The sequence below is a fragment of the Chelon labrosus genome (assembly GCF_963514085.1).
Source record: "Chelon labrosus genome assembly, chromosome: 5".
Lineage (NCBI taxonomy): Eukaryota > Metazoa > Chordata > Actinopteri > Mugiliformes > Mugilidae > Chelon > Chelon labrosus.
The window spans coordinates 18,020,032-18,134,808 of record NC_140341.1 but is presented as its reverse complement, the minus strand read 5'-3'; the positions used below and the strand labels follow the sequence as shown (position 1 = coordinate 18,134,808).

General features: G+C 40.7%; 4 protein-coding genes across 9 annotated transcripts; 1 reads left to right on the top strand and 3 right to left on the bottom strand.

Annotated features, from left to right (window-relative positions):
• Positions 1-28,073: 28,073 nt before the first annotated feature.
• On the bottom strand, positions 28,074-55,193 carry grb14 (growth factor receptor-bound protein 14). 2 transcript variants are annotated; one of them, XM_084544165.1, is made up of 15 exons: positions 55,024-55,193; positions 52,445-52,659; positions 51,315-51,444; positions 36,634-36,790; positions 34,898-35,019; positions 34,679-34,753; positions 34,426-34,563; positions 33,348-33,458; positions 33,107-33,202; positions 32,702-32,764; positions 31,265-31,381; positions 30,865-30,937; positions 30,704-30,791; positions 30,296-30,389; positions 28,074-29,437 (listed from the first exon to the last, which is right to left on the bottom strand). In XM_084544165.1, exons 2-15 carry the CDS (start codon positions 52,630-52,632, stop codon positions 29,291-29,293), a joined length of 1,599 nt encoding a protein of 532 aa, XP_084400291.1. In that variant the 5' UTR covers positions 52,633-52,659; positions 55,024-55,193; the 3' UTR covers positions 28,074-29,290. The 2 variants fall into 2 exon arrangements, with proteins under 2 accessions (XP_084400291.1, XP_084400292.1); XM_084544166.1 differs by having other exon boundaries at positions 30,865-30,934.
• Positions 55,194-55,281: 88 nt separating this feature from the next.
• Positions 55,282-78,556, bottom strand: cobll1b (cordon-bleu WH2 repeat protein-like 1b). Of its 5 annotated transcripts, XM_084544161.1 has the most exons (14): positions 78,332-78,556; positions 78,025-78,096; positions 63,566-63,754; positions 62,101-62,305; positions 61,785-62,010; positions 61,625-61,669; positions 61,441-61,535; positions 61,006-61,242; positions 60,763-60,892; positions 58,950-59,157; positions 58,769-58,848; positions 57,147-58,600; positions 55,899-56,045; positions 55,282-55,816 (listed from the first exon to the last, which is right to left on the bottom strand). In XM_084544161.1, exons 1-13 carry the CDS (start codon positions 78,370-78,372, stop codon positions 55,935-55,937), a joined length of 3,093 nt encoding a protein of 1,030 aa, XP_084400287.1. In that variant the 5' UTR covers positions 78,373-78,556; the 3' UTR covers positions 55,282-55,816; positions 55,899-55,934. The 5 variants fall into 5 exon arrangements, with proteins under 5 accessions (XP_084400287.1, XP_084400285.1, XP_084400289.1 ...); XM_084544159.1 differs by lacking the exon at positions 78,332-78,556 and having other exon boundaries at positions 78,025-78,327; XM_084544163.1 differs by lacking the exons at positions 78,025-78,096; positions 78,332-78,556 and adding an exon at positions 75,056-76,400.
• A 269-nt stretch (positions 78,557-78,825) lies between these two features.
• On the bottom strand, positions 78,826-84,533 carry slc38a11 (solute carrier family 38 member 11). The gene is made up of 11 exons (XM_084544103.1): positions 83,964-84,533; positions 82,890-82,964; positions 82,663-82,797; positions 82,392-82,457; positions 81,700-81,806; positions 81,540-81,619; positions 81,338-81,408; positions 80,111-80,272; positions 79,896-80,008; positions 79,659-79,790; positions 78,826-79,576 (listed from the first exon to the last, which is right to left on the bottom strand). The coding sequence occupies exons 1-11, from the start codon at positions 84,016-84,018 to the stop codon at positions 79,337-79,339; spliced, it is 1,236 nt and encodes a 411-aa protein (XP_084400229.1). The 5' UTR covers positions 84,019-84,533; the 3' UTR covers positions 78,826-79,336.
• A 5,702-nt stretch (positions 84,534-90,235) lies between these two features.
• On the top strand, positions 90,236-113,845 carry scn1laa (sodium channel, voltage-gated, type I-like, alpha). Its single transcript, XM_084544629.1, has 26 exons — positions 90,236-90,811; positions 90,948-91,058; positions 91,207-91,295; positions 91,388-91,516; positions 91,843-91,934; positions 93,480-93,686; positions 95,411-95,474; positions 95,609-95,750; positions 97,126-97,332; positions 101,157-101,420; positions 102,349-102,720; positions 103,340-103,472; positions 103,577-103,815; positions 103,908-104,069; positions 104,741-105,097; positions 105,274-105,756; positions 108,061-108,193; positions 108,291-108,445; positions 108,550-108,723; positions 108,888-109,010; positions 110,418-110,702; positions 110,781-110,837; positions 111,291-111,432; positions 111,524-111,621; positions 111,720-112,008; positions 112,109-113,845. Exons 1-26 carry the CDS (start codon positions 90,548-90,550, stop codon positions 113,299-113,301), a joined length of 5,964 nt encoding a protein of 1,987 aa, XP_084400755.1. The 5' UTR covers positions 90,236-90,547; the 3' UTR covers positions 113,302-113,845.
• The last annotated feature ends 932 nt before the right edge of the window (positions 113,846-114,777 follow it).

Below are 114,777 nucleotides of genomic sequence, written 5' to 3'. Positions count from 1 at the left end.
TTTTTTTCTGTGAGCAGTCACAGTTCCCCGCAGGTTCAATTTCTCTTAATTGTCCAGTGACCTTTCTATATACCCTCAGCAATTAGCTGATGAGTTTCGCTGTACTGTGGGTCAGTATCAATGGGTTGTAATCAACACAAACACAAGGAGGCTGTTCAGAAGAGGGACTAGCTTGGCTTTCAAGGACCCTTACTTTACTACATTTTATTAATTACAAAACAATAATCAAATGGTGTCTGATGAAATGGAGGTACGTAGCAAATGTTAACCCAGATGGAGTGTACAAAAACTACAGGACAGATAATCAGAACTAACCCAAGATATAGGATCCCTGCAATTATTTGCCAATGTAAATGTGTGAAATATCAAGAATGCTTCAATTCATAATCACACACACTGAAGGTGATTATCCTCAAGGTCAGGGTGTCATTTTTCCCCCAGAAGTGAATCTGCTTGCTGGCTACAATAACAGCGCATTTTCCAGGTGTTGCCATGGGTCCAAAACGTCCACATGAAACTTCTTTTATTTTTTCCTCCCTAAGCATTAGCTCATGCATTCATCTTCCAGAGGAGTGGTCACTGAAGTGGATCTATGTACTACAATAACTACAAAATTAAGTTTGGATACTGTTGCTAATTTTATTTTATTCCATGAGTTGAGATGATTTGCTAAGTTCTTGTACTGCACTGTTAAGGTCAGGGTTAGATGTGAAAGGTGTGAACAGACAGTGGACGCCAGAGACAAAGCTTAGCGTCCAGCCATGGTTAAATATAGGCTAATAAAACTAGTAAAGTTTAGGAGCTACATAAGAGTCTTTGCACTCTAAGCCCACCACACTGGTCTGTGGGTAGAAATACAGAGGTAAACTAAGTGTCCAGAGGACAGCTGATAACAGGCTGTACTCACTGCATTGTCTAAAGCAGCAATTAGGTGTTTGTACAGTGATGGAATTGACCAGCTTTATTCAAATCAAGAGTTTGGCAGCACTACGGCTGTGGTAATTGTTTCCAGATTCCCTCTTTGCAGCTTTGGACACTGACACAAGCTGACCAGAGGCACTAGTTCGACTATACTTGGAGAGCAACAAGGAATGCTATTATAGTCTTGCTCAGCGACTTCGACATGCATTATTGTGTTACAGTAAAATGTGTTTTAATAAGCACAGCTCTGCAAACGTTTCACTGAGCAGCTGTAACTGGGCCAGACTGCAGTACTCCAACAGGCAAATAGATGTTTAGCGAGCTCCTTAAATATACTGTCTGCCCACAATATAGAAAAAAGTAGGTCAACGTGGTCGCTGTTACGTGTTCGTATAGAAGCTATGTTGGTAATTGGCCGTAAAAAGATGTTTATCAACATGACACACTGTGATCAAGTGCACCCGCCGTTCTCCCACCACCTGAGTTGTGATATTCCTTTAAAGCTGCAATTATCAGAAGATTAACAAGTTCATGCTGCTACGACAGGATGCTGTGAGAATGAATTTTGGTTCCAAGAGCATTTGGCCGTTTGCCATCGCTGAAGGTGACAGAAATCTTGCCGATCTTGCACGACATTGAAGGGGGGGATGGACGGAGCTGCCTGGGTGGAGCTTATGAATCTGAAAGTCACTGCTGCTTGGGCTTCCACCCTGCCCTCACTGCCCCAGTCCACCAGATCAGCTTTACTCAGCAGATTCCTCTCCTGTGGGAAACAAGAGGAGAGGCAGCAAGCGGCTGAAAGCGGTCTAACCTAACACACGGCTAAAGCCCCTACACTGTCCTAATGCTAATTATTGATCAGATGATTAAGGCAGATGAAGAGATTTATTTTTTTTTTTTGAAAGTGAGAGATGTGATTGTGCATCTCAGAGTTGTCTAGAGAGAGCTGCCAAAAGATCAATACTTTCAATCAAGCTAGAGAGCTCTTCTGTCAGTCACGCTGAGTAAGGTGATTACAATTGAGTCTTAAGACAATGAAGAACTTCACGGGGCTTCCTCAGGCACACTTGGACTCCTCGCAGGGATTCTAATGAAGTCAGACCTGCTAAATAGGCCTTCAAACCACTTCAGTTAAGATCCTAAGAGACTGGCCCAGGAGCAGAGCTGCCAAATTCACCAGCTCTCGTTTGTGCTTGTGCAGTGTGCAAACACACAAAGACAAGGCACAGCTAAACCTGTCATGGTGAAAAACTTGTGTGTGGAGTTTGCACTGGGAAGCCATGCCTTGGCAGGAGGTTATATGGTCAGGAAGAGCAGGAAAAGTGACAGAATGATGGTTGTCGTCCTGCATATTTATACAGAGGTAAAGCAACCGCTGTTTTCTTTTTTCTTTTTTTGACAAATGAATAATTAGACAAAGATAGTGCACGCTATTTCAAACTCGTGGTTGCTGCGTTTTAATGTCTTTTGACAGTGAATGGAATCCAGGCAGGGCTGAACATTTTCATAGTGTAATTTGTGAGGAAATTAAGACAATTTTTGCCTTCTGAAAAGAAATTAAATGATAACGCAAGAGTGGCACGCGGACGATTACACGGTAGCTTTGTTTTTCACTCTTCTTCTTTTACGCTGATCTCCACCTGTCGGAGAACAAGAAAGGGCAATTATGATGAACATATCTGCTCTATTTAAAGCACTTCTGCGAGAACAGTTCCATGATGAAAAAAACTCTCCATTTCTCAAGGCAGACGCACGTTAATGGTTAATGATTTAACAACGGAAGAATAAATAAACAACGCACTGCAGAATTCCTCAGAATGTAGTCACCTTTGCCTTGACCAGAACACCACGCTGAGTAAAGACTACTGCAAGTGTGGAAAAAGATTCAGTAGTTTTGTGTCGGGGATGTTTCTCTGTCTTTAACAGGCAGCATGTAGCAGCATTCATCCCTCTGTGGCTGACACCAGCCTTTCAGGGAGCAGGTGACTTGTTAGTACTCTAAGCAACAACGGGAACAGATGTGTCCCTGACAGTGGATGGATGGTCAGGGTCCATCTGGTCAGTGCAGCCCTGGACAGGAATGATGAATACAGCTTCATCAGTGAATAGCTGTCATCAATCGCATGGCGTGGCGATGGCCGGTGACAGCCACACGCCAGCCCCGGGCCCCAGGTGTGGTGAGCAGAGAGCTGGCTGACTCTGGAATGCGGGTCAATCAGGCAAGTCTGAGCCAATGGTACATATCACAATGTAAAGCACATGCATTACAAAGCAGCACGAAGTGCATTGCTTAGCTGGGGAGCAAATACTCAGCTAGTTCTTTGATACACAGGCAGACTGGGTCACAGATTTATTTCACTACAGGGCTGTTATCGAGCCGTCGTGCTAAGGACGAGTACCAGGCGTCTAGACAAGTCATGGCTCTACATTGTCTTCCCCGGCGGTCCCAGATGAAATGTGCTGCATCCTTGTCTGCTTCAGCGCATAGACATGGAGAGGTACTAAAACACTGACCTTGCTTTGGACCATTCTGAATATGTTATGGCTCCTGGTTCCCTTGAACTGTCACAACTTTAAATCGCCCACTTCTAATGGTTTCATACACTGTGCGGCGGTCATTATGCAGGATGCAGGATAATATCTTCATAAAAATCACACTGTAAATGCCTTTCATGGTTTTTTTATTCTTTCATGTTCAAGTGTAGCAAAGCACACCCTTTCCTAATGACCAGACATGCCAGGATGGGCGTGTTCTAGGACCTTGGTGTGGGTGAAGATAGGTCACTTCTGTCTGTTTTCTGCCTTGGTAATGCAGCCATTTCTGACTGGCAGTTGTAGCGAGAACTGGAAAAAAAGATGCGACACAGAAACTGTACAAAACTAACCCAAAAAAAAACACATTCTTCAAATGCAAAAAACACAAGAAGTAAAAGAGAACTTCAGGGGGATGTCGAGGAGAAGAAGAGAAACAAATCTCTCTGTAAATCAGCCTGAATGGATGTTTTTTTTTTTCAGCTTCAGATTAATAGTCATCTTTACACAGCTGTCACTGGTGTCATCCTGATCTCAGTGTGAGGATATAAATAGTCTGACCATGTGGCACACTATCAAGGAGAGGGCCTAAACACAAGTGCACATATGAATGACCTATTAGAGAGCGGCAAAGTCTAATACATATTTATTGGCACATTTCACCTCCACTCTTGCTGAACACAAGTCTCGGCCACTTCTAATCCCTCCACGTCTGCTGATATTTAAAGGCTCGATCAACATTTATTTATTTCTTTTCGATAATTGAAAAGACGCTTCTATAGTAAAAACTATACTGGTATAACGTAGCTGTTTTATTTTGTTTAATCGACAATTACAGCTCAATTTTCAGTGTGGGTCGTGCAGCTATGCCTTTCAAGACTTGATCGTTCTCCGAATTTTATCTATACATTAAATTATAATTGAATTGTTTTATTTTGATTGCTAAATGTTTGCTAATGACCATATTTATCAGGTTATTTGGTTACATTTTGGGACGTTCAAGCCGACTTTAATTGCTTGACAGTGATTGCTTGTCTTTTTTTTATTTGTTTCTTTGGTTAGGCTCAAGGAGCCTTTTTTTTTCTCTGAGAGCTGAGAAAGGTGTCAGAAAGCTGGTTTTGTACATTTTAGCTGCCCTGTTGTTTCCACAGCGGGGCGTCTCTTGGGAAAATCAGGGGGAGGAGAAGGCCACGGGGGGAGGGTCTGGCAGAAAACATACACACCGGCATTACATCTCACAGCCCTCACTGAGGTGTCGGTTGTCTGGTGCTGCTTACATGTGATTAAGCCTCTGCCTCTAAACATGCTAGTCTGATGACCCTGCTGATGCGTGTAGCCAACGTGTTGCGGCGCCGCGTCTCCTCCCGCTCCCCTCTGTTTTTCCCTTCCCTTCCACAGACGCCGCAGATGACCATCTCGACAAGAATCACTCTCACATTTGAAGCTACACTTTGCTTTGTGAGCCTCCCTGAAAACTGACATTAATCCACTTTTCCTTCAATAGACTGACAAGAGCATGGAATGGAGGTGTCACACTTTCAGACAGTGGAGGGGGCAGTTCGGCTTTGACGGCCCCGCTAAAGCACTGCAGCTGCCCGTAACAGTCAGAGCACTGCAAATTGGAAATCCAGAGGAGATCATCTGTAAAGAACACGTCCACCAGTGTTGTGGGATGCGGCCAAGTCAGACAGCAGCGATGAGAAAAAAAACAAACAGAAAGCAAACAGGTACAAAGCAGATAAAAGCACTCCAATCATTCTAGCAGAAATTTAAAGATAATTTTCTCATGAGACGCTGCAAAAAGAATGTATTGTAGAACAGGTAATGTGTCAAGAGTGGCCATTTAGCTGTTTGTTCGGAGTGTGTGGTTTGCATCTATCTGATCTCCAAACAAAAGCTCTCCGTCCCTCGCTCTGACGTCAGCGGGGACGTTGAGTTTTACCAGAGTATTTATTAGAACATGTTGAGCAAATTGCATTACCTAAAGGAATTTGACCTGGTCAGATGCAAAGATTGACTATGTGTATTAAAGCAATTCTTTTCTTTGGAAGGAACATATTGGCTTCTTAGCAGGAATACTTGTTATGAGTTCATTCAATCACTGACCAATATCTTGGGATTTCCAAGACTTTTCTCTTACAGTATATGCAGCATGGAGCTTGTTGGATTGATAAAAGGATCAAAAGCTTTGCTTACTTCACAGCTAAGCTCAGTAACACACAATCACATCATGGCTCTAATCGTGGAGTTGTGTTTGATTTGTTATTGCTATAATCCAAGCAAGGTGACAACCTTTAAAATATAGTAATATGTATGTCTCAAATTTCTCATCCATTGCTTTATATAGTTTTCAAACTATCAACATGCATCCAAACACGTCTGTTGATACTGATACAGGAAACATTGCAGCACCCGACAGTTTAACTGAAATCTCATGGCAGAGTTGTTGTCTGGTGTGATTCCCCCCTTGTCTCGTGGAGCACCAGCTACAGCGACAGCTTTCCTCTGTGATCTAGGCTGAGATCCTTGCTGTTGGGTGGAATCAGTTGAGTCATTTGGATGTCTTGCTTATCTAATGGTTTGGTGATGGCAGAAGCCTTCAGCCTGCATTAAAGTAGACATCAGCCTACAAGAGAGAGTGGCCCGGGAGAGAGAACTACAGTACAAACTAACAATGGCAGCTCCAGTTTTTTTTATATTTATAGCGCCCAGCAGGTGTCAGCCACAGCGGTCTCTCTGCCCCCTTTGACACCCCATGGCTGCTGCGCTCCACCGTATGAAAGAAAAGCAAGGGGGAGGGTGGGCAGCTGCCGCCTGGGATTAGGTACCTGAATCCAATCTTGAGGAGCAGTGGGCTCCAGTGGCGTTAAAGTGTTTTCTGGAGAATTTCTCATGTTCCCCACTAGCTGATTATTTCCAGATTTTAGTTCTGCCTCAGTGGAGTTGAGCTCCACACAGTTTTGCCAGTCGTGGTTAAGATGTAGCTTGACACTCACAGGCCACACTCAGGCGAGTTGTGTAATCCCATTTAAGGAAGCACATCCCACAGGCAGATCATAATTCCTGATTCTAGCGTTAGTCAACAAGTCTGAATACATCACATGTTAACAATATATTTAACATATTTAAGGCCATTGATAAATTGGAGATTTGTTTAAACCACGCACACAAAAAACAAAGGCATTCCTTTTCACCTCTCTTTGCCTTCGTCTTTCAGTGTCAGCACTGCTCTGTCTACTCTTGCTCATTAACCTTGCTTGTTCTTCCACTTCATAGCCCTGCTAATATGACCCCCCCCCCCCAACCCCCGCCCCCAACTCTTAGAAGACTCTAAAACCCTTTGAATAACCAAAGGGAAGGAGTGTAACCGCACAGAGACTGGCTTCCAGCAGAAATGACTTGAAAAATGAAAGCTTTAACTCAACAGGGTGGCTTTACGTCTAAACAAGAATGTGCATGGATGGATTTGTTTTGTCAGAGCTTCTTATAAAACTGTGTGCACTGCATAAACTCTATGGTGTAGTGTGAATAATAAGTCAAATGCATCTCGGTCATTACAGATAAATCGAAATAAAACATCCAAAACATTACTAATACAAAATGTGTTGTTTTCTCATGTAAATGTGTCACAGGTTTCTGTGTTTTGAGTGGGACAGGCAGTTCCCACAGCACACATTTTGACTTGAAAAGACAAGTAATATTAACAATATGTCTTTGTTCTATTTAAGTGTCCCAGTTAGCCATGGCAGTGTGACCTTGAGACAATACCAAGACCCTGAAACTGAAGCAGCTAAGTAGAATTCAGCCACTAATAATTTTATTATTAACACCAGTGCTTTTTCTACAATGTCATGTCAACATGTCTTCTGTGAAAAGGGGGTCATATTAACTTAGGTTAAAGGGGAATTACCGTTTTTTACAACCTGGACCTTATTTCTGGCATAAAATACGATTGTTTACTCACCCATATAACTTTGGTGTCATTTGGAGTCACCTGGGATCCGCGTATATCCATATAGTGGGAGTGACTGGGGCACCGAAACATAGCCTCTAAATAACGCATTATCTGCAGCGATACTCGTTCATTTCACCAATATTTTGCAGATACGCTAGTGCTATTCCCTGTTGAGTCCAGAGTTACCTGTTATCATCATCCGGGGTCTGTAGATTGACCTACTAACCTCTGACCTGGATTATGTCATCTCTGAGCGACGCGCACACCACGCGTGGCTTGTTTACCTGTAATTTGCTACTGCTAGTTTTTTTGCAACATGGCTGAATATTTTTCCGATTCCGAGGTTGTGGACGACGACTTTGTTTATGATGGACATCCTTACCGTTTTGAGCCAGGGTATACGGATGAGGAGGATGCGGAGGCAGAGAGAGGAACAGCTGGCCAAAGAACAACAAACCACTGCACGTCCGCAAATAGATAACGGGTAATTCCGGACTCAACGGGGAATAGCACTAGCGTATCATAACAAAATATTGGTGAAATGAAGATAATGCGTTATTTAGAGGCTGTGTTTCGGTGCCCCAGTCACTCCCACTATATGGATATACGCGGTTCTAAATATCGTCCGAACGACTACAAATGACACCAAAGTTATATGGGTGAGTAAACGATCGTATTTTATGCCAGAAATAAGGTCCAGGTTGTAAAAAAACGGTACTTCCCCTTTAAGGCCATGTTTTATAAAATACTCGTGTTTGTGAAATAGTTATTTGTTGCCGTATCAGACTGTGTCACTACATTATTGTAGGTCTATATGGACACAAGTATTCCTCTAGTGGACTTCTACTATTCCAGAATAACAGCCCAATCATAATAATAATAATAAAAAAAAAAAACTGGTCCAATAGGGAGGCATTTTCAATCGAACAGATGGGGTTGGTGCAAACCTTCGATAATCCACTTAATAGGAAAATATCAGTGCCTAATAAACATGTAAATGCTTGACCAGATGGTTTCTCTCTTGTTATATAAAAAAAATACATTATTTTTGTGCATGTTTGCCCCACACGGGGTTAAACATCAGGTGAAGAAGTTTAACAAAGGAACAGAAACGTGGCAGTAGCAAAAACAAGCGGTTAAAACATGGGTTTGAAAAGAAGCACGAAGCCGGAATTGATGCGGGTGGCACTGTTGAAAACGTGGCTCCGTCCCAGGCGTGTTTTTCTATGCGATGAATTCAGTGTTGTTGAAGAACCACTTTGAACCTTTGTCAGAAAAGGTATAGTCTTATTAATGATTTGGTGCATGTGGACGCAATTATCTTATCAGATCAGTCATTTAGCATCAGTGGAAACACTTCAGTTGGAGTCTCTAATGAGAATGATTTCAATCGGGTTAATGAATTCTTTTCCATGTGAAGTAGTTACTGTCAACATGTCATGTAGACTGTGTGATCTTTTACTGACTAAATATGCTGCAGTATTTCGTTATGTGTCTGCTTGGTTTTCAGTTCGCCTCTATCTATTGTTCAGAGGCTTATTCAGAAGAAAAGGGTCCTATTTCAGAATCGGTTGCATAAATACCAAAACTGTTCCAGTTTGCAAATTGTATTATGCCGTTGAGGCTTCGATCAGTGATCAAAATCACATGGTGAAAAGACGCTGGGACAAAAAGACAGCCTCAACCACACCTGCAACCATTTAGTGGCAGAAAAAAAAGTAAAGTTACAGATAAGTTTTGGTGTTTTTCTTTCCCGATGTTTGTCTCCATTTCCACCAAAGATTTTCATTCCCAAATAAAGGTAGTTTCACATTTTTCCTGATCAAGACCAAATCAGTGTGACCAACATGAGATCTGCGTTAATTATTATTATTATTTTTTTTTTCACTGACCAATAGTAACCATAGAAGGGAAGAAGGTTTATATTTACTCCAGTGGTTTAAAACACCTGCTCATCTGAGCTAACTTAATATCACCCCATATCCTACTGCTTTACTTTACATAACTTGACTTCACTGGGATTACGGAAGTTAATGCTTTGTGCTTCTGAATATTTTTAACTATGGATGAGCCCCAGCAAAAAGACTGATTCCTCCTTCTCTTCGTTAGGAGCAGGAAGGCCAGCTGTTTCGTTTGCCTCTCGCGCCTGCATTCATGTCAAGCGTTGCTCAAACAGTGCCTCCTAGTTTTGTTCAAACTCCTCTACAGAGAATTAAGAAGAATTAAAGTCAAATTAATAGCTTGAGATATAGTGGAGGGAAGCCCGTGCAAGATCAAAAAGAACAATATGCATTTTCTCAAAACTCTCCATGTCTAGGTAATCTGAGGTACAATTTCCAACATGGACGAGCATACAAAGAAAGGCGCGACACCCAGAGAACAAGTTCTGTGTACAAACCAAAGGATTTCCGAGTGATCCCTGAGTGGGTGCTAAACATCCCTGCTTATGTGCTGGTTACCGTAGCAACAGCACAAGCTAGACTTGGGTGCTGTCATTACAATTAACCCCTTTCGCTTCGTTTTACATTTAGAATATTTCTGGTCGTGTAATAAGACGCAGCCCTTTCACCCTTCCAGTTTATCGCCATGTGTTGTAGTTCTGTCTTTAGTTTGACGGACCTGCGTCGTATGCACTTGAAGGATCACACGGCTGAAATAGAGGATTCCATGCAACTCTTTTGTGTCTGAGAGCAGAGTGACAAAGAAATGTTTCAGTGATGTGACAATGAAGAGCAACACTGATGATTATCTGTAAACTGTAATTATTATTATCCAAGTCAATGTCTATGACATCTTTGGAGCTTGGAGTCACCGATGGAACACAATCACAGCCTCATACACTGACTCGACCTATATGACCTCACTTCTTTAGTTTCTGACATCTGAAATCAGAGTTAAACAAAATAAAAAAAATAAAATAAAATAAAGTCTCTTTGAAATATCACTGACATTTACTCAAAGCCAGATGGGTTGGATCATGGAAACAAAGATTTTTGCATCAATAAATAGGCCTAGAGATGTCTAGATCACGTTTTTCTTTTACTGCTTCATCTCTGCTGCCAGGATTTTTCTTTTTTCTTTTTTCTTTTTTTTTTTTTAATGTGGTAGAAAAACTAGAACTCATAAAATTACTGTGGCTCCAGCCATGAGGTTGGGATGCAGAATAGTGTAGACCACAGAATGAGTCATCATTCCCACTGATAAAGTTGAGCTGGGTAAGCCTTGTAGTAAACAAATGTTATTTAGAAACTAACTAGCTTTAAAACTAGACGAATTGCATTTAATCAGTTAAACATTATTTATTAGATAGTTTTAACCACTCACTAGCCTTACTCTCCTCTGGATGAAGGTAAACTGACAGCTAAACTGCAAACTGCATTAGCACATTTATCTACGTACCCCTTAAAAAATGCTTCAAATGTGTAACCACTATTATTTCCTCATAATATCATTTAATAAGTTTTCTTCTATGAAATATGCAGTTAAATGACTTTCGTGGGCGATGACAAAAGAACATAATTAGTAGGTACTGATCTGAGAAATACATGTTGGAGAAAATCATAATGATACAGTTGACTGCGTCAGAAACAGGAATCCAGAGGCCAAGACATCCAGACAGAGCTTTAATTCTTGGCTTGCTTAAGCAATAAGAGTATGAAAGCCAAGAATTTAAGCTCTTTGATGTCACCATTCATTGTGAGATGATGGCACTTTCAACACAGCAAAGCTTCAGTGTTCTTGCTAATGATGACAGAGGAGGCCAGGATGGCGACAAGATCCAAGGGAATTCAACAAAATCCTCATTAAAAGGTCTAATAATTAAAATATTGATTAATTAGTCTTACATTGATTTACAGTCACACTATATCAAACCATGAGTCTCTAATTACCGTGCCATTACGCCACTGGCTGACCTACTCATTTTTTGTCACATGTAATGAAAAAGAACATTTCTTTAACTGCCTTTTAAATTTTTGACCTGTAAAATTTTAATGGGGAGTACAGTGGGTGTCGAATCTGGATTGGCAGTAAAGTCATGGGTGGCTAATGTCTGCGAGTCTGGTTAAGTGGCTGTACACACCGGGAGCTGAAACACCTCTCCAGAGGGATTGGTCAGGGTTACTGTGTTTAAACAAAAGTGCATTCATCAGTTTCTGCAAAGGCACAATGAATAATTACACAAAACTTGACTTCTCTAGTGTATCAGTGCACTTTTTACAAAGCATTAAAAACATCTGTGAAATACTCCCCAAAATGTTTTTAAGAAGCGTGGAAATGTAGTTATCAAAGTTCTTTGATACAAGCACTTTCTGTAGTTGGCATTTGGTGGTTAGCTAATGAAGAGGTGTTGAACAGGAATTGAATCCTATTTTCCACTCCATAGAGTCAGAAAATGGTACTTCAGACACTCTGGAATCCCAATTTTCCTCCTGAAACTGGAAATGTGTGGACATGAGAGTGAGGTGCAAACCATCAACAAAGTTTTGGTTGACCAGTGGCCGGCTTCAGTGTAAGGATTCAGTCTGCAGCTCCATTTTTCTATCAATATGCTACAAGTAATGCTACATATAAAATTTGTGTGTTCCGTCTAGAAAGTGCAGGTGGGCTTATTTTAAAATGTATTGCACATTCAGCATTCCACTAATTTAACTTATTGTTTATTTTAGTTAAAAAAAAAAAAAATGCAACAGGGCTACCAGGGGCGTGAGGTGAGGCGAGATGTGTTATACCAGTGAAATGCTAGAAGTTCACATAGTCTTAAGTTGTGAATAACATTGACCATCTTGTGACAATTCAATGTTCTGCTGGGAAACTTTTGGACCTGACATTAATGTGGATGTCACTTGTACCACCCACCTAGACCAGACCAGGCACCCCCACCCCACAGCAATGACACTCCTTGATGGCAGCAGCCATCCCCAGCAGGATGCATACACAAAAGTGGTTTAGTAACAGCTCAAAAAAACATGAAAAACAGCACAAGGTGTTGACCTGGCCTCCAAATTCCCTAGATCCCAAACTCATCAAGTATCTGTGGGATGCACTGGAACAAGCCTGATCCACAGAGGCCCCTCAGTTCAACCCATAGGACCCAAAGGCCCCCACTAACAACATTCTGTTGCCAGACACCACAGGACACCCTCAGAAGGCCCATGTCCATTCACTGATGAGTCAGAACTGTTTTGGAGGCACAAGGGAGGTGGTCATAATGTTATGCCTGATCAGTATCATCTCAGATACTGCTCCCATGTACACGGCAGCGATATGAGAATAGGTCATCCTCACACCTGTAATACAGCTCCGATACCACTCTACGGTATCGCAAAGAGAGATACTCACAGAATCTGGGGTTACAATATTTAACCAAGCTTTGCTGTGCAGGCATGCAGTAACATGAGGTGGCAGTTATGCATCTTCAAACTGGTTTTCCATCCACCAATAAACCTCATGAATATCCAAGTTTATGTACTTGTACGTCGTCTGTGGACGTCAGTTTCATGAATTGTTGCCTCAAACTGATCACTTGAGTCAGTCATATCTGTGTCTTTTTGCTCCCAAATGCCAAGAGAGACGCTGGGCCTTTTCTTATTTAAGCAGAATGTCTCGTAGAGACCTGTAAACGTGTAAAATTGCTGGTGCTCACCTTTAAATGGAGGGAAAATAAGCGAAGAAATTAGACTGAGCCTCTCATGGTGTTAAATGCAAAGCTTGTGAGTTCATGACTGGAAAAGAATCCCTCCAGAAAGGAAAAGGCTATAGCAACAATGGCTCCTATAAAATCAAAACTGCAAACCAAACCTTCAACACTAGTGCAGAAGAAAATCCTCACTCGGGAGTTTCAAAGATTCAGGATTTAATGACTTCCCGCTGCAAGATTTCCTCACTGTGGAGTTCGCTGTGTGAAATATGTTTATTTATTTACCTTTATGTAACATTTTAATTCATGCTCAAGTGTAAAAATTATACAAGCGATAATAGATTAGTATAATGCATAACACATAATAGGGCACTTTTCATAAACTCCCATCATACAATCACTTAAAGCCTCCCACCAGCCTCCCACTAGATTTCAAATGCTTCACAGTGGCACATTTATAAGATGTACTAAAATACAAGCTAGTGGTAACCTCTACATTCTGTACCACAAAGATAAAGAGAGAGAGAGAGAGAGAGAAAGAGAGAGGGATGGAAAGGGAATGTAAAACTCTACATTCAAAAGCTTCTCATACTTGAATGATGGAAATTAAACTCCAAATGTGGTCAAAAATCACAGCAACTCCATTAAAAAAGGGGTTGAGGGTACATAGCTGATGTCTTTCATATTTTAATGAGATATGAACAGTAATACACCTCCACAATTTTGCTGCATCAGAACCTATATTCACCCCACCTTTGTTTGCACCCTGTATTTGCATTTCAAAGGGAGCCCCTGGGAAGCCGCTTTGCATATTTACATCTGATTAGCAACTTTAAATGAACATGTCAAAATCTAAAAAAAAAAAAAAAAAAAAAAAAATGCTCATCACTGACATGGAGAGGACCGTGGCGAGTCTGTACCATGGGATGGAACAAAACACTGAACACAGACTGCGATTAGTATGATGTGGATGGCCAAGTTGCTGTATGTTAATAACACTTCTTTTTAATGCAGTTTGTGGCGTACATGCACAAATGACAGGATCATGTCGGAGAATTTGCAGATCGCACAAATCCTAGTGAGCAAAATGCAATACAAAGGTGAATAACATCTTCCTCTGGTCACCTTTTCTAAACCAAAAGTTTAAACCGGTAACTAAACTATTCCATATTTGGAAAGGGCTTAACAGGTCCAAAACTGGCTTTAAAGCAGTGCTTTACTTATTTAGGTATATGTTTTATTTCATGCTGTATTCTACCAAGACTCATTCAAATTTCATGTCCATGCCTTAGTGGTCCCATTATTATGTATTTTCCACACATCTGCCCATAATGGTGAATTAAAAGGAGGGTGAAGGAATGGTCAAGCTAGCACATCATTAAAAAAATCCCAAATTCAAGCATTCGGAGGAAAAGAGAACACAAAGTTCACGGTGTTAAGGTAAAGCTTGGTCATGGTTAGGTAAAAAAAGCAGGTTATGAATTTGTGATGGAAGCTTTGTTCTGCTGAGCTCTCTATAAGATATAAAATATGAACTAACTATGTGATTATTAATTGGGCCCATTGTAATTTGAGGATTCTGGGCTGCATATTGTTGGCAGCTCTCCACGGGGTCTGTCTGTGCAGGAACGTGTCGAGGGGGTACCAGCCAGGATGCCTCAGCCATTTAGAGAGCAGCTTGCCACTCGCGCATCGGCATACAAATGAGTGGGGTTAAAAAGGCACGGCTCCTCTCAGAGACAGCCCTCCTTCTCCAGCTCCGCTCCAAAGGGTCTCCACGGACTAATTTCCAAAACCACCTCTTAATGTGGGCTTGTGTCAATCACCTGAACAGACAGCTTCATCCCCTGATATGGAGTAGTCACAGAGTAGAGGAAAGCAGACCAAAGGAAACACAATGGTGCTTTACAGTAGCAGAACATATGAAAAATAATATAGAAAACTCTTTAATGGGATAATTATTAAAAGCTTGTTAATATTTATACAGTCGTAAAGCCCGGAAGATTTGAGAGGGAGTATAAAAGACTTAATAGTGTGAGTGAAATGCATATTATAGCTTATGGAGAACATGAACAAGCTTACAGATAAACACACTGTTGCCCTTAAAGTTGGAATAATTTTATTTTCAGACACATTCCTGTTTATACAAATCATTTATGTGTTTGGAAGAGACTGATCAATAAAGTTTTGTGAAGATATACACTTTATCTAGCAAGAATAAATCATATTATTTCACGAGAAAAGGTAAAAAAATATTTTATTCCAACTTTACAGGCAACAGAGTATAATGTATTTCTAACATTTTGCAATTTTTTTGTCATAATTTGTCTAATTGGATCATTGACCCGACTTCTCAGTACAAAATCCGGATAAAAATAACTATAAGTACAAATAGAAAATTGCAGCGGGAATAGAGATACAGTTGTATCTTCTGATCCACAAACAGCTACACACTCCACTTAACTCCTAAACACAACTTATCTCACACTTCGTCGGAAACCCTTTCACGCTCTGGCTTCTCCGAACATTGAATAGCCGAGAAACCGCCCCTCATACTGAGTTTTGCTTTTTGGTGTTACAATCCGAGATGACATACGACACGAGAAATGATGAGAAAACTGTGGGGAGGCTTACAGTAGATTGATTCTCCCATTGCTTCATTCTTTTCTAGTTAGTCTTTTACTGGCTACAAAGGTAGAGTCGTTGTGAAGCCGAGTGAGAGAGGCGTGAACCGGCCTGCCCTGTTTAATCCACGGGGCATTGAAGGAGGGTGATCACTTCTTAAGAGCACAAAGGCCTACAAGGAAATCAGTGCTGTCTATGAGATCCCAAAGCTGATTTAAAGGAACGATGTCCCAGCTCGGGCTCCAGGCCTTTAACAGGAATAAGGCCATCCTGTACAATAACAATCCAAGGCTCCAGAGGGAAGCACTATTCATGGTCAAATAAGAAGATCTCAGGTGTGGATGGAAACCCGGTGTCCCTTATAGAAATAAAGATGTTTGCTTCTTCCAGAGCGAGAAAGAGATATTTGAATTATTCAATCAGTGCAGCACACACACTGCCATTCCAGATTTGTGGAAATCTACTGAAACAATATAGTCTGATGATACTAAATCCCATACTCTTCAATTACATGTATGTTAAGGCAGGAACCAAATCCTGTGAAGTCTTTTTTTTTTTTCTCTTACAGACAGATCAAGTCCACCTTTATCCAAGACCCTAATCAAAGCAGAGCAGCTTCAGAATGAAAACTTACATCTTCCATTTAGCCACAAAGACAGAACAGACGATAAGAATATTATTTATTTGACTCGTATGTTTTAGTGAAATACAAAGCCATCAGGTGTAAAAGGAAAAGAAGAAGAAAAAAAAAGATTAGAGACACAACAGTTGGCTGGACAGCCAGTGGCAATTTTAGAAGATAATCAGTGCTCTGGATTTTCCTGCAGCTTTTGTCATCTTTATTTCAAAGGCATTGATTGCACTTATGAGCTCTTATCTACCTGATGATGTGCATTCATTCGCACAATGTTAGCATTATCTCAGGCTAGTAGTTTGCGTAATTTATTGAAAATAACCCAAGTGGACAGAGCCAGCTTGGGGGCCAATAGGAGCGGAAATTTAGTGTTTCCGAGTTCTAAAGACCGAGTGCAAAATTAATGAAGGGGAACTCTGACTTTTAGTCGATGTAAAAATTTCATTAATGTTATTATACAGTCACCTCTGTGGTTCTGAATTTATATCATAGATACTTCACGTGTTGAATCCTGATAGTGTGTATTTCCATTTCTTCAACGACAGGGGACCCTGAGAGCTGAGAGAGGGACACCTGGGATGCTCTGTATGAGAAAGGCATGAGCGACATTAGTGTAGCCGAGCGCTGCATATCTTTTCTCAGTATTGTACTCTGCCCATGCGAGCCGTTCATTTACCTTTAACGGTCCTCTGTCCGGTTTTTCTTTCATTTTGACATGTTTCGGAGTAGACTTTCACACAGCTTCTTGTCCTAAAACACCAGTACAACTGTAGAATTTAGTAATAAAATAAATTATGAGATGTTAAATGAAAAGAGTAGGCCGACAGCTGAAGACTTATGTTGGTGAGATGTCTGCAAAGTCATTCAGGTCAAAACAAAACTCATCCAAGTGGCTTCTTCAGCTCTAAATGACTCGAAGGAAGTTTAGATTTCTTATTAGCGATTATCTGTGGGTGGTCCACACATGAGTCTCATATCTAGGGTCTGCTAACACCCCAACGCTCATCTGCAAATAGAAGAATAATTCAGACCAGGTGTCTTTGCTTTAGCTTTGTTTTTGCATAGTGTGAAGGTGGATTTAAAGGTTTTGAGTTGTTAATTATGACCATCTGTTAAGAATACTCACTGAAATTAATTTTGATGACATATTAGAAGGGATTCTGTCAAAATCAGTGTCGTCGCGCTAGAGTTAAAGAGCGAGCAGGATAAAATAACAACTGCACAAAATGTAAGTTTTGTCACCACCTTCACTGAGAATCAGGTCAAATTGCTCTGAGCTTCGTGTAACAATACAACAGCTCACGCTATTAGGACAACCTGCAACAACAGCTGTTCAACACCATCTATTATTGTTGAAACACATTGCTCATTTTGCTCTGTATATAATAATGGAAAGTGCTGGTCTCTGCCTTTATTACTGCACAACTCAGCATAGCCTGATTCGGGTCTCAGTACAACGTGCAGTCTAAGTGGCCATATCACGTGGATGTGTCTTTGTGCAAGGTTAGAATTAAAATAATTAAGTGTTAGGGAGATGTAAACATAATTGCTTTATTTGTGTGTTTTACATTAACAGCCATGTAGACAGGTTTTTTTTAGTAGACATTTTTATTTCCTGTCATGTATATTTGACATGTCAAACTACTACATATTTATATAATCCTCCACAGGTTCCATTGTTAGTGCAGCGTCACATTCACATTTATAGTGAAGTGACACATTAGAAAAAGCAGAGAGAAATGTAGTGGCTTTTCTAATTACGGGGAAGAAAACCGGATCGTCAGAGAAACTGTTCTTTCGCACTTGCGGTTGTCAAATGTACGAGATCAGATGGGAGACATATCTTTCGACCTTCTGACAGGATTAAAGGAAAGCAAAAATTGGAAATACACCACAACACACAGGAGCAGAAAGACCGAAAGACCATCTGACGGCTCTGTGAGATGTCTCACTCAGCCGGTTCTCTGCACTCGCCCCACGTGTATTCTCTCAGCATGTGAGTTCAGAAATATAAAAACTTAAATATTGTGAATAAGAACTTGTGAACCTTTTTTTTTACCTCGATACATTTAACTAATGAAAATAAACGCCAAACACCACCAGGTGCCTGGGCAACAAAACACTGTCTGCCTGCCGTATGTTAAGTTTTAAATTCTCATGAGTACTGCATCTTTTAAGATATGGAAGTTTACATATCATACATACCATCTTTATCATCTTTGCAAAAAATGAGGTGTATGCAGAGCGTGTATGACCCTAATGTAATCCTCTATGCAAAAGACGACGCTAAAAAGTCAAAGTGTCCCTGATCCTCTTCTCATTTAAGCCTTCATGTAAAGGTCCCTGCACCTCCGCCCATATTTCATGTAGCATCTAAGTCTGGATGTTTGGACAGAGTCTAGTGATGCTCACTGAAGCCTGTACACATCCTGACAGCAACATTCAGAAATGCCAGAAATCTGCAGTCAACAGTTTAGGTGTAATGCATGCTTTAAGTCCGGGAGCACTCACTGAGAGACCAATACCTGAAGTACGTCTTCACAGATGTGAGGAGTAGCCTGCTTTTAGTGTCAGATCACCAGTTAAATGATATAATTTGCACATTTGTCATCTGATATGTAAAGGCTGAACAGGTAAAAAAATGTCTGTACTGTGACAGTTATGTACAAAGGTGTACACTCACCTATGGGGCAGAATAAGAGTTGCTCAGCATAACGTACGAAACTCTGCAGACAGCAGCTTCTTTCATCCACACATCTATTTACAATGATCAAAATAATGCGAACCCTTAAAAAAAGAAGTGCACCTAAACAAGTACTTACATTCAAGTACCAATGTGTAAACACGTTACCTGGAGTCAAGTACAATTTCAGTACAGCACATTGTTCTGGTTAACTTCTCAAACGTATAAACAACCACCTTTTCCATAAATGTCTGCCAGGTAGAGCAAATACCTGGACCCAAATATTTCCTGCCCAATGAGAGACCGAAGCAACAGCATCCGCATCATCACACAATAGCGTGTAGTGCACGCGTTTTCAGCATGTTTGCATGTCTTTTTAAGGGGCTGGATGAGTTGTACCTGAATGTCTTCCAGGTGGGATTAGGTGGAAGGTTTAAAATGTCTGCACCTGGTTGCTGCTGCTGCATCGCCAACGCTTCTCCGAGCCAAAAGACCCTTGTCAACTGCTGGCTAACCTGCCTACAGCTACCTAACACCAAGCTTCTTCTTCTACTTCTTCTTCTTTTGGGTGTATTTGTGGTGAACAAATGAGCTTGGGGATTCATTACGGCCACCCTCCGCCACTTCCTTACTGTGCACAAAACAAGGGGGCAACATTAAATTGTTGTAAAATAGCATCAAGTGCAGTAGCATTTGAGCTGTTTTACATGCACTTTAGTGCAGTATTTGTGTTTTTGGATTGTGTAGAAAGTGCGGATGCGTTTGTTTTCAGACTCGATAACGTCACTAGTATCGTAACTGAGCTACCCCTAGTTGACACCTAAAAATACAGTGCCAATGCTGTGAGTGTGATGGATTTGAATGTTTGGCGTCGTTCCAAAGCCATGCATCCACTCCAGCCGACTGTAAGAAGAACAAACTACATGCATTGCACACACGTACATGAACAGCAGATCATGTCAGCAGCAGAGACTCACCTCCAAATGTCTATATAATGTAACCATAGTTAATATTTACAGTAAATTTAATTTTTTCATGATGGTTTTTTCCTCTCCACCTACAGACTTTTTTTTTTTTTATCCATTTCACTTTCAAGTAAACAGTGTTCCGGCGATGCAGCCATCCGCATCAGCAACATATCTCCAAGAGAGCCAAGAGTCCCTCATTAGGCTGCCTACCACCACCTACCCGATGCCCGCATTAATATCGATATCAGGTTACATGAAAATATCTGGTGATTGATGTGATTGTTGATTGTCTCATTCCAGGACCTTGCGTCTGCCGTAGCAGGCAGTAGGAAGAACGAACTACTCGCATTTTATAGATCTACACAAACACAAGATCATTTCGGATGCAGAAACTCGTTACAATTATTGTTTTTAATTTTTTTTTTCATATTTCTTATCCATTTTACTTTCAAGTAAACAGTCCGCCTGCAATGCTCTGAGCATCAAAAACAAACCCTCACCCGCCGCCGTCGTTCACACAGAGGAACACACAAACATGTATTGGGAAAGATTATAGCTAGTAAATTCTTATTGCTGTGTTTCAGTCGTCGGAGAAATATGACAGCAATTACTCCACCACCATGTGAGTCGACCACCTCTGCAAACCATTACACATAAATATGTTGTGATCCCTGTGTTCAACAGCCTGTTATGGACAGAGATGCATTCCTTTCCTTCTAGTGTGCAGGCATGTCTGAGGTCATGGCCATTTTGTCCATATCCCATTTCTTGGTGTATCTTTAGCAAGCAAACCATGCGCGGTAGCTCAGACTGAAGTCTTTCTCTGTTGTTGGTATATGTGGGTCAAAGAGGAATCTTTTGAAAACAGGAAGATAGGAAAACTGCCCAGCACTAAATGAAAGGGGTTTACAAAGCTGGAACTATTCTCTTAAATGTCTGACCACAGCGAACTGATAGTCAGTGGAAATAGTCTAAGTGCAAATATTGCTACACCTGCTCCATCACTTTTGTACCTTTTTACACACAGAAGCATCTGGAAGGCAGCGCCGGACCGAGATTCAATTAACTTGTGTTATAATAAGGGGCAAAGACTGGGAGTTAGCTGTACACAACTAAGGTCCAGAGGTATGATTGACGTTAGCCTCCATTCAACCTCAGCATGAAAGGGAACGCTAAGTAAACAAATAGCATGCTCTCAAAACATTTTCTGTGTATTAAATTGTCCAAAAAAAAAATAAAAAAAAATAAAAAACGCTCATATGTTTTGGTAACATGAAATGATGTTTGAACGCGATTACCATCGCCGTGTGCGAGATCAGCGCCGGAATGTGTATGCATTGTGGCTCGCTGATGAATTGAATAAGTCTGTGAGCTGTGCTGTAAATCTCCGAGTTGAAGGACGAGCTGTATCTCATACTGGCCTCTATCTGAGGGAAGAGAAAGCCTCCAGGCGATGATAGAGAGGAAGAGGGGGCAGTGGGGGGACAATTGGTAATTTCAGCAGTATCTTATTTTGAATATTTTTTTTTTCCCTTTTACGAGAATAAAAACATTGTCCTTGCCATGCTCTCTGTTTGTTTATTTTATTTATTTTTAATCAAAAAATGGTGATGAATGCTGAATGATCACGACGGGGTTGCTTACTAGTCCTTGGCAGAAAATAAGCTTCATGATAAATGTGCTTTCACGTATATATATATTTCTGTATATGTGGTGCTAATGTTGATTGTGATACATGGATTATCACGTCACACTGTCCATTCAACCAAGCGTACTTAATAATAATGTTAGAAATAACATGACGAGTGTCAATATTCAAAACTCCTGCAGATGACAACAAACTTTTACTTGCAGGATTTTTTGAGGGTCCTGCTCATGTCCAGGTCCTGGTTAAATGACTGACAGTGTCAAATCCTGGTTTGAACCTTTTACTGTATGTTTCAGTTCACTGCACATTTCACAGTTTTTCTCTTGAATATTCTTCTCTTGTTGCTCTGGAGCCTAGGCCGTATACATATATACATATATATATACACACATCTATATAATACCAGTAGCCAAAACACAGATCCTTAAATTAAAGCATGTAAAATGTTTTTGCATTGTCTAATCCCGTGCTCTCGGCCTTAACAATAAGCCCGTCAGTCAGCCCGTGTCGTGTCGCCGCGTGGGGCTACGACTTAAGTCTAATCAGTGGGGTTGTGCTACGTATGCATGTGCCACTTTGACTCTCCCACGGTGCTGTGGAAGTCGCCGGACGGTGGCCGCCCCGACAAGCATTGATCAGCATTAGAGGGCTGATTAGTCAGCAGGGTTTCAGCCCTGCAGTGTGAAGACACAATCACGTGTGCAACTGATGACTCTGGTTTTCTGTTTTAGGTTTTAATTATTTTATGCAGTTGCTTTTGTCTATTTGTTTTAAGTTTCTTTCTTGTGGTTGGAAATCAGACAAAACCAGCAATAAGTAACATAACTAACTCTCTGAGCAAATGACATGAAAGCTTTGACTCTTCAGTGATTTCAAGCAAAATAGTTCAGTTCAATAGTTGCACATATAAGTCACAATATTGTCACTTTTATTCATTTACACTTATTAAATTTCCCATTTTTCTTTCATTTGAATGCACCCTGTTGACAGGGCAATGCTGCTGATTTTAAATCATTCTATAACATCTGAATTTGTATTCTTTTTTTTTCTTTTTTTTAATTGTTATTCTTTTTTTATTTAAGTTATCCGAGATGCATATGGACACTAGACAGTGTAACTGCATCTCTTTTTATCACCATATGGGCCGTTGAGGAAACTGGTAGCAAATACCGAATGCATCTGCTGATTGTCTGTCTGCCACGATGGCGATGAATCACGGACATTTCTTGTAACGTACTTAAATGGCACTCTCTCTAAACAAAAAGGCAAATCTGTAAAATAAAGGTTTAAGGCGCTTAACATAATGAATTTTGAATTCATTAGACCTTGTGTTTGGATGCTTTCTGCCCTCTTGTGGTGGCACTTTGTAGAACTTGGAACGTTTCAAATCAGTTCACCAGCAAGTGACCAGAAATAAAATCATTAGCAATAATTATACACATAAATATTGATACATATAGAGTGTATGACATGAGGAAAATAAGGATTTTGATGCAGATCATTTGTTTTAAATCTATGTACTTTGGAAGATATGAATAATTTTGGATCCCATGTGAAGTATTCCCTATAAATTAAATACATATTCTAAATGATACAGCCAATTGCGAATTTTATAGTATGCAAATTATTGTCCAGAGTATTTCAATTACATTCTTAGGTTCACTATTTGTTGTATTTGTTTTACGTCTCCCTGACTGGTAAAATTAGAGTAAAACAAAAGGTTTTAATACATACATCAAAGTAAAAGTATGAGCGGAATAGATTAACATAATTTAGAATGAAAACACCATGCAGAAACTCCGATCCTCCCTGACTCTGAGCCAGATTAGACAGAGAGTGAATCTGTTCACAAATGCCCAGCAAAAGGTCAGCACGGTATTGAATTTTTTCAAATATTTTTCAAAATACCTCCTGGCATTGCAAATATTTTTGACCACTGCGTAATACTTTGGGGACGGATGAATCCCCACTCCTCCATGCCCCCATCTCTCTCTCTCTCTCTCTCTCTTATACACACAGATACCACTACACAATGTCTGCCAATCTGCACGGAAAAACACCGCTCTGGGTTATTCATCGATTGACCATTCAAATCCCAACATATGCTGCTCTGCTTCTATTCCACTGTGTTCTCTGAAATGGACCATTTCCTAATTCTTCCACAAGGCTTCCTACCCTGTTCAGGAGTCACTCGCACACCATGTAAATGAGAGGAAAAAAGTAGGAAGGAATTTAAATTGATCCAATACGTGTGCAAATGTGCTCGTGCACATGCGCACGTTGTGTTTCTGTGTGTGCACCGCTGTGAACATTTTGACCTATTTTGCAGAAAAATGCAAGGACAATATATCATCCCAAGTTGTGCTCTGCAACCTTGGAGTAAATTGCCCCATGATATATATCATGCTATGCTGAAGTTTCTCTGCACAACTTCATGTTAAGGTGTGACTGATAGCAAGCACAGGAAAGTGAATCTCAGAGTTTGGGTGTACTTTTACGGTGTGCAATAAAAAACCATCCCAGTTGCTGCACTGTCAAACATCTCAGCTTTACTTTGCTTTTCATGCCTTTCCACCTTCAGCCCAAAATGTTTTCCTCCCCAAGACCCCCTCCTGCTTTTACCCCTGTCGTTTTCCTTTTCTTATCCATCCTTTTGATCACCTAAAACATCAGTCCATCACCACCAGAAGCTGTAGTTTATGTCTCCCCGCTGTCCGTAGCTTGCTGTCTGCCTTCCAGTGAGAGCTCCTCCCTGCTGAGCCGCTACCCGTTTTCCGAACTCGAGAGTCTGTGGGAGAAGTGAGCAGGTTTTACATGGAGGACTGCCTTAATGTTGTTCAGTTGGTGGGCAGCCACACAGGGTGCTGCACTTCAGATTCACTGTTTGTTCATCTGTGCAGGGCCAAACTCATTCCTCTCTCCGATTCACTCCCTCACATACACAAACACACCATTGCAAGCTATATCTCTCACAAAGAGAAAGCTTCCGAATGAGATAATCGAAAGAATGAAATGAAATCTTCAATGTCCTGATACATTTCAGTGCATTGGCTGATATCATGTAAACACTTGGCCTGCTGGGATGTTACCATTTCATCTGAACGGTAGAGGTATGCCTTTCAACTGGGGATTAGGAGGGGATGTGGCCTCTATATGGCTCCCTCAGAGCAAAGCCAGTCCTCCCATGTTAATTTCTCAAGGTCAAGAAGAACCTCTGCAATGTTTCAGCTTTGAAGGTGGACTGAAAATACAATAACAGGAACCCTGCTGAATGGGAAACAAAGAACACTGATTCAATACATACTTGTTTGTACAGATCAAAGGGGCCAGACACAGAGGTGTTTCAGGCCTAAATATAAAAGACAGATATGCCTGTTTAATGTGAGTTTATAAAGGACTGGTTGTTAAATTAAACTTCTGGCTCCAACATAATAAAAACAGTAACTCAGTTTAAAAAAAAAAAAAAAAAGATAAGCAGACTAACTGTAACAGGGCCTCTCTCCTCTCCTCGATGGCTCAGTTCCTGTAGGAATAAGCAATAATACGACCATTCATCATTCATTGTCTTAAACTATTATTTTACAAGCAGCACTGTCCAGGTATAACTGAACTACTTTACATTGTAATAAGGCAACAAAATGCACCCGATTAAAGCCGATCCCGTTCCCTTATGTATTTAAAAATAGGGCTTTGGAAAAAGCTACATTGCGTTTGTCCCGCCTTTTGAGATTTAATGACTATCCTGTGAGCCCGCAGAGAATTACTCCCAGTAATTGATTATTAAAACTTGAAATTGCCAACCACATCCATTATTTGACGAGTGCATGTGTTATCCTTGTAATTAACAAAGCTTGGCACTTAACGTTTGCCAGTTCCAAGACCCCCAGAAAAATATATCAGAGGTTAGAGAGGCGACTTATGGAGCAAGCACTGTCTGGGCAATTATCTGAGACATAATACATTACCAAAGATGCCCAATACGGCAAGAAATTCCCCTTCACACCGCGGCACAAACACATGCAGCATGCAAGAAAGCATGATAATTGTGAACCAGCTGCCAGGGTTTACAATAAATGTATTATTTTTTGTGGCTTTTGTTGTAAATAATTATACATTTAAACCTCACATTAGCACTGTTTTAAAAGCATGGCAGCTTTCTTGTCTGTGTGCAGAGAATCAAAACCTTACTTGTGCTAAAAGTGTGCATTAGAGAAAACATCCTGAATCTCAGAAAATTAGATTTTTTTTTTTCATTCAGCATAATACAAGCCACATTTTTCTTGTCATGTTAAAACAACAATTACAGCAATTATAGAAAGTATACTGTGTGGCCTTTAGAGCATATGGAGTGAATAAATGGCAACCGGCATTCATAATCCTTCACGTTACAAACAGAAAATGCAAATGTAGATTGTTTAATTATCACTTTATAGATGCAGGGAGGATAAAGCATCTTATCCCCATGCATGACCTCCCCCTGCCTGTAGCGTCTGACCTCTAATCTACTAAACAAGAGAATTTTCATAGGGCGTTTGACCAGCGTTCATAAAACATGACTATAAAATAAAAAAATAAAAAAATGCATTAGAGCTGTGCATCACGTAGCCCAAAGTAAACCCCAGTCCGCACATTACGAACGATTTAAATCAATTAGTTCAACACAGCTTGACGTGCATTTGATCCTTTATTGTATCGTGTGTGAATGGCTTAAAGCAGATGAATATCGATTGACATAAGCTAAAATAATTTCAAATTGACCCATCATTATCCTTGCCTGAGTTCACTGCAGCCAGTATAGAGCTGCTGGATTGGCTTCTGGCTTCAGATTCTCGTGATGCAGAGGAACATTTAAAGCTTCTAACCTTGGCTATAGAGCATCCCCTAAACAAACACATCCTCATGTCCTAGTAGGCTTTGCATAGACTCCACTCCTGACCCAAAAACTGCCCTTTTGTGGATAAAAAGCAGAGCAAACATAGAGGTCCTCACTTCAATGGAGATAATCGGAAGTTGGCCGAAGACAGAGAAGCCAGATAATTGAATACAGACTAGGGGGGGATACAGGATGAGGGGCATTTAAGAACAGAGCAAAGTTGACAGCTCTCAAGTACAAAACCTGAAGTCATAAGAGTGATAGTGCAGGCAGGAGTAACCCCATAGTAGTGGTGTGAAGTGCTACAAACAGTGGTGGTTGTCCATGAGGGCCAAGACAGAGCGGAGCGAGTCTTTTCTTTACTGGGAGAGATGGTGTATCCACAGGCCGTTTGGGCTGGATAGAGCTGGATGAATTCATTAAAGGAGGCGCAGTCTCTCCCAGCTGCCATCTCTCCCCCTGCAGCCAGACTCCGATCAATGGCAGGAATACATCCAAAACAACATTTAGCACAAGACCTCGGAAGCAGGGGTGCATTTAAGACTTCTCTGTGTGCGCACATCTCCCCTGGATGTGAGCACTGTTTCAAAATGTGCTATTGAAGTAGAGCAGGGGAGGTATAGGGGCAATGTGTTTGTATCACAACAGAGAAGATTGTTTAACACGGATGCTTCAAGACAAGATATTCTGTTCCACTTACTCTTGTGCAGGAAAACACTCCATTATCCAGTAGTATATTTTTGAAATTCTTGTGAGCCATTAAAGTCAGTTGTAAGTGAAAATTAGTGAATTAGCAGCCACAAAGGAGGTTTGACCGATACTCGTGCAATTCTTAGTAACATAAATGTTGCAATTTTAACATGTCTTGATATGCAATGTTGTAACAAGCTGTAATACTCAATTTTGCTAGGAATAAAGTTCTCGATTGCACAGCTTTTGAACAACTTTTTGAAGTTTATAATAATCTAAACGGTATCTTTTGAAATATTTGTCTGAATTATGTAATTTAAATTGCACTAGATCCATGAAATTGCGAACACAAACTTGCACAAGCAAGCACAAAATACTTCTAGTGCCACCTAGTGGTTAGAAAAGTTAAGTATGTCAGTGCAAACAAAGTGCATATACAGTATCGTATGCATGTACACTGCACACACAGTTCAGTTTATCATACCTGACAATGTTAGACTAATGATTCCATACATGCGTAGTGAGACTATATTTAACCATGTGCTGGATCCCACAAGAAAATCATGACTTATGTAGTCACCAGAAAAATCTTTCTGGACTGAGCAGCACCCAACTGTGTGCTGACGAGATGGCTCGGTTGGACATTTTATCTTGGAGTGTCATTGCGTTTTTGTAATTGTGTGCCCCATTTTCCCTGCAAAGACAGTCATGCAATATAAAAATGTGTTATGTTAGGAGCAGTGGCTAAGAGTTTACACCGTGAATAACACATTGTAGGCATTTTTGTTTTCCCAGTGTGGGTTCAGCTGACAATGTGTTAAACTTGCTACATGATGCAGGTATGATACAAAATCATACCATACCAAAAAGATGGTAGTTTATATATATATATAAAAATATGCAGTCCATGACATTTATTCATTACTCCAGCTGAAAAGACAGACATGAATCATGAGATATAAAACGTTTCTCTTAAAAAACTAACGCATTATTGGCTTTTAAAAAACAGAACTGTATGACACTGAATACCAACAGCAGTATGGATAATGTCAACAAAAAAAAATAAAAAATCCGTCATTGTGCAGCCACAGGAGATGTAGTGACGTCATGATGCAGACAACCAAAGTGTTGCACACTGTGTACCTGAATCTTTGGTAGAAAATAAAAGCTAAATTTCAGTATACAGTGAATTCCAATCTGATCAAAAGGAGTCGGTAAAGCCATGTTTAAGATTTCATCCTGAATTACTTGCAACCGAAACTGGTGAAATACATTTCATTGCTCTTGTTCTAGAGCAAGCCCGCTGCTAATTTCATGAATATAAACATTTATTTAATCACATACATTTAAAATGAACGCACAGTGCAGGGCAGTGAGGTTGCACGCCGTCTCTCCATCTGGTCGCGACTTGTCTTTTTCTCTGTCCGGCAGCACGGTATACAATATCCCTTCCTGAGAGGTCATTTTATCTCCCAATTAGAAAAACAACAATTTTCTTTAAAAAGCACCTGAGCACTTACAGTAGAAGATGATTAATTAAGAAGTTAGAGTTTACAGAGCAGGGTAAGATACGGTCACAAGTGAGCAATGCACCCTAGCTGGGATTCAACAGACTATGACCGACAGAAACCATTTATATTCTGTGAATGCTCAACATACCTATACTGCAGCAGTCATTCCACTGAATGTTTTCAGTTAAAAACTCAAATTCCTGCTACTGTACATCAGGAAAAAAAAAACATTTTCTTTCACTGACATCATGCAGTACTCATTCAGCTTTATAATATACAGTTCAACATGTCATGTTTGGACTTTCCACAACGCATTTACCTCCACATATACACTGATTACAGGACCGGAAAAAATAATGTCGCATGTGGCCTTCAGCACCAGTAGTCATTTATTACACAGTCCATCGTGGAATTTAGCTTTTTTTGTGAAGAAGAAAAATAAGGCGAGACCATGTGCCACAAAATGAAAACAGCAACTGTCTGTACATCTTTCTTCTTCAAGGCACGAGAACAACACTGGGAGAGTTCGTCCAGAAGAACCTGGAGTTAAGGTGCGCGTGGACGCTCAGGTGTGTGTGGGGGGTGGGGTGGGGTGTCCTTTAGGTCCCTTGTTCACAGGGTGATCCGGGCACAGTGGTGCTTGAGCTTGCAGGGAAGCACGCCACGGTTTAGCTGGTAAAACTCCACCAATTGGATCAAGTCAGTGAACCGTGTGTGACCATCATCTAGACTGTAGGTTAACTCCCCTTCATCATCCACCTACAGTGGCGTATGCACACATACACATTCATGCATGCAAACATAAAAGAATCATACACAAGAAATGGGTAATGTGTTAAGCACGAGGATATTATTTCTGATTACTGACATGGTGCAACTGATGCAAAAGTTTTAGGTACTTCAGAGGTTTTAATTCTTATCCTCTATGCAGGACCATTAGGTTTCTGACCTGTCCCATACAGCAAGAGTCATTAAGACCTGCTGTATCTTCAGAAGCAAGAACAAGGTGTCCTGTAAAATGTATGACACTGCAGAACTAGTCTAGGATTACATGATGTTCAATGGGAATTGAGCAGCCAGACGGACAGCCGTTCAAAAGCTGTTCACTGTTCTTATTGGATGAAAATTTTGATTTAAAAATATCGAACTCCAATCGATATTTTTATTTCCTACGTGCATCCAAATGTTGCAGAGTTTTTGAGTTTGGTTCACGTCTCCAGCCGAGCTACCGTCGGGGATTTAGGGAACATTTGCAAACTGTGGCTGCAGCAAATTATTAGAGGCTTGCTACACAACCTGTGAACTGCGCGAGTCTCTTGAAGCTCATCGACCACGCGGCGCACCATTCAGCACCACAAGTCAATTCTCAACAATAAAAAGAATGCCTCCCTCTAGGTTCCCTTTGTGTGAACCGAACACGACGTAACATCACTTACACGAACAGGCTGAAGACAGTGACGGCCTAAATCCACAGAAGAACTCTGCAAGCTCTCCAAGGTAATAAATAAGTTAAAGGATAAGTAAATGTGCCGCATTGTTTTTTTTAAAGCCTCCACGCTCTACTTTTAGTGCCTAAAACTTTTGCAAGGTAGTGCATGTATTCAGACAGATACTCACAGGTAAGATCTGAAAGTGTTTGACTTTCTGCATTTGGCACAGTGACAGTACAAATGTCTTCGGGTTGCTTTGGCTGTCCCTCAGAAGAAACACTCTAAAATGAAAAGGAAATTCTTCTAAAAAAAATGCAGTTTTTAACCAATATTCCTGCCTTGGTTTCCAAATGTAAGCACAAGGTATTCAGATTTTTTGATGATGGAAAACAAAATTAAAGTAGTAATGAAGTTCTATGATCTGTTATGGCTTCTAAAAGATTCCAATGATTGTCATGATTGTTGTGATCAGACATTTAAAAATTGTGATCATTCATCTGCAGCCTTTCTTGCTTTTCAATAAAAAGTAGAAACATAAAAAAAAAAAAAATCTTTTACGAGCTACTGCACAAAGTAGAAGAAAACAGCTGCTCACCCATCGATAAGACCCTGTTGAGTGATTAGACGCTGGGCATCCTCCCGAGACAGTTTGCCGTGGAACCACGACTGAGCCACGTGGATAGCTGGAGCACGGAGATGGGATGTTACAAAAGTCGCGTACACATAGAAAAACTATTTGAGAAGTGTTTCACAAACCTATGTTTGACACCGAGCTCTGCGCTGTGGAGGGGCTCCCGTGACCGCTCAAACGATGGCAGCTCTTCCTCTGCTGAGTTACAGCCACAGTATCAGTTATTAAGCCTTATTAAGCCTTTCTTTGTTGTGCTGACCCAAAATCTTGATAGCTCTTAGATTGTACTTTACAAAAACACATGATTCTATCTGAGGAAATTGTTCCTATATCACAACCTGTTATAGAGAAACCCATCAGTGAAGTAAGAATCAGAATAAGTGTTTCCATTTGATGACTGAACAGGGAGATAAGGCACTATTAACTGTTACTCTCAGTTTGATCCTTTCTTATTTACTCACAGTATGGTGACCTCCTCTAACAATTTATTTAGAGTAAAATATTCGTCCTAAACCGCTGACTTACCCTCCATGACAGGCCTTCCTCTACTGCAACAGACAGCGCCTCAGACGGGTTTTCGATCACCCGACTCTTTTGGCCGGAAAAGTCCATGGCCACCAGCGAGTTCTCCGAAATGCTCCTCTGAAATGGCAGTCATCATACAATACAATTCTGGACATACAGTTCATATATGTTCCTCACGTTTTCACTCCTTTAGACCCATAGATATAACATGTTTTAATAAAATGTAAAACACTCTAAAGGAGCCACGGTTTGTTCACTTTCCTTTGTGTGCACTGTGAAAAGGGAGCAGGCTGACTTCTGCTGCCTTGTGGTATTGTATTGCCATCTAGTGTCTGAGTACCGTGACTCCATCTTCATCATTTCTAGATGATTCCAGACAGAAAAAACTCCATTGAAAAGGGATTAGAGTGGCTTTGAAGAGAATGACACATGGGCACATTTTAGTCCTTTAAGCTGTCATATAGTGAGTGGCTCTAAATAACCACATACACATACACACTCAAGAAAATTCCTCTTATCAGGATTACTAAGGAGCTTTTTGAATTCCCTTACCGCGTGCTAAGCTTGCAATTTAAGCAAGTGGCTAAAACAAAGTGAGCGTTGTTTTTTAGTTTTTTTTTCACTTTTACAGCTCTTTTTTTTGCACTCTGCCCCACTTAAAATGACGTACAAATCCACGTTATTGTTTAAAAATGTGGTAATCTGCATTGGCCATGACTGCTATTTTATGTGTCAGTGTGATTCCATGATGTAGGATTTTTCAAGCAACCGTGGTTAGCTAAATCTGTCATGTTGACATAACATTCAGCAGACTGACCCTGCATTTGGCAAACACACACGCACGCCCTCCTATCTTTCTGACTAAGTCTCCTGGCGAGGCTGTCGGTCACATATGACCCTCCGACAGCAGAGAAGGGGTGATGAGTTGTTAAATCTGAGAGCAGCTGATCACCATGTATTTTTAGAAAGCGAGGAGTTCGCGAACATGTCCGTAATCTGTAAATAGATTGTGTTTGCTGCTGCGAAAATACTCTAGAAGAGTTTGAGGCTATTCTGGGACGCGAAGCCGACATCGCCCCGCTGGAGCTGCCTCGTTTGTCCTATGCTGTTCAATAAATATTACTAGACTGCTATGTCCATTTACCAAACGTGTAACTATTCATCCAACAGACATGAAGTGGTGGTCTTGTCTCCTGGGTTTTTATCTACTAAATGGTCTACTCTGTTCTCTGGCTAGTTGCTAACATTATCAATCTGTAAAGAGTGGCTTTATCGGGGATATTCAGATTAAAGAAATCACCTCTTGTGGCTTGAAAAGGGGCTTACCAAACAAAACTATGAGGTTACTTTGGATGGGTAACATTTTAAATCATATATATATATATATATATGGCCAGGGCTCCCATATATATTGAGCTAGTAAGAGTTTCAGCTTACCATTGGTGATGGTTTTTGCTTCTGGTGTGGCTGAATGAAGTTTTGGTACAGTTGCATCCCAAACTGAAAGACAGAATAAGGTCAGGATTTAAAATTTTATTCCAAATATATATATGTATATTTATATTTTATTATTATTTTTTTGTTACTGTTGTAATGAAAAGGGACAGATACAAAGAAACCTGTTGTGCTGTACTGTATATTATTTATGGACCAGCAGGAGTGACTAATGCCCCACAATATTCATACAATGAACACATGCTGCTTCCATCAAGTGTGGGAGTGCTAATCTAGCATCACTCAATAGTTTCCCTTGACCTCCTCCCAAAGCTAAATCTGATTCTAGCACTGACTCAGCATTCCTCCTCTTAGATATCACCTAGAGTTATTCATCAGCAAGCCAACCTTTAACAAGCGCATGGCTGTGATCCAGCAGGTCCTGGTCTGCTCATCATCCGCACAAAGCAGCTTCAAGTCCCGGGCTGAACTGCACTTTGAGGACTGAGGCGAGGGGTTTTAGGAAGACAAAAGAGTTCAATATGATGAGAGTCATCACGCTACACCTGCTCCTTTTGTACAGTTTCGGCATTTCCCTGTTGTATGGTAACAACCCCTGTTAAGGCTTTTTGAAAGAAAGAGACGGTACCTTGACACAAAACCCAAACTCTGTAGGTGCTCCATGTAGCTTTTTGGCTGATAACACAGTGTAGATATCGTTGTCACTGAAGTCGGCAAAGAACTGGAGATGCCTGGGTTCCTGCGAAACAAAGAGAGGTTATAATAAAACAAAAGCACTGTAAGATACAATATCTAAACTTTAGCTGTGAGGCATAAGCACAACAACTGAAATGGTCTGAAGTCTTGATTTCTATAAATAAAAAATGGAGGTAGCGGTTTTGCTGTTTATTAGCTTGTTTTTGTGTTGGGGGTTAGGGGGATTAGGGCTAGGGGGGTTGTTCAGCTGGAAGCTACTAAAACCCTAATCCTGAATCAGATATCCAGTATTTTTGATGTGATATTTTGAAGTTAATGTTTGTCCGATTCCAGCAGAAAACTTAAATTTAAACAGTGCGTTCTAATCTAGAAATGACATATTATATATACATTATGTACATATAGATATCCTACAAACATAATCAAAGAGATAAGGACAGATTAAGAAATATTGATAGGGTTTGCATTTTTTAAAAAAAGCTCAAAGGCTCCCATTGTTCTGCTTTCATGTGACAGTCTGCTTCCACTTCCTTATTTAAAGGCCTCAGCTATTGGCGTCTGTACCAACAGACTTGCAATGGGTCAGACCACGTACGCAGATGAATGGTAAACATGCTAGACTAAAAGTGGGCGTCATGCTAAAGCCTACCTGCACTTGAAAACAAAAGGTCTACTGTTGTAGCAAATGAAAGCAGTTGGAAAGTAGTTGGCATAGCCAGTGCCTCACTCGTCAGCAGCACTGAGAGTACAGTTTCTGCCTGGCTGCTATGCCAGCTGACCTAAGGAAAATCAAGCTCAACCTGTTCCACAGCTCTCTCACAATATGAGTGACATGCATGCACAGGGTGAACTGGTGACCACACAGTGCACAAAACAAAGGCTAGAAGAATATTTATAGTCTGGGGCAAGTGTTTCGAAGAGTTCCCCCTTTCGTAATCTGCTTCTTATAATGGTTTTGATTTTTCTGAAACGCATAGAACACAACGTGAGTGAGTCTTTTTTCTACCAACCTTGGAAGTCCCTTTATTGGAGAAATAAATCCCAGACCTCCGCAAGACAAAATAAAACTTCTTCCAGGACTTCCTGCTTTGCTCTTTGGCATGGAGGTATCCATGGATCTCAGGACAAGTGCTGGATTTGAGAAAGGTCTGTGTTGGGTAGAGAAATAATTTACTATAGGCGGGCAAGTGCAGTGAATTATGAAGCTAAGACAACTAACAATTGGCACTTAACGGCAGAGAGTAAACAGAAGGAACTTGATACCTGTACAAGCTCAGAGTGATCAACCATGCCATTGGTTTCACTGGATATGGAGACCATGTGATCGGGGAAAAAGTCCTACGGATATGAAAGCAACACACTTTAACCTCTTCAACCCACGTACTGTTGGGAATATAGCAGGGTTAGTTCAAAGAATGGATATACCATTGATGTGAACGAATCCATAACCACATATACAGTGTAACTGGATGACACACTCACCAGAGGTTTCCTGAAGAATTCGTATTTTGCGTAATTCTTCCTAAAATAGAGCCGGCTATCTGTGTCCATTCCCCAGCCGGACAGCACCTCCATAACGGACTCATGGTCTTCAATAATTCTCTCTAGTGAAAGCAGAAGAGAAGAAAATGAATATCAGGTTAACCTGATTTTTACTGCTCTATGGATAAAATAGTCTGAATAGAATCATTTATAATGCCAAACCTAGGTTGAAGACATAAGTATACTATATCCTACCACAATGCAATGATCTCCACAAAAGATTCCTGGCAAGAGCTACAATGCTCAACCTCGAGGCAAAGCGTTTGATTATTAACCTTATATTAATGTGTAACCTCTGGATGACAGCATGGCTCTCCAGTCAAGAAGTATAAAATAAACATTAAGCCTTTCCTAGAAGTTAAAGTGATTGTTGAATAAATGGAAAATGTCCTTTGTTCGGATGGCCATGTGAAGCAGTGTTGAATGACATAATTCATCAGACAACAAGTAACTACCCATACAAGATAAAATTATTCTGAGAAATAACATACAGGTAAGCCCTGCTTTGTAAATAATTTACCTTAAGTAAGTAAGTATTTTTAGATATGCCTTTGGCATTAGATCTGAGGATTGTGCAAGAAGCAATTATACAGTCCACAGCCTAAATGCAGTCGAAAACAGGCATATGCATGCTTTTCTTTAAGTAAAAATGACTGATGTGGCTTTTAAGTGGCTTTAAAGTTAATTTTGACAAAATACAATCGCAATTGATTGAAGGGAATAATCAGACACTTTCGTTATCAATATTCTTTACAGAGAGATGCATGAAAACATTAATACAGCAGTACGGCAGCCGGTAGCTAATTCGCCTAACTAGGCAGAAAACTACAAACATGACAAACTGCCTAACCTTGCGTTGTCCATTAATAACAAAACCTGCCGACCAGCTCGTCTGACTTTCACTTATTAACACATTGTCCATATCTTGTGTGTTTAACAACAGCGGGTGAGGCTTTCCCTCCCTGTAGTCAGTGTTTGTGCTAAGCTAAGCTAACTAGCTGCTGGGTGTAGCTACATATTAACTGCACAGACATGGGACGTTAATGAGATATTAACCTTTTCATCAGACTTGGGGATACAAAAAAGAAAAAAAAAAAGGCCAGTGTGTGACTAAACATTTATATTGACCCACAAAATAGCATGTAATAGTTTCATGATGCACAAAAAAAAAAAAATACACAGCAGGACAGACTGAGGAAGTGAAAGGAAGTGCAACAGACTGAAAATGCAAGAAAATCTGACTGCTGAAACTTTTAATAGTTGTTGGTGCCAGGTAATGCTGATTAAACATGTTGACCTCCCAGTATTTACACAAAATGCCAAAAGGGCTGAATACATAAATAGTATAGAGTATATACAGTAGGGTACACGTAAATATTTATACATTATACTTTATAACTAACTAGCCTTGACCCAGGCCTTATATTTATGTTGGATAGTCAGGAAGTGTTCAGTTAAAGGAACACAAAAACGCTGTAAACTGATTTATATGTAAACTGAACTTTTAATGACATTATGCAAAACAATCATTGCAAGAATTTTGTTGATCAAAATGTGCAGCTTTGATTCTTTGATGCACTGCACTTATCTACTGATAAGATAGAACTATGCCTGTGAGATGAGCATTTTACATTCTCAGTGTGCACCAGCTACACTTGCAGAAAGTGAAATCGTACCTATTCCCAGAAGGGAGAGGTGTTCGAAAAGAGTCCAGCTGTGGTCATCAATGCAGTGATTCTTCAAGACGAACAGCTGGCATATGTCCCGGGCGGTGATGTCAGTGGGAACCTCTACAGCTTTGCTGGTATTATCTTCACTATAAACTTTAATTACCTGAAATAGAAGCATTAAATTAATAATCACTTTAACCGTGATTGAAAAGTGCAGACTGGGACACTGTCTTTTACTGGATGTTTAAGAAGTACAAGCAAAATTTTTAGCTTGAGGGAATCAGTTTGACCCACAAACGGCAGATAGCTCATGTTCTCTACAGCAGCAATATAATATATATATATTTTGGGTTTTTTTTGTGCAGAACAATTTGCAAAGCATGTGCCAGGACGTAAAGGCTGGAGCCTGCGGAGAGACGGCACAGAAATCTTGCACCACCACACTGAGACATGAAACTAATTAATTTGTCTAAAAGAGGAACTTACCTGTCGGTTTGGAGCCAAGCACAGTACTGAGTTTGGGCAAGCTCTATAGCCAAAACATGGCTGAGTACACAGCATTGCAAAGGAGAGCTTTTGTGAGGAACATAAAAACACGCATCAGGCAGCACAGCAAGTGTCAGCTGTGAAGCAACGAGTCGCTCTCTCCCTCTCCCTCTGGACTGCAGTGAAGCTGAAATGAACTAATTAGACAAAACTGCCTCTTTCCTGACTCATATCTGTATCACTGGGGCTTCTTACCACATCACCTGCCTCCTTTCCCCACCACTATGAGTCAAGAAGCCAGAGATCAATCTGCTCTTTCACTAGGGGGTGGAGAGAGAGTCACATGGCTCCAACCCCCTTTCTATTCACATTCAAGCACCCAAGGCAAGCAGATCTGCTACATAATGCCCTGCAAGATCCTAGAGAGCAATTACAAAGGTGCTGGTTAAATGTAATGGTAGCTGGGTCAACTCAGTCTAAAGTTGACACAGGCGGGTCCAGAAAAGGGAGGGAGGTGCGGCAAAGACCAAATCTGTCTTTTTTCTTTTCTCTCAGCGAGGTCTGTTGGTCGCTTAAAGCTTGGCAAGAGGAGCCTGACTGCTTTTGTGAAGAGAAAAGAGGTCAGACCTCTTGAGCGGGGCTGAGGTTTGAGCCCTCAAGGAGCCATCAGCAAATGGGTGCCTCTGGCTATGACATCACCTCTTAGTGTAAACCATTTAGTGTCCAATCAGCCCACGTGGAGCCTAACAAGAGAGACATCTTTGTTTGCAGATGTCTAACAAAGACAAGGGCCTGCGTTTAAGATATCTGTCATCTAGTGTCCAATGTACTCAACAGTGCATAATAATGTGCTAAATCATATTCATTTAAAATAAATCAATCCTGAAAGAAAGAAAGATACATATTCACTGCACTGCTGGCGATGACTCATGGGCTTCAGCCGAGTTGTTTCAAGGATGTGGCTTCCTGAGAGTCTGCCAAATCAAATCATTCGGGTGTCACATTTCACCAGGAACAGGGTTGGGTTTGTCAGGAGGCAAGGAACCCTTGGTAGAGTATTAGCTTTTTCTAGATGTACTTTACATTTGCATTGCTTAGCAAAAAAGACACGGAAAGAATCCATTTAAACGCTCAGAATAGCATCCAAAGTAACAACTTATTTTAAGGCTATTTCACAAGAGCAAATGAGAAGAAAACCTTCACGAAAACTTCTGTAAAAGAAAGCCAAGGAGAATCGTATTCTGGGGTGTAGAATCAATGGCCTGCCGAGACGAAAATATATAAATAAATGAATAAAACCCCTTTGTCGCTGTCATGCCAAATATGATATGTCAGCAGAAACACACCATCCCGGGATCATGCTGAGTTGTGTTTGTGTAGTACATCCAAGCACACAAATCAGTTTTAGGATCCTTTTTGATTTTGTTTTCACAATTATCACCAATTTTATTTTGGCATCAAAATAGAGTTCTTTTTATTTCTAATCAAACATCATTGAAAACCAAGTCCTCAACAGATATGATGCAGAATGTAAGGAAGATGGACGGCTATGTTAACAGGATTTTTTTTATATACACACATTTGATTTGTAAACATGCATTCATTAAATTAAATTTTAATTACAATATCAGCAACTAATACAATTTGTTTGAATTCTTCAAACTAATTACTGTAACGTTACACCTAAATTTTCACTCAGAATAATGGAAAACCTTGAGCAGAGGGTACTGTTAATTATTGGTTAAGAGTTTCTAATGAAAGGCCAGGTAAGATGGCCTGCTGCAGCAGCTGATGACGACTTTATCGGTGAACACAGAGCTGCATTCATCAGCAGGTAACCACGCTTCCAGTGTACACATGCTTTCATCTGGGAAGCATACATGTCCTCCTTGGCTTTTGTCAATCCAGTGAAACTTCCTAGTTGTGGAGAATTCTACCTTTCCTCATTTTAACTAGTTAAATAGCAAATTGCCCGGCAGAGTTACATTAAAAGTATGGGGCGGCGTCAGTCATAATCCTTTAACAGAACGGTGGTACAAAAGTGCATCTACAGTGAAGCAGTGACTTTTTTATAGAAGTTGCATCAACGGGCTGTATTTGTAGTGCTTATTTAGTCAAGGGAAGATAGTTATAAAGCACCCCGTATGCTTGGTTTGAGACAAGCTAGTTGTGTTTGATACATTTTTAAGGTAGTTTAGAGGCCCCGTGTGCTGAATTTAGTGCCGTCTAAAAGATAAGAATCCACATTGCAGTAAGATATCCTCACCTTCCCTTTTCAAGCTTCTGGGAAAATTATACAAACTAAACTGTTAAAACTGGTTGGCGCTACAAGTTCTGCTTTGTCCGGAAACAGTTTAAAAGCAACAGTTCATGACACAACAAGTAGGCATTATCCTCTAAAACTACACAAACACCGTGAGTACATATAAATAAGCGCTAAGCTGTTTTAAACATAATGATCCACAAATTTATTGGACAGGTTCAATCCCTATCCAAATACTAGCCACATTCAACACAGCATGAAGCCAACTAGATCGCTGACTTGGGAGAGCTGCATCCCGGAGGTGAGGGCTGAAGCTGGGGACAGAGCAACAGAACATAATGTCCTGTATTGCGAAGACCTTTCAATGAGATGCAAAGAAAACTGTCTGGACAAGGCAAAATAAATCCAGATGCTGTGTATGCAGCACTAAATATAGTCTCAGTGAACATAAACTCCTCTATTAGACCTTCTTATCTCAAGGACGGGGACAGAGTGAGCCATTTTGCCAATTAGCCTCCTCTGGTTGAACCTTGAAGTGCACTCCCGCAGCTGTAGCTCTATCATTGAGTGGCGGTGAGGGGCTGGCCTCCAGCCTCGTCTGTGCAAGAAAACCACTAGGAACTGTCCTCACCGTCCTCCCAGTTCCTTGCTGTAATAACACTGGAAAAACTGACATTTTCAGGACGTCCCTTAATGGCCAGATGAGGTGCTGTTTATGTCTGCTGTTAACATATGCACTGCCAGCTGCGTTACCGATACGCCAGTCGGCTTTTATACTTAAGTTATTCATACTCCAAGGGCTAAAACACATTTTTTTTAATTGGATCGCTCGGAAAGGATGTAGCCAGATCAGTGCATTCGAATAGTGGCAGCAATGAGGCGATGAACTCCAACGACAGACAAATGTTATCAGGCAACACTGATAAGCGTGCTGTAAAGGCAGTTGCTTTACAGCTTGGTCTACTGCAGGACTGCTGGTGTGTGTTATCAAAAAGGGAAGTAAAACATGTTTTACACCAGTTTTCATTCAGATGATTCGGAGGCTATTTAGATGGAAATATCAGAACTTTGCAGCCTTGGTGTGGCTAATTAAATCGTTAGAGCAAGCCATTGTAAGAAAAAAAGCAAGCGATTTATTAATCCATAGAAAGAATTGGGATCTTTTTGAAATAGGTCAGAGCTTTATAACTGTGTATATCCTCCCAGTGTAAAGCACTGCACCGCAGAGCATTCATAAAAACACTGTCTGATGTTCTAACTTATTATATGGGCTTCCCTCATTCCGCACTTGTTCTGCTAATTAAAGTGAATGGCTCTTTAAGCATATTTCCAGGTTCTGGTGAGTAATAAACCTTGAAAACTTTCAAATGACATCTATTATTGATGCGTAATTAATTAATTCATTCATTACAAAGTCCTGGATGGTGAGCACATAATATAATAAACGAAAAATAAAAACCATATGGGGATTAATAAGCTCAATAACATTGTTTATAATAGTAAAACAGCATATTTTTAGAACCCAGTGTAAATATAGTACCATATAGCACAATATAGCACAAGCAAAGTATTCTGGCGTAAAATTACCGGAAGGTTTTTAACATAGCGAGCCCTTACATAGTGCTCACATGAGGTTGGATCTCTTCCAGCGCTGTCTGAAAAACAACTTAAATTTAGGACAGCGAACATGAACAGAAGGCAGCGCTTCACCGACATCGAGGAAAGAGCATTAAAAGTTTAAGAGATAGCACAGAGGAAATCCATGTAAGATTCCATACCCGCTTCTGCAGACAAAGAGGTGTGATGGCAGGCAAGGTGACTCTTCTGGCATGGAAATTCATGCTTTTGCTGTAGGTGAGGAATTAATTACGAGAAGAATATCCACACATAGCAAGTGAAATTATTGATCGTGTCCAAATTATAGTTGTAATGATAATAATGATTTTTATTTTTTTTTTAAATATAATATAGTACTTTTCTGTATGGTAACCCTATTGGATACAGTGGAAAACCGGTTACAATGAGATCCTTCAGAGTGCAAGTGTGAGAAACAAAGTCATGTTGCCTCCCCACATTACAAACTCCTCCTTTGTCCTTGGGAATGGAAAAGTGTTTATTTTCTCTCTTTTTGAAAAGGGACAAATTACTTATGATCAATGTAACAATTTATGTCTAGTGATAATGTAAAATGTATAAAAAATAACTGCTGAAGAGTTCCCAGAAAGTAACATTATTGGTTTTACTGACTTTGTAGCCTAGACGCAACACAACGACTCTTAGTCACACTTAATACTGAGACGAGAACAATATTAGCCAAAACATAAAGTTCAACAAATGAACTATAAATGCAGTCACATCAATGCCGCTCTGTTAGATGTTTTATTTTGTCTCTCATTTGACATTAGTTTTCAAAATGTCATTTATTTATTAATTATTTCACTATGATGATGGTGATGGACATCGTTATCATTGGCAGTAGTAGTAGCATTGCCTGCTGAAACATATGCCTGTAATTTAAATAGTTTGTTTGTGGGATTTTACTTGCTTGTTTCAGTGCTGTTAGAATTATATGTTATAAGTACTTACTTGCTTTTCTTTGATTCCATATGTTAGTGTCTGCATGTCTGAGTTGGCTGCTCGCGTTTGAAACAGAACAGGCATGGGTCATGAGGACTAAAGCTCATTATTAAGATAAACTTCAAGTTTATACTGCAGCATTACCGAGGCTGCCGATTCTGTGCACAAATATTTGCCATTATTTGAAAATGTTACATTTACAAAACCTCTGGGTTTGTATTTTGAATATACTGCAACTTGTGTCAATACTCATACAGTGCTTTGGCACTGCTGTAACATTGAGAAGAGTTGAGAGGAGAGGGAGAGAGGGAGGCAGGGAGAGGAGTAAGCAAACATTAGACAGCCAAAATAGCTCCATTCCCATAGTCAGAGTTCATAGCCCACATCTGTTTTACTGTCAGACTAGACAAAGAGAGCTGGTGAATACCAGTATGCAGTCTTTACATGACACCCATTTAAAAATTAGAGATCAATGCCAAATGTAGGTCAGTTGCACATTTGAATGGCTAGCCTCTGCAACACGCAACAATGCACCCAACTTTCAATAATATATGAAACTTTATTGTTATACATCCATTTCAATTTAGCATTGCATTAATCATGTAATAAATCATTTAAAAAGACTTCAGTGAGCCTGAAATTCCTTGTTGAATGCAAACCACACACATACAAACTCATTCGATCCTGCTTTGGTAATACTGTTTATATGTATGCAAACGTTATTAATTTTTTTAGATCGTGTGTTTGTTCAGTTTTATCTTGATTACATACAGTTTATGCTTTTTTTATGGTGAAAAAGCTGCCCTTACATGAATATTTTGGCTCACTCTCAAAGCTAGAAGGATGCCCCACACAATTAAAGACAATGAAGTCCCAGAAATAAAGCCGCTATATTGAAAAAAGTCTCAATTCCTTGTCAGCCACCACATTGGATTTTAAAATCTGCACAAGTCTATGTTTATTTTACGTATTCTTCTTAGCTTATGCCATTATATTTATCTTCACAACACTGAATATGGAGGTTTAACGCTGTGCAAGTCACTGTGCTCTCATTCAAGTCATGAGAACAGGCAGGAAAAGAAGAACCTCCCACAACAGGCTTCATGTTTATCTGGAAACACAGTACGCTGACTTGTGAGAGCACAGACAAGCAGACGCTGCTAGTTATCACACAGCTAAAATGAATTGGAATTAATGGAGCCAGGATGATAACAGAGTCTCCACAACTCCCATAACAAAGCCAGCTCTAGACACATTGTCCTTGACCACAGCTGATTCAATCAAGACCCCCTTGCAGGCACTGTCAGAGTATAAGACGGCAACCAGCGGTGCAGGGGCACATGCAGGCATACAGTGCAGGTTTGCCTGTGGGCAAGATGATTTACTGATTACCTTTCTAAAAACATCCAGAGATACCTATCAGTGCCAATCTTGTAGAACAAGGACATAGCCAGTATTGTTTAAACACTTTTGTTCCCTAAATTTAGTCTTTAAAGAAGCACCTCCTACCAGGCAACAGGTATATTCTAACAACAGCATGACGATTGGGAGGAAGCAACATATTTATAATAAATAAACAAGGGTGACATAAGTCCTTTCCTTCCAGGAACATTACATAACGTGTGAGCTTTAGTTCAGAAACTTAAAGAACAGCAACTACCAAAAGGAAGTGAATATTAAAGCGTGCTCTTAAAGAAAAATATGTTACACTGGCTACCACATCACCAGAACCCATGATTACATCAACAGTCCTAAAATTCCCAATCTTTACAAAGTGTAAAGTAGCACAGGATTCAAATACAGAACTTAAAGCTATGGTGCCAAACCATTTTGCCCCCTTCTGGCAGTAAGAGTAATTACACAAAAACTGGTGATGTATGACTACAGCCTTAAATCATTCACTCTCTATTTTCAGCAATCTCCAACAAGGAAAAGCCACACCAGTGCTTATCCTCGTTTGTCCTCACCATCGACTGTAACTCTTCCCCTGAACAGAGAGTTTCTATTTTTATCTGGAGTATCAGAAGGCTGTCTTGGAAACTTCATAGTCTCAGTTTGAATCTCCCTGACCACCAGAGGCAGGGAAGTCCCAGATTCCATTTGAAATGGTAATTTCTCCACCATACTCCTTGTAGCTGTGGGCTACTCCGCTTCTGTCACTACAGTTGTTCCCTTCTTCAGCTCACGCTGTCAATTATTGCTGGTTGGCATAAAAAGGATCTTGTGAACCGGGGCGGGAATGTCACTTCGGACAACCGATTTAAAACTGTAAATGCAGAAAGATTTACCTGGTGCAAATTGAAATAATTATCATCATATGAACTAGTTTGCGAAAAGCTTGAATATGACCAATATTCATACATATATGAAAGTCCTGCACTACAGCTTTAATTTCTTGAAATTCTCCATTATTGACTAAATGTACTTCGTTGCATGTTCCCAGGCGTCGGTATCCGAGTTGCTACTCATGCAACAAGATGCAAACAGATGAAACAGTCTCTTCCATTGTCTACTGCAGAGTTAATCCCATAATATTTCTACTTATACTGTGCTGTAGTTATTAGTTATGAACCAAAGCAAGCCCAGATAAGATCAGGCTTGTAAAAGGCTAATTAATGTGTGGTGAAACATTCGGACCAACTAGGAAGATGATTTTATCCCATATGACTGTTGGTTTGAAAGGAATAATAGAGAGGCATGGAGTGCACGTAATGCCTATATATGACTTCCTATATATAACACAGACTCTCTGTGAGGCACAAGGAATGAACGCTATGTGTTTGGATTACTGAGCATGACTCTTCAGAGTTTTATTCCTCCAGTTCTCAATTTACCTGCTACATTATAATGAATTGCTGTGTTATTATTCAACCAATGCAAGAAACTCAGAGAAAACATTTAAAAAGAAAAGCATGTCTACTGCCTTTCTGTGGCTATTGTGTAACTTGGAATGCAGTACATACACTGCCTGGCCAAAAAAAAAAAAAAAAAGTCACCACCTGGATTAAACTAAGCAAATAGGTACAAGCCTCCTATTGGATAATTACTGCACGGGCGATTATCTTTCAGCTGGCAACAAGTTATTTAACCCCAACTGATGCAATGAGTAGCTTCTCATTTCTTAAACAACCATGTTGAAATCGTGGAAAAGATGTTAGTCTGTTTGAGAAGGGTCAAATCATTGGCATGCATCAAGCAGAGAAAACATCTAAGGAGATTACAGAAACTACTGAAACTGGGTTAAGAACTGTCCAACGCATTATTAAAAACTGGAAGGATAGTAGGGAACCATTGTCTGTGAGGAAGCAATGTGGTTGGAAAAAAAATCCTGATTGATTGTGATCGGCGATCACTTAAACGTTTGGTGAAATCAAATCAAAGAAAAACAACAGTAGAACTCAGGGCTATGTTTAATAGTGAAAGTAAGAGCATTTCCACACGTACAATATGAAGGGAACTCAAGGGATTGGGACTGAACAGATGTGTAGGCTTAAGAAAACCACTAATCAGTGAGGCTGTCTGGGAAAAAAGGCTTCAATTTTCTAGGGAGAATAAAGATTGGACTCTGGAGCAATGGAAGAAGGTCATGAGTCCAGATTTACCCTGTTCCAGGGTGATGGGCGCATCAGGGTAAGAAGAGAGGCAGATGAAGTGATGCACCCATCATGCCTAGTGTCTACTGTACAAGCCTGTGGGGGCAGTGCTATGATCTGGGGTTGCTGCAGTTGCTCAGGTCTAGGTTCAGCAACATTATGTGCCCAAAGAATGAGGTCAGCTGACTACCTGAATATACTGAATGACCAGGTTATTCTATCAATGGATTTTTTCTTCCTTGATGGCACGGGCATATTCCAAGATGTAAATGCCAGGATTCATGGGGCTCAAACTGAGAAAGAGTGGTTCAGGGAGCATGACACATCATTTTCACACATGGACTGGCCACCACAGAGTCCAGACCTTAACCCCATTGAGAATCTTTGGGATGTGCTTTGTACGTATCTGTTCTTATTCTTCATTTTTTTATTTTATGTGTAGAGATGAAGATATATTTTTTACACTTCTATTTTTTACGCTTATTTAAGTTCTGTGTTTTTGTACAAGAGAGCAAAAGTTACCAGAGTCAAATTCCTTGTATGTGCACACATACTTGGCCAATAAAGCTGATTCTGAAAAAAGACATTAAGAAAGAGTGGGAATTCGAGGATAATACTTGATTATTACCATATAGGGTATTGGACATATGAGCAGGACACAACAAAGAGTAGTACAGACAATGTAGAACACTTAACAGCCTCTGGATGCTGACTGTCCATGTGTTTTCTGATAGGACTCCAAGAATGACTGTCCACCATATTCCCAGCCGGTCGGGACAGTGGCAGCTATCTTCACCAAAAACAGTTTGTTTTGCCTTGGTATTGTGAAGATATGCCACTTTTTCCACTTGTTCTACTCAAAGCCAGCTTCCACTGCCCACAGTAATAATAACAACAACGGATGATATGTCCCATGGGCAACATGTACAACATAAAAAGAACAGGGCCAAACATTAATTCTTGCGGTATTCCATGTTTAAACTCTGTTTGCGCAGCTAAATAAATCCCCTACAAATAAAACACTGGTAACTCTAAGGAGAGCCGTTTCACGGCCATGCTGAATACAGACAACATTTTATCAAATGCCTAGAAATGATCTTTTCTATGTTTTTTTTTTTTTTTTTTTTTAAATGCAATGCTTTGAAATTGTCCAGCAACATTTTAAGTGTGTGGAATCCCTTTAGAAATGGTTAAATCTCAAAAGAATTTGGTACAAATCAAGAGGAGAGGGGGCTATTTATATTGGCAAGTAGTTTGAATCTATTACTTCTTGCAAGAATAACATCACTGGAACACAATGAATGTCTCATAACAGTTGTTTTAAGCTCATGCAGTGATACTGGTCGAAGACGATTTAGCCAAAGAGGAGATCTATGCCAAACACAGGAGGAGTGACCTGAAAAGATCAATCGTTTCAGTGATTTAGTTAAAAACTGAATCACAGTCAGCTGGTGTAGAGGCCCCTGTATTCGTGGGAGGAGGTTTAAAAGCTGACTTATGGTATTAAAGAAGGTTCTGGGTTGTGCTAGTAGGCAGATAATAGCCGAGACAAACACCGTCTTTGGCCTCGTCTACTTTATCAGGACTCTATGTGGTGCAAGATGATATAAACCTGCAAGCTACTGGACTTCCACCTGCATTTAAGCCTTTTGCAACTTTTGCGGCCATGCATTCATTCATGGGGCTATTGTCTGCGACTGGACTGTGTTAGATTCAATTCTAGGATTGAAAATGAAACTGTTCTAACAGGATTTGTTCCCAACACAATAGGTTGGAAATACTAACAAATGCATTCTGGAAACAAAACAAAAACGACACGAATGATGAAATTATTCAAAATAAACATATTGTTAATTTTGATAAACTGTGTTACTTTAGTGGCAAGGGAGAGTAGCAAGTAATATTTTAGGCTCTGACTCAGTCTAATAATTGCAGGGATCCATGAAGGATAATGAGTAGGCTTGCTGTATGGGGTGGAGCTGTGCCACGGAGGAAGACAGCATTCAGCTATTTGTCATAAAGAATAAAGACAGATTCCAGAAAAGGGTAAAAAAATTAATAAATGCAATGTTTTAAGTTGGACGTGACAGCCGAATCTCGGTGTGCAGTCGTCTTATCCATCCAGCGACGCGGACGAGGGTCAGCTGTAACATCTTCAGCGTGGAACTGGCTACAAGGCGTAGCACGACAGCTTTCGCAATCAATACAAATATTTACGGCGTCATCGTGCCATGGTAAATTTTTGGCGCTTGCGTCCGCAGTGACAGCCTTGAATGCCGAGCCCTGGGCACTTTTCCCGAGGTCGCGCTCAAAAGTGCAGGAGGATTAAAGGATTGCACAAAGGAATCTGTACTGTCACAGCTGCATGTCTGAAACAGCTGAGGCAGCATAGGACGCCCAATTTGTTCACCATGAAATGCGCTCTGTCCAAACAATCACAGTCGTACATGTAATGATGCATTTCCATCTAAACGTACCTACTGTCAGTATGCATTTAGAAATGTACATCTCCATAGGCTATTGTGGAGAAAAAAAATCTAGTATCTCACTGGTATAAAGAGTATTAAGGACTTGAGGTTTTGTTAAGCAAATGACCCAAATGCCACTGCACACACAAAACTATCTGTGGGCTGACATAAAGAAGGTTTTTAAAAGGGAAATAGCGGCCAAAATCTGTGTAAAACAAAGCAATGTTAAGTAAAGTCCTTGCCACATTGAAATCATCATCCATGCCTGCTCCTTTTATAATCTAAACCTGTATGTAGAGGAATAATGTCATTTTCAGATAATTACTACTGATGAGAAAATTTCTACCCCAAAAGACACGCTGGGAAGCTCAGCGGACAGTTTTTCTTTATGGAAAAGACCGAACAGTGGGCGAAGGGACGAACGCTGCTGCCGTCATTGGTTTCTTGAGCGCCTCAGAAAATAGGTCATAACCTTGTGCCACAAGGGCCTTGACATAAAAGCAGCTGTTAGGGATGACATACTCCCTTTGTCTTCCCAAGAACGCTGCTGTAAAGACAGAGTGGCTGCCAGGTCCATGAGGTGCAGTCCCAGGCCTTGGTAATGAGAAGATCATTTTAAGATGTGTTTACAACGAGGCCATGTTGATTTAGAGTGAAGTCAACTAAGTGGCATTTTGATGCATCACTGAGAAACTTGATTCCTATTCTCAAAACACCAAATCAGCGCAAACCCCTGACCTGTCTTCACAATGGACTGGTGAGAGCGCAGCAATCACTGTCGTTTTCTGATGGGAAAACTTGATTTGTGTCAGAGGGACTAAGCTAGAAAGGCTCATTTGAGACTTTCTATATCAAGTGGACACACTTGGCAGACGGAAAATCAAGCAATATTTCCACATAGCATTCAGAGGAACAAATACACCAATTTGATTAGCTACACTAGTTCATACACTACTGAGGACAATGGGAGCTTGAAAAAAATCTAACCACTTTCTGGACGAATTTTTAATTCTCAGCAACACAGGGGACACAGGGGTCGAAGAAGCTCTGTAATTTCAAGATTTCCAATAAACTTTAGTATTCCACGTGTGGGAGTTTATCCCACACGACTTAATAAAAAAAAAGAAAACACACAGACACACCAGAAAGATACTATAAAACTTGAAGCTTATGGAATAGGAACCCATATCCAAGAACTATTTAGTGGTTGAAAACTATGGTAGACTACTGTCTACCAAGAGAATGCACAGAAGAATATCATATATACATCGACCGGGCATAACATTATGACCACCTTTCTAATATTGTATAGGTCTCCCTTGTGTCTCCAAATCAGTTCTGACTCAGGAGAGAATGGACATGGGCCTTCTGAGGGTGTCCTGTGGTGTGTGGCAACAGAATGTTTCTAGCGGGGTTCTTAGGGTCCTATGGGTTCAGGGGAGGGGCCTCTGTGGATCAGGTTTGTTCAAGTGCATCTCACAGATACTTGATCAGTTTGGGATCTAGTGAATTTGGAGGCCAGGGCAACACCTTGTGCCTGTTTTTCATGTTTTTTTGAGTTGTCCCTAAAGCATTTTTGTGTGTGTGCCTGTGTCAGGCTGCATCCTGCTGGGGATGGCTGCTGCCATCAAGGAGTGTCATTGCGAATGCCAGGTCCAAAAGTTTCCCAGCAGAACATTGCATCGTTACAAGATGGTCAGTGTTATTTACTTCTCCTGTCAGTGGTCATAATGTTATGCCTGATTGCTGTATATCATATATATTTTCAAACCGATGCACATTTGAAGCTGACCCATTTGTGTGCTCTTTTTCAAGATTTTTTGTATAATGGTATAAATCAACTACATAGGGTAAATGTACTTTTTTTTTCTGTGTAGAAGCAAAAAGTAAACAATTATTGATTATATCAGAGCAAGTTGTAGACTGATCTATTGTCACAATCATTATAAGCTTGAGAAGCACCAATAGCTGTAGAGCACTTTTACAGTAAGGCATTAACAACAAAGCTCTAACTAGTTACAAAAAAAAAGCACAATGTTTAAACAAACCAGTCACCAAACCCCACCCCCAAGCAATCATTGTTCAGCCATATCACAATCATAACTACAAAGACGGTCACCTAAAGCTTTGGTTTCTTTACATATGCAGAGGGGGCGTGGCCGTGGTGCATACCGCAGGGCTCAGACGACATGGGCTTTCAAATTCTAACTGATTCAGAAATCGTGCTGCTTCACGCACTTAAGGAGCAACATCGCAGATGTGCTTTTCTCTAATCTCAAACTTGTCAGGTGGATGTAAACAAAAGCAGGGCTGGACAAGTTTGGCGGAGAAAATGGTTGTGAATGGTGAACACAGAGTGCTTTTTCAAAATCCCAGACAATGATTTCTCCTCTGATTGTTGAGAGCGGTGATGTCTAAACCTGCCTAGAAGAAGTCGAAGTCTTTTTAAATCACTGATCCAACCAGAGAAAAAGTAAAAAGAATGCATTAAGCTGTGAATTAGTTTGATCTAATTAAGCTGCAAATTCTAGCATGCCCAGCTAACTGTCTTTCTACCTAAAATGGTAACTTCCAAAAGCTCCTTTGCACGGCATTAACATATTAACTGGATTATAATGTACTTAACGGAACCTTTATGTAATAATTATTTTCCAGCTAGTCACCTGGAAAAAAATGATTGCAACTGACTGCATTAACAAGCTAGTGGGCTAGTTGCAATTGACGCGAGTCATTTCACCAAGAAAATCAAAAGCAGCTTGCTATGAGCAAGAACAGTTTTGAGTACTTCTGCAGTCTTCCTGCACCAAGAGGTACTTTCCAACATTTAGTGCATAATAATCACACACCCTGTGCTAAATCAAACAATATTGCTGTCTAGGCCAGGTATTGCTTGGGCCAACCATAAAGTTATTATGAAATTTTAACATCTACACCTGAGCTGCATTGCCAGTCTTCTTTTATTTGTATTTATTTGTTTAATTGCCACTGCAAATGCAGGCCAGAAATCTGGTCTCGCAAAGTAACAACATGTTGTATGTGGATTGTCTGAGCATGCTGACACAGCATTTGTATCGCTGCTGCTAATTTCCATACTCGTATAACCGGTTGGACCGTCCATGTGTCCTGAAGTTTCAGACAAATCACAAACCAAACACTGTGGAACTGTTTTAGTCAAAAATATCTGGGGGTTGTTGTTCGACACTTGTTCCTGTACTATCTACGCTATGGGGTGCATATGAAAAAGGTTATAATACTTTTGGTTTGTATTTTTGTCTCAAGTACTGTAAGTGGGACACTCACCTGAGTTGCACTGCTTTTGGTCCATGGTAACAAACATTCAGAGACGAGGGGGGATAGGGCTGAGGGGAGGAGCTCAGGAAAGGGGTTTGGAACAGGGGAAAAGAAGGACTCCTCTCCCTCTTTATGGCTCCTGGAGGACAAAAAACAAACACAGTGCATTGCATAAAATGAGCCAAGCGAATCTTATTTTCAAATAGCGCACGATATTCCTTAGTTCTCAAAAGTGACAAGTATTCAGGCTGAATTTTCGAAAGTTTTCGATGATAAAGAGGCATCTCCATAAGCACTTCTGGGAGGAGTTGAATCAAACAAATAGTTTGTCATATTGCAATTTTTCTTTGTCTCCCTATTTTTCCTATAAGAGTCAGTCCAGACTGTTTCATTGTTATGATTCCTTTGCAGCTTGTGCTCCATGAAACCCTCATACTCTCAACTACCTGGTGACACACCCACTCACTAAAAGACTTTTGATAAGATGGGCAGATAACACACATGTGAGCCACCTCTGCTTTTACTACTATAGTAAACAGACAGTGCTTGGACAGTTAGAAAAACTGATGGAGGAAGTCAGTTATATAATGAGTTGTGATCGCGTTACAATGTCAGAATGTGACCGCAACTCCTGAAGGCCATCTCATCCTCATCAGAAATTGGCAATAACCAGGATGAATGCTTTGTTCTTAAAACCCAAATGCATTTAAAATATGTATATATATATAAAAAAAATCTAACATCAAGTTAAGACATAGTCAGACTTCAGCATGCTTGCAGACTAGAGGTGCTGTTCTCTGACAGACAATTTCTTTATTGGTCTTTATTAAAGTAATACTAAGTTAACAGGCTTATCCCCCAAATAACAGGATCTTGATTGGATGGAAGTCACTAAATGCACTGCCGAAATAACATATTACACTTCTTTCACAGGTGTGTCTTGGGCCCAGCCAGAGCTTTCAAACAGACCCCTGTGTCTCCCTCCTGCAAATACAAAGACATTGCTGCTCTTCTGCAGTGCAGCTCACACTGTGCAGAGTAGAAAACACTACTTTCAGTTTCCGTGCAAGTTTATTTAACAAGAATCTTACCAACAGACTTTCGTGATTCACAGAAAGTGTAAAGAAAACAAGCCCTACCTGTTTCCCTTGCAGAGCTTAATCCTGGTCTTCTGAGCATTTGGTGTTAGTAGGGGATCTTGCAAAGGGATGAGGGCTGGGCTGGGAAAGCCACTCACATTACCCTTGCCACTCTGAAAAATCTCTGCTCTCTCTCCGAGGCTTCCAGAAGTGTGTATGTCGTCCAGTGTCTTATTCATATCACTCATGTGGGCCGGCTAAATCCAAGGCATCATCTGGAGCAGACAGAAGAGACAAGCTGTGGGACTGGAGTGTGTGCAGAGCGCAGTTGGAGCAAGCTGGCTGCCGACGCTCCTCTGCTTACAGCTCAGCAGAGAACACACATACACACACACGCACACACACACAAGTCTCTCTGGCTCATCTGCTGCCCACAGGGCTGGCCCAGTGGGGCAAAATGATCCCTCCTACCCAAACATGATCCACCACAATAAAGATATTTTTAACACAATGACTGCCATCCTTGCTCTGACCCGTTAGTGTATTAATAATCAACTAATTTGTTCAGCCTCCTAAAGTCTTTCTGCTAACATTGATGATTTCCCTGGATTTAGTTTCTTTTTGTTATATTTGCCTTTGCAAACTGGAAAACAGGAAATGTGTACACAAAGCACTCTTAGACAAAAGGAGCCCAGGAGGGCTACAAGTACTATAAAACCAACTGTTCTTTTGTCATGGACTTCGCACAGGGATTGTACTTTAAACTTAGTACACTGTAGAAGGCCTGTGGCTGTAAAGAGTAGCCAGACTAGCAGATTGGCTGTGTGTCATTCAGTGACAGGCTCCATGTGGGGGATGGTTGGGGATGATAACAGTGTTCTGAAAGGTAATTTATAACAGGGTCTGAGCAGGGGAGGACAGGCTGATGAAGATACAGGCTGACGGTCAGCGTAGGGTTAAAGCAGCACCTCACAAATTAACAGATGGGGTTTACCTCAGTAGGCGAGTAAATATGACAAGCAGCTGCACTAGACAAAGGAAACAGTCCAACGCTGCATGTGAAAATGATAGAACGAAAAAGTTTCTACCACGGAATTTAGACCATGCTGGACGACCTGTGTCCCTCTCTCTCAATTAAAACTCTCCTGTGTGCCGCCTATAGCATTTGTCACAGTGATATAGCCCTGCATAGTCTGGGCTGCATTTTTGCATGCCATCATGGTGACCCTAAAAAAGCATTTGCAAGAACAGCTTGAAAGCACCTAGGAATGGCCGTCTATCAGTTTGTCTGGTCTCGGGAGTCATCTGGATCAATATCCTGCTGCACTTCTGCTGCTGCGAGTAATTTTTGGCTTATTATGTGTTGTGTGTTTGTTTGTGTCAAAATGTCTGCTGAGTTCCCAATTACATCAATGAGTACACCTACACCACTGTGAGTAAAAACAGCACCAGATTTTGTATACAAGGACATAGATACCTCCATAACATATGCGCAGACTCCCTTTGTGCAAAGAAGCAATGCTTAACTTTTTCTCTGAGCTCGATATCTTCATCTTCGCCCATTTGGGAGCTGCTTTTCACCATTCCATTAAAGATAATGTATTGTGGATACCACTGGTGGAGTTCATCACATTACAGATGGACATGTTCCAATAAGTTTGACAGTTACAAACTTTATTTCCCTGCCGTCAGCATGCCTTTTACAAGAAACAGCCGATCACCAGACAAATCTGCACTTCGATGTAACAATGCTGCTTCGTGTTAAAACCAGCATTTTGTCAGGCAGCCATAGCCCAGAGCCTAGGCTGGAACACTGCTTGATTTGCCCTAATTACAAGTGTGTTGGCTGCATGTCAAACCTCTCTTTAGGACTTTAGGACAGTGCATCTGAACGAATAGCGTTAGTGGAAGTTGCGGACGAACAGGAACTGTCCCAAACATACGAGCTCTGAGATGCAGAACAAATGTGCCTTTTTGATCTTGGCTGTGCAGGTCAAATCGGTGAAATATTGTAACTGGTAAAGAAAATGTCTGTGCAGTGATGTACTGTCTTAGTCATTTTCTCACAGAACTGATACTCTTGTACAGGCTGTTAGTTCAAGGCACTCAGTTTTATGTTTTGTTTTTCTGTTTGTGTTTGCCATACCCCAAAACTACCTTAGATAAATGATGAATGGATGTATTTATGGATTACAAAATAGTGTCAGAAAGAATAGTCTTTTAAATTTTGACTTTTGAACAAGAAGCGTGCACGAACAGCAAGAAAAAAACTCTCGAATTCAGTAGTTGGGTTGAAACTATTGAGTCTGTAGCGAAATACTTCTAACACAGAGATATGCGACAACCGATTTGTAAGTTTTAATTTTACAAGATAAAGTAAATGCATTGGTAGCCTTTGCACGCCATGCCGTCCTACCACGAGAACGCACGACCTTGGCGTCTTCCAAATGTTCATGTCGGTGTCTAACCTATTCCATAACCAACTGAACTTAGAAATAATCGCAGATAACTCAAGACACATGACTCATTTTCGTTTCGACAAACATAAGACTTGTAAAACGCTTTGCGCAAAGTGGCGCGCACACCGCCCTGCACACAGGAACAACAGCTTGAACCGACGCCACTTTAAAACTGTTTACCTTAATCAATGCCTCCTCGGGTGGAGTTTCCAATTCGATTCTTGCAACCAGGTGCTCATGTCGCTGCTGCAGAGACGAACGAATCCCACAGCGTTCACACGTGTAGCACAGGTGCTCCACTGCAACGTGCTCTGAGTCACCAACCGAGATCCCGTTTTACCAGTTGTGAACGACAACCTGTATTTAGCGGGATCCGATTTCAGCAGCACATGCAGGATAAACTGCATCATTTACGCACAAACGTAAGCAAACATAATAATGACTTGATAAAGGCTTTATTCATAACAACACTGTTTGACAAGAACATCAGGTGTATGTGTACACATCAGTGTATTTCTGGATATATCTTTATCAAAATACTTAAATATAGATCTGATGTATAATCTAAGAAGCATTTAACATAGGTCAGACCTGATCTGTCCCTCACATCCAGTATTATTTAGATAATACATTTTCTTAATAAACCCGATAATATTACAACTCTGGTGATCTGTCTAATAATTTATAGGATTGTACTCGTGTGTCGTCATTCATCGCTCACAACAGTAATGCATTGAATGCAAGATAGTCATCACACAAAACAAACAAGAAGCATTAATGTCAGCCATGGATATTACTTAATGATGGAGAAAATGAACCACAATGTGGCAACAGCTAATTATTTATCAAATTTACATCATTGTATGTATGTTGTTGAAGACTACCAAAAGAGGCAAAACAAAGGACAGTTTCTCCTTCTGTGTCATGGCATAAAGGGCTCTGAAGAACTCAAGGTAGACAGGATTATCTCCTCCTGAAAGAAAAAAGTGCAATGTTTCATGCATGTGGTGTGGACACAGACAAATGATATGTTGCAGATATTGGATTTTACTTACTGTAGGTGGTATACTGTCAGCGGATTTAAGGCACTGCTACAGACTGCTCTCTCTGTCCGACTGAACTATGTCGTTAAAAGATGGCGCTTCACCATCCTCTCCCTGCAGAGTGGAGCCGCCACTTTCCACCTCTCTATTTTCACAGTCCTGTGATGTTAAAGAGCAGACACAGTGCAAACACTGGAGATTTACTATGCCAGACAACATAAAGAAGCAAAAGACTGCCGTGTATTTTACAGTATTCCTAAAGGCCGAGATGTGAGCTTCAGGAGGGACTTGTTGGTAAAGAAAAAGACTGTCCCTATACTACATAATATTAAAAAGTGAAAATGGCCGTGATGCCCCTGGAGTAAAGTGACATTCATCTTTGAATGAATCAATCAGAAGTGCACCATGAAAATCTGGGCTGAGTCAAAGTACCAGGTAGTGTATAAAATCAGAACTGACTTTTTTTTTTTTAAATTGTATCTGAAAGTTAGCCCAGAAATATTTACACTGGGGAATCTAATTCTACATTCACTCTGTAGAGACTGGAGACCACGGCCTGGTTCTGCTGATCATCCCCAAAAAATTGAATATGCCATATGCAGCCTTTATCGTTCTGTGCACAGTGCCTTAATTAAAACGAAAAACAGGACAGTGGTTGAGACTGTATAGTTATTCGCTGTCAGTGGATCGAGCCCCTCCTCTCCTGTTTGTCTCAGTGACCTCATCTTGCTGCCTGTTTTTCTGAAATAAATTACAAACTGATACGCCACAACCTTTTGGATCTTCAATTTCAAATTAGAGGATAAACATTCGGATAGGTAAAAAGAACCTGGAGCCCTTTAAAGGGCCTGGGAAAACAGCTAGTTTGTATTAAACCCCAGGCTAATTCAAGTCAAAGGGGTCACAGGAACTATTTCACTGCTTATTAAACTCATAATGTTCAGGAGGATCTCCAGTGGTCACAGCGTAAATGGCTGATACAACACCAAAACAAAAAGTACTTGCTAAACAATGTAGTCAATAAGAGAGGCATCACAGTCCCACTCTTGCAAACTTTTGTACAACTCCTTTAAAGGAAAATCAAAAAGGTGCTTTCATCAACGCTGCAGTCTTCTACACAAGGATTAATATATCATATATATGTAAGCCGAAAAGGTAGCACTAAAAACTGTGTTCTCACAAATAGAAAACGGTTACTTTTGTTGCTTTTATTTTCCCTTAGATATTTTAATATCAGCATGCAACATGATCAGAACTAACCTTGAGATTGGATAATCCTTTTGACTCTGTGACTGGTGAGTGACTTGTAATTGGAGAGACAGGTGGTGACACAGTCGAGGGAGGTGACTTTGGCCTGTGGGATAAGGACTGGCTCCTTTTCACAGCAGAGGACACAGCCTGGGCGAAGCGGGACGGGGTTGCGGGAGAATAGGGCCTGGGAGCCGCAAAGCTTCTTAATTTTTCCAAACTTAACCCTCCGCTTGGCTCTCTGCTCTGCAAACTGCTCTGCCTTGTCATTCGCGCGAGGCCGACATTATTGTCAAAGGGTTTAGGGCTCAGCTGATCTTTAGTGGCCTCTGCTGTCTCCTCCTCACACTGCAATGGAGGTGGTGGCGGAGGAGGAGGTGGTAAGTTTGCTCTTTCTGCACTTCCTTGGGCCTCCCTAAGGCCAGAGACAGGACTGGCACCAAGACGTTTCTCTGCTGCTGAAGTTACGTAATACCCAGGTGTTTTTTTGTGCTGTGCCAAGCGGAAAGAACCAGGCTTAGGTTTAGTTGCGGGCGGAATTTTCATCTCCTTGACCTCTACTGGTGAACCTGCTTGAGACGCCTCATTAGCCAAAGATGAGATCTTGTCTGTGTTATGTAAACTTGCTGAAGAAGGAGTAGTAGGTTCAGGTATACCTCCATTAACAGTGCGCTGAGTAGTAGTAGTATTAGTATTAGTAGTAGTAGTGCTAGTCAGTAAGTCTTCCCTGGATAAAGTAGAGTGCAGCTCACTTTTTTCTTTTGAGACCTCACTCTGTCCCGTCTGTCCTTTGCTCTCATCTAACTGAGGAGAATCAATATTAAGTCCCTCTTGTGGAGCTTCAGGAGGCGTCTCCAGTGTCAGTGCAACTTCAAAATATCTCAGTTTCTCCAGAGATTTCTGTGGCACGATAGTATACGTCGTCATCCCCACCTTGGGGATGTAGTCCCTCGTCAGCTCGTTGGAAGGCTTTGGTTTTGGCTCAGAGCCTGCAGCATACACTGGTGCTTTTGTTGCAGCTGGGGCACTTGGTGGTGAGTCCTGGCATGATGAGGTCTCTGAGGTGTGGGACGAGGCGTGTATGAGTTCAGGGGGTTCGAGCTCCTCTGTCAAAGTGGCCATATCTTTCTTCCCCGCTGATTCGAAGGCAGGCGCGCTCGCTGCTGACGGAACTGTGTCCATGTGTTGTTGTGGAGACGCGGGGGGCTGTGTGAAATCTGTTTGCACTTGAGCATCCTCTCCAGTGGGGCGTGATGTGCTGGTGGCCGGTGAACTCTCCAACCTGTCTGTCAGCTCCCAGGGGGTTTCAGTGTTTGCTTCAACAGAGGCCTGTGCCTCCGCATCCTGCATCATAGCCAGAGGGAGGCTGCTAGGTACAGTACTGCAGTCACTTTCCACACTGTCAGTTGTAGACCCTTCACAGGCGGGATGTGGGCTTGCATTTTCAACTTGAAATGGGCCACTGCCTGTAAAGGAATGGAAACATTTGTCATACAATATGCACCTTGACCCCCTTTAAAAAGAAAAAAGACAAGCTAATAAACATGGCATAGTCACAAAAATTAAGAAATTAATCAACAGGTATGTGGAAAATATCTGCATCAGAGATATGAATAATTCAATTGTACACCCACTAGTATCTGGCAGTTCAGATGAGTCTGTGCCATCAGTTTTCTTCTGAGCTGCAGAATCTTGCACTGTGCTCTGCAGATGACTGTAAAAAAGAAGCAAACACAAGTAGTTAAAAATTACCGCTGGTGCTAATGCAAGAAAAAAAAAAAACACATCTCAGTGTAGTATTACTAGAGTTCGTACTTGCCATCTGAGGACAGATCAAGAGACTGATCTTCCCCACTGCCCTCCACTGACTTTGCGCTGTGTATCTCAATATCCGGGGACGGGGAGTGCAGTGAAACATCAGGTGACAAGTTGAGGCTGCTGTCCTCTCCCTGGGTAGATTTCAGAGATGCAGCCGTCTCCTCCTGCTCCACAATTTCTTCCAGTGTGTTAGCAGCCGCACCCGCTGGAAAACATCGTAAAGACAGATGATCAGTCGAAAACCGTACACTCTGATCAGTGACGTATCCTTTCTAAATCCTTTTTATAACACAGTTTTGCCAAGGGCACGTATTGGCTGTGAAGTACAGACAATTCTTAGTATGACTATCTAATTACTCCTGGGTACACATTTTCCCAGTTTATAAGGCTCTGATGAATAAATTCCACTGAACGATCTTTTGTCATTCTCCCTTCTCTGGTTCTTAATTTAGCACTAGAAGGAAGCACATCACAGAGGAGCGCTGAGCGAGAGGAATTTCAAGGCTGCTTAAACAAAGCTTACTGTTCTCTACCTCTGATCTCGCCTATCTGCCGAGCCACATTAGGCCGTTAGAGAAAGAGCAGGGGAGGTGATCTTTCCCTGTGAAGTTTGCGTTGGAAAAATGAGGAGCAATGAGTGGATGAAAGGATGGTGTATATGTTAAAAAAAAAAAATGTCTGTTTACGCATTCTGCATTCACTGAGCTCCCGGGGGGATACATGGCTCTAGTGAAGGGAATGTGGGGAACAAAGGAGATGTAAGATTTTCTAACAACAAAGCATAAGCATGTAAAAAAAGGCAATCGGACATGACTGAAAACTGCATTCTTTAGGGATACACTTTATAGGAAAGCAGTTATCGCATTTATATGAATCAGAATTTTTTAATTCGGTTTCATATGAGCATCACAAACAACTTTCTACTCACCCCAGATGGATGCAGATCTCAATGTGCCTGAAAATCTAGACTAATATTGTTCATGTCTTTATAAACTTATCAATACAAAGGAAGCGTCTATGTTCCTATTTTTTTGGTTTTAACCAAATCGGAGTTAAAAATATGTAAAAATATTTTTTGTTTTTGCTTTAAATTTATACAGGACGGGTGGAGTTTCCCCGGCAGGACAATACAGTGAGGGTGTAGTGTGTCTGCACAATGACAGGAAAGAATGGCAACGCAAGTTAAATATACTCTACAAGAAAGAAGAAATCGCAGAAGAATTCAGAACGTACACAAATTTGGATGCGCTTTTTTTATATGTCTTCTAAATATATTTATATATATTTGATAGTGTTTTTTTTAACAAAGTCATTTCACGGATGTCAGAAATCAGAAAAAAAATCTACGTACTGAAAAGTAAAAAAGGCAAAGCACAAGTGAAAGCCACTATAAGAAGGAAATGTGCAGCTTAGAGAACATGCATGCAGAACCAGTGTTCTCAAGTTCTTAGTCACAAATGAAACTAAATCTATAGGATTAAACAGACAAGTTAACATTTGTAGATAAATAAATGCCTATCATCTGCTCTGACCATGTCTCCTAAGAAAGCTGCTTAAAATGTTGCACTTTTCAACGACGACCGCTAGGAGGCACAAGAGCGACATGAAATAAAACCTGTACCCTACACTCAGGCTGCTGTGTTTTAAAAGACTTTTGACCCTGAGCCGTGCCAAAAACCTGCCACAATGTCACAAATTTGATTTTACACCAAAGCAAAGTAGTTTAAGCCAAAATCTAAATGCATGATAGAAATAAACCTAAAACTGCCAACTCACTTATAAACAGACAGAAGAGTAAACAAAGACAAACCTTGTAAATTTTCCTCCAGAGAAACAGGTTCTTGGACAACAGTGCTGGGAGACATGGGGGGAAGAGGAGCCTTGCGTTTGGTTCTCTTCAGTGAAGACTCGGCTGAGGACCCACGACTCAAACCACCCATCTACACAACAAGATTTATATGATCAATGCACAGAAGCAAACGAATTACGTACTTGTCATTCTGCCATTACAACACCATTACAGAGGCACCAGAGCTTCTAACAGCCCGCTCACCTGATCGCTGTCCATTTGAGCGCTCATTTCGGAGTTGGGTCTCTGGCTGGGGCTCAGGTCTGAAGGGGAGCTCGGAGACACGAGGGTCGGAGGTGGAGGCGCGCGTCTCTTCTTTGGCACGTCAGTGGGGATCGTCGGGGAGCCGAGTGGAGACGAATTGGAGCTAGGTAGGGCCATACTCAGTGGTCGAGGCTTGCTCACAAGCACGGGAGAAGCTGGGGCACTGGCCGTTGTCGGCTTTAAAGAACAAACAACCAATCAGAACTTGATAAGGGGCCAGTTTCCAAACAGCACAGTGAACATTAACTAATGGGTTACCAAAGTAAACGAACAACCTCAAGAGAAACATTCAGATCTATTTCCTGATGGAGCTCATTAGATATTAATACACAGCTCCTACTGTGCAGCAGTAACAGTAACTGTTTTTTTACTTACCTGGTCAGATTTTTTCTTGCTTTTTCTAAACTTGCCGAAGAGGCCTTTATTTTCTTTCTCTTTCTGATTTTTATCTTTGCCCGGTGTGACTGTTCCTGAAAAGCAACAAAATGTTGTAAGAAAACATTCATCCAGAAAGATGACAGCTGTTGATATCAGTCATACAGTTCACAAACTGAGCTACCTGCAGAAGTTGGTGAATCTGGATACAGGGGAGAAGGCGATTCTCCTGCAAAGCCAAAAAATCACGAACTTTAATGCGGAGCATGTCGCATACAACAATGATTCAACAAACAAGCTGGTGAGACACAGTGTGGTTGATCTTTGCGTCAGTTATTACTCACCCTTTGTGTCTCTTGCATAAACCTCCCGTATTGCATAATCATTCAGAGAACTGGACAAGTCCAAAGGGGCCAGTGATTGGACATCTCTCAACAGGACTGTAGTCTCCGTGTCAAATTCACATTTTTCACAGATTGCTGGTAAGAGCTCAGAAAGGGGAACTCGAGGATTTACCCGTAATATAGTTTTCTGGGTCTGTTTGTAGTTTATCACCATCCGAACAGTCGCCTGGAGAAGACAAAAGACATGTGCAACTTTAATCATATCCGTTTGTTCATCATACGCGTGAAGGCGTAATGTCTTCTGTGTGCCATGTACCTCGGGCATCTGGGGACCCGCCTTCTTGTTTTTATCCTCGCCTTTAGGTTTAATTATGATTTTCTCTGCACCCAGAGTCCCTATGAGAGCGTTGGGTTTGAGCTTGACGTTGTTCCTGTTGGCAGTGACCAGCTCCAAGGTGTAGCTCGATGGGTTCAGGTGATACTTCGCGCAAAGTGTGACGAGCAGATCCATCAAGGCTTTGCTGGAAAGAACAAGAAACACGACTTTTTCAGGATCAAAGGAAGATGCGTGGCAGATTCTGTTTCTGCAAAGTGCAATATCACAATAGGACAGCATTGTTATAGAAGCAATCTTAAAACAAAACAGAAATACAAACTGATTTGACATGATTTAGCAATATATCCATGCTTTTTTAGGATATTTAATTGTTTGCTGCTTAATAATTTTATTCACGAAATGTATATTAAATGGAAAAATACAAAGAAATATGTCAATCCTAGTTTCCCTGAGGTCAAGGAGACTAATTCTGTGTCTTATAATGTCTGAGCAACAGTGTAAAAAAAGATACTCAGGTTATAGTGATCAGTATAAAAGCATGAGTCCTTCATATTCCCGATTCCAATTTTTGATTTTTGATTTGACCTATAAAGGAATCACTAATTGCCAAATGGGAAACAAAATCCCAGATTAGCAAATGAACTAATTAAATTGCATGAATATGTGGAAACAGCAGAAATATCATATAATTTACAGAAGCCGCAGCAGTTCCATGGAGCTCAACACAGCTCTCACAACTTAAATTTAAAGCTCAAGTGCCAACTCTGTTGCGTAGGCGCTCTAAGCAGGTTTAGACTGAGAAAAATGGGTAAATTTAATCTTCTCATTGTGGCTAAGTAATTTCCTCAAGAGGCCAAGGTGCAAAAGACACGGCAGTAAGATTGTTTATAAACAGTGAGCGTTGTGAGAAAGATAGCGATATCTTAAGTAAACCGCTCTGATGGAAAGTCAGAGCCGTGTGAGGGAGGGAGCTGACTCCCACAAGGACACACAGACCTTGCTCTAGATTGACATGGAGGTATGTTGACACATGTTGATCTGATTAGCTGGTACAGTCCAAGTTTAAGTTATTCTGCATGGGGTCATTATTGCACCGTGGCACGCAAAACTGAGATAATTCACTCGGTGTGAGGGAAAACTTGTCTATCTGGGCCGTGTGACGAGAGAACAACAATAAAAAGATGCAATTAATTTTGCTCCAAGTGTGCATTTTAACTAAAACCACAACATTCAGCTACTCCACCCATCTGACTCAGGCGGACAAAAACTGAACGTCATGTGATGACTTCATCCAGCACCGGTCTCATGATGTAGTACTTTAAAGTGTTCACTGTGAACAAAATGCAGCGCAGATGTAATCACCCTTTATATTTAAACGTGTGATTTCAACCATCGTGATCGTGAAGCACTGATTTAGACACAGCGGCCTACACTGTAAATGTACCTTCCGTGAACCACAGTGTTCTTTTCCACTCCACCGGGCAGGACCACAGTCAGAGAGAGCTCTTTATCAATGAGGTTTTCCTTTTGGTCCATGGTTAAATGAGGGTTTCCTGGGTACCACTGGGAGAAACCTGGGGAATCCAGCTTCTTTAGTCCTGGCGGGGATGGCGCTTTGCTTTTGGTCGACACCCTGTTGTTGGAGAAGAGAGTGCAAATTATTCCATTAGTTAAAAGTCTGACTATTCCTATTCATGTTTCTGCTCATTTTGGCTCATTGGTGCAGTTTAAAAAAAAACATCAATAAAATGATTTCTGTCTCTGACAATATTCTAATCAAAGTGCACCAGACACCATGAAAGGAATCCTTTCTTCCCCGGGTTTCTGAAAGCAGTGGGGCAGAGACTAGATGAAAGAGTTCGAGTCCACTCTGCAAACTAGTCACAAGACAACCAAGAGGGCAGATTTACTCAAGGAGTCTGAAGAAACGGCTGTGAATGGACAGACATGTGAGAGATGCAAAGTAGAGAACATTTTAGAACTGTGCTTTAACCTACCAGGTGGGAAAAAAAGCAGATTTATAGCGTAGCATGTGTTCTTTTTAATGAAGAATCTAGTCACTTGGTATAACTAGGACTTTTTCTTTTCCCAGAGTCACTAAGAGAAGCACACTGCAGTTTTAAAGTGTGTGTTTTGAATGTTTGTCTAGGCTTGACATTCCTGCAAACTGTGTCAATAAAGAGTATGAGAGAACAGTAACAGTCATGTGAGAGTTACAGACTGATAAGGTACTGTAAGCTGAAAAACAAAAAAAAATCACTGCTGGTCAGACACACATAGGAAATCTATGACTCATAGTATTTCACATAATTACGCCATAATCAAATGATTTGGACTATAAATCTATTTTGTCTTCACCACGGCGATCATTATAATAGGTGGTTGACGCAGAAGCTACGGCGACAGCGCAGAGCATACGCTGACACTAGCGCCGTAGCTGACGTGCACCTCCACAGAAATGTGACTATGCGCCACAGCGCTGCAGACCGCAAAAGCCGTGATTGGTTCACTTGGGTTCAATTGATTGTTTTGGATCAATAAAGATGGAACTCATCGAGCAAAGGTTAACTGAGGAGGTCCGGAGATACAAACATTTGTATGACAAGTTTCAGTCGTCATTGTTGAAAGTGAAGCAGGAAGTTGAAACAAAAATGAACCTGACTGGCAAAAAGGACACAGCGTTGACTAGCGTTTGTTTGGGTGGCATTTTTACAGAGCGAGCCAGACTGACAAGCACACACGTATAAATGGCTCGCATTGACGCATACTGTGTGCGTAAATTACGCCGTATATGTCCCGCAGTACTCTAAAAGAGCCTTAAGGTCTAGAGGTAAGCTGTAACACGTTTTGTTTTTTATCACAGGTTGCATGCTCCTCAAGGCATTCGGTGAGCCTGAGAATCACTAACTTCTGAGACATATAGACCAGAAAAAAAAAAAAGGTTGTTGCAGACACAGTGCTCTGAATTACAGCTCGCAAAGTCTCACGTGGGGTGCACTGCTTATTCAAACAGAGGAATCCCAGCAATGCAAGGTCACAGGCTCCACTGAGGCACGTCTCGCAAAGGATTATTAGCCTTGCTATGGGGGCGGATGCCCTTAAACACTATGACATGTGTAAACACACATACACACTTAGACAAATACTTATGTTTTGATGATAGGTTACGATACTCTGTGGATGCTTCCCACTATGAAATCAACATAAAATACACTTGCCCCATGAACTGTATGTACGGTGTATTGTAATATGTACTGTAGGGAAATCATCTCATGTGGAAATTGTATTTCAAAAGATAAGCTGCATGTCTGAATCTCAGTTACAGTTTTAAAGTGTGCAAACTGGAAAAAAAAAATAAAAAATAGAAATAAAAAATTGATAATGCTTTGAATTTCTATATTGGTGTACTACCAACACAATAATTATACTAAATAATACAAAATTAACGAGATCCATAACTTCTACAAAGTTTGAAAATAGTGACCCAGCTGCGTTCACAAGTTTAAGGAGCTAATATTTCAATCCACTATTTTTACAGTGGCAATCGAATCATTCAAGGTTTACAACATAATGTATTTTTCTGCCATTTTCTACTATTCAATTCACCAGTGATACTTAATACTTCTCATATGTACAGCTAAACACAAATATGACTTAATGGAATAGGAAAACTAAATCAAGTTATTGTCGCTAATAATAATAAAAAAAAATGAAATCGCATTATTTCCCAAAACCGACATCACATCACGTGGTTTTCTAGTGGATAATGAGCAGTATTCATAGCATCATTGTCTGCTAAATCCTTATGCAACTACACAGCAGGCTATAAAATCCATGTGTCCCGTTTCAGTGCATCATATGATCGTACGTCAGCCAGACTTAAGGCAGTAGAAGAGGACGACACACGTGGAACACAACAGTATTTTTGTCTGTTCATCTTTCAGCAAAAAAATAAATAAAATTGCCTCAATGTTAAAGCCCGAGCTGTGAACAGTTCATTTTCTGCTTATTTCTTTCTGGTGTGGGTGAGACAGTAACAAATGCCAGGTAAACTGAACAACAAAGCCCCACTGTTCACGTCACACAGATCAACTTGTGTTGTACCAGCTATTCCTAAATCCATAATGTAATCCATTAGATTGTGTACAAAGTCCTTCTTACCCTTCTGGGAAGTAATGGCTAGTCTGATGTGGAGGGATTGTGATGTGCAACATTAATACTTAGAAAATGTCATATTAAATATTTAAGCACACTTTCCTGCTGCTGCAAGGCTGTACAACCAAGCATGCCATCTATCTATCCCCAATAATTTGCCAGACACAGTATGTTGAACATGTTCAGTACCACTTTTCCTCTCCGGTCTGTGAGTCAAATACAAGCAGTCTAATGCTAACACATGAGGCTAATGTTAGCTTTATATGTCGGTTCAGTTAGCCACGTAACAGTTTTCCTCTTGCAGTACTCACTGTAAACACTGAGTTGCACTTGATCTGCATAAAAGAACCAGTTTTTGCAGGTCATTTCGATTCAGCACATGTAAACGTCTACTTGGTTATATGAAGACTTTTAACTTTAAGGCCGGCATTGGATTACTGATCTGTGGTACCAACTTGAGACGTGCACACTCCTGCTTGCATTCAGTCAGTACAGTAGCATGAATTAATTGGATGCACGTGCTCATATTGGATCATTTTCCAAACGAATCCACATCTTGCTTTAAATGTCAACTTTTTTTTCTAAAGTATTAGCTGGTATGACATTTAAATGCACACACATGTTGCACGATTATTCAGAAGTAAAACATATATGTGGTATAATAAGTCGATATTATTCAGGTTATATGTGCATTCTTTGGACATGAATACAGCGAATTTTGGAATATGCGTCACAACTGGGCTTGTTGAGGCACACACCGCCTTGCCTTGTTTACGGCCCAGGCTTTCCCATACAATGTGAATACCACGGCGGCCCGCCAGGGTCTAATTTGCTTCGTCATGGTCTCATAACTTATCGGAAATATTTCTGCACGCTTCAAACAACATTCTGCTTGTGTGTGTGTTTTTACTATTTCTCCTGAAAGCATCTCTCCCTCCCCTTCCCAAAGCCTCCCCTTTGTGTCGTTCACTAATAAAACTTTACATTAGGGCCACTTTTTGATGATTTTGATGATTTATTTCAACAGCGTTATGTTGAATATCCCTGTAGATGCACAGGCTGCTGCTTGTTTGTCACTAAATCCAATATTCGTGTTATTACGGTAATTTAAAGAAGGACTGATACAATGATCTTATTTTATCTGTAGACATTTTATATACTGTGTAAATTGTTTTTAATAGACGGGATAGTATCATAATTATGGGCTATTATTAACACAGTAGAATCCCAAAAGCAGGTTTTCCATTAGGTGATCGAAGGACTAGAAACAAGGAGGTCATTCTGGTCCGTCAAGACTGAAAACATTGAAACAGCTTAGGAGTTGGAGTTGGAGGACCTTAGGAGTACACGCAAATATTCATTGGAATATTTTGTGCATGATCTCACTGCAACAACTAATTAGCTATCTCGTCCGACCAAATGTACATTCACATCTTTAGCATCTAAACTAATATGTCGGCAGCCGGCTGTTTGTCTGGCTCTGTCAATTATTGAACCCGGTCACTTCTAAGAAGATGTGATCAGCTGCATCACTATCTTGTAAACAGCATGGTCTACAACTTTGACTCCACTTAGGCAAAACAACATTATCAGGTCAGGTTATCTTGATACATGCATTTTCAGGGCTGCGTGTGTCTGTTTTGGTTTAGAGTTGGTGCTACTTGAATTTAACTGCACTGGATTCCTGTAAATGCTCCCGTTTGCCTGTCATAATTTCCGCTGAGTAAATCTCACAGAACCTGTTCCAGTGACATGCTGGCTCGTAAAAAGCAGATATAAGAAGATCGAAAGAAAGGGCTGCACATTAGATGGATCCTCATCATAACCTTGAGGACGTACGGACCCGTTTAGATTCAAAGTTCCAGCGATACCAATGGCCAAAATGTTGTTCCTCAAGTTGAGAAAATTACATCTTACAAAGGAATTACCGTATTAAGCGCTCTAACATTTACCCCATACCATTCTGGAAACCATTTTTTGTCACCAGTTGTTGGATATAAATGGACAAATCAATGCAGTCCAAAGTTTAGTTTGTAGTCTGCTGATGGCAAGCGTAATGTTGTGAGTAAATATCTTCGATATCTATAAATCTGACATGAACACTTTCCATGTCGGGTATCACAACCTGCATTTGCTTGTGTTTTTGTATGAAATCCTACTAATCTGTGATTGTTCTTTAATCTGAATGACCTTTTAACATTTATGTATTCAAAACCCAAACCAGATATTGCAGGATGCAGAGGAGTAAGGAAAGGATGTTTCGATGAACAATGACCTGCAGTGTTGGAATGGGACCACCGCATTTAACTAGAAATGAAATAATTTCCTGCACATGTCAATAGAAAGACTAAAACAGCCATTTACACCGTGCTCTCTACGGAGTACAGTACAAAGTCCTGATTTCATGGCTGACTTTTTGTTTGGCAGTCCTTTTGCACTGTGTCTAAACTTTTCCTTTCTCCGCACATTTTTAAAATGCTATAAAACTTGAGCTGCGCAAGACCGATATGCAGCGTTCAACGGAAAAGAAAAGAAAAAACACTAACCATGTGATATCTGACTGGGACTGTCCCAAATGGAAGCAATTAATAAATTAGCGTGGAAAAATACACAACAGCTACGCCTCAGGTTCAGGGTCAGCTGAGTTTATACAGCTGTGTCATCAGCGATTTTTATCAAGACACCTCCAGCAGGTGACAGACACAGACACGAAGCCTTGTTTGTTTTAGCTCTACTGGCCGGTGTTGTTGTCTTGCTGAATGAGACGAGACATGTTGAAGCTTGACTGTGCTGATGCCTCATTCACAGGGTTTCCCTGGGAGGTCCGACGCTCACAAACAAGCCCATTCAATATGAGAGAACACGCTTGACAGACACGATCACAGACTACCCGGAAATAATAGGCCTGTTGTCAATGGGCCATGTGTTACATTTTGTCATGAGATAATCTTGTGAACTTGCACAGTGGAAACATACGAACTCAAATATGTGCGACGAGAAATAAATAACACATGGCAGAGTGCTACGTGTGTTAAACTGCCTCTCTTTGTTTAGCTGCACCAATCAGCTGATTTGTGAATTTTATATGTGCAACACTAACAACAGACAGAATGAAATAAGGTTAGATGGTTCTCTTCTACCACATATCTTTTGGAAAAGATTAGATGTGCAATATACACTGAAAAAGTTTGTAACCTGTAAACAAGTTAAGCTGTGTAAGATAACCTAAGATGGGGAAACTTGTAAAATAATATCTGACTGGGTTTTAGCAACACACCCACTACAAACCAAACTAAAAGATAAAAAAAATCACAGAATAATGTCCAAATGTTAGTTTAAATCCTCTGGTGCATATGTGTATCAAACGTCAGAGTGACAGCGAGAGATGGAGAGAGAAGTGGCATCTGAAGAATGGTGGAAATACATGGCGGCTATAAGTAATCAAGAAAATAATCTGAATATCAGCAGGAGTCTGACTGCCGAACAAAGAAATATCCAAATTCCCTGCATTCCTTCATACTTTGTTCCAGGTGGCATTACTTCTACCAGAAGCATTTTCACCACTTCTGTATATTTCTTTCTCCCAGTTAACATCCCTGTATCAAATGTAACCACGGCCAGGCTCACTGAAACCAGACCAAAACTTTGTTAGAAACGCAACCTTGCTTCGAGGTTCTGAGAAAGTGAAGGATTAGTAAAAATGTCTTCTGTGGTATGCTCACAGCTGCTATGGAGCGGGATGGCCCCTTGGGGAAATGTGGGTTCAAGTACAAAGAAACAAACTTCTTTTTTTTTTTTCTTTTTTCCCTAGAAGCCCTTCTATGCAGTCACACTTTCGGTCAACACCCTGATTATTTTAAGAAACACGAACAACAATTCAACGCTCCAGTGACCAAAACACCACACAAGGCTGCTAGCTGAAGCTTATTCGATAACTATACAGTCAACTGTGCAAGTTCAAACATGCCACAGAGGTGCATGTTCAACACACCTTCACCTTCAAGTCTGAACACATAGACTGTTGCAAAATGCTAAAAAAAAATAAACATCACGCAAACGTATTTCAAGGTTTCCCCCAATACCTTCAAAGGACTTAGTGCCAACAGTGCTGTGCTGCTCAGATAAAACTATAGACCAAACAACAATTACTAGGAATTTACAGAGCAGGTGACAGACCTGCTTTTCCTCTCACAGTGCCAGCAGTTCAAGCCACGCTCTTACCTTTTTAACTAATGCTCCCGCTCACATAATCTCCATTTTGCAGTGTATCTCCCATGAGTTTGCAAACAGACTGAACTCTTAACAGTGCACCTTCAAAGGGCCCACCTAAATGTCACGCCCAGAGCCGTGACATCAGAAACTTGTCTCCTCTGCCTTAATCCCGGCGGCCCTCTCGCTGTACGTCTGAGAGCTCCAGCGTACAGTGCGTTGGTAGCACTCCCCCCGCGGTCATGAGCAGAAAGGTAAGCAGCTTTGCCTCCCTTTGCAGGCATGAACCTGAGGGTGGGGCCTGCAACAGTTCACTGACACACGCACATACTGCAGCATGTAGTAGACAAAGACTTGAGTAAATATGCCGAGTGATCATGTGTTTTAATCGGGAATGAGATGATGTAATTATCAGAGTAAACCAACAGGGGCTCGTTGTTCACTTATTGATGTTCTCACAGGGTTAAAAGCCATCTTGGAGTTCTCACCACACCATAATTTAATCAGGTAGTTCTCTTGTGTTTGCTTTTCATTATGAAAAACAGTGCCAACTGTTCAAAACCACACCTTACTTCTGCTGAACTGACTCACTCCACAGTCACGTTAGACAACTTGTCGGCTGAGCAAAAGACTAACGACAGGGAGGGAGGTTTGAGCCAACATGTATTTCCTAACAGTTTGTTAGTGATGATTGTGATGGATTACCTACTTTCGTTTTCTTCACTTTATGAACATTTGCTAACAGCTTAACACAAAAGTGAACTTATGCAACGCACTGAAGTCAATAAAGTTTTTTTTCTTGCTTTTTATTGTTAATTTAATCAACATGATCCGACTCTCAAAAATGAGCAGATCATTTGATAGTAACTGCATCAGAATTTGCAAGAAACATTAGACTATTGCAATTTTAATCAATTTAACTGTAACTTCAATCAGTCTCTAGTTTCCATCCTGTACGAGTATAACCTGCCGTATGAATGTTGTTGTCAGCACATCTGGTGCACACTTGACGCAATGTGGAAGGTACTGCCTAGTCCCTGTCTGGTACAGAAGCAATAAATTTGACTTTCCATTGTGAAATAACTGCTCATTGCCAGTTTTTTTTTTTATTTTTTTTTTTTATCAGAAGTCGGAGACTTTCACTGACGTAAGAGCAACCCATTCCACAAACACCACCGTTAAATACCATCAGATGATAAGAAGGTCGAGTGGTGAGAGGAGAGCAGGCAGGGCTGGAGTTCAGCAGTCAGACAATATGATCTATTTGGATATTCTTTGTCAAATGTGGAAATCTCAGTTCTGACCAGCGTCATGACTCGGCTAATCTTTCTTCCCTGCCATTAACATGTACACTATATTACCAAAAGTATTCGCTCACCTGCCTTTACTCATTCTATGAACTGAAGTGCCATCCCATTCCTAACTCATAGAATTCAATATGATGTCGGTCCACCTTTTGCAGCTATTACAGCTTCAACTCTTCTGGGAAGACTGTCCACAAGGTTGAGGAGAGTGTTTATAGGAATTTTTGACCATTCTTCCAAAAGCGCATTGGTGAGGTCACACACTGATGTTGGTCGAGAAGGCCTGGCTCTCAGTCTCCGCTCTAATTCATCCCAAAGGTGTTCTATCGGGTTCAGGTCAGGACTCTGTGCAGGCCAGTCAAGTTCATCCACACCAGACTCTGTCATCCACGTCTTTATGGACCTTGCTTTGTGCACTGGTGCACAGTCATGTTGGAAGAGGAAGGGGCCCGCTCCAAACTGTTCCCACAAGGTTGGGAGCATGGAATTGTCCAAAATGTTTTGGTATCCTGAAGCATTCAATGTTCCTTTCACTGGAACTAAGGGGCCAAGCCCAGCTCCTGAAAAACAACCCCATACCATAATTCCTCCTCCACCAAATTTCACAGTTGGCACAATGCAATCTGAAATGTACCGTTCTCCTGGCAACCTCCAAACCCAGACTCGTCCATCAGATTGCCAGATGGAAAAGCGTGATTCATCACTCCAGAGAACGCGTCTCCACTGCTCTAGAGGCCAGTGGCGGCGTGCTTTACACCATTGCATCCGACGCCTTGCATTGCACTTGGTGATGTGTGGCTTGGCTGCAGCTGCTCGGCCATGGAAACCCATTCCATGAAGCTCTCTGCGTACTGTACTTGGGCTAATCTGAAGGTCACATGAAGTTTGTAGCTCTGTAGCAATTGACTGTGCAGAAAGTCGGCGACCTCTTTGCACTATGCGCTTCAGCATCCGCTGACCCCTCTCCGTCACTTTACGTGGCCTACCACTTCGTGGCTGAGTTGCTGTTTTTCCCAAACGCTTCCATTTTGTTATAATAGAGCTGACAGTTGACTGTGGAATATTTAGGAGCGAGGAAATTTCACGACTGGATTTGTTGCACAAGTGGCATCCTATGACAGTTCCACGCTGGAATTCACTGAGCTCCTAAGAGCGGCCCATTCTTTCACAAATGTCTTGTTTCACAGTCTGCATGCCTGAGTGCTTGAATTTATACACCTGGGGCCAGGCCAAGTGATTAGAACACCTGATTCTGATCATTTGAATGGGTGAGCGAATACTTTTGGTAATATAGTGTATCTGTGTTAATTTATTTATGTATTTTTATCTTTTATTTTTATTGCCACTCCCTGCACAGCAACTTCCTCCCTCCTCATCGCTCTGTTTTCTCCCCCATCTCCTAGAGGCAGCCTGATAAAAGTTGGGGTTCACTCACAATTTAGCTGCCACTGAAATATTTCATTACACAGGGCCAACAGGAGTGTCACCTCTGCAGATGGCTGCAAGGAGTTCTAGGCGAGCCTATTGATAAAATCAGCTTCTTCCCCAGACTCCCTTCTTATTGTCTGGAAGTTGCCACCACTCTGGACTTAAATCTGATTTGACTTGAGAATTTATCCCCTCCCACTGCAATCCTGGTATACCACCATCTGTTACCTGCTACTTGAGGCTTTGGGAAGTCACCTCCTGCACCAACCCACTTTTGTCTTTCAGCTCCCCTTAATCCCAACCACTTCTTCTTATCTCTCTTTAGACTCTTACCTTATCTGAATTCTCTCCCCCTCTGTCCCCATCAGCAAAACTGCACTCACCCATACGCACCACCTACACCTCTTCCCTCCCCCGCACAGATTTGCCTTTAAGTTACAGTCTATATGCTCTTCTTGTGTCAGATTTCACTGCTTAAATAAAACGTTTCAGAGGCACCTCGGTGGTGGAGGGAGTTCCTAAGGAAAGACAGACAAAACACAGCGCCAGAGCCACAGCTGGTAATTTGGTGAGAGGTCACTCACAGTAAACACAAGCTTTTTTTTAAAAAGAGGGTCTGGAAAGGCCATTACTGCATAAGCAGTGTGGGATGGAAAGAGATTAGGAAGAAAAAGAGCGCAGGGACCCTATGAGAACTTCCCACCTCCTGTGTGTACAGTTTATTTTTGCAGGCAAAACACAAACTCGTTCCCACTGCGGATTCTGGTCAAACTCAAACTACCAGGGTGTCCTGAGCGTCATTATGCAGAATTCTGATAAATATTTAAGGCCCAAACTTGTGACGTTATTCGCTTCTAACAGCAGAATGTTGACAGGATCCGTCTCATTTTTAGCAGTTTTTCTCCTGTGATGCTCACTCTTGTGTATGTTGTAAAATACCACAGCAGATCCAGGGCAAGCTGGCGGGTCAGTAGATGCTGAGATCTGAGTTCATTCACTGTGATTTCTCGACATCGTTCCAGTCAGTGAACTGGGGACTGCTATGCTACATTACCCTCACCTTATCTCCATGCAGCTCAAATATTTTCACTCTAAACATTGCACCATAAGCAACCGATGGCTGCGCAATGAGCAAAACTGCGTGGAAAACATAAAGCGGAGAACACAATGCGCGTTTCAGTTTGTTTATGCACAAATAAATGTCTAAATCTCAATATGAAAGCTGTCTGGATCTTCAGGAATTCTTTCCCAGATGCACATAGCAGTCCCATTTACTGAAACTGCCCAGATAAGGAGCAGTAATTATCACTACAGCGACCAAATGTTTTTTAAGAGAGACCAACATTTAGATAAAATACCTTAAAGAAAAAGAAAGCTTTTCCTTGAGTCATAATTATAACTGTCACACTGTGTCCTTTCATCTGAAACAATGCTGCATTGTCTGCAGCAGGGCATCTTTCAAAAGGCACACCAGGATGTTCATCGTGTCCCGATCACATGAAAAGAGGTTTCTGAAGTGAAAGTGAAGAGCAAGATTCCTCACGCAAAAAAAACAAAAAAAAACAAAAACAAGGCACATTCATTTAATCACTAATAGCAACAGATTCAGGGTCGAACGGATCCAGAGATCTGGAAAGGTTACACCCATTTTCACATATATGATCTCACGAGTGGCCTATTTATCACCAGAAATAACTCCTCAAGATGAACCGAATTCTTGTGTCTAAATGCGGTTTCGACAAAAGCAGCACCAGCAGCACTGCATGTAAGGAAATACAGCTGGAACAGACAAGTTGTCTTAATCATTAATCAAAATTAGCTCAATTTCCTTTACTTACCAATGCTTGCTGTCACCGAGAATGTCCTCACTGCTGGCTGCTCTTCGCTTTTGTCACGCCATGGTTCATTAGCTTCCCTTACTGTATGTAAAGAGATAAGTTTCCCTATAGCACATCAGATAATTACCAGCCTGATATTATGCAAAATCCAACATAGCAGCCAGTGGTGCGAGGACCCATGTGCACAAAGATCTGGGTGGATACGACATTGCAAACTTTTGCATAATGACAGTGCCACCTAGAGAACCATGTCAGGTTGTGCAGGTATGTGTTTCACCTTTAATACCTGCCCCTTGTTCTACTAACACATGTTTAAGATTGGATTTATATTGTGTCACATGGGCGGTCAATCTGAACTCAACCGAGGCAATCAGTAGCATTTTTTCAACAAATATCTCATCTAAACAAGACAAACACTGATAATGAGGGTCAAGCGAATCAGGGCAATTTGTCCCTTTGTCGCAGAAAATGTCTGACTGTTATTGGAGATACGTAAAAGTTTCTATTGAGAGTGCACAAAGGGACGATTCATGCGAGGTCATTCTGAATGCTACTCAGTCTGAGAGTGGGAGGCATCCAACTGTTATGCCCTGGAAAAGTGCATGACAGAAACAAAGAGGGGCCAAGTCTTCCAGTCTGTTTATCTAGTGTACAGTCGGGATCTGTGCAGTAAATCTATTTAAGCAAGTAGCTGCGGAGATCATCAATTTAAACACAGTGTCGGCTTAAGTGATAAAAATTAGGTACGACAACTTACAAACCGTAATATTCGCTGGTATTTACGGCCAGTGCGTTGGCTTCAATGTGGTAACAAAGACAACCCATTATTCCCTGTTCCTTGGATGTTAGCCATTTTGTCTTGTTTAGCCTTTTGAGGCAGAAAGCATCCATGAGATTAAACATCCCAGTATTCAGACTAGCTCATTGCCAGGGCAAGCTTGCTGCCTCTTAATGCTGACGTCCCTCTTTCTTTATTCCGTCTAGTGGGTGGATATCTTTGAATGACACCCTTTATCTTGATTTTGAACACAGAGGACTGTGGGCTATAGACCAGATTATACATTTTCCTAAATGAAGTCAGCCTTGTTCCGTCTCCAGGGATAATTTCAAGGAGAAAACACTGTGATACATTTGAGCCTATATCTGAGGCCCTGCGGCTCTGGTACCTGGTCACTTCGTTTCAACTCCACAAGCTCACATTCTTCGAATATCTCAGTTCGATGCATCAGTCTTGCCATCATTTTTACCCGTATACACTCATGTGAGCAGCTGTGCCCTTGGACCGCCTGCACGTCTGGAAACAGCTGTGGGGATTCACAATACCTTAACTAATTCCACATTCTGCCCTGAGGAAAGCCAGCCGCATGAGATCATAGTTTAAGGTGTATCCAATTAGAAGCGCCGGCCCCAAGCCGTGCACCGTTGCAGGAAGCGAGGAATGCATGACTGTGCGTCCTGGTGTACAATTAGCAGTGTCATACAATGACAGTAATTACAAGTATTACAGCAAAAACAGCTTCTCAAAATTAAACAGAACAATAACACAGGAAGAAAGAACCACCCTTTTGTAATGTTGTTTAGCCTACCCAATGCTAAGTGATGTATGCGTGTGCTAGCGACACCCCTGCTTGAAATCAGCCGGCACGGTGATTCTGGCAGGGTCAGTGTTTGTATAACAAATGTGGCGTGTCTTTTGGGGGGGGGTCACATAAAATCTTCACATACGACTGCATTTGAAAAAGTGAGAAACAGCAGGTTTATTCACCCCAAACGTATTACGCCAGGAATAAGACAGGGAGCATATGTCTTCCCCCCACACACCTCAACAGCTTATGGAAGAGTGTGGTTTACTTTTCCAAATAATAGTCAAACCACTGGGAGATTTAGGTAGTCTGCTGCTCCCCGTTGCCAGGGAGTGTGACTGCATTCTCAGGTTACACAATACTTCTGAAATATGAAAGTCACACCAAGAAGGTGTTTTTTTTTTTTTCCTTACCAAATCTATATAATGTGCATACTATTTTTACCAGTGGGAACTTACAGTATGCAGGGCAGGACTGGAAACTTTAGTAAGGCCTTCGTGGAGTGCTGGATTGGAAACTACCACATGCTCAAATTCTCCATCTCACCTCTAATTTAAATCTAAAAATCTCTGCAGATCGCTCTTTGAATGCCAAAAGAGTGACTGTAAAAAAAAAAAAAAAGCTCTGGAAACTCACTCTCTCCCGTTTTAATGATTCCAACCACGGGAATAAAAGCAGCTGACATCATCTCCAAGTCCGTGAACCAAAACTGATGGGAAATTCCATCATGTCACATACTCGCAGCACTTCTTTACTGCGACTTTCTTTGACGAGAGGACGTGACGAATCAGTACTTTATAGAATATCAGTTTCGGGCCCTGCCAGTGCACACTTTCCACAAGAAAAATAAAAAAATCATCAGCCTCACCACAGAGACATGGGGGGTGAGTGTTCTGCCTTCAAAATAGTTCCCATGACCTCTACATATGGTCAAGGGAAATTCTCAGTACAACGCAGAAAGCAGGAAATGAGGAGAGTTCAAAGGTCGCAGCGTCTGCAACAACTGTGTCTTCGCTGAGATGCACTGAGTGATAGGAATGTTACTTGACAGTTACTTGTGCAGATGCATTGCTGTACAAAGGCAGAACTACGCTCATGACTTAAGGAAACAGCTGGTTGGGTGCTGCCAGTTGTTATTGTTGTTGCTGCCAGCTGCCCACATCCACAGGGTGGATTTGTTGATTTGTATTTTGTGCACAATGGAGAAAAAACAAATACATTCCCATGCCTTTGTGTCTGCTTTCCTACTTTTGTTTCGTGCTTTTATTTTCAACAGAACAAATGTTTTGACTCAGTTAAATAAATGCCAAGTTAGCTGCCATCACAAAAAAAGCTACCTAAATGAAGTTTAATAAAAAATAAAAAAAGGCACTAAATAATACCTACCTCAGACCAGAGCTCCGTGGATTAGACTGGGATCCGTGATCATCCTTCATTGGTTTAACGAAATCCCTCGGACTAGTCAAACACAAACAAAACGCACAGTTCATTCTCAGCAAAAAAAAACTAACATACCAGAAAGGCTCGTCTAATCTGCTGCTTTCAAGTGATGCAAACGGGCAAATGCTGAAATATGGGCGAATCCCACATGAGGTCATCAGCTTTTCACTCCTATGAACCGTTTTTTCCTCCTTCTTCTTCTTCTTCTTACTGGAGATAGCGATTCGGTGTTTTTCTTGAAGCTGTTCCTTACCATGAACGCAGCTGGTTTTCGAAGCGGTTGCCAACTTCCATCAGTCTTCATTAAGGTAACCCTAGTTGCAGGCGACTACGAACAGCATTTGTTTGGATAAATGATCCATATTTCCCCTTAGAAGTGCGTTTTGCGCCTTAACGCGCAAACCACTCCAGTGTCGTTTGTCCTTTCCTGGCTTCCCTCTGTGCTGTATACAGTCACATATGAACCATTTCCCTCCAGATACCGTGCACAACTGTGCCAACTTTTCTCTGTACATCAGAGACGCTGCATCGCAACGCTGAGCTGTAAAAGTGGGGCGTTTCTCCGAGCCAGTTAAACCTTCCCTTCGGGGTCTTGTTTTGGACTTTGCGCACAACATCACTCAAGTTCGCGTTCAACGCGACGGCCCAACACAAACAGGCAGTGAAAAACTGCACAATCGAGCCCATTCATTTGGTGTGTGTGATAACCTGTGGACCGTCAACTCAAAAAACACGCGAGTTGTTGTTTTGTGCTTCCTTTTAATAAAAGTTATATTTGTCTACAGTGACACCAAGTGGCTGGATACAGAAACGACTTCTTCCCTCAATAATCCGCAGTATTAACACACTGCTATATCAAGACAGGCTACTCGTTCCAAAATATATGACCATAAGTATGTGGACACCTTAACAACACACTCTCCACATTCACTGGAAGACTTTCTATAAAATAAATGGACTGTGGAAGAAGATATTTGTTCCCAAGTTAGATATTTCTGCTGGGTCACCCTTACCTTCATATGTACAGGGGCTTTGATGTGATTTAGGGTTTTTCACAGAACTTTTTGAAGGTTGTTTTGTGCACCAAAGCACAATTATGATGAAGGAAGAGCTCCACCCAAACTGTCTAAACTCTTACCGAAGCTTAGGTAGACAAATATCCCAATGACAAAAAGACAAAGAGGAACATAGATCAAGGGTATGGATGTATCCAGATACATATATTCTGCCATATAATGTAAAAACACATGCTCCTTTTTCATACGGGTGCTGCAGTGCTGGAAGTATTGGCGTCTGCACAGTAGAACATCTCCACGCCGTGTGAACAGTCATTAGGGTAGAGTATAGTCATGGTCAAACCGGTGACCATGACAAAGAAACCTATTAAAATCAGCACGCAGGGTATCAGGTTTCCCCCCTGGAACCAGCGGCCAGAGGAGAGTTTGAGGTAGCACACTGACGGGATGATGAAGATCAGAGGCGTGGCGCTCAGAGCACCCTGGATGGGAGAAGGCAAAGCAAACACTGAATTAGCATGCCTAATTGAATGCATGTGTATTAGTGTACAGAAGTGGACTTACATTCAGCTCCAAGACAACTCCCAAGCAGTCGTAGGCCAAAGACATGGCAGTGCAGAGTGCAACTATGAGCAAAGTTACGGCCACGTGTTCGGCTTTGGAAAGCTCCCGACTGCAAATGACGTTGGATACCACCTGAGAAAAGACACGAGAATAAGAAAACCAACTAACCAAACTCCTTTCACTCATATTTAGACATTTAACTTTTCAATTTTGCTCATCAAAAAGCATTCCATTTACCTCTCGTGTAACGAAACACTCCAGTGGAAACGTGGTTATTATGCTGAGGCCAAAACAGAAGCGACCAAATGTTGCCAGGTTATCATCTCTGCAGTAGTTCTCAAATATGTCTCCTAAAAAGTGGAACAGTATGGATGATTAAAACATTACTTCAACGCTGAAAATAGATAAAAGGAATACACAAGTTGCTACGATGCATCTCGAGGTACTGATACCTTGTGTGTAGCCAGTGAAGGTTGCATAGCCAGCCGCAGCAAATACAGCGCTGATTATCAGCGCTGAGCATACAGAGACGTGGGTGACCTGAGACCATTTAGCTACCGTGGGCTGCTCCAGGGAACCATAGATGAGAAAGCTGTTGTGGTGGCATATGAAGGCTGAAGAGACACAGAGATCAAATACTGTTACTGTTTCAGGTCTTAGTCAAATTCGTGACTGCAAGCTCCGTCTGTCTTAGTTCAGGCAAAACAGCACTGCAAGGCATGCACACAGTAGGAGCAATTACCGTCAAAGAGGATTGGAGAGGATAAAGGTCTCAGACAACGACAGATGTGTTGTGTTGTTATTTGCACACAATTTAGCAATACAAGACAGTATGCCAAACGAGTTTTCTTATTCCATGTCTTGACATCAAAGCTGTGGGCTTAGGTAGTGATCAATTTGATTGTAATAAATGAAAGGTGCATTAATGCATTTTTTGTCACAGGAGTGCAGAACAACTCCAAAACAAAGTGACAGACACATATTTAGTTGGCATATAAAACTCTTCTAGAGGCCCACTAAGCCAAGGAAAATATGTCTGGTAGTCAGTGGTGAAAGACACTTTTTTATATCCTGTTTGAACTGTGCCACACTTCATGTTTGTTAATTTAAAAGATAATGTTGCAAGCGAAGTCTTAAAACTGATAGTTTAAAGCGATAGGACCGTGAAAGTGGTCATGAAATTAATGCGTACATAACTTTATCAAGATGAGTTTTAATACTTTGTCCCTCACTCTGAGAGAATGAGGTGAAAGGTGGCGTCCGTTTTTATATTTGCAACATAATCACTCAAACTGACCAACACTTTATGTCTAATTCATTGCACAATTCAAACAGGATCAAAAAATGTAGCCTCGCACCACTGACTGCCGCACGTATCTTTTCCAAAATAAGGTTCCACATGGCTTCGCCTCTCAATAGTAGTCACACGGCAACATAATCATCCTGTTGGAATCATGCGTCTGGCCTAATAATGAATTCAAGTCTAATGTTATCAAGCTTATTTTGCGTCTCAGTCCGGCTAGATGTTTGACTTTTACTACCATCATCTTGTCTGCGAGCCCTTTAGTACTAAACATGCAGTCGGTTCATCTGTGCTTGTTTCTTGAAAACAGCCACCTGAAGTCGTTAAAAGATGTTCGGCATCTCCATCACCAGCTCCGTGCAGCAGGCAAACTCACCAAAAGACATCACACCAACGGCCTGAATTGCATTCCACTTTGCAAATGCCCATGCATCCTGTGTGGGGGGGCTAGAGGGGGACAATCATATTCAGTCATCAAGAAACACAGAGCTGCATGTTTGTAAGACAAAATAGAACACCAACAGCATGAAGGTTAAAATCCCCTGTGGGTTTGGAAACTGCAGGATATTCATTCATACATTTGGGGTCCAAGGGTAGCTGCTTTGATGATTACAATGATGAGGATGATAAGTGTCAGCACCATTGACACGAAGGACACCTGGTAACACATGCGCATGTTTTATAGGCAGCTTTGAAATCACCAAATGAAAATGACGGCTGCATAATAACCGGTCCTACCTTGCCCAGTTTCTCTATGTTTTGGTAAAGCGAGAGAGGCAGCGTGAACAGGATGGTTGATAGCAAGATCACAAAGTGGCGCTCTGCAAGCAAGTGATCTGGACCAACTACAGACACAATACAAAACAGACGACAGCACATAAATGTTATTTAGAGTTGACACTGCAGGTGAAAAACTGTATCGCCATGCACAGGTCAGTTTCCAGATTGTGGTCTATTTTGCTTCCATGTCTTCCATGTCTTCTCGTGGAAGGAAAACATCCAAAATACACATTTAAATTATATTTTGCCACATCCTTTCTATTGGAAATATGTTCAATTGTGCGCTTTTGTTATTAAATGATACCTAATTTGTATATTCATATAAATAAATGAAAGTACTTACAGGAAACTTTCCAATTTTATTCCAATCTATGTTGTAAAATTTAAGATTTTATGCCTAACGTGGCCAAAATTGATGGAGCGATAAAAAAGAGATCTCCTCTGTAAGAACATTTTTAACCTCATATGGCAACAAAATGAGGCCCCAATTTTGAACTTGGTGTCACCCAGTATTTCGATTCTAGACATGTATTTCAGTGCATATCTAACCTTTGAAAGTTACTCTGCTCTCAGTGTCTTCCCATAATCTGAATATCATACGTACAGTGCATTTAGGAGTGAAACTGAATTGTTTCAGAAGAGGAACATACCTCCTGGTATTCTCTCAAACACTTTGGTCAGTGTGTCACCGGTTGTGATGTTGTAGCTGATCATAGCTGGTGGGGAGGAAAGTCGAATTAGATTATATTACTATTCAAATTAATTTGCAGGATAATTTCTACTAAAAGTCAGCTGTAAAAAGAAATGGAAAGATTACAATGATTACTTAAAGTATTAGATTGCAGACCACACAGAAAATTAGATAGAACTTACTAAAACAGCGTGATTAAGTACTCAAAGTTGGGTTACTTATGAACTTACCAATAAAAGGATACAAGAACTGCAGTGCAGATAAAATTAGAAACCCGGGCAAACCAAATGTGCTTTGCACCAGAGACTGATAACTGTTCGTCCCTGACAGGTTTCCTCCTTTAATTAGCAGGATGATAGAGTAGTCTACCATGAAACAGAATCATTTATTAGTTTCGATTGCTTGGATGTTATTGAATACATCAATTTATCACATTCTTCCTCCCCTATGCACCCACCTGTGATGAATCCAACAACTACCAAAAGAAGAAGGCCAAACGGGAGCCCCGCCTGGTTCAGTGCAAATGGTAAACCTGGTTTGATAAAAGCATACGGATGCGGCTGAACAATTTTCAAAAGAAACATCTCAGAGTCTGCAGAGTTCAAAAGTAGCAGAACTAAGACACGAAATAAAGGCAACTTCACGCTGAAAATAGAATGCAAGCTTGACAGTTCTGGCAAAGCAAAAACATTCAGTGTCTATATAACACCAAGAGCCAACACTTTGACGTTACATGTTTCAGTTTCACATTGACTGGACCTAAAATGCCTTTCAGATGTAATCTTGCACCGTGATAATCCCTAATATATCTAGAGGGGAGTGACAGAATCTGAATCTACATTGCTAAATAGCTAAGATTCATTCGCCTGCTTCTTTCTTCATGTGGACCTATAAGGATTTTTTTTTTTTTTTCTGCAGAGCTGAAGGAAACACAACGATAAATGGAGGAAATGTTTCTGCACATACCTTCTAATTCGAATAAAATTACAGAAAAGCTTTTAGAACAAATCACTGAAATTATTTAAGAGATAAATTATAACAATATAAATCTTGCACTACCTATGTTTACTAGGCAGACAATTTCCTTTCCACATTCCAAGGTGCAAATTGCTTTTAATCTGATGGTATGTCAGACAAAAGTCATGGAGCAAATTTGTAGAAAAATCCATTTTAACACTGATTATTTCTGACTGCTCATGCAAAACATGGGTCTTGGCTCTTTAGCAGTCATGTTGTAGAGTGATGCAGAATGAGTCTGGCAGTTTTTTTAAAGACCAAGGAGTTAAATGCAAGAAAGGTGGGGGCACCAGGCGCTAGTCATATGATACCGCCGCAGAGCTTGAACGGTATGAAAGCTTCTCCTTGTTGCACGCAAATATCAGCAGTCGAGACTGATTATTTCACGGAATAAACTCATAATTAAGTATGATAATGTGATGAAACGCATTCAACCGATTGCGTGCAATTGAGATCATTTACGTTTCAGACTCTTTAATGCATGCTGCCTGCATGGTGGGGGGTCAATATTTACCTATTATTCCCGATCCTATGATGGAATTAATAAAATTAAAAGATGCAGACATCATCGAACTTCTTGAGTCCCTGGCAGATTTCTGTGGTGGAATTAGTGTGGTCCCTTCTTCATTGTTTGGCTGGGGGAAAAAAAGAAAAATATCAGAAACAAAACTAAAAACAACATAAATTTGATCAGGTTATAAACTACACTGGCAGCATCACTTCACACCTACCTGCTGAGCCATTTTTTTAAAGCACCTGCTGATTCGATTCGCTTCCTGTTCGTCCCTTCTGTCTCTTCGGTGTTTAACTCTCACACATGTGTGACAGAATTAGGCAAAGTTTCTAATAACATCTGACACAGTTTCTCAACCGAAGCCTAAAAACAAAAAAAAGACTCAACAGCGCCCCGGTGCGGTCGGAGACCTTCATCACCTTCACTGAATCGTCTGTGTATTGCTGTCTATGGGAGTCCATCGGTGCTGTAATAAGTACCGACTTTCTGAAACGTATAGGCTGTAGATTTTGACACTGAGCCAGACGTATGTTAATTCAACTAACTTCTGAGCTATACAGTAAGTTGCACTTTGACACCTGATGCACGAAATCTATGAAAACATGCAAGGAAATGTGGAATTAACGGATTTATAAACGGATTATACGGTAAAGCTCACCCTCTAAAACCCCCCTTTGTTCTCCTTTGGAAAGTACACAAGAATAAGAAATGAGAAAATTACTACAGCATAAAAAAGAGAATAGTCTCTGTTTTCACAATGAAAGCCCTGAACACATTCAAGTTTCATCAGTTTAGGCCAAAGATACACAGGTTCATGTTTTTCAGGAGGAAACACAAAGATAGTATCAGAATAAAAAAAAAAATAAAGTTCTACTGATTATATTTGGTTCTGTGCTAGGCTAGTTGTCACAAAACTAAATAGGAGCATTGTATTATGTTATTTATTTATATATGGCATGAACACCAGTGCCAAATTTCTAGCATCACTTTTGTTTTGTATTCAAGATTTATTTTAAACCTAAAATAATGGTTCATCGCCGTTTGTTATTGATTTACAAAAAATAGTTCCTTATTCATGTTCAGTCGGCCACAACATTTAAACCACTCACTGGAGAAGTGAATAACATTGACCATCCTGTGACAATTCTGCAGGGAAACTTTTGGACCTGGCATTCATGTGGATGCTACTCAGACATGTATCACCCACCTAGACCAGACCAGGCACCCCCACCCCATAGTAATGACACTACTTGATGGCAGCAGCCATCCCTAGCAGGATGCAGCCTGACACAGGCACACACACAAAAACGGTTTAGGAACAACTCAAAAAAAACAACAACAACAAAAAAAAACATGAAAAACAGCACAAGGTGTTGACCTGGCCTCCAAATTCACTACATCTCAAACCGATCAAGTATCTGTGGGATGATCCACAGATGCCCCTCCCCTAAACCTATAGGACCCAAAGGCCCCCACTAACAACACCTTCTTCTAAATTATCATAGACTGATTTATTATGTATTTTATTTTATTCCTGTATATTATTAATATATTAAATATATATTGTATGCATACAACTCTTATAAACCCATGGAAGACATTTAATTGGGCTCTATTTCTGCTCTGGAAACCTTTGGACCAATTTCTAAATTTCTCTCTTAGTGCAGTCTGCATCCGCCAGGGGGCACTAGACTTCAGTGTGTAAGGTCTGGCTCACGGTCCAGCCATTAACCCAACTTTACCGAAGGAATCATACGTAAAACGTTAGAAGCCTTCACAGATATGCTTGATACTTTAATTTGCTTATGTTGCAGTTTGATTTGTTATTTAGGTTTCTTTGTGCAATTAGGGTAGCTGGTGTTGTATTTGAGCGCTTGACCAGACGTTTAGGATTTTACAAACTCAGTTCCACCACTGCGTCTCTCCCATTACACACAAACGCACTCCCTACACACGCAGAAGAGGTTCACTTTGCAAACTTTAGTTTCCGATAAACGCCATTGCAACATCTTGTTCCCGACAATTACGCACGGCAGTATTCACCACAGTATTATCTGAATATCCATTGTGGCACCTCTGCCCTCACTTGGTACCCAGGAACATCCGGAAGAATAGCATTACAAGAAGGAGTGGACAGAGTCTCTCTCTCTCTCTCTCTCTCTCTCTCTCTCTCTCTCTCTCTCGCTCCCTCTCTCACTCTCTGTGTCTGTCTCTCTCTCACTCTTTCTCTCGGGGGTTTGCTGTTGAAGCCATGGGAATAACCAGTCCGGAGCTAAGATCATCCTAAAAGATCGCAATCGGACTGACTTTATTTTTGTTTGAAACAACATTTCATACACTCTTCAAGGTCTCGCACGACATTTTTCCCCTGTGGTGTTCACCTGTCGAGGATGGAAAACTGACGGTGAGTTGTGTGCTGTGCACTTTTGTTGTGGAATTGACTGAAAAGTTCATTTACTGATGTAAATGACTTGTTGAGGGACCTGTTTATTTCATTTATTAGTAGCTTATCTATCTATCTATCTATCTATCTATCTTGGTGGTTTACATTTCATTAACATAATGTCCTTTTATATTGTTAAGAACCGTTTCTGAGGTGTTTCTACCTTGGCACTATGATGCAGTCTTTGCATATCACATATTATTAAATATCACTCTTTATGACACTAATAGTGGTGAGATGCCGGTATGGAAAAAACATGATTGATCTCTTGTAGTTGATTTGGACAAAGAGTAGAGTGCAATTTGTGGTCCACAATATATTACAGAAGTTAATGGACATGGCAGCAATTATTAGCCCACACTCCATCTTAAATGACTTCCTGCTTGCCCCACTGTCAACATCATTATTAGATTGCTGTCAATTAGATTGTCCTGTTTGCGTTGTACTCAGCCTGTGTGCGGGCAGTGTAGCCTGGCTGATTGTACATTAAAAAAAAAAAAAAGAAAAAAAAAGGAAGATTTTATTCCAGACAACTGGCCGCTTGTCATCAGCTAGTTTGCCAACGCCCTGAATTGACAGGACCGAATCCTGATTGTGTAGCCTGTGAGAGGCATCAGCAAGCATTACTTGTGAGCACTTAAGAGCTGTGAGTGTGTTGGTCCCTCAGGAGCCCACAGATGCTGAACTGTTATCACTCTCTGTATGTTTGAGATGAATGGGCCTGTTATTACTTATGAAAGTCATACTTCAAATCACTCGAATCCCTATCATTACAGTTCTAAAGCTCACCCCTAGGTGTGGTGGATTGACAAAAAAATTAGTTTTAGTGATGTTATAGAACACCCACACGGGCTCTACATTAACTGCCTAGCTCCCAAAAGACTATGCTGCCTAGTGCTGCCCTTTGCTTAGGCCAATGTAACCCATAGCAGTTCATTGTGAATGAATACACTTTTTTCCCCATAGTTACAATAACAGCTACAATAATTTATTTTTTTACAATAGTCAAAGTGAACCGGCATCTTAAAACCCCATCCTATCACGCTGTTGTTCTGCATTTTCAGCATATACAGACATTTGCGTATAATCCAATTCCCTAGAAAAAAAAAATATGGCATGCCCTTTTTTGACCTTTGTGTCTTTATTTATCATGCTTGTGGCTCGCCGAGTGGTTTGAAGTCCGCCCGCTGTAATCGGTTTAAAAATGAGGATACATTCTGAAGGCAGAGGCAGCACCCTGATGAAAACGCGCGGGGAAAACACACTTTATCATGGCTTGCTTTAGCTTATTTGCCAGAATGATACTTAGCTTAATTCAATGTCAGTGGAATTGTGGTTTCAGTAATTTTGTCAAAATATCATTGCAGACATTGGTTTTATTTGAAAGCATAGAATCGAGTTACAATCTGACAAAGAGCATCTCCGACTCCAACAACAAGTGGCACTTTGAGGTCAGTGAATTTAAGCTGTGAAATAGGTAATAGACATTAAATATTGATGCTAGCTTCCGTCTGACACCATGTGAGTGTTTAATATACATTTGTGGGTGGACCACGGTGCCTAAAGCCAAGATCAGTCATCACTTGGAGCTCATCATCCGGTCACAGCTGCTGTATGTACATGTATGGTGTAAATAACAAACTGATTGTTCCAGTGAAAGTTGGTGGGAGCAAATGTGTCTATGTGAGGTTAGTGCACACAAGGTCATGATGCAGACAGGTTGCAGATAAATTGAAGTGGGCCTGTTTGAAGCCTCAAAGTGGCAACTTATATCTCGAGTTGTCTGCAATGGGTTGGGAACCCACTGACAGAATGATGCATACCTCTGTAGAGGTCACTGCAGTGTGACCCCATCATGTGAACATAAACTCAAGGTTTAAATCTTTAAATATTACTGTTATTTCTCCGTTGTTTATCTGTTCCTTTTAATAAAAGCTACAGTGTATTTCTCCGTATACACCGATCAGGCATAACATTATGACCACCTTCCTAGTATTGTGCAGTTCTCTCTTGTGCCTGAAAAACAGTTGTGACTCGTCAGAGAATGGACATGGGCCTTCTGAGGGTGTCATGTGGTGTCTAGCAACTGAATGTTGTTAGTGGGGGCCTTTGGGTCCTATGGGTTGAGGGGAGGGGCCTCTGTGGATCAGGTTTGTTCCAGTGCATTCCACAAATTCTTGATCAGTTTGGGATCTAGGGAATTTGGAGGTCAGGTCAACACCTTGTGCCATTTTTCATGATTTCTTTGAGTTGTTCCTAAACCGTTTTGGTGTGTGTGTCTAGGTGGGTGGTACATGTCTAAGAAACATCCATATTAATGCCAGGTCCAAAAGTTTCCCTGCAGAACATTGAATTGTCACAAGATTGTCATTGTTATTCAGTTCTCCTGCCAGTGGTTTTAATGTTGTGGCTGATCGGTGTATATAATATATAGTTAAACATGTTTGTGTTGACTCTCATTTAAGGTCATTGCACATCAGAAGTACTTGGTACGGAAGAAATAAAAATGTTCTGTACCAACTGATCCTATATTACGCACATAAAAAAGACAATAACCTATGACGGTACGTTATATACTCACATTTAATTATATATTTAACACATGAGAGCAACAGCAGAGATGTTGCGACATTAACAGTATTATCCACTCACCAATTATCAAAAGGAAAGCCAGTAAAATCCATGACATAACTTGCACTAAACTACTTACACTGTCCACTAATGTTATAAAAAATAAAACATTGAAGAATATTTCTTGTGAAATGTGACTGGAAAAATAAATCAGAAAAAGGTTCTTAATGATTCACTTTGTGGAATATGACGTTAGAAAGCACATTTCTCATTACTGTAGTGTGTTTTATGTTGGAGATGTGCTGTCCATGACCATCACTATAGCAAACCTTTTACATAAAGGATGTATTATTTGACTAATTTGTTTGCCTATGTCATTTATTTGTATCTTTGCACAGCGACAATACATTGTAAATTAGGCCTCTCCCTCAACATATCTCCAAGTTTAAGTAAAGCTTGAGAACAGAACTCGCAACCATTACTTTGGATTTGCAAAGGCTTATGCGCTCCATTTGACTAGCTCAGCAGCCCAGTCCTTGCCCATCTGTCTGTTTAGTGTTGACACTGACAGACATGTGTGAATGGCCATCTCTCAGTACAAAACCAAAAGGAGTCTTTAGACAATGTTAATGCTTGTTTTTGTTTCATATATTGTATGATAACAAAATGATTTACGTAGAAAATACATAGCTACCATATTTTTGTCTCCATTCAACTGTCTCCATTGCCTTCAAAAGCAAAAATGCCCTACTGTGTACTCCTACGATAGTAGGTATTAAAGCCCTGTGTAGAGATATGAAACTCAGAAACTCAAAGCTTGTTTTTTTTTTTTTTAGTAGTTGGTGCTCCCTTTGTTGTTGCACTTACGTCACACGTGCACAACTCAGTGCTGAGAACAGTTGATTGACCAGTGTGTTGTGATTGATTTCTTGCATGTTATCGATCACAGCAACGTGTGGGAGTATTCTATTACACTGCAGCATTCAGATTAGGCAGAAGTTCTCTGTGGCAGGGAACCCAGAGAGTTGCAATGCAGTCTGTAGTGCATTCATATTTAATACTGCGTAGGTCTTCCTAACACATCATACCAGTGCTATTAGTAGGATGGATCTTTTCCTCCCAGTGCTCAGGCTCTGAGGGGAAAGCAGACTCTTTCCATTATGAGGGATGGTGGAGGGGTGCAAGAATCTCACCTGGAATTGATCACTGTCATGTCAAATCTTAATTTTATCTACAGACGAGAAGATAATTAGATCTAATTTTACCATAGCTGGAAGGAATTTATGCGTTATGTGACAGCCGTCTCTAGGCTCATTATAGCTTGCTGCTTCCCAAGCTGATGGTCTCTGACCTGTCCTCTCCATTTATTACTGTTCAAGCTGGTGATCAGTAGACATGTATTATCTGAAATACAGTTCACTATCCAGAGGTGGAATTGTTCAGTTACATTTTTTGTAAATCAACTTTTAAACTGTTCCCAACGTCTACAGCTTCTTCTCTGTTCTGACCCTACACAGGCCTTTCTCATGTTGGAGGCTAGCTGCTTGCTCTGAAGGTGCAGGATGAAAATATGGCAGAGCTGCTTGTACCACCATGTCCAGACAGCTTCCGCCACTTTACTGTTGAGTCCCTCAGTGCCATCGAGAAACGGATTTCTGAGGAGAAAGCCAAGAAGCCCAAGGGAGAGAAGAAAAAACGCAACAATGACAATAAGCCCAAACCCAGCCGTGACCTGGAGGCGGGCAAATCGCTCCCTCTTCTGTATGGGGACATTCCAAAAGGAATGGTGTCGACACCCCTGGAGGACCTGGATCCCTTCTACGCTAATCAGACAGTAGGTTTGCTTCATGTCAAGCTTCAGGGTTAAGGCATAACAAGGCATTGATCAGTTGTCATCACATGAGTCGTAAGTCTGGATCTGCCTCACATTATATTCTGGTATCATATCTATATCTCTCCTTTTCTGTCAGACTTTCATAGTATTAAACAAAGGAAAGTTCATTTTTCGCTTCAATGCCGCTCCTGCCTTGTACCTCCTGAGCCCCTTCAACATTCTTAGAAGAATATCAATCTCCATCTTGGTACACTGATATCCTTTCATCAAGATATTATTATTATAAATTGTGCTTACATTGAGCCCATATTATTCACCCTGCATGGCTTTTTTGCTGCTTTGTCTGAGATATGATTATAACAAAATAAGTAGCTTCCTTGACGACTGCCTGTAAGTTGTTCAGCACGGTGATCATGTGCACTATCATCACCAACTGTGTATTTATGACACTAAGTCGACCGCCGGAGTGGGCAAAGAATGTCGAGTAAGTTTTCCATGAATTGCACATTGGTTCAGATATGCACACTATCAGAAATGGATCCCATTCAGTGTAAAATATATTTCTTTTTCCAACAGGTACACATTTACTGCAATCTATACCTGTGAATTCCTGGTTAAAGTTTTAGCTCGAGGGTTCTGTATCGGGAAGTTCACATTTCTAAGAGATCCCTGGAACTGGCTGGATTTCTGTGTCATTGTTATGGCGTAAGTACACTACTTTTGTGAATTAAAGTGAAACCTGGACAGGCACTATTTGTTGATGGCTCTCTAATGCTTCAAGGAATACTCTATAACAGGCTTCGAAAATAGAGACAGTGCATGATAGCATGTTGGTCTTTTCAAAGGATTTGTGATGATAAGACAACAACACCAACCCTATTGTATTAATATCTTTACCTTCATCAATGTGCATGCCCAACTTCGTACTATTTCTTCACCAGATGTTTTATGGACCAAAATGTTAGTACTTTGCATCAATCTGCGTTTCATGTATTGTCAATTGCCTAAGAATTATTCTCTGTTTCCTCTAGGTATGTAACGGAGTTCGTACCCCTTGGCAATTTTTCAGCTCTGCGCACATTCAGAGTGCTTAGAGCATTCAAAGCCATTTCAGTCATCCCAGGTAAGCAGTACAAACAAACGCCCGTTTTTCTGGCACCCTTAAATCTTCCCACTGCAATTATCAACGCTCCTGCAACTCTGGGCCCATCTGTCCACCTCCCTGTCCTGTATTTTTCACAGGTTTTATATAACATACATTCAAATGTTCATCTTATGTTCTCGAGATGACAGTAGAAAAACATAAAGCATGAATATGCTCTTGCACTATATATGCCTATTAAGGTTTGTCTTGGGTTGAACTGTTACATAAAGCCTTGCACATAAAGCATGGCTCAGTCTTATATCCACTTAATGTAGGGGCCAGGTTTTGACAAGAAAGAAGAATGCACTGAAAAATAAAGACATAGTTAAGTCCATATGTGTTTGGGTGCTAACACATTTTTCAAAAGTGTTTGGACAGATTAACATAATCATAAACAAAATGGGTCGTTAGAGTACCATTCGTCAGGGAAGGGTTATAGGATCAAAAGAGATTCCTCCAATTACAGGTAAGTAGCTGGTTGTTAACAGAGCCTTGTCATGTGAGTTGCAGGCCAGTAACACCCACATATATTCCTATTCAAACCCCAACTCCCCAACACTCCTTTAGAACCGAAGAGGCTACATGAATGAGTGATGAGTTTCACTTTCCTCTTTTGAGTTGCGTTACCAGGCCTTTGTGACAGCTCTCTTCAGTTGATTTTTGTTCGCGGGTCTTTCTTCCATTAGTTTTGTCATCAGCAAGTGAAATGCATCCTCAGTCAGGTTAAGATCAGGTGACTTAATCAGTTTCTTCTGATTTGTTTTGTGTCAATGCCCATGTGTATTGTAAAGCACTGTCCGACCAATCACCTTTGCTTTATCTTGCTGAACCTAAGCAGAAAGTATATCCTAAAACCCTTCAGAATAAATGATGCCATTGGAAGCATGCTCATGCTCAAGCTCATGCATCATACTGCCTTCACAGTGATTTACAGTTCAGTAAGGAGAGATCAAGTAGGTGAAGAATGAAAATTTATTGAGGAAACATGAACATGTAGTTTGGCGGTTCGACTCCGAGACTTTGACGGTGTCATAGAACTGAATCTCAGACGATGCAGGTAGGTAGGGACATGAACCCCCTGAGTCTCGACACTGGTGGTGGTGGAGAAGAAGTTGGCAGTTGGCTGATAGAGACCTCTAGGAAGACCACACGGAGAGGTGGCAGTGGGGAGGAGGAGGGTGTGACAGAATGACAGTGGCTTTAAAATATAGGGACAAGGGAATGATTGGCTGGGAGAAGGCAGGCAAATGGGTCATTGGATGGAAGTAGTGACGTGCCAATTGAGGAGGGACTGACTGATTTTGACAGTGTGGGAAAATGGAGAGATAAGGAAATAGAGCGACAGCCCAACTTTTCCAGAGGGGAACAGAGCATTAGGGAACAGATCTTACTTACTGAACATTTACCTGAAGCTTCATGTGATGTTATATGCTTGAACGCAGGCTGTTTGCATATGCATGCTGCTAAAATTAAATTGTCTCTAAAAGGACTACTTAGTATAATGAGTAACTTTGTGTGTGGCAGGCTTGAAGACCATCGTTGGTGCATTGTTCCAGTCCGTGAAGAAGCTTACTGATGTGATGATCCTCACAGTCTTCTGCTTGAGCGTCTTTGCCCTAGTAGGGTTACAGCTTTTTATGGGCCATCTACAGCAGAAGTGCGTACGTAACTTCACCGATGACGCGAGCAAACCAGACAATATCAGCTGGAATGCCTATGTTTTGGATAAAAGTGAGTATTTGATTTTCTTTCCGTCTGCTTGAATTGCGACAAGGTTGATTTTGTTTGGGGAAAAAAAACATATTTGACATATACCGATCAGGCATAACATTAAATCCAGGTGAATTAATGAAGTAAATGACATCATCTTGTTCTACTGGGAAACATTTGAACATTCGTGTGGATGTTGTGTATGTATGTACATGTGCATGTACCAGCCACCCAGACCAGACCAGGCACCCTCACCCCATAGCAATAACACTCCTTGATGGCGGCAGCCATCCCCAGCAGGATGCAGCCTGACACAGGCACACACACAAAAACGGTTTAGGAACAACTCAAAAATCAAACCGATCAAGTATTTGTGGAATGCACTGGAACAAGCCTGATCCACAGAGGCCCCTCCCCTCAACCCATAGGACCCAAAGGCCCCCACTAACAACATTCTGTTGCTAGACACCACAGGACACCCTCAGAAGGCCCATGTCCATTCTCTGACGAGTCAGTTCTGGAGGCACAAAGGAGACCTACACAATATTCGGAAGGTGGTCTGATCGGTGTATGTCATAGAGTACTGATTGTCATACAAAAGCATTTCAGTCCAGATATGTGCTCCTCAATGTACTAGGCTGTTTTTGCTTTTCTGGTTTTCCTGTGCACCTCTTTGTTAGAATGTACCCCACTTCTGACTGAGTACATTTAACTGATCTTAGCGTACCAAGTATATGTTCAAAGCTCTCAAATCTAAGCCATTTGGGAACTCTTTTGTGCATGAACTCATGTTGAAATGACAGAGGGCTGCCCAAAAAGGTTGACTAGCCAAGTATACAATTACATGAAAACTTTTCTAACTGAGACTTGTCACTTGACACACACTTGTCTTTCCAATTGAATGTCCTGAAATACTGAGTATACTCAAATACTCGAATCATTATCAAGTCAGAGCATCTCCAAAACAGCTGCTATTGTTGTGTGTTCCAAGGAGAAAAAGCGGTGAACCGGTGACAGGGTCATGGGAGCCAAAAAACAAGCTGTGCTAGCTCAAATTGCTGAAAACGTTAACACTGGTTCTGATAGAAAGGTGTCAAAACACACAATGCATCAGGGTGCTGATGCTGAGCCCTGTCCACTGCAGAAAGTGCCAACAATGGGCACGAGAGCACCAGAACTGGATCGTGGAGCAATGGAAAAAGGTGGCCTGGTCTGGTCTGAGGAATTGTGCTTTTTGTGCATAAGATACCCTTTTGTGAAAACAGTATTCCCTGATGGCAGTGGCCTCTTTCAGCAGGATGATACGTCCTGCCGCGAAGCAAAATTGGTTAAAGATTGGTTTGAGTTACAAAACAACTACAGTACTTCAAGGTGTTGTCTTAGCTTCCAAATTCCCAGATCTCAATCCATGTGCTGAAGAAATATGATCAATGGAGGCAATTTGAAGGACTCAAAGGATATGCTGCTATCATCTTGGTACCGGATACCACAGCAAGCCTTAAGAGGTCGAGTGGCATCCACACCTCGAAAGGGGAACCTATTCAATGTTGTGGCTGCTGTGACACTATGCAAGGCTCACAGAGATTATTTCTGATTTATTGCAGTACAGTTGTAGTGGATTACATTATATTTTAGAGCTCTACCTATTAGAATTACGATTTAGTTGTTTTTGGTGTTGACTGCTGCTGACCACCACAGTCCTCCCAACACATGTTCAAACGGCTTTTTCCTTCTTTCCCTATCAGATAATCATTATTACCAGCCAGGCAAACGAGATCCGTTGCTTTGCGGAAACGGCAGTGGAGCAGGGTAAGCACATTGCCCCCCGGCAACTAGAAAACTGAATACAATATAGAATGAATAAAATCCTTGAATAATGCGATCTTTATGTAGTGTATGGCCTGAGTGTTGGGAGGGTCTAACAGACTCTCCATTTCCTGCAGGCTGTGTCCAGAGGGGTTCGTTTGCATCAGAGCGGGGGAGAACCCAGACTATGGCTACACCAGCTTTGACTCATTTGGTTGGGCCTTCCTTGCTCTGTTTAGACTGATGACACAAGATTACTGGGAGAACCTTTACCAGCAGGTAAGCAGTGGAAGTAAAGGAAAACTGGACTTTGGCTTTCCATAAAGATGCTAAAAGAAGCGTGACTGTAATGAATGTTGTCTGGATAGAAATTAGTAATATAATGTGTTTGGTAGTTGCTTGGAGAGAGAGATGAGTGAATCTGGGAAAGGCACCAGACCCAAGGCACCTTTGAACGGTTGGTTAGTCAGTGGCCCTTTTTTGGTCGCAGGCTGATGAAATGTTCAACCTCATGTGTGGTTCAGGATGCTGTATTTAGGATGACTGCTTCTCTAAGTACACAAGCAGGCGGGGCTTGCCATGTTAAAGAGGGACAAGCAGTCTTCCTTTACAATACTGGTATTAAAGAGAATATTCAGAGCAACTTGTTTGAACAAACATCTAAATGCAAAGCAGGTGCATCTTGGTCAGAGGGTAAAAGGTGAGTCCCATTGTCGCTCAAGCAAACATAGCCTGAATAGCAGTAAAAAGCCAGATGGGTGTCCAATGAATAGGCTGTTCTTCCCTTTGTACTTACAACAGGAAAGGCAAACAGAAATACAACAGAGCTGCCTTGAACAAATCTTCTTAACACTGCATGAAGTTAACAGTGACTGGAGCTATCAACTAATTTACCTGAGCTTTCAGCTGTTCAGTAGAGTAGGGACTTCTTCTCTCTTTTCTTTTTGTCCTTATGTCCGGGTCAGTGTTCTGTCAGTAGGCAAACTCCCAGCTTTTAGTTCTTTAATCATTTGCGGATGCATGAGTAACTCACTTTGTATTGTTTTTCAGTATCACTTAAAGGGAGTTATCGTTTGACTGGATGAGAAAAAAATAATTCAAAAGTCTGCTAAGTACTGTAGCATAAAAACAGGCTGTTCTTTTGGAAGATGCTGGCTCTAAAAGCTGTGGCAATAACCCTGGGTCCAGATGGTGAGAACCTGCCTCCTCACCATTAAGTTATCTTACAAAGAGGAAGGTGGTTGTCTTTTTTCTTACCTTCTGGAAAAAAAAAAAATAGTAATTACTTTAGTAATTGCTGTACAAGTAGGCAGCAGATTTTGAGCAGCCTCTTGACCAGATTCCTAGAGGTGAAGACTAGAAATCTAATCTTTTGTAAGAATCAGTGATGTTACTGGTTCCTGGAAGAACAACAAATCCAAAGAACTTTTGTTTTTGTTCACACGATATCCCACATTTTTATGCACTGCATACAGTATATGGTACATATACAGTATAGGTAGTATAAAGATAAGATTGAAAGTTTACCAAATGATTTACAAAAACCCAAGGATGTAAGAAAAGTAACGTGACTTTAATAAGAAATGAAAATAAATACTTATCAGTATATTAAGTTAGTTTAAGTATACCGTAACTTTGTTTATTTTCCCTCCAGACTTTGCGGGTATCTGGGAAGGCCTACATGATATTTTTTGTACTGGTGATATTCCTGGGCTCCTTCTACCTGATCAACCTGATCTTGGCTGTAGTAGCTATGGCCTATGAGGAGCAGAGCCAAGCCACCATAAAAGAAGCTCAGGAGAAGGAGGAGGAGTATCAAGCCATGCTTGAGCAGCTGAAACGGCAGCAAGAGGAGGCACAGGTACAGTGATTCCTAACAAACACAGGTTCCAGGTGGTTAGGATGCATTGTATTTTAAACTATAAATGCAATTGTTTTTCAGGAAGAGCACACTTTTTACTCAATATTGAAACCCAGAAACCAGAGAGTATATAAGTTTAATTACTTGTTTTTTTTTTTAAGTTGACTAATATGTGGTTAAAGTCGAGTCGATGTCAACTAGTCAATGACGTCACACATAAAAACACAGTAGAAAGTAATGCTTTGCAACAATTAAATCTATATTCTTGACCTGAATACATACTGTACCATCTGACACAAAATAAGCTATAGCTTATTTTGTGTTATTTGGAGGCTTTTCTGCGATGTAACTAAAGCTGCACACCATCTACACCATAAACACCGTCAGTCTGACACTTCTAATACGCTCCTCAAAAAAAACAACAACAACAGAACTGAACATAGACACATGAGCTTATCAATACTGTGCGCTGCAGATATGTATATCCTATATAAATCATAAGAGAAAAAAAAGTGGTATATCTCAGTATCTTTTTCCGTGTATAGTAGCTAAAGGTCTAATAACTTTAGATAAAGAAATTCACCATCAAATTGTTGATCTGCAGCCTCATTCTCTCTGTTACCGCAGGTGAAGTTGTTAACTGACTGCCGCTGATAGGATTTAGACCGCTCCTCTGCTAGCGTTAGTGGATGCCTTTTCAGATGAGTGTGTATTGCAGTAGTACTTTTGTTGCATTCAGGACTGACTTACATATTCTGAATGTCACGGTAGACTATGGGCTTCATCTTTAGTGAAGTATTTCAACACACTAGATGAACCGCTGCTAGTTTGCTGCAATGGCCCACTGGGTTCTTCACCTCTCTTCTCCGAGGCGTCTGTGTTGTTATTGTCGCGATTAGCCGACTTCCTGCTTAAAGCATCATGGCTCAGCAGTAGAGTGGACTTATCAACTAGTTGGTACATCCCCTAATGTATAAGTGTATACATGATAAGTAAGATATTCTCTACCATGGCCAAATTTGAATTTAATTTCAAAGTGTTGTATCACAGGCACTCTTTCTTCTTTCTATGATGATATTTTAGCATTATTATAGTAATCATTATAAAGTGAATGATTATGAATTGACATCCTATGAACTATGCTCTGCATATGCTCTACTTATCTAATGCTCTGCATTCTTCCACATAAGACACTACAGACCCTTAACGTGGGTCTCTTGTGATCAAAGAATCCTTGCCGTCAGGATGATTTTCTTGACAGTAGATTTACCATGTTTCAAAAAGTCCAATGATAAACAAGAGATAGAGTAATTCAGTGAATTCCATGTTGTGTACAGTGTTGAGCAAGTTACTTCAAAAACGTAATACATTATGTATTACTTGTTACTGTCATTTCAGAGTAATTCGTTATAATGTAACGAATTACTCTGAATTGTAAGGCATTACACTACTGCTGCATTACTTTTAAGTTACTTTCACCAAAAGAACTGGAAATATATATATACTTATTTTAAATGTATCTTATTATGCTCCTAGGCTTAAGGCTAACAACAGAAGAATGTAATAGGCGCGCAGTGATGGCTCGTAATGCAGTGATGGCTCGTAATGCAATACAAGGAACAATCATTGCCTGAGTTTAGTTAAAACAGACCTTTAACTGCTTTGTCTCTGCTTTCGTCTTCAGTTTGCTTTCTTTTCACTAACTTAATGTTAGTGTGGCACCGCTCAAAATGTTTTGTTGGATTACTTGTGCTATTTCGCGACGTAGATAAATCTTTTGGTTTCGCACATAAAGTGCACTTAACTACTATGCTCCTCATATCTTTGTCTCTAACAAACTGAAAATAATGAGAGTATGTCCATTTCGAAAATGTACTGTCCAACGTCGAGCCTGCTTCAGCCGTACAGGAAGAAACGTTTTACAATTTGCGCAGAATTTTTCTCCTCTGCTGATCAATTACATCATCTAAACCATCAACTTGTCTTCTAGATCCAATCGCAACTAAATTGCTCAAAGAAGTTTTTCCATTAATTAACACCTCCATATTGAACCAGATAAATTTATCTTTATTAACAGGATATGTGCCTCAGTCTTTTAAGATTGCTGTAATTAAGCCCTTACTCAAGAAAGCCACTCTAGATCCAGATGTTTTAGCCAACTATATCTCCAACCTTCCTTATATTTCCAAAATTCTAGAAAAAGTTGTTGCTAATCAGTTGTGTGACCACTTAAACAGGAATGGTCTGTTTGAAGAGTTTCAGTCAGGTTTTAGAGTTCATCATAGTACAGAAATAGCTTTGGTTAAAGTTACCAATGATCTCCTCATGGCTTCAGACAGTGGACTTGTCTCTGTACTTGTTCTGCTAGATCTTAGTGCTGCATTTGACACTATTGATCATAATATTTTACTACAGAGACTTGAAAGTGAGATAAAGATTAAAGGAACTGCATTAGACTGGTTTGAATCCTATCTGTCTGACAGATTCCAGTTTGTTCATGTCAACAATGATTCTTCTATATATACAAAAGTAAGTTACGGAGTTCCTCAGGGTTCTGTGCTAGGACCAATACTCTTCACGTTATACATGTTGCCATTAGGCAAGATTATTAGAAAACATGGCATAAACTTTCATTGCTATGCAGACGACACCCAGCTATATTTATCAATGAAACCAGATGAAACTTATCAGCTGGTTAAACTCCAAGCATACCTTAAAGACATAAAGGCTTGGATGACCTGTAATTTCCTACTCTCAAACTCAGACAAAGCAGAAGTTATTGTATTTGGTCCTAAGCATCTCAGAGATTCATTATCCAATCACGTGGTGTCTTTGGATGGCATTACCTTGGCCTCCAGTACTACTGTGAAAAACCTTGGTGTTATATTTGACGAGGATATGTCCTTTAAATGTCACATAAAGCAAGTAACCAGGACTGCCTTCTTTCACCTGCGTAATATTGTCAAAATTAGGAACATCCTGTCTCAGAGTGATGCTGAAAAACTAGTTCATGCATTTGTGTCGTCCAGACTGGATTACTGTAATTCATTACTGTCTGGCTGTCCAAATAGCTCTTTAAAAAGCCTCCAATTGATTCAAAATGCCACAGCAAGAGCATTGACAGGAATTAGCAAGAGATATCATATTACTCCAGTTTTAGCTTCTCTTCACTGGCTCCCTTTAAAGTCTAGAATAGAATTTAAAATCCTCCTCCTTACATACAAGGCCCTTAAAGGCCTAGCTCCATCATATCTTAAAGACCTCATTGTACCATATCATCCCAACAGATCACTTCGGTCTGAAAGTGCAGGCCTACTTGTGGTTCCTAGAATTTCAAAAAGTAGAATGGGAGGCAGAGCTTTCAGCTATCAGGCTCCTCTCCTGTGGAACCAGCTCCCAGTTTGGGAGGCAGACACTCTCTCTATTTTTAAGGTCAGGCTTAAGACTTTCCTTTTTAATCAAGCTTATAGTTAGGGCTGGACTAAACCATCCCTTAGTTATGCTGCTATAGGCCTAGGCTGCTGGGGGACGATGCACCAAACACATGTTCTCCTTCTTTCTTCTCTCTCCTCTCTCACATCCTCCACTTTCTTTTCTCTGGCACAGAGCTCTTGCCCTCTAATTTCCTATCTACTACTAGTCATGCAATTCTGTGCTATTACTATATAGAATGTTTACTGCTGTTTTTTTTTTGGAATGCCTTACATTACTGCGTTACAGCAAAAAGCAATACATTACAATAATTACATTACTTTTGTAACGCATTACTTCCAACACTGGTTGTGTATGTGATCATAACAATTATTGGTTGGTTTCTCTTCCAGGCAACGATAGCTGCAGCCGCAGCAGAGGGTCAGGAGGTCAGTGACAAAGGTGGTGGCAAGGAGAGTTCTTCTGACCGGTCCAAGCTCAGCTCAAAAAGTGCCAAAGAGAGATGCAATAGGAGAAGAAAAAAAAAGGGGGAGAAAGGAGCTGAGGAGAAGTTACCTAAATCCGAGTCACAGGACAGTTTAAGGAGGGCTAGCTTTCGCCTCTCTGTGGAGGCAAACCTGCTCAACTATGACATGAAATGCTCATCTGCACACCAGGTATAGTAGCATAGTTTGCCTTATGAAAATTATTCACGGCTAACTATGGACCAGTCTTTGGGATTTTCTACATTTACTCCCGATTACATTGACTTACTCTGTAGTTTTCAGTAAACCTGCAAGATTTTTTGTTGAAAATTCATGTTAAGACTAGACTCTGTCAGACAGCAGCCAATCCATGACTGCTCAGTGGCCACAGAATCTTTAAAACAAATCCTAATATTATAGATTTTTTTTTTAAGAATAATTCAACGCTATAGTCTGTAATGACAGATGTGTGGTTTGAGTGGCAGATATGTGCAGTAAAGGTCTTTAAGAGCTCAAAATTACTGACAAGCAGGAGAAGTAAATGAACTGATAATGTGATTCCCAATGTTTTACTTGCAATGCAGATCTTAGACTGACACTTCAACCCATATTTTGTGATAATTTCCATGCCATGTTATTAATCCCAGTGCAGCTCTTTTTCTCAACTGTCACACCAACTTATTAATTAATTTTCAATGTCATCTGTATCACTGTCATCATCATCATCATCATCATCATCGTCATCTTCTTCTTCTTTATCTTTATCAACCTATGTTCTTGTCATTGTCAGTCGTCATCAACGATTTCCTTCTTACCTTGCTTATTGTCACATTGTCTTCATGAATACCATCGTCACCACCTGCATCACAGTCATCACCTTCTTCTCCTGCATCATCCTGATTATCACCATGACCATCACCTTAATTCGCTTTCATCGCTGCTATGTATTTTTTTATTTAGCAGTTTCCTTACAGAAACCACAGACGTGGTTTCGTGCATTCGCTTCTCACCACAGAATTATCTTTTTTGTGTGCATCTGAAGATCATTGTCATCGCCATTCTTTCCTCTTTATGATCACCATGTATCATGTATCCACTGGAGAATATCTTTCTCTCCTAGTCTTTTCTGAGTTTTCGTGGACCCCTCTTCTCATCCAGACGGAACAGCAGGACCAGCCTTTTCAGTTTCCAAAGCCAAGGGCAGAATCCAGGATCAGAAAATGAGTTTGCAGATGATGAGAACAGCATTTTTGAGGACACCCTGAGTCCGAGGGACTCTTTGTTTCTTCCCCAGCGGTGTGATCGACGCAGCAGTAGTATGAGCCAGTGCAGCTTCTTGCCTCATCTCCTACTTCAACCCAGAGGGATCAGACACAGCTCTGTGGACTGTAATGGGGTTGTGTCTCTGGTTGGTAGGAGTTCACTCCCATCATCGCCTGTGGGGCTCCATCTGCCTAAAGTGATGGTAGATATGGCCTCAACTGGAGACAATGTAAGAAAAGATTGTCCAGCTCAGGTTGTCTGGCCCTATTTTATTTGCTCACAGCTCTACTGTAGTATTGGCTGTGTTTCTGTTTCTGTCTTTTGGTTTCGCTTTTTTTCCTGTCTGACACACACACAGTGCATATTTTATCATCAACTTTATGTCATTTGTAATACTTGACTGTATTGCTCACCCTTTTCCAAAGTTTGACAGAGGTTTTTGACTTTTTTTGTTCTGGGCAGCCATTTAGTTAGTTCCTGCAAGCTATCCAGGCTGGCATGATAAGCAATTAGCAAATCTTTTGTGATGTATTTGACCCTTCTTTCTACCCCACTTCGTAGACGCAAGAACCTTGGCCTTTGACTCTTTAATTCCCACATTAAACCAAGTTATCACAAAGCTGTCATCAGATACTCTTATTGGAGATGGTCATGGAAAGATGCAGTGTTTGAGTGCACCATTTCCTTTGCTTATTATTTCTTTTTTAACGAGGTATTACTGTGACATTAACATTATTAAGATACTGACATTTTAATTTACATTTGTAGATACTGATCATTTGTTGTTTATGCCCAGTAACAAATTTTGTTTAAGACAGTTGCATCTGTACCAATGTTTTTATCACCAGGATGACACTACTGACACAGAGTACAGACAGGGCAGTGATGGACCATACCAGGATTGTATGGACTTCCTTGAGGGCCCAATGACCAGACAGAGAGCTCAGAGTATAGCTAGTGTCATAACCAACACAATGGAGGGTATGTATTCTATGAATGGCACAAATGTGAACTCTTGTTTGTATCTTGGATGTCAAAAAGACTAATGACACTTTCTCTAAAATATTTTCCTGTTTTGCCATCAGAGCTCGAAGAGTCAAGGCAGAAGTGTCCTCCTTTCTGGAATGATTTTGCCCAAAGATTTCTCATCTGGGAATTTTGTCCAGCATGGATGAAATTCAAGAGGGTAGTAAAGATAATTGTGATGGACCCTTTTGTGGACCTACTCATCACCATCTGCATTGTACTTAACACACTGTTCATGGCCATGGAACATTATCCAATGGTCCCGGTTTTCCAGGAAATAATGCGTGTGGGCAATCTGGTAAGTTGACTGTAGAGTACAAAGAAATATATATATATATATATATATATACACGTATATCATTGTTATTAATGGTACTTTTTTATGTGAAGGTATTCACTAGCATCTTCACGGCTGAAATGGTCCTCAAGATCATTGCTTTGGACCCATACTATTACTTTCAGAAGGGCTGGAATATTTTTGACTCAATCATTGTCGGTTTAAGCTTGTTGGATCTTTGTGTCAAAAGTAAGGTTGGCGGACCATGCAGATTGGTAAGTCTGGACAAACATGCACACTGGCAAGAAAAAGTAAGTGAACCCTTGGAATTATCTGCCTTTATTTATGTATAAATTTGTACTGAAATATAGTAAGACACCTCAGTTTTGTCCAGATTCAATACATAGTTCAAGTAGTCATGGTGTAGGTTGGAAAAAGCTTGGTGTGAGTATTTTTCATTCATTGTCATTGTCAGTTTATGCTATAAACATCACAGGCGGCTGCCCTAAACCATCCACGTAATTAGGCACTGGGACACTTTCATTGATTGTTTTATGGTGATATTAATAACCACATTTCTCTGTGTTCCTAAATGCAGAATCTCGAATATGATCAAAACAGGAATGAATCTCACAATACTGAAGTGATTGTAAACACAATCAATATGTCTCCTTACCTTTTGTTCTTGTCAAACCAAAGGAGATTTGACCAATTTGTAAATCATAACAAACTAAAGATAACAAAATCAATCATTTGCTTTTTTTCACTAGTATGAGGCAAATTACTCTTGCTTGTATTTTATTAGCTTAAGCCTATTGTAGGTGGTGGAATGGAGAAAATCCCCAAGGGTTAACATACTTATTCTTGCCACTGTATGTCATGGGTTCAATACATTTTCACTGTAGGGACATGTTAAATGACAGTTTTTTTCCTTCTTCTTTTACAGCTGAGAGTATTCAAGTTGGCTAAATCTTGGCCCACTCTTAACACACTGATCAAAATAATTGGTAATTCAGTTGGGGCTTTGGGCAACCTGACTCTGGTGCTGGCCATTATTGTCTTCATCTTTGCTGTGGTGGGCATGCAGCTGTTTGGAAAAAATTACAAGGACTGTGTGTGTAAAATCTCAGACGACTGCAGTCTGCCTCGTTGGCACATGAGTGACTTCTTCCATTCATTCCTCATTGTGTTCCGAATACTCTGTGGAGAGTGGATTGAGACCATGTGGGATTGTATGGAGGTGTCTGGGCCTGCCTTGTGCATCATTGTCTACATGATGGCCATGGTTATTGGAAACCTTGTGGTACATTATATCTTTTACAGTCAATTCATTTGTACAACTCATTCAACTGTTTTAAATCTAACTGTTTAATGTAAAGATTGATTATGTATTTACAGTTACATAATGTTTTGTTGTTATACAATAGCACAAAGATCGGTAAACATTAAATTACATTAATTAATGTCATCGTCTGATAGGTGCTGAACCTGTTCCTTGCCCTGCTGCTGAGTTCATTCAGTGCCGACAACCTAGCAGCAGTGCCGGGGGAAGATGATAACAATTTGAAGATTGCCATTGGACGGATTCATCAGGGCATCGCCTTTGTCAAGTCTTTGATTCGAAACAGTTGCAACAGTGTCTGTCTCAGGGATAATAAGAAAAGGAAGGGCGAGGATAAATCTCTGGATGAGCACAAACCTATAGGGCCGAATGGTATCCCCCTGATCCCCAACCATACCATCAAAGACTTTCCTAAGAATGGCAATGGCGATGTGAGTGGAGTGGATAAAGCTGGAGACAAGTACATAGTCAGCAGCAAGAGTGATGATTCCATAATGTCTTTCATCAACAATCCTAGTCTGACTGTCACTGTTCCTATTGCTGTGGGAGAGTCTGACTTTGAAAATCTCAACACGGAGGACTTTAGCAGTGCCTCATCTGAAGCAGCAGGATGCCATGTGGTAAGGATGGTGGTGTGGGTTGGTCTGTTAAAATTATACCTTTTTTTTTTTATGACGACGCAATGGATCACAAAAGTCTTTGTCTAAAATAATGGCTGTTGTTGAGTGAAGGAGGTTAAGCTTTTAGCCTATAGTCTACAGTTTTATGATGTTTCCCTTAAAGATCCCCCATGACATAACATGATAAAAAGGAGAGGCCATATAGCCAGGAAAATATAAGTAAACTGATTACATAATGTGCCCTGTTGGTCTAAGTGCTGGGGTGCTTAATCCCTCTGTGTAAAAGAAATAAAAAAGAAACACACTGACTATATACTGTATACTGGTGCAATGTTATTGTTCCTATTTGTACTTGTTACTTGTATTTATCCGAATTCAGTTCAATTCAAATTACATTCTAATAACTTTTAGGCAGACAACTTATCATCGTTATCTAAAGATTCTTTCAGCTATACGTATAAACAAAATATTAGGAACACTTTTCAGTATAATTCATTTCAATATAAGCACAGCAACCTCAGCTTTTAAACAAAAATGTTAAAATGCTGAGTAATATGAATCACAGAGCTCTTCTTTTGGATTGCAATAGGCTGAAGAGGTGATCCCAATAAAGTACTTTATAAGAGAGATTATGAGAGAAATTATGAGAGATAGCACATGCATAGAAATACTTTCTGCTAATTCGGGTAAACATAATTCAAAATATTTCAAAGGAAACTAAACGTAACATATGTCGCTGGTGCTTCTGGGTTCAGTCCTTTGCGCGTGCACAGTCTTGAAGTTTTCTCCAGCAATCTAGCAGTCAGTCTGTGTGGCTGTGACTCCAGTGGTCGAGTTAGGTTTGTCCAGTAATCAGACAGTTAACAATTAGATACCCTGCCCCTCCACATACTAGTCCTTGGTCCCTTCAAATCTCTGACAAAAACACACCTTTTTAAAATTGCTTTTAATGTTTAGCTCAGTTTATTGTGTTTTTGATGTTATATTTCACATTGTTTTGCTAATTTGATGTCCTTTTTATGTGAAGTGTCTTTGAGTATCTTGAAAAGCGCTTTTAAATAAAATGTATTATTATTATTTATTATTATTATTATTAAACCAGACGTTGCCCCCATGTGACCCTGGGATTATTCACATGAGGATAACTCAGGGGTGTTTCCACCACCAGCCACCTGTGCCTAGGCCCAGTATGGCACAAGCTATGCATGTTGACTGTTTCTTAACAGTACACCATATCTGACTGCTGTCCTGGTGTACTGTTGTCAGAGGTTCCTCTTAGGAGAGCTACTTTACATGTGGCATTGTTTATCTCAGAGGAGGGAAGGACTCATTCAAGCTGTTGGGGAGAGGTGGTAGAAGCTCTCACTAATCACTAAACCTAGGGAAGCTGTGCAGGTGTCAAAGGATAAACTCAACAGCTCTCAGTGGGTGACTGTGGGTAACACTCGTAGATTCGGGGTTACAATCCGTAACCCCCGTGTACCACAGCTGACCCTTGATTTTGATGAAATGTTACACAAAGTTCTTCTCACAGAAACAGAATGACGAGACTGAAGCACAAGCCATCCTCACACTAGCTATAGTGCATAGACTATATTGAAGTAACATGCTTACATCATTCCCTGCACTGCATTAGGTGGTCCCAGGGCAGCCAAGTGCTCCAGCATTCTCCAGGAAGACATTAAAGCTGTTCTCATACCAGCTATTAGAAGACACACCCTGCAGAAAGCCATACAACAACAGCCTAAAAGAGTGGCCACTCTGGAGGCACTGTAAACACTGCAAATTACCAATGATTTTAGATATTTAATGTTTTTATATTTTAAATTTTGAGCTGACCTATAGAGACATCTCGCTCTAATTAGCTAAGCAAACAGTTGTCATGTTGGGCACGCAGACAGACGCCTGCCGCTTGCCATTTTCATGCTCCTATCTCTGTATAATAAAATGGAGTCGATGAGGAGGCCATATAACAATAGCAATTTCCTTTTGCTGTCGAGATAAAAAAGGGAAGGGAGGGTATTGTTTGTTGTTGTTTTGCTCTTATAAAGAGAACACGCAGATGTGGTTTCGTGTGAACATTTGAACATATTTGTTCAGTCTGAAAACAGTGGTGCATGTGCTTAACGCTAGCCATCAGACATTTGATTCAAACTTGTTCTGAATGCATGTCAGTGATTCTTGTGAAGTGATTCTACAGCAACGACCACAGGGCAACTACACAGTATTGCATTAACCATGACTTGATTTTATTTGCCTACCTAACACTAGTTTTGCGTTGTACAATCTCGGTTTCATCTGCAGATCATAGAAGATGATGGGCAGTTCAGCTCCTCTGAGGGCAGCACAGTGGATGGTCTACCTGCTGCAGAGGGAGGAGGCTCTATAGACTTTGAATTAGAAGAAGCTATGGAACCTGATGCCTGCTTTCCTGCTGGTGAATATTTCTACCACGTAACTGTAACATACTACAGCCTTGATTTTAATCTGGTATTACGCGGCTAAAACACCACGTCCCCTTCGTCTCCTCTCAGGCTGTGTGCAAAGGTTCCCGTGTTGTCAAGTAAATGTGGATGTGGGCTGGTGGAAGATGTGGTGGGTGCTACGAAAAACCTGTTATCGAATAGTGGAGCACAACTGGTTTGAGAGTTTCATCATCTTCATGATCCTGCTTAGCAGCGGAGCTCTTGTAAGTCACTACCGTCATTGCTGTGCATGTTTGGCATTGCTGCATTTGTTTGGTTACATCGTTGGATGTACAGTTAATATCTCGCTTCTTTGTCGTCTCATCAGGCATTTGAAGACGTCTACATTGAGCAGAGAAAGACCATTAAAATAGTGCTGGAGTTTGCAGACAAAATTTTCACCTACATCTTCATTCTGGAGATGTTGCTGAAGTGGGTGGCGTACGGATTTGCAAAGTACTTCACAAATGCCTGGTGCTGGTTGGACTTCCTCATTGTTGATGTAGGTCAAATTACCTCAGTGAACGATTCTTTGTTGTTTTGTTTGTTAGTTTGACAGATGAGATGCAGAGAAAGAACAGAAATCATACTGCAATAAGTATCGCTCCTTCTGAATGCCTAATGTCGGTTCCCTGCTTACCTGACCTGTGTGTGCATGTGTTCCAGGTTTCTCTGGTCAGTCTGGTAGCCAACGCCTTAAAGGTTTCTGACCTTGGTGCCATCAAGTCTCTGAGAACCCTGCGAGCTCTGAGGCCCCTGAGAGCCCTGTCACGATTCGAGGGCATGAGGGTAAGAGTCAATAGTACACTGACTACAATCAACTCACTGCACTGGTGCAGAACACGGGCGATGTGAGGGCTGGTGAAGAACAAAACTCTACTGTATATGTTTGTCTTCGACTCCAAAATGTGTTGCATGTAAATGACGCATTCCTCTCCTTCCCTGACCATATTTCTCCTATTATTTGTCCTCCTGGTTAGCTTAACCAAAGAGAATTATGTCAATTACTTTCTTTTAAATTACTAAATAATTGTACACCAGTGATACACAATTTTGATCAAACAAATGAATAATGAATAGTTTGACATTTTTGGCACATTTTCTTAAAGTTGTATGAGAATTAGATAGACTGGTCTGGTGACAAAAAAAATATTAGCATAGACGAAAAGAAAGGGCAAAAATCCTGTTGTGTTCCATAAGTGAGAAATGCATCATCCTTGAATGTCCATTGGTTGCCTCGAAAAAATGGAATTTACTGTTTTATATTGTGTAGCTGTGGAACATTACAACTTTTAGTGATCACTCAAAATGATGATGATTAGCGTTTAAATCTCCAATTACCACCATTTTACAAACTGCTGAATAAATTATTGAGGATTACACAGGGGAGAAATGAAGAATGAGAATCTAAATTGGTTTTGTGCAGATTTAACAAGTTTTAACGTTCATTTCATTTAATTAGTAAACTTAACTGCTGTTGGTTGCTGGACTTTATATAAGCAAACAAGTGCATTTCACAAAATTGTTTTAAATAACACTAAAATAAAATGATACATCTTATGCAATATTTTTCTAGGCCATGCAAGCAGGATGTAATCAGGGGTTGATAACTTATGTAACTGAAGGGGCAGGTTTTGGCTGCTGTGAACAGTGTGGCATGTATTGATTAGTTGCTTTCATATTGTGGTGGTCTAAATTTGCAGCACTGTCATGATGATGGTCTTTCCTCACGTGGTAGCCAGTGAATTCCCTCATTTGCATGCACGGCTTTTCACATGCATTAGCTTCCATTATGATTTCACTGTTTTGGATATTGTTTGCTGCGTTTTTTTTAACATGATTTCTTTATTGTTTTATTGTTTACAGTAAGCCAGTTTTGTGGCATCTTCCTTCCTCTACAAGGTGTCCTGTTGCAATGTTTGTTTAAAATGTATTAACCCCCTTAAATTATCTTAGAAAATAGTGTATTTTAGGTCTCCCGCCTCCTCTCCTAATTCTTTTCCCACCCTCACCGTGCAGTTGTATTTCTGCTTTAGTATTAGTCATGCAGTAGTTGAGATGAACTCATGCAGAAACATTCACTCTTGTGTTTTCCTGGTTTTACCGTTGCAAGTATGCAGTGTTGTGTATCAGGTCTAAAATCTGTGATTTCAGCCTGAATTGAACTGAACTGAAAGTATCTGTGTTGGTGTTCAGGTGGTTGTCAACGCCCTGCTGGGAGCCATTCCGTCAATCTTCAATGTGCTACTGGTGTGTCTCATCTTCTGGCTCATCTTCAGCATCATGGGAGTCAACTTCTTTTCAGGGAGGTTCTACAAATGTGTCAACAAAACCACAGATGAGACTCTTCCCGCATCACTGGTGAAAAACAAGAATGACTGTTTGGAACACGGTTCCATTTCGGGAAACGACACTGCCTGGAAGAATGTCAGAATCAACTTTGACAATGTCGGCATGGGATATGTTGCACTGTTGCAAGTGGTAAGTAACCGACTTATATAATAATGTGTGCATTTTTACGCTGTAGAGGTGCTATTTACTGTTTTTATTACTATACAGGCCACATTCAAGGGCTGGATGGACATCATGTATGCTGCAGTGGACTCTCAAAATGAGGTAATTACCATGTATGTCATGTTTCTGGGTGTCCATGTGCACAGTATGTGCGCCCATGTGGCCGATAGTGAAGATATTTTCTTTAAATGTAGCTCAAGTGCTCACTTGGTCAAACATGACAAGATTATAATTTGGTTGTCAAGCGTCATTGTGACCTCACATCCCATTTTTTTGAAAGCAATGTGTCAAGACTCAAGGGAGTAACTGCAACTACAAGCTGTTAGATCAATCAGATGTAATCAACTTACATTGCTATGCCCAGGTGTTACTCGGGAAATTATTTTGGCTGTGGTCAGCATGAAATCAGATTGCTGTTTTTTGGCCGTGCTGTAACTGGATTAAGGAAGTAATGTCAAATCATGCTTGCTCCTAGCACCAGTTTCCAAATGAACCATATTCTAAATTTAATGTGCCTTTTCTGTCTCTTCTTTCTGTTTTCTTTCTCTATTATAGCCCGAACAACAACCAGAATATGAGATAAACCTGATGATGTACTTGTATTTTGTTGTTTTCATCATATTTGGAGCCTTCTTCACACTCAATCTCTTCATTGGCGTCATCATAGACAATTTCAATCAGCAAAAGAAAAAGATAAGTATTAAATCTGCACGAACAACTTTTGATATTTTCACTTCCAGCACTTTGCAGTGATTTAACATACCACATATGCGTTCTTTACTTTGGAGGTCAGGACATTTTTATGACTGAAGAACAGAAGAAATACTACAATGCCATGAAAAAACTGGGGTCAAAGAAACCACAAAAACCTATCCCAAGACCATCTGTATGTAACTACAATCATGACGTCACCACTGCTTCTCATTTGAAATATAAATCTAACCAATTACGTTTTTGCTCCTTCCCTGTGTCTCTTCATTTCAGAACAAGATTCAAGGATACATCTTTGACTTCACCACAAAACAAGCATTTGATATTGTGATCATGTTGCTAATATGGCTTAATATGGTAGCCATGATGGTGGAAACTGCCAACGACCAGTTAGAGGAAAACAAGAATTCCCAGAGGTCCCTAACCCTCTACTGGGTTAATGCAGTATTCATCATCATCTTCACTGCAGAGTGTTTGTTGAAGATGATTTCGCTTCGCCAGTACTTTTTCACAAACGGCTGGAATATATTTGACTTCATTGTCGTCATACTGTCAATCATTGGTAAGACTCACCTCAGTTTATTGTTTCTCTCAAATTGTTCATTTTGTCAGTGTACCATTGTCCTTTACTGTTTGCAATCTCTTTTTCTTTCCTTCCTTAGGTTTGTTTCTCTCAGACTTGATAGAGAAATATTTTGTTTCACCAACCTTGTTCAGAGTCATCCGACTGGCTCGGATTGGCCGTGTTCTCCGCCTAATTAAAAGTGCCAAAGGAATCCGCACTCTGTTATTTGCTTTGATGATGTCCCTTCCTGCTTTGTTCAACATTGGCCTCTTGCTGTTCTTGGTGATGTTTATCTATGCCATCTTTGGCATGTCCAAATTTGCTTACGTCAAGAGGGAAAGGGGTATTGATGACCTTTTCAATTTTGAGACATTTGGCAACAGCATGATCTGTTTGTTCCAGATCACCACCTCAGCAGGGTGGGACGGCCTGCTATATCCCATTCTCAACTCAGAAGAGACAGGTGATTGTAGCGCAACCATACAGAATCCTGGAAGTAACGTTAAGGGGAACTGTGGAAGTCCTGGTGTGGGAATTGCCTTCTTTGTGAGCTACATCATCATCTGTTTCCTTATTGTGGTGAACATGTACATTGCAGTCATCCTGGAAAACTTCGGTGTGGCCACTGAGGAGAGTGCCGACCCGCTAAGTGAGGATGATTTTGAAATGTTTTATGAGGTTTGGGAAAGGTTTGATCCTCGTGCAACACAATTCGTGGAGTACAATAAGCTTTCAGATTTTGCAGATTCTCTGGAACCACCTTTACGCATTGCCAAGCCTAATAGGCTCGAACTGATCTCTATGGATCTACCCATGGTGAGTGGTGAACGAATTCACTGCTTGGACGTACTGTTTGCATTCACAAAACGTGTTTTAGGTGAGGGTGGGGAGATGGACATTCTAAGGGAACAGATGGAGGAGCGCTTCATGGCATCCAATCCTTCAAAAGTGTCCTACGAACCCATCACCACTACCCTTCGTCGCAAACAGGAGGCTATCTCAGCTGCTGTCATCCAGAGAGCATACAGACATTATGTAAGAAATTGTCCGGAAAAAGGCATTAGGCCCTCTGACCCATCCACCACTGACAATGAAACAGATGAAAAGCCCATTGACAAAAAAGATCCTGCAACAGACAACCTTAAAGAATTTTCTGGTGCTGATGGACATGAACTGACACCTTCTGAGCCTTCCTGTAATAGTGTGACACCGAATGGAAGACACAAATACGAAAAAGATGAAAGTGAAAAGGAAGTTGTGAGCAAAGATGTCAGAGAGCAAGACAAATAGAAGAATGTTGGCGATGCAACGAAGACATTTTAAATAATGATAAAATGTTTACAACCTTTAAAAGTGATTGCGACATCCACTGGACTCCCTCTCTTTGTGTGGATACCTACTACGCCAAACAGACTGTGCTTACTTGAGTCTAGAGGTTGGTCCCTAAAATGGAAAAGTAGTCCATTGGGGCTACAGCTGGACCCTTTTGGATGTGTTCAGGAGCAAAGGGATGGGTAACATCATTCAAAGTGTTCTGAAAGACACAATAGTTAATGCTTTAACTTCTATTGCAGCTAGTTCTGCTATCCAGTGTCTTGAATTATTGTTATATCACTGATTGTTGTATTATTTAACCTAATTAGGAAAGGAATCAACCATTTAATATTATTTAACAAATCTTTGTTTGAATAATTGACTTTTTATACATTTTTTACTCTTCAAAAGGGTGTTGTTCCTTCGGGTAAAGTCTTGACAATGAGCAGTGCTGCTTTTAAGGTCATGTGTGTAGAATTTAGGGGACTCTATTTGCAAAAATGGAATACAATATTCATAATTATGTTTTTATTAGTGTATAACCATTGTATAATATAATATATTAGTATATAAGTTATAATATATAACTATAAGTGGACGTGTTTTCCTTAATTCATATCTACATAGGGAGCGGGTTCTCTTATATATAGTGATACATTAACACCGTACGGTCACCGCAGGTCCTCCTTCCCGCTTGAGAAGGGTCAGGGAAGGGAATTCAGATGGTTGCAATCTGCAACTTCACCACTAGATGCCTTTAAATTCTACACAGTGGTCCTTTAAGGCTAGTCTTGCCAACTCATAGCACTTAGAATGTTTGACAAATCCAAGAAACAGTGTTAGAGTTGCAGTTAATCAGAGATTAAACCTGTAGACCTGCATGAATGTTGCTCCATGACTATGCATGCTAGATTTACCATGCTGTCTCCCAGTCCATCCTGTTTTATCATGTTAACTCATGGAATGTGTGAAAGAATTCATGTTGATTGCCTGTGATATAAAACCAAGTAGCCTATAATAGCCATGTTTTGCTATATTCGGGCAAACAGGTACATTATACATCCAGCAGTTTCTGTGAGGGGAAAAACTGTAAAAAAAAAAATAAAAAAAATGCAATATGGTTTGTCATTTGTCTTAATAAGACAAAGCCCTGTGTTAGATTCCTTGTTATGTTATATGATGTTCCTCGTATGAGCATTTTTTTCTAACTTTTAACTGCATATTTTTGTTTAAAAATGATGACTGGCAATTGGATAGTTGATCTTTTATGTTCAGTGTGCTTTGTAAACTGTTTTCACAGTTTACTTCTCAATCTTTATCATGATAAATATCTAAGATGGATGAAAGATGGCTCAGAATATTCTGAATGATCTCAAGGATTTGGCATGGCACATCTCATGTGCCCTTGGCTAATTCCTACTTCTGTTTACATTTTATAATATTGTGTTACTC

Excerpts from the sequence above, each read along its gene's own strand:
- grb14 (XM_084544165.1), bottom strand. The coding sequence starts at position 52,632 with ATGAGTGATATGAATAAGACACTGGACGACATACACACTTCTGGAAGC. Across the intron at positions 34,564-34,678 it reads ATCACTCTGAGCTTGTACAG|ACCTTTCTCAAATCCAGCAC; the intron begins GTATCAAGTTCC and ends TACCCAACACAG. Across the intron at positions 33,459-34,425 it reads CCAATAAAGGGACTTCCAAG|GAACCCAGGCATCTCCAGTT; the intron begins GTTGGTAGAAAA and ends TTTGTTTCGCAG.
- cobll1b (XM_084544159.1), bottom strand. The coding sequence starts at position 78,236 with ATGACCTCATGTGGGATTCGCCCATATTTCAGCATTTGCCCGTTTGCA. Across the intron at positions 62,306-63,565 it reads AACACTGTGGTTCACGGAAG|CAAAGCCTTGATGGATCTGC; the intron begins GTACATTTACAG and ends TGTTCTTTCCAG. Across the intron at positions 60,893-61,005 it reads CTCAAATGGACAGCGATCAG|ATGGGTGGTTTGAGTCGTGG; the intron begins GTGAGCGGGCTG and ends CTTGTTGTGTAG.
- slc38a11 (XM_084544103.1), bottom strand. The coding sequence starts at position 84,018 with ATGATGTCTGCATCTTTTAATTTTATTAATTCCATCATAGGATCGGGA. Across the intron at positions 82,798-82,889 it reads AGTTGTTGGATTCATCACAG|ACTACTCTATCATCCTGCTA; the intron begins GTGGGTGCATAG and ends GTTTCATGGTAG. Across the intron at positions 80,273-81,337 it reads CGTTGGTGTGATGTCTTTTG|CCTTCATATGCCACCACAAC; the intron begins GTGAGTTTGCCT and ends GTGTCTCTTCAG.
- scn1laa (XM_084544629.1), top strand. The coding sequence starts at position 90,548 with ATGGCAGAGCTGCTTGTACCACCATGTCCAGACAGCTTCCGCCACTTT. Across the intron at positions 90,812-90,947 it reads CCTTCTACGCTAATCAGACA|ACTTTCATAGTATTAAACAA; the intron begins GTAGGTTTGCTT and ends CTTTTCTGTCAG. Across the intron at positions 103,473-103,576 it reads CATAACCAACACAATGGAGG|AGCTCGAAGAGTCAAGGCAG; the intron begins GTATGTATTCTA and ends TTTTGCCATCAG.